The following is a 130226-nucleotide window of genomic DNA, read 5'->3' on the forward strand; positions in this document are numbered from 1 at the left end:
AAAATTTCACTCTAATATGAACAATTACATCTCCAAAGGAAGAAGTTTCTTTTAGCAGCAACATTACAACTACTGGTTTAATTATCAGCCACTCCTGCTTGCCTGACCACCTTTCTCATCAGAAGCACATAAGCAAATCCTGTTTAATAACTTCAAGCAGGTTTCACATGTTTACCTTGTAAGATGGGAGAAAAGCTCCAACTTTTCTACTAGGTATTTCAAAACTAAGTCAAAACCTATTCACAATTCTTGGGGAGGACAAAATAAGATTCCCAGTAATCAAAAGAAATAAAGACCTTAGTACATACAGAAAGAAGATCAATTTTATAGTATTAAAAATAATAGGAAAGAGTAGCTACTGTTTTTCATGTCTGAGACCACATTCTCACCCACAAAATGAATAAAGAAACAGATTTAAACAGGCACCACCACATAAATACTCTGCTACCTCTGCTTTCTGTGAGTAGTTTCACTTCAGTGTCTTCCCTCAGTTAACAATGAAATTGATTTTTGGATAATCAGCATGTTTTGTTTCCTTGGAATTTCTAGTCATGACATCCGCAGAATTAAAACTCAGGGACTGTCAGCAATGTATCCAGAGCTCAGAATGAATAAAATTGTAATTCCAGGAGTGTACTGATGTTGCAAATTGATTTAACATTCATTGTGATGATTGATCAAGGCAAACTGCTTTGCTATTGTGCATGTGTTCAGAGGTATTGTCTGTCACAATAGCTATTTACACAGTATTAGAAATCTAATGAAATCTACCAACCTCCCATTTTTAAACAACAATAAATTATTTCCTTTTCATTTGGCAGCTTGGGTTGAAAACAGCTCTAGATTTAGTTTCACCCATTCAAATGAATCTCAGATTTTCTGGTATTCACTACAACCGATCTTCTCTGACACTTTTACAGATATAAAGTGTGTCTCTCTATAATATTTTCACAGTATTTAACATTGTTGCAAGTTTATCCTCTTTCTTCCAGGTTGCTAAACACATTCAATGCTCAGCTAATCAGTAGAGCCAGAAAATCATATTTCCAAGACCTTGTTTTCACACTGAGAACAGTTGCAAAGCTGTTAGTTTCTAATGGCTGGCACATTTATCAAAATAAACAAACATAAATAAATTATTAATTCTAAACAAGCAAAGTTTCTGAGAGGTCTCTAATGATCATTTCAGAGAAATATAGTTACCTAATCTGCAATTGTGTATCTCAGGTATAATTCCACAGAAGACAGTGCCAAATGTCAGTCATTACTCAGTACACCAGAGATAGCAGTACTTGGCCAGTAACTTAGGGACTCTTTCTGTGTGTGTATCTTTATCGGAAAATCTTCATTCACATAACAGGTAATTCATAAATATAATTTAAATTCACTAAAGCATGTAAACACTATGGATTGTTGAATTTACTCAAGTGCATTGATTGATCAGAGGGCTGGAGCATCTATGAAGACAGGCTGGGACAGTTGGGGTTTTTCAGCCTGGAGAAGAGAAGGCTCAAAGGATAGAAGCCATCAAGTACCTAAAGATGTCTGCTAGAGACCTGGAGAAGGACTTTTCCCAAGGGCATGTAGTCATAGGACAAGAGGGAATGGTGATCAGCTGAAGGAGGGTAGGTTTAGATTAGACATTAGGAAGAAATTCTGTACTTTGAGTGTCGTGAGGCTCTGGAACAGGTTGCCCAGAGAAGTTGTGGACTCCCCATCCCTGGAATTGTTCAAGGCCAAGGTGGATGGGGCCTTCAGCAACCCGGCCTAGTTGATGGTGTTGCTGCACATGACAGGGGGGGTCACAACCAGCTGTTCTTTAAGGTCTCTTCCAATCCAAGCCATTCTATGATTCTGTGATGTTAGCCAAGGAGAATTTGATATAACTTCATCAGGAGCATAGGGGCTTTAAGAGCATGTCCCTGGTCAAAACAAGAGACATCGAGTAAAGACAAAATGGGAGAAGTATTTGCTTCTGGTAGCAAGCAAGGTGAACTACAGTCAGTGCTACACAGCATTCCAACTTACCATTCTTCTTTCTAGGGCGAGTCCCAGACACTAGAGCAACATCATGGTCTGACATTCACTGATGTGAATGTGCCAATGAACACGGTTGGTGATAATGCAGCAACTGCATTGTCTTTAACTCAAGTCTCAATGTAGTTCTTCAGGTGGGACAGAATAAAATACCTATCAGTTCCTTTTCTGTGTATGAATTAATCCCAGCAAAGAGTAGGAGACCCTGCTGAGTTCAAAATATTGAATACTGTAATACATTTGTCTCTAAAACTGCATTACATTAACTGAGAATAATACAGCCTTTATTCTTTCATACATATATTAGCTCAATGAGCCATTAAAGTGTCTAGTATTTAAAGCATACAAGTAGATCTATAGTTTAAGCTTCAGAAGTCATCCAAATGTCTTACAAGTGCCAATAGTACTCTCAACAGGAGAAATTGAGCCTTTCACTTATTTTTAAATTGCTCTTTCCTTTTATTCCATAAAATGCATTTATTTACAAGAAGGCAGTTGAAATCTTTAATACTGAATCAAGTATTCTAAGTTAGAAAAGGCAGAATGGGAACATATATGTTGGATAACACCCTGCTCCTAATCAGGTCCCAGGAACTTAAGACTCATTTTCTCTTTTACTTTCTCTAGTTAATTAATCAGAAAATTTTTCCCTTCCCACTGATCAGAGTTTCATAAGGAAATCCGTCCTTTTGGAAGCAACAATATCCACAAAGGGGCCATGTGCTTTGGCAGAGACCTCCAGATCTCCCAAAGAGGCTGTTGAAATACCAAAATGTTGGGTTTAGACCTCACCATGGGAATTCCCCAGCACTCACATGGCCTGTGAATGTAACAAGGGAGTCACTGCTTCAGCCTTGCCACTTTTGTAAACTCCAAACTGTTTGAAACCACAGCAGATGCATGCTCAGAGGATCAAGGAAAGACAGAACATGGTTGCAGAACTACAGCTATTTTCTATTGCAGACCTGCCTCACCCATGTATTTTTGCCTTCTCAGAAATTTACTGCATCTAATTGCTTCTGTATGATTGGCTCAGGAACAACACTCATAAATCTGTGAAAGGTCTACAGGGTATTATCCTTGCATAATCTTGGCATACTCATAAGTAAAATCCTTCACCAAATGGAAAGTTACTGCCAGTAATTTCTAGACAGATGTGATTCTCCAAAATCTGTTCTTTTAGACAGTATTCTACCAGAAGTCTGGTCTGTCCTGTATTTCTATACATGATGAATAATTTCACTAATATTACTTTAAAAGAAATTCTGAGTTCTGTTACTTTGATTTTTCCATCATTCTATATCTCATAACTATTACCATTGACTAATATGAAAAGGTATATTATGGCAGAGCAGCATTTTAGGTGATTACACATATATCAAGAGTATTAAACAATCTCCTTCACCTTTGTTCCAAAGTAACTGCATATAATACTACATAACCTCTATTATAACTAAATGTATGTTTCATGGTTGTGAGAATTTTAATATATCTCATTCTAAAGTGTACTGGTTCAATTTGTCTGATGGCTCAGCACTGCTAGAAAGATTTAAAAAAAAAAAAGGACTTGTGCTGTAACACTTAGGAGGAATTACAGTTTGTGAGCCAAGAAGCAGCTCTGTCATGCAACAAAAGACTGTAATACAACACACCTGAAAAAGCTCAGCTTTGAAAGTGTGCCTTTTAGGCAGAAAAGACACCTAAAGGGCTAAACTGGACTAACACTGCAAAAACTTCAATAAGGGGCCTTGGTGTTTTCAATCCATGCCTTCTTTTTTTCCACCTTCCTAGCTTCTCTGATAAGTATTTTTTAATAGGATTCTTGATTCTAATTGAGGCAAGATGAAAATAGAAGACCAATTCATGCAGAGATGTAAAAGGAAAGGAAGCCTTCAGAACAAGGAAGGGAAACCACTGCAATTTGAAGTGTTTGTGGGGGAAAAAAAACCAATGGAGAATGTCTGGGGGGGACTGAAACTCCTGAGGTACTAGAATGTATTCCAAAACACATTTGCAGCAATAGTGCAAAATAATGATTAAGTGAGGTAAACAGTAGTAGGAAATGACATTGGATCTCAGCATATTTTCCAAGATATATATATATATAAAATGTACTTAATCTAGCACTGTTTCAGACCAAAAACTTTATAGTCTGTTATGCCTGCTAAAGAAGCTCCGCATTCCAGACGGGAGTTCTGTCAGGCCCATTTAAAGTCAAGTTCAGACTACCCATGTGCTATACTCATGTCCTTCATTTCCCCTTATATATTTCCTTTTAAACTCCAGGAAAGAAATGTAAAAAAGTGAGTTTATGCAATGTTAATAGTTAATACTCACTTGATAAGCATGCAAAAGCTTTATCCTCAGTAGGCAAATGCAGAGAGAGCACCTGTATACACCATATCTATACATATATGTACACAGCTGGCCACAGATTTCATGGAATGTTTTGGGTTGGAAAGGACCTTAAAGTTCATCTACTTCCAACACCCCTGTGCTGGCCACCTGCAAGGCAATTGTGTGGTCCCATCCTGCCCACACCTGCACCAGCTGCTGTTGGTAAGGGCTGCTGGGGGGCAAGGATGGGGCAGGTGAGTGCTCCCCTCACCCTTGTGAGGTGACAGGACAGCCAGAGTCACAAGCAGGAGTGGAATCCTCTGCCAGCCTGTGCCACAGCTGGGAGGCTGATGTCAGTCCTGGCCTCTCACAGAATCACAGAATATTCTGACTGGAAGGGACTCACAAGGATCATCAAGTCCAACTCCTGGCCTTGCACAAGACAGCCCCAAGAATCCCACCACATGCATGAGAGTGTTGTCCAAACTCTTCTTGAACTCTGTCAGGCTTGGTGCTGTGACCACTTCCCTGGGAGCCTGTTCCAGTGCCCAACTACTCTCTGGGCGAAGAACCTTTTTCTGATATCCAACCTAAACCTCCCCTGGCACAGCTTCAGGCCATTCCCTCAGGTTCTGTCACTGGTTACCACAGAGAAGAGATCAGTGTCTGCCCCTCCTCTTCCCCTCACAAGGAAGTTGTAGACTGTGCTGAGGTCTCCCCTCAGCCTCCTCTTCTCCAGGCTGAACAGACCAAGTGACCTCAGCTGCTCCTCATACTGCCTTCCCTCAAGGCCTTTCACCATTTTTGTTGCCCTCCTTTGGACACTCTCTAATAGCTTAATGTCTTATATTGAGGAGCCCAAAACTGCACACAATACATAAGGTGAGGCCACCCCAGTGCAGAGCAGAGCAGGACAATCCCCTCCCTTGCCCGGCTGGCGATGCTGTGCCTGATGCACCCCAGGACACTCTTGGCCCTCCTGGCTGCCAGGGCGCTGCTGGCTCATGTTCAACCACCAACCATCAAGCAGGACCCCCAGGTGCCTTTCTGTGGCACTGCTTTCCAGCATCTCATTCCCCAGTCAGTACACACAAATAGGGTTGCTGCGTCCAAGGTGCAGAACCCAGAACCTCCCAGCTCACTTCTCTTCACTAGAAATTAGAGGAAGAAGTTAAAGGAAAAAAAAATCCATTTCCATGTCTTACAGTGGCAAAAATGTTTGGAAGCTTTGTGACAATCTTAGGAGTCAGAATCAGCACCCTCTAGAAGAATTTCATGCTGTTTCCATGGAAAGAAAACATTGTTGTCTTGAAACAGGCTCTTTCACCCAGTGCGCAAGGGGATGGTCCACAGAGTGGAGGTTATGTCTGGTTTCCTTCATATGGTAAAAGATGTTTCCTTCTTCCACTCTTTGTTCTATAGTTGCTGCAATTACTGAGACATTAAACATAATTTTTCCATTTGGGAGCAGTACATGAACATTAGAATATACTGAAGTCCAGTATCACAGATAACTTAACATTGCAATTTCTTTCTTCATTGCCTAATAAGAAAAAAAGAAAAATTAGGAGTCACAGTGTGAATGCAAGCTAGAGAACCCTATTTGCTTCTTCATCAAAAGAATCAAGTCTGTTCATACATACAAATGTTAGTAATGTTTATCCAATACATGTGCTACCATCATCACATCTTTCTAGACCCATTAGCTTCATTAGGCACCCAAAATACAGAGTAGGCTAGAGAGACTGGAGGAATCTGTTTTATGGGACTATGGATCTTTATCAATGACAGTTTCAACAACGAGAAAAGAAGCAGTTCCCAAAGAGCCATAACTAAAAGCTGGAACTGTTCTTTTCTGCACTCTGATTAAGTACTTGCTAAAGTCTCTCTCTTCATACAGAGGAGGTTGCTCTTGAACAACTCATGTGGGTACTTTGAAGAGGAAATATTTTTTGGTTAAGATAGAAGTAGAAAACAAACAAAAAAACCAAGCCTAGTCACAAAAGCTTGCAAGCACTGAGATAACATAAACAGGTCCCTTTTCATGTTAAACCACATCATTATGCTAGATGAGAGAAGGGTGCATTTTTCAGGAATGGCCTGCACAATTATAACAGAGTCTGTTCCAACTCTTTATTAGCTGTGGAAGAAGAGATTGAGATGACCAGGGCCAAAGACAAGAGGCTTGCTCTTTTTTTTTAAGGCAGACTGAGAGGCATGAAGAATTTTATCTATTTTTAGGCACAAGCATCTGAAAGACAAATGGATTCAAGGATATTGAAGCTGAAGATTGAATATCCAACCTATCTAAATGAACTCAGTACTGGGAATGCCCAGCTGGGACCATGAGTGCCTGTGGAAGATTTCTGCCCAGTTCTGACAACTAAGAACTCCTCTCTTAGAGAGAGAGATTAAGAGAATTTGACTCATTAGCATCAAACTGTCATAGGCAGAAAACTCCCCATTTGTCAAATTAAAGACATTTGGGCCATGCTAGTTAAAAAGTCAGTCTGGTGAGACTAGACAAAAGTCTCAAGTTCTTGTTATGTTTCATACTTCATTTCTTTTCAAGAATGGAATGACTACTATACAAGCATTACCATGTGTGCCTGCCTGCAAGGGGAGAAAGAGGAAGTGACACACAGAGAAAAGCACCCTCCTTTCACAGCCTCCCACCCCTGAAAAGCTTCTGGAGAAGCCTTTATTGACAGAGTGAGGTTAACTGGTTTGAGAGGCCTGAGTGGGTGGATCCATTGTCTTCAAGCCTTTTCCTGTTGAAACTGTAATCAACTACTATGCCACATACAACAATGGTTTTGCAATATGGATAAATGTCTTCCAGACTGAAATGAAAGTCTTGTGAAACAGGCAACTAAGCAGTAAACAGTGATGCCAAATAAGTGTGATGTTCACAGAGCACACATACATATGCATAACACACACACACACGTATAATAGCATGTGACAGAAAGGGCTACAAGACAAAAAATTTACCTTCACTAATTCAGTTTTGTCATCATCTTCCCGATGTCGATAAATGCACTGGCTAAGAAGAGCATATAGTCTTTCCATGCAAGATATACTGACATTCTCAGTTGCCACAATGACCAAATCCAGCAGTTGCTGAAGCAAAAAAATGGAAAGTACAGTTTAGAATAGCACAAGATACATCCTACTTTCTTACATTGTTATACAAAGCGGCACTTCAGAAAACTGATTAGATTTCTGACAAGATTTAATTGAAGGAAGCAAAGTAATATTCCATATGTCAAAGAAAAGGCTTACATTTCAGACAGCTTTTTCTTACTCATCACTATATAACATCAGGGATCATAACTGCCAATCAACTGCTTCTAGAACAGCAGGGAATGACACGATCCACTTTGTCAAAGAGTAGCTGCCACAGGAAAGTCATGGTTGCACTTCATTAGAAATGCAATACAAGGCCCTGGAAAATGTGTTTTTGGAAACAAGGCTACAGATCATACATATAGAGCTGTGCCAGATGGAAACAAAAGCATCCTTAGGTGTTCACCTCTACCCATTAGCTCAATCTGTACTGTGACTAACATCAGTCAGCTCCTACCTTGCAACTCAAGAGTGGATGAACTACCAATGGAAGTTTCTGTAGGAAACTACCAATATCTCCCACAGTTCCTTGTGTTACCAAATATGTGAATGTGGTAATCTCTGGGAAAGCAACACTAACAAGCTAGTAGCAGCACTGCTGGGGCTGTTCAGCAGCTGTGTGTTGTGGGAGGCTGTTGAGATGTAGCTCAAGAGAGCAGCTACACCAAACAAAATATTACTGCCTCACAACAGCTTGCCATCAGACTTGTCCTCCCTCAGATCAGCTACCACAAGGTCTGAGTTCTATACCTAATATCGAGCAAATAAGTGAACACACATACAAAAGAAACCCCCAAGAGAACAGACAAACAAAATCAATCAAACAAAAACCCCATACAAAACCAAGCAGCTCCATTTTGGAGCAGCTCTCTGGTACAAGCAGTGACTTCCAGTGACACCCATGTTAAGGAAACAAGTCTAAAAGACGCGTTTCATGACTGTAGCTGTCTCCTCACAGCTGAAACACATATGAGCAGAAACATTTGTAAGGGCTCTACCCTACCATTCCTCCAGTCAGTAGGCAATAACTTCAGATTACATGCTGTTAGCACCCTAATTCTAGAAAAACCTTTGTGGCTTCTTTAAATACACAAGCAGACCTGAACAACACAACCCCCTGAAGTTTGTTTCCTTAGGAAGCCATCTTGGAAAGTTAATTTAACCTCTACAGTTCAGGTCAACACTTAAAAATGTGATAGAAATTGTGCTGGCAGGCCCCTTCACCAAAGGGGATTTCTCTCTAGTTACACTCTCCTCACACAAGGGAAACAACCAAGTAATACTCCCTTTCTCGTCATGGCAGGTAAACAGCAGCATCCTCTCCTTTGACCAACCTCCAGGACTTCAACCTAGCAATTTCTTGAATTTTTCTCATGGCTACATCCCCTGAAAGGCAGATCCTTCTTCTACCCTCTCCAGTTCATGCAAAGGAACCTCTTTTTCGCCCTGCAGCATAGGCCCATGTTTGAGCCTTTCCCCAACTACACCCTAGGAAAACAACTTCTATCCTACAGGGGACTGGAAAAACCATGTAACACTGTAATTGTATGGATGCAAAATTCTAGCACTGAATTTTGAAAGCCTTTGAGAAAAACAGATATTAGTATTTTATCCAGGATGATCTTTAGGTCAACCTTCTAATTTCAGGTTTAAAGTCATCACTGATAAAAATCAAGGTCCTTTTCCAGTTTGTAATTAATGAAAACATGTAAACAGCAAATCAAAACACCCATCTCCCCAGTCCATCATAAAAACTGCTAACCAACGGCAGTAGCAGGTTGTCAGTGACTTATTTTAAAATTTAGCAAGCCCTTTTACACTGAAAATTAGGAAGAGATCACAGTCTCCTAAAATTCAGTTCAGCAAAAGCAGCCATCTATACCAGCTGTGGAAACACCAGTCATTACAGGTTGAATTCTTTCACAAGCTATGTACCCCTCTCATGAATTGGCATTGGTTAAAAACTGACTTAATTTACAACCATACAGGTAGCAAGAAAATGTCCTACTTCAGTATTAACAAAATTGAAATTAGACTTACTCTGAGCTCAGAGTAATCCACAGACACTCCCTGTGTGTGAATTTTCTTTGCTTTCCCATCACATACTTTGGGTTGCTCATCTGCCTGAGAACGTCCCACACAAGTTGTATGATGTACCCGTGAATCTGGAATTACACACATTTAAGTCATGATTTCTTTATCTGGACTACAGTATCAGTGAAGCATCCTGTACCTGGAAAACAGTAGCCCTCTGCAATAACAGAGACAAAACTGTTGCCAATTTTTTTACCGAGAAATGCTTGACTTCCATCCTTCTAGTGCTGCTCCATAAAAACTAGAAACTCAGACATGAAAGAAAGCCCTAGATAAAAAAGACTGGGTAAAATGAAGAACAAATATTCATGTTGCCACTATAGCACTGCACAGTAAACCTGAAGTCAAAAAAACCAAACACAGTGAAAAAACAAAGTATTTTAGGTTCAGAAACACACCTACACATCTTACATTCCAAACATTAGGACATAATTCTTCTATTCCATGGGGGTCTCTGGGTCCACACTACTTAAAGTACAGCAGTACAGTTTACACTTAGGCTGCTTATTACTGGGAAGATACTTGTACAACTAGGTACCATTTGAAAAACAAACTGCAGAATCAAAAAATCCCAGCCACTACAGAAAACCATGACTCCAGCCAGCATAACTAGAGGAGCAGCATCATTATGCAAGGAACACTGTATGTTGATTTGAGAGAGACACAAAAAAAGTAACAGAATGAAATTCAAGAAGGCTAAAACCTAATAAATAGTGTAACCCTGCTCAAGAAGAAAAAGGAGCTAAATTACCTCTTTGACCTTTAACTTACCATTTGAACTTCCATCTTCAGAAGTTCTGCCTATTTGGCAATCTAGCATTTCACTCTCCTCTCTTAGGTCTGAACATTCAGGAAGCATGGCACTCTTTTTTTCAGTAGGGGATTCAGCCACAAGGCTCACTCTCTCGCGTTCATTTTCTGTCCCATTTTTCTGTTGTCCTTGGAGTACATTTTCATGTTCTTCCATAGGACTGTCCTGGGAGGATGCAAACTGAACATTCTCCCTCTTTGCTGCAATACTTGAAGAGTATTCCTTCATTTTGCATTTTCTTTTTGACTTATCTATAGAAAGATACAAAAAAATGTAATCCAAAACAGTTCTTTCTTCAAAACACAGCAGCAGCATCTTGCAAGGAAAATAACTACAGAAGCTTCAGTACCATCTCCCTATATGTGTCTAGAGAAAGGGTTGCAAGTTAATGAGATCAGTTCTCTATTAGATATATTATAGGCAGGGAAGGGGAAAACACTGTTTCATGTAACTGAAAACTAGCTGAATATTCAAAAGAGCCACAGACAATGTTTTGGACTTCAAGAGGCAGGTGCCATTAAATGTCAGCTGAGCCATCAAGGCCAGGCTCTTCCAATGTCAAGCAGCCACTGCACTTCATAACCACATTGAATGAATGACCTCAGGATTTACTCCACATTTTGAAGCAGCATAATGAAATATTTAATGCCTCTGGCATGAAGAACCAAGCATCACAGGAACCTGCTGTTAGGCCACAGGAACACAGAAGGTAGAGAAGTGACTTTGGCACCTTCTCCAAGAAAGTCTGAATAAAATGAAACTTGCCATTGGAGCAGGGGGTACTGGCATTCACAGGTGCTGTGGGCATCTTCCATTTTTCATTACACTTTGGGTCTGCTTTCTTATACCCTGCAGAGCAAAGAATTGTGTCTTGTGTGTCTTACAAAGCACAAGACAAGTCTTAAAATCCTCAGCATCAAAAAACATACCTCTTTCCTTACGAGATTCTTTAATTTTTTGGCAGCGTTGCTCAAAATCTTCATTCATTTCATGCCTCACAATGGAATGAATATGCAGTATCACTCAAAGTACAAGCTTTGTGCCTCAGGAGGAGATCTGAAATTTTACAGTCAGAACTGAGAATTTTCTACCAGTTCAATGAAAGTCTTTATTTTGGTTACTTAGAATGATTTTTCTTTTTTCATAGGCAGGTTCTGAAAGGTTATGTCAGTCAGTATTTTCAGCATGAAAACAGAAAAGTTAATTATTTAAGAAAAAGTACTAGTTACCAATCAACACATCTGTTACAATTCCATACCCAAACAATATATCTAATGCTAAAACATTTACAATCTGGCAAGAAATGCTCTCTGGGGTGGTTTAAAATTATCTAATGGGGTTGTTTAAAATTATCTGATCCCACATCTACTGTGGGATTACTAAATTTCCACAGACAAAATTTATCAATTTACACATCTGAAATTTTTTCCGAATTAGGGATAAAAAATACACCCTTACCTCCAGGCCATGTTTTTGTGTTGTGCTCTAAAGCATGGCTACGGATTAGATCGATGTCCTTTAGAAAATCTCTTGCAGTTAGGTACTGGTGCATGTCAATCTTGGACAAAACTGTTGAGAGGTCCATGGGCTGTTTAACAGTGTCCCTGCAATTGGGTGCCTACAAATTAAATACACATGCTCAGAGATTTAAGCTACAAAAATTAATTATTTTCATAAAGTCAAATAAAGGACTTCTGAAGAGCCCCAGATATTTATAACACACTCAAAGATGCAGAAAATAACCGGATAGTTTCTTGAAAATTGGAAAGGTATTTCAGGTGTCTTTGAAGAGACAGACCAGGAGAGGGGGAAAATAGAAGCAGGGTGGTCAGAAGCATGTGTGGAGCAGAGAAAGGAACTGGCTGGATTCATTTCACTTCCTTTCAGAAAACCACAGCAGAGAAGCCTTTCTTAGTAAAATCACCTTAGATTCTCTTTGTTGTTGGCAGCAAGAAAAATCTGCAGGATTTGCACCTTTGAAGCACCTGTCCTAAGCATCTAGTCTCCAATGAGATAACTGGACCCAGAGATGCTGATTTCTTTACTCAAGGCATAAAAGGCGCCTAATGACTAGTTTAGATAAGGACATCTATGTGTTTATAGGTTATTCACATCTTGGAAACTACAAGGAAAGGAAAAGACAAGTCAGTGGATGCTCAAGGGAATGGGACTTTGCTGAAATGAAAAGCTGTCTTAAAACAACTGACTTTGAAGTACATGCCCCTGGCTTAGACTTATTCAACAACTTTAATGGGAAGTGTATGGGAGCAAGAAAAACCCATGCAGCCCTTATGGTTGATTATGTACTGAGGAAAGCTACAGATGAAACTGAGAATGGCATCTGAAAATTTATTTGACAAACTGCTGCTTCTACTCCTGGTCTCACAGAACATATTGACAGTTAATCAAAGAGCTTCAGACTTTATTACAACAGCCCTACAGGTACTGTTTATAGAGAAAGTGATCTCTCTGCTTTTTAGTGCTGTAACACACTGTTCCGGTTTGGCCAAATTTAGAAATACATCCTCTGAGAGAAGGCACAACCACCCCTCCCCCACCAGGTTCGGGAAAAATAAATTTTCCTCAAAGGAAAGTGAAGGAGATAAAAGCTATTTATTTAACAAACACACGAGAAAGGATAATAATGCTAAACAATAAAATCTTTCGCTGTGGAGGAAAAACCTGGGAAAGCGTTAAGAGTCCTCCCTTTGGTCTCCTCCGAGCTGGGGCTTGGGCCAGGGCCAGGCCCTCTGTGCCTGGTGGAAAGTCCTCCCGATGTGCTCTGATGTTAAAGGAATCAAGCAGGCCAGTAGAAAAGGGAGAAAATACGAAATTCCAGAGAAGGAAAAATTCAACTCTCAGTCTCTCTCAAAGAACAAAGCAGCTGAACCACTGGCCAAAAAAAAACCTGTCCTGGGAGCAGCAAGCCGGGTGCTTCCTCCCTCCCCTGCTGCACCTGGGAAACCAATTGCTATCTGTGTGTGACCTTGAACAAGTTGCAAACTGCTTTGAAGAAGTTTTGCTCAGTTTTTTACCTTCCCCCTCTCAGGCTCAGTTTAGAGGCATAGAAAGGCACAGAAATCAATTTCTGGGCATAGGCAGCGATATGGGATACACATCATAAGGTCACCCCAAGACACACACCAATGTATCCAAACATTTTCATGGGCAAACTGTGTTGGCATTTGGTGTAACTGGCACTTGGACTAGATCATCCTTGTAGATCCCTTCTAACTGAAATACGCTAAAGGTTTAAAGACATTTTAGAAAGAACATAGGAATTTCAGTGAATACTCAAATAATAAGCATTTGAGAGCCTCAAGGAGTCAAGTAAAAGCAAAATTCAGTTCCTTCTTCTTGGAAAATCAGAATAGTACATTCCTAACACCAAAGATAAACCTTCCTAGAAAGAGCACACAAACAGCAAGACACGTAAACACAGAGGAATTATGAATACACACAGTTACAATAGTATTATAAGTCAATACTAACCTCCTCTGGGTCAATGGGCTTTGTAAATGCTTTGAAACGTTTGTCAATGACAAGTCTTTGTGCCACATCTCTTAAGTAAATCCTAAGTTCACGCAACGTATCCTCTTCCTGCTCTTCCACCTGTCTTATTTCTTCCTCTGTCAGCTTTCGAGGCTTGGGTGGTGGAGCTACAGGCAGCACTTCCAAAGGCTGGCAAGCTTAAATGAATCAGAAAATTGTTAATTGATGGAACTCATATACAAGCACATGAAAAATGATCGATAGAAAATTATCACCACAGTGAACACTGCATTATCTGTTAACCTAGAGTTAGAAAAGTTTTATATGTAGAATATCCTCCTCACTTGTGTTGTTTTTTAATGCAGGAGGTTGAGCAGCTTGCTTCATAACTAAGTCTTCAAAAAAATGTCTTCTTTCAGCACAGGTAGGACGTGGGATTCTGAAAACTTCTTCATATTCATTATTGAACAATGTTTTTATCTAAAGTATGAAGAGAAAAGATACTTCAGTTATACAAGGCCATGCAAACTTATATTCTGTTCCAAAAGAGCTGAGTATCTCTCTGAATTAAACTGAATACTTATCTGGATAAGACTATCGATGAAAAGGTACCTTCTTGGCCTTAAAAGACTAGGTTTTTATAGCATGGCAATTTAAAATGCCTTCTCCAAGGATCACCTTCTAGATTTTAAGCTAGGAAGCTAGGAAGAAACTGTATGATAAACAACTGAGAAAGGGGTGACTGGGGATTCACCATCCTCAAGGCTGCTTATTTTGCATTTACATGCCTTGCTGGCCTTTGGCTTGAATCTTCATGGCAACTACAGAGGGAAAACGGCAAGGCTCAGAGGACAAGTGCTGGCTTTTTATTAAGGTGTTTGGGCTTTCTCTAATTTTATTTTTAATTAATTTAAATGAGGTGTCTCAATTTGAATACTTCCAAGCTGTATTCCATTTTTCTATTTCTACTACCAAAAGGTATGGAAGGGATTTCAATCCTTATTTTAGAAGGCACTTATTAACAGTATAAAAACTTCTGTTACTGAGACAAAATAATCAGAGCAGCACATTCGCATTTTGAACACCTTCCTTGAATGCACAGTCTCACATGTCTACAAAGCTCAGCATGTCCTCTTGAAGAATTTCATTAAAGAATGCCCCTAAACATTTATTTCCAAGTTGCTTAAACAGAAACTGGAACTTAGCTTTCTAATTTGTTGAGTTTTCACCCAGATGAAGGAAGTAACTGAAATTCTAAAAAAATAATTCAAATTTGAAATCACATTCCATCAATAACAGTGTAATCTCTGTACTTTTTCAGCAAAAATATCTCTTGACTTTTCAGTAAAAATGTTTTCAGAAAAACAGTCTTTTTCCTAGCAACCTTTCAAGCACCATAGTCTTCACTAAGGACACACCTAACCATCTTTAAGCCACCAGAACCATTGCCTGAAGCAAGTCCATACATCTGTCTAATAAGCTTAAGTGTGTGAGAAGGGATGAAATGTTGGGTCAAAGTCAATCTCTACTCAGAAAACACTTTAGGCAAATGCTTCCAGCGTTGTTTTGTCTAAGCAAGTTTTAAGGGACTGGGTTTGGATGCCTGAGTAATTAATACGAATCTGCTTAGGAGCCACACGTAACTCTAATGCTTCAGGGAGTTATAAATTAACAAGAAATTGAGTAACAAAGGAAGTAAAGTATCAACTGAAATACCTTTTCTGGGAGATCTCTCAGTTGTACATTAGATGTTGCAAGGAGTAAAACTGGAGTAAACCTTGGGATGCTCTGCAGTAGTGTTGTAAAAACAGATCTCAGTGTAGGTCCAACAGTCTCCCACCATGAAGGGATTTGTGGGACATAAATGATACTTGGTGCTGTTCTTTGAGCTTCTCGCATCAGCTGGTAAAATGAAGCTTGGATAAGAAAACTACATCATGTAGAACAGGCTACTAAATAACTATGTATCAGTCAAACTAACTTATGAAATGAGAGGCATGAAGGCAAGACATCAAGACAAATTGATAAATGACTCCTTAACAATCATGTAAAATTTTCACTTTGACTCTGATATAGGCATTTCTATGCAGACAGAAACAGACCTGAATCTCTGCTGATTTCAAAACTACTTAGGTATATGATAACTCCTAAAGGGCCTAAGAACTCAGCCAATATAGTGGTGTGCCTGAAAAAAACCCCAAAGCTAACACTTCAGCAAGATGTACTTGCCTGGAAAAATCACCACACAACTGCAGCTACACCATTTTCAGTTCAGAGGGGGGATACACCCTATTTAGACTGGAGCACGGTCTGAACAAAGGCCTGGGTGAAAAGATGAGGGCTAACACAGCACAAGAAGCCTGGCTATAGTTCCTAACTTCAAGCACATTTTATAAGAGGTGACCAGTCCTTAGACTGTTTTAAGAGCTAAATCACTCACAGCCTCTCATTACCAAAGGACCCATCATACCATGTGAGAAATGAGACAACTCTTAGTTAAAAATTAAAACAATTTATTAAAAACGGAAAAACTGAAAAATTACAAAAATTAGCAAAATATAAAAATTTGGGATCCTATGGCTCGATAGATGGTATGCCCCAGGAGCGCAGGGATTTTAGATCTTCTGGCTGAGACAGCACTGGACCTCAGGTAGAGAAAAAGGTCTTGCAGTGCTAGGCTGGCTTTTGGCTGGTCCAAAAGCCAAAAAAAAAAAAAAAATTACTAAAAGCTCATTAATAGGAGTAAGCCTTCCCAGCACTGAACTCCACCTCAGCAGGCTGGACAGAAGGGGGGTGTGTCTGTCTCTGGCTCCTTGTTTTATAGTGCCTTTGCTCCACCCACAGCCCGCCCACAGCCCACCCCTTCGGTTTAAGGTGATTGGTGTTTTCCCTTTGACAGATTATCTCTGTCCACCAAGGGCTCATCGTTGTCAGAGGGGTGGTATTAGCTGAGATAAGGGTCATTAAAATTCAGGTTGCCATGGAGCTTACAGGGTAATGGCTATGGGGCTGGGCTGTTTGTTGGAACTGGGGTTTTGAAATCTGCCTTGGAACCAAAGTACAAGTAAAAACACCTAAAAAAAGTACTAAAATACATCCAACATCTTAAAACCGTGGTGAAAGTATACAGTAAACACCGGAAAGATAACTTATGGTGTACAAGTGATTAATGGAACTTGATTTTTTTTTGGTACCTGGGCTGATGGGTTAATTTTAACATTCAATTTAAAAATATTTAACTCAAAATTAATAATTAAAGCACTTAATATGCAAAGACCAAGCACAAATAGGGATTTCATGTATGACAGACCAGATGGCTTTGGAAAACCACAAGCCACTGCCTACAGATGGCACCTCAATCACAGAAGACAACATGCATCTACCGGATGAGGGAAGTGGAACAGTCCTTTCGCACGACAAATTTCTCTATGCACCATGTCAGATTAACAATCTGCAAAGGACTTGCTCCTCCTGTGTGACAAATGAGTATCCAGTCACATAATGTGTCTCTCCTAACTTGTACAGATCTCAAATGCTGCTACTAGAGATCAAAATATTTTAATACGGTGATGCCAAAAAACAAAGTGGATTTACTGCTCAAAAGTAAAAAAAGCAAAAAAGCATTAAGCTGCTTATATTTCCTTTTCATAGTAAATGAAAACCCAACACTGGACAAATCTAAGTATTCCATGAATTTTAATGCTTTTGCTGCATGTACTGCAGCAGTAGAAGCTGCATGTGTATAGGAAAAAAAAAAAATCCAAACAAGAAAATTCTTTTTCTTAAAACCTTAGCTGCCCTACAAATATAATTGAAAAAAAGGCTACAGAATGTGCATTGACATGCCGTCAGGTTGGTGAAGAGCCATCTACTGGTAGCACAGTCTTAAGAAGCAACAAAAACAACTTTCTAAATTCCACGTGAGACTAGCAGGATTTTTTGCCACAAAGAGGGGTTTATAAGCAGCACTTCCCATTTTCCTGAGCTGCTAGTAACATTTTCCCTGTCACATTTCAAATGGAAACCATGGCCACGTATAAAATCCTTACTTGGTATCATTCCATCAGAAAAGTGAATTTTCAGACAGAAGTAAACAAAACAGCACATTTAAATCAGACCACTTATATTGACAATGAATTTTGCATACTTCACTAGTTTATACACTAATCCTACGAGACTAACAAGAGAAGAAGCTACCTGTACACACGTTTCATCTAGTGACGTGCTAGCAAACAATGTTGGTGTGTCCAGTGTATAAACTGGAAACTTTTCCAGGGAATGTATTACTGCAGCTGCCAAATCAGAAGCTTGCCCAGATCCTGGCTCTTCAATTAGTAAGAACCGTGGCCTGTAAGATGTTGGCTGGTCACGAGGATTTCTACAGCAATAAGAAGAAAAGTTTAAAAATGAGTGATGAATATGAAAACAGACAGTAAAGTTTTTCCTATGCTTTTTTTTTTTTTTTTTTTGCAAATATTCTCCCCATTCCATAAAATAATAAGCTGGTCTGTGAACAGGAAGACTATCAAAGCCTACTTTCTCACAAACTCTGTCTCTGCTAAGAAATCCTGTCAGTCCCCAGCATGTCTGCTACTCTTTTGGCTGGGTTAAGTAACAGCTCTTAAATGCCACAGTGGGACTATCCAGCCAACCATACCAGCCATACCCACACAACAGTTCAGTTTGATGGGTCAGGGCAGTGTACTCAGTGAGAGCAGTAGCAACCAGTTGTAGCTTCACACTTACATGTGGCAAATACTGACCACCCCTCACACACACTCTCAACTCCTTCATCTAGCATCCCTCACACCAAAAAAGGTTACAGACCAGCTGTCTTACAAATGGAACCATACCAGGGACAAACATACCTGCTAAAAGTGCAGAATTCTGCCTTTTTGCAATCAGGTGTTTTATGAGTTGGCTTCTCTTCAGAGATTGATGGTGATTCCTCATCAGTGTCAATCACATAATTTCCTAAAATAGGATATTTAAAGAGAAGAGAGTTTTGTTAACTTCCTTGTATAATCCATATCTCTCTCTTACATTAATACACGTTCAAAATTGGTGCTGGAAAACACTTCTCTTGTATTTCATCATTTGAATGCTATTTTCTGAAGAGTTCCTTCTGCCACAAATCAAAGGAGATTGCACAAGTCTCTACAAAGCTGTCCTAAGTCCCATGATTTGCATTGGGTATTATCTCTGTTAACAAAAACTTGTGGGTTTTTCTCCTTAGAATAAAGATGATTAGAAACAACTTATGTAGTTCCCGGACACCTGAAAAATATTTCTCCTGCTTTAAGCATTTATTTGAAAAGAGGTGCTAATAATTTAAAACTTAGATTCCTCTCCACAAGTGATAAATGTGATTGTTAGCTACTGTCAGTAACTGTGGGTACTGTCAGCAACTGGGTGCTCCAGCAAAGAACACATAGCTCTTAACTGCTTTTGCGAGTCACTCACAGCTCCCACCCTGCACTGTGCACACACAAAGTACAAAACTGTGCTGCCAGTACAGCTGAGAGGTTTGTGTATGTTGATTGCACAAATCACAAGCTTTTGCTTTGGCAGATTTTTAAACAAGGGAATGTAGACGTTATACCTTTCTGTTGGTCCCTCTTTAGTGCAAGCTCAGCATGGGGGAACACTCTCTGCAAGGTTTGTAAAATCCTTTCCAGTGTGTTTTTTAACAGTGGCTTTGAAATAGCTGATAGCGCTCGCCCAGGGGAAGGCACAACCCTCCCTGAAGCTGGAACAGTCTTCTGCATGGCCATGGAAAAATCATTTGCTTTTATTTTAATTGAATCCATGTTTATCTGCAGTCTCTCTCTGCTTTCATATAGCTGAGGATAACGATGCCGCAGAGCACAGAGACCGGTTTCGGCACATAAGGCTTTAATATCGGCACCACAGTATCCTAATAAACAAAACAAGAATCAAATGTTGTGCCAGTCTCAGACAAAACAGAATTCAAGGCCAATATTTCTAAAGTGAAACACTGAAAGACTTTTTATGCAGCCAAAAACTACCAGGCTAAAAGAGAATTTAAAGAGTTACTGTTCTATCTCTACTGTTCTATCTCTACTGTTCTATCTCTACTGTTCTAATCTCTATTACGTGGCTCAAAGCCTGATATCCTGCACTTAGGCAGCAGCCTACTGGTCAAAACTTTGCTCCTGGGAAAGATGTTCCAAACCCATTCAGTGTTCTGAGAGACAAAAAGAAAATTTAAAGCAGCACCTAACTTTGCTCCCAAGGCATGCCAACTGCCTCCTCACTGCCTCTCTCTGCAGCAAGGTACAGGAGCTCAAGTACTGCCTGATACAAGCTCAGGTTCCCTAGGGCTCAAGTCCCATGTAGTAACCCACACTGTTTTCAAACTCACCAACACATTCTTCAGCCAGCTCTTCAAGTAAGTTGTCCGACGGCTTCGGGTTCCAGTCTCGTGTATGAATTTTGAAAATTTCTTTTCTTGCCTGAAAACAGTTGCATTTCAGTTTGCCCTAAGTTTTCTCTTACAAGAACAATGACAACACAAACCCACAAAACCCCTTATACCACTAAAAATACTTTTCTTATCAGCTAAACCTTTTAGTATTTTAAAGGTCAGTTATTAATATGCTGTCTGCTACTTCAAGCAGGAAATTCAATAATTCTAAATTTGTTACATTAAACTCTTGCTGGGGGCTGCAGTCAAGTAAAAGGCATTTACATCTTCCATAAAAGTCAGTTTTCACAAGTGTGAGACATATAGATTCTGAAGAAAAAAATCATGGTAAAATTCTTATCTACAAATGGAGATTTTTCATCAAAGAAAATTCTCTCAAATTTAGAAAAATTTCATGAAGTATTTCTTGGTACACAGATTCATTATGGCAGATTTCTGGAATTCTACCACATTAGGGAATCATGTATTAGATCTTTTTAATGGCACCTCATCTCCTGTTCCTGAGAGCAGATGAAAACTGGAGAAAAATATTTGTGCTAAATGCATTGTTTAGTGCACTTTTACTAGCTTTCAACCCAACAAGCCTTTTATCCTTTTTCCAAGAAGTGCTAAGAAATATCAGACATAGCCAGAGAGAAAATACAAAAAGAAGTCTCCAGTTTTGCATGCAATGTCCCCCCTTCAATATTTTTTGGTTGCTATATATCCATTTTTATACTGCTTAACTATTGCCATTGAACTAAATGCTTCCCAAGCCCTGCACCTGTGCTGTGTCCTTCACAACTTTGTCCAAGTCCCTGTCAGTAACTTCCAGTGAGAGCCCAACATACTTAATTCGCTCCAGCACCAGCCTTGATCAAAGTTTTTTGCTACCAAGGCGGAATTCTCTCACCCTTTCTTTCACATTCAAGATGCTATAGGAGTAGTTTATAACTAATTAATACACTCATTCTTTCTTAAACATTTCAGTCACTATCAGCATCCCCTTTTCTCCACCAGTCACAGAGAAACCAAAACTAACTAGAGAACTAACTACTTGTTCAAATCACCCTAATCATAGATATCCAGGGCCAAGTCTGCCCTGCACAGTAAAATGCAATGTCTCCAGATACCCCTCTCGTGTCCAAGCTGTACACTACGGATGGAGACTTGCACTGCCACACAATGCTGCCTTATTCCAGGGCTTTGTTATAAAGATGGACTTTGGCACATAAGCACTAAGGTTGAGTGGATGTTCTGACTTCTTTGTTTGGCAAACTGAAGCGGAATTCTCGTTCAAAGCGCCCGGGTCTTCGTAAAGCAGGATCTATAGAATCCAGTCTGTTGGTGGCTCCTATGACCACAACCTCTCCTCTGCTGGCTAAGCCATCCATAAGTGCCAGAAGTGTCCCCACCACAGAGCTAACAGAAAAATATGATTTTCATTCACCGGCTTAGTAAATTTTCTTCAGTTACAAATAACCTTGTCCAATGATCACTCAAAAAGGACAAGTTTTTATTTATGAGATGCTGTTTAGCAAAAGACTCATTTAAAGTCATAACAAAATACAGATAAGGTTACACAGGCCTTGTGTAAATCATTTTCAATTACTGTCTAAAAATCATCTGAGATTCATTTGCACGGAATTACTCATTTTCAGGAAAAATGAATGTGTCACTTGAAGTTAAATAAATTGCCATCTTTTTTTCACAAAGATCAACCAGCTTCTATGTAGATACAAAACACGTCCTACCTAAGAATTTGGTCTTGTTTATTGGACCGTACAGGAGCAAGAGCATCAATCTCGTCAAAGAAAATAATTGAAGGTCGCATCTGGTAGGCCTACAATGAAAACACAGGAATATTGACATCAGGGAAACAGCCCTATTTGAAAGAGAAAATGCATGAAAAACATCATGGTTGGAAAGGCATGAACTAGATTTTTCAGACTCTGCTAATTGAGCTAACAGAGTAAAGTGGCATGAGTAACTGAAAACAGCAGCCTATGTCAACCCACGGAGACTGGGTGACAAGAAAAAAACCATACCAATAGTTTTAACATCTATCTGGCAACCACAAGAAGAGACAAGACTTAACTCAGTTACAGGTTCTGGAAGCAACCCTCTGTTACCAATTTAAATGACCATGCTTTCAGCCTGTGATCTTAAGCCACCACCTCTTGCTTCTTGAAATATTTTTTGTGACTTTTTGGGAGGTTGTTGTGTTTGTTGTTTTGTGGGGGGGGGAGGAGGGTGGTAGTGGTGGTGCTTCACAGGATTTTCTTATTTCCTTTACTAATCTTTCCCAATACACCTCAAGATTTCAAGCCCCTAAAACTCAACTGACAAAGGAAACAGTGGCAATCCTGTTTCAGTGGAAGGAGCTGACAAAAGAAAAAAGAGTGAGTTCTTGTTGACCATAGAAAATTATTTCCAATTCAGACAGAACACATGGCACATTTCATCCTTACCTGCTCAAATAATAAACGAAGCTGTCGTTCAGATTCTCCTATCCATTTACTCAAGCACTCAGCACCTTTTCTCATAAAAAAGGTTACTCTCATGTCACCCTGACTGCATTCATTAGCAAGTGCACGAGCAAGCAGTGTCTTTCCAGTCCCTGGTGGACCATAGAATAGACAGCCTCTGCAATTAAAAAAAAAAAAAATTAAAAAAAAAAACCTCACAAATGAAAAAATCACCATGGAAAAGCACCTATTACAAACCCCATCCTTAAAACACACAACTCTGCTCTCCTAAACAAAACACCTCATGGATAAGAGAGCAGTAACAGCTGAAGTGTGAGAAAAGTCAGAAGCATTCCTACACAGTTCTACAAGGCAGCAAACCAAATCAGTAGAGGATGATGCAGAAATACAAAACCTTGATAAAAGCTTGCAGCATCCCAAAAGGACACTTTCAAAACTTCTGACAATCCAGCAGGCATGGCTGGAGCCATACAAGAACAAACTTTCAAATCAGAATCTGAGACTAGGCTAACTTAGGAATCACCAGTTCATTTTTCAATGATGCACACATATTCATTCTTGTTTTCACATAAGGCAAGATTTTATAGTAAAACACTTAATTCTGCCTTAAAAAGCTTTGGGTTACTAGAATTCCCTTTGCAGGTGATAAAGGAAGAAGTATGCTAAAGCTGGAAAGATACTCTGCATTTCTGCACTTACATAAACTAGAAAACCAATACACTGCTTCCTCAAAAAAGAATTTCAGTGGTAAAGAAGCAAAGCACAGAAATATTTCCTTTCTGTTTTGAAATACTTTTAAAGTCACTGAAGGCAAAGAATTCTAGATCCTAGTTCAGTATGCCATGACTGAGTTTCATTGAGCAAGAATATATAAAGCTAACAGTCAAATAATTGATTATTTTTTGTAACACAGAAGCCACTTAGCTGTGTAAAAAGAGGACAGATTCTTATTTTAGCTCAAGCACAACAAACACTGCAGTTTCTAGTTGCATGTCCTATCAGTTGTAAAACTGATACTTGAGAACTTGAAAAAAAAGAAAGTTGGTGGCAGAGACAAGTGGATTTTTGCTAAACAAACATTTGACTACCAGTAGAAAGTACTTCCTGCTTACAAACTAATTAAGTCCACTTACATATAGAGCTTTAAAGAAAATATCCCCACCTCCACATTTGAAAAGCAAAACACTTTGGAAGGATAGTCTCACCACAAAGTAAATCTTTGGACCTACATATATACTAAATTCTATCAATTTTTTTTTAAATTACATTTTACTACTGTTTTAAAAAAATCAACACTGCTGAGAATTTTGAAGCACAAAAACATATTGATGACCCAGCTGAATTCTCCTGAAAATAGCTAAAATATAACTTAGAGTTTTAAACAGTGTCTGTTACCTTGGAGGTTCAATTTTCAATCTCTCAAAGATTTCAGGATAAAGCAATGGGAAAATGACCATCTCCTTTAAAGATGAAATGTGGTCAGAAAGACCACCCACACCATCAAATTGTACCTAAAGATGAAGCCAACAGAACACATTTTATATGTTAAAGAAAGCTGCAACCTCGATAAGGTTCCATGAGAAGCTGGACTGCTTGAGAGAAAAACGTAAACCAAGGGAGTTGTAGATGGCCCATTACTGGAAGCTTTCATAAATACTGCAAATGTCTCACTGCCACAATGAATCAAAACCACTTACTGAACCATCTGTTGGCATTTGCTCCACACCAGCCAAACTTCCTCCCATTTTCATGGTATCTTTGTCAGCTCCCGTTAAGGCACCTTTCTGAAAGCTGACCAGAGAGATCTGACTTGAATTAAGGAGGAAAAAAAGGTACTTTCTAACTTAAAATGCAGATAGAAGAATTTTGATTTTATAATGATGGCAAGTGAATGCAGAAGACCTTATAAATTAGCATGAACTTCCTAAATAATCAAATATTCATTCCAACTTTTTACATTTAATGGCTATGAGTCGATAAAGGAAAATGGTCGCTCCAAACATTAAACTGAGTTAATTATTTTAACAACTCTTAGCACTTATGAATATCCATGCCAGTCAACACAGCACATATAGGAATGCAAGCTTAGAACAATTATTCCATATGTGGAGACCATGGACTAACCTTGATTAGTAAGATGGAAGAATTCCTCCCCTTCCGAAACACACTGACATCTTTCAAATAGTTCTAGCTTTTACCTTCAAAAAGTTACATTCCAGGAGAACACTTATTTCAGTGGGGATTAATATTATAAAGGCTGCCCACCTCTCCTGGATTTTCCTGAGGACCTTGGAATGTGTGTGCCAGAAGATGCACATCTGTCAGGCTGAAAGCTCGTTTGTTAGACTGTTATTCAATTAATATTTCTAGAGCATTTGTTAAGTAATAAAACCTATTTCCCTGACTTATAACATTTTCTCTTGTAGTGGTTTGCTTTCTGAGAAAACAATAGTAAAGCACAGAAGCAGTAAAATTTTACATCAAGGAAATACACCAAAGTGTGTATCTGTCCCTTTCTTCCCATTCCCACCTAGAAATCAAATTTCTTATTAAAAGTCAATTCTAAAAATCCAGTTTTAGAGACTCCATTTACAGTTGTCAATACCAACAGGTATGATTAAATATTGCCACAATTTTGAAAGGGTACAAAATGAAGATGGCAACAGTTCACAGTTAGGCATATGCAAAGTGTTCCCAGGCATACTACTCCCTCCCCTCTTCTCCAATTTCATTAACCTCCTTAAATTTCTCTTCTTCCTCGGCATTTCAAAATCCTCATCATCATCAGAAGAGAAAAGGGAATCACTGCTGAAGACTCCATATCTCTGTCTGCAAACATTCAAACAAGTAAAAAATTAAAATGCACCCTAAGTAATACCAAAATTTAAGCTAACACTATCCCAGAGTTTACTTTGAAATCTAGTAAGTTTTCAGATCATTGGACTTTTCATCAGATTTCAAAGTACATTATGTGATTTTCCTTGTGACAGCAGTATTTGATTTTTCTTAGGAAGGTAAAATGTTTCACTAGTGTGCAAAGAAATTTCTTAATTAAGTTACTCCTTTTGTCCAGTCTCTCTCTTAGACACACAAATCAAGTTTCACTTAGCATTATGCAGCCACTCTGTGAAACATCAACATTTTATACTTACTTTAAAATTTGACTTCAAAACCCTTTCCTTCCATAATTGTGTGCTTTCAAGGATGCAAAACAGTGTTCCTATCTAGCAAGGGAAGGCACTCTCCATGCTCTGACACCCCTTTGTCATCATTAATCCAATTCATAAATTAGATTTTCATTTAACATTTTTCATGTTTAAGGATAGTTTCATACAGAAACATGAACTGATTCCAAAGAGACATCAAAATCAGTGTTTGAGTGATTAAAAAAAAATCCATTAAAACTTCCATACAGGCTCTCCCTCTAATTAAACTGTCTTTGGTTTTAGGAAAATAATTTTCATCTCTCGAGATTAAATAGTCTAAGGTTTTCAGAGGGAGAGCCTGGCTTTAGTTCCAGAACAAATAAATTTCAGTTACACAATTTCAGCCACAACCCTCATCATCACCCTATCAGTGACCATAAATACTGCATTTTCAAATAAAATGTGAAGGCTAGTAAAAAGAATGGCCTCCCCACCAGTGTTTGTTTTCTTTATATTCTCAGACTACCACAATAATAATCATACTATTTATCTGTAGTTGCCACCAGTCCAAAACCCCTTGAAAGCATTATTAAGTCATGTGACAGCACTATTGAGAAAGAACTATCACTTAGCCATACACAAACCTTTTATTCCCTTGGCATGAATCTCTCTCTGAGACAGATGAAGATGGGACTGAAGAATCTGTCTCACAATTTCTAGGTTCTGTTGAAAGCAAAGGATTTAGAATAATGTCACAAACAAATATAAGATAAAGTGGGATAGTCAAAGAGGCAGAAAACAGGATGTGTATCACCCATCTCTAAGTTCAGGGGAAGTTTCAAGGCAGGTGGGGGTTGATCAGTGCACAGTAGAAGTGAAAAAACACACACCTGATTTTTCAGGAGAACGGTAAAACACATGAGTAAGATTATGAAGTCTCATTAATTACTATTCTTTCAAGATAGGTCATTTTTTTACTGGAAAACAGTAAGGATCCCAAATAGGAAAAAAATAGAATGTGCACGGGGTACAGACATTTAAGAATGGCAGAATGAAGGTAAGAAATTTAAAGTTGTGTGCATACATTTCCATTAAAAAAATCTTGCTTCCACGCAAGAAATTAGCTGTTAAGAAAAACCCTGCCTATAACCTACTTTCCAGTGTATCTTGATAGCACTCAACAAAGCAAAGCTTTTTTTCCTTTTGCTTCGCTTCCTTATGACGAAATTACTGCACAGAACATTAAGCTCTTTAAGTACTGTTGCAAATAATGATATATTCAAAGTGTGCTATATGACAGGTATTCCCTCCTCTCCACAGCCTTTTATCATGCACATGTTTTGCAAAAACACTGGGGTTTGGGACTTCTTTGTCTGAATCCCTATGAGCTCTTTACCAGTACAGCCCTAGAACCTGTGGCTATGGCTTGTAATGTCAAGAGCAACACAGATTTTTTAACAGATGAAAAATACCAGTAGTTCAGTCCATTTCAATTGCTTAAGAAAAAGCTTTTGGCTAGGCATAGTCAAATAAATTTAAAACAGAACTAGCCTAGAATGCTACCTGGATTTTCAGTTGTTTCTTCACCAGTTGTTTCCATATCTAGACTTTCCTAATTAAAAGAAACAGTAAAAATCAGACACAAACATGCAGAAAACCTGTGGGCATATCTGGTGCCTTTATAGTATCATTTTCAAGGCACTCCATATACGCAAAATATTAAATTAACGCAAGGGGGAGGGAATAGGAACACCACTCTGGAACCCAGGATTAATAGCAAGGATTTCTACTCTAAAATAGGGTTTACTAAATGTGAAAGTCAAACACTTGGCCAGATACAAAACTGAGTATATCAATTAGTCACAGGTTAATTATCCAAGAGTGTGGTAGAACCCACTGTAGTGTAGGACAAAGCAATTCCTAGCAGAAAAAGAAAAACATACTGGCCTTTGAAAGATGATTTATGAAGTACTATGGCCAATTCTGGTTGAAACAAACCACAAAGGAATTTTTATCTGACCAAAACCAACTACGAAAAGCAGGCTATGGATATGCTTAAAAAACAAAGTGCCTGACATTCAAGAGGACAGTGGAGGAACTTGACTTAATAGAGCAAAACCAAGACAGAAGAAATATGATTGATTAGTGTCTATCATTTTAACATGAGTTCCTCTTGGGACAGGGGACTACTTGAGCTCACAGGCAAGGCTGGCACAAGAACAAACACAGATAAAGTAGGTATCAGTTAATTCAGTTTTTAGTAAGATTTGAATGAAAACCCAAGCCCTGAGACAGCTATTTGTAAAAAGCTGGCGGTTTTATTTTTGTCCATTCAAAAATCATAAGGCAATTCAGCAAGCATAGTATATGATGTGTTTCAGCATATCACTGCTCTTTCATGTCTTCTGAAGATATTTCCTCCACCTTAGAACGTAGCTGTGGCATGACTGTAATAGTAAGATGTTAAATTATAATTAGAGAGCAAGAATAAAATATTAGTTTATACTATACTATGCTTTGGAAAAAGTTTTTTTCAACTAAATTAAAATTATAACTAAATAATTTCTTTACGTGAAATGCCATTCACATATAAAAATAGTAAATTAAAATTAGTATCTACTTCTTCTGTGCAGTGGAACACCCCACGGTCTCCCATTCTCTGCTGTCTAGGTGTCTTTTCTGTGGCACCCCCTTCTTTTGCAAGACTGCTTCTGCAGTACTAAGATACAAAGTTGACATGTAAGAGCAAAGATAGGCAAGTACAAAAATATCCCATTGAAAACAACACACATAGTCGGCATGGTATTTTAATATAGCGTGCACAAAGCAAGAGTCACTGACACTTAGCCAAGTTTTTCAACTCTACTTAAAAATTAGGTCAAATGCTTACTTTTTTATAGAGAGATTTAAAAACAAGCATTTGAGGACTTGGAAACATCCATTGTTTTCAGGTTGTTTTCCCCTCTTGCTGGACACAGTACAAAAAGAATCTCATTTAGTAGGAAAAAAAGAGAATTCTGAAGATCATACGAAGATAACAAAAAGAAATTATGGCAGTTTTTCATAGCATTTAAGTTGCTCTCCATGATTAAGTCATTAGTGCATTAAGTCATTTTTAGTTCACAGCCATCCTCAGACAACAGGTTGCTTAGTCTTCTCTTAACTGGAATTAAAGTCTCATGCTGATTTTCCATGACTATATGTGATAGAAAAAAATATCTCCCTGCTGATAGTCTTTGAAAACCTTTCAGAAAACAATGTCAATTTGGGCTTCACAAAGAGAATTAAGTCAAAGACACACAAGCAGAAATGCTACGACTGCTTCACTTTGCCTGTGTCCAAATTTCTGCCATTTCTTAAGTCAACAGAACATTATAAAATTATTCGCAAGCAGGAAAGAAAAGTTAATTAAACATGAAGGCACTTCTGGTGCCAAGAAGATCAATTTAGAGGGCAAGTTAAATCTACTGAAAGTCACAACATGAAGTGATCATTTCAGTTCCCAAGAACCAGCCCACACATAAAAGATGCTCTGGCGTGAAGATCTCTCTACAACTGGCAATCCCAAAATAAAGACACCAGTGGCCAATTTAAACATTGGCTGTGTCCAAAATATTTACACATGGAGCACCTGACAAATACATCCTCCTGTGCAGTCTTTGAATTGTATATCTTAAAACAAGCCACAAGCAGGAGATGCTACCTGACCAACTGCAGTGGAACATTTATGGAATGTTTGTCAGGTTGCTTGGCAGTGCCCCCACAAAGTTCCAAGCTTGATCATGCCCAACTCCCAAGTCTCTGGTGGGACCCTACTGTGGAGGGCACCTGATACCCAGCACTTGATAGTCACGGAATCATAGAACGGCTCGGGTTAGAAGGGACCATTAGCAACCACCTAGTTCAACAGCCCTGCCATGGATAGGGACACCTTTCACTAGGCCAGGCTGCTCCAAGCCCCATTCAGCCTGGCCTTAACACTTCCACAGGTGGGGCACCCACAGCCTCTCTGGACAACTTTATCACGCTCTCAATAAAAACTTACTGTATACGTAGTGGCACGTAGGGAGGTCTCAGCCCAACCACTGCATCCACTTACCACTTGCTGCCAGGAACAACAATATCTTCTCTGCTGTCAAAAGAAAGTCCCTAGCCAATATTATGCCACAGAACAAAGGCTTGCTAATAAGGCTCATTCTAGTAGCTCTGCAGGATGAAAAAAAACCCCAACTTATTTTGTTCTAACATTGCAAAACAAAACAGATTTGATTTGTAGTGGTGTAAAACTTTGTCAAAGTCTACAGCTTCAACAGACCTCTAAATCCCAATTTTCTTCATCCTTTAAGCAACCAGTATTACAGAAAATATAACATGAAGATGGTTTGATAGGACTGTATAGTGCGCTGACCTTGGCTGGATGCCAGGTGCTCACCAAGCTATCACTCTAAGAGTGACAGGGGAGAGCAAGTAAGATGGGAAACAACTACTAGCTTGATAAAAGGCAGTTTACTAAAGCAAAAAAAGAAAAGTGAAAGTGTGCAGCTCAGAAGTAGCCAAAACACTAGTGTGTTATCAGTACCTTTCCAGCTACCAATAGAAAGCACAGCACTGTGAGGGCTGCTGTGGGAAAATGAACCCTATCTCAGCCAGACCCAATACAGATTAATTTCCATAAACACAAATGAATATGCATTAATTCTGCTATTCACTTTTACTTATTTATTTATTTATTAGTTTCATATTAGCAGTTCCATTATTTTTCCAAGGATTTTCTTTTTATTTCTTCTGTACAGTGGCTGGGTTTTGCCTATGATTTTTTTTTTTTTTTGGTAAAGCAGTCAACACACACGGAGTTATTAGCATGACATATAACTACAAGTAATTTTTAAAATAGGACGGATAATTTTTTTTTTTTTAAGTTGTATTTTTAATAAGATAAAGGACAAAAGAAAAGTAATACAGACATATATACAAATATTGTGATAGGAACCAAGAAAAATAGCTGGGGAGGTTACATGTCACACTGGGCCAGTACAGTATTGAAAGATCTGCATTTTTTCTTTATTTGTTGTGCAGTTGAAATATGTTGTGCAGTTATGAAATATGCAAGTATGAATTTACAGAATTATTAAGTCAAAGGTAAAAAATGAACTAAAAATTTAAATTAATGTCTGATGTATTCTAACACTAAAACAGTCACACTTCTGTATAGTATTTTCTGAGGTATGCTCAAGTAGGAAAGGAGCTGAGACCCACTAGTGTCACTGAAAGAAGCTGTAATATTAAAATAGTGAATTGCCCTTGGCTGGAGTAGTTAATACCAGTTATAATATTGAATTCCGTTCTTTACAATTAGTGTTTGAAAATCTGGAATGATCCAGCAATAATAAGAAATCTTTGTAAATTTAGTTCTGTATTTGCTTCCTTGTGATTTCACATCCAAAAAAAATCATGCAAAAGAAAGGCTGCATTAAGAGAACATCAGTGACTCATTCAGGAGATCAGAAATATCTGAGATTGCTTTTGTAATGTTAATTCAGCTCAGCTGTATGAATACCTTTTCAGGTCATTTAATGAGAGGGTTTTTTCAAGAAGATCCCCATCTCACTTGGATCTAGGAATATATGAAGAGTTTGTGTTGAAGAAGAAGCTAAATGTGAGGTAGCCAATCCCTCATTTGCTGTAGAAGAGTCATCTAACACAGTGAATGAGGCAGCACTTGCAAAAGATTTGCTACATTAAGGAATTTGAGTATTGCCCAGAAAAATTCAAACTTCTCTTTCTCTATAAAATCCATGACCGTACTGGAATAATTTAAATCATAATTTTTAAAAATTGTCATTAATTCTGTTTTCCTCATTTTCTATACCCCATTTTAAATCCTCCCAGCTTGGATTGTGGAGTCTTAAAATCTCATTGTTGTAATTTAACATTTCATAGACTCTAGATCTTAAAGGAATTGCAGCTATCCACAGTTAGTCAGAAGCTGAGCTTTAGGATACCTGCTCTTCATCTAAACCAAAGTGACTGAGATAACTTGTCCTTCCTTCCTCTTTTAGTATTCTTGGAACTTAATTCTTAGAGGACCATTGGCAGTCTAAACTTATGAATTACTATGAAATATCAGGTCCAAGATACTTCATCCTAGGCATCCAAAGTCAGTGAATAATTCTGGCTATACTTTGTTTCCATCTAAACATGGCATGAATGGGTACATGAATGCACTTTATTTCATATTACATTTTATTGGGACTTTCTAGTTCCCTAATATGTTGAAACTGCTAAACCTCTAAATTCAAAGTTTGTATCCTTAACAGATACATGCTCCAATTACCCAAACATACCCTGACATATGTATTCACTAGGTACCCAACAGCTTATGGAATTAGTGTATAAAGAAGCTCAAGTAGATATAAGAAATTACACATCCAATTGAGCAACGTCCCCCTGATGCTTGCTTTTTCTAACCATCTGGTCTACAGCACACTATTATTGTCACACACACTATTTTTTCCTTATGATTTCCACTTTTATTTAAATATTAAAATATAGGTTTAAATAAACTACTAGATAAATATCAGTTGCAAGTCTGTGTCACTACCAGGCACCACACCTGCATTTACAAATCCCTGGTTGGTACTTTGGTCACAGTAAAATCCTTCCTTCCTTTTATTACTCGGTAGAATTCAATTCTTAAAATATTACTGCTGTAAAAATTCATTTAGTCTTGTGATTTTTAAAATTTAAATAGCAAAAGAAATTATTTTTCCAATAGCAATATTGAATGAAATTACAGATTGATTCTTGTCTTGCTTTCAACAGGATCCAATCTCCAGCTCAGTTTCTCACTTGCGCAGAGTTTACTCCCTACAGCATTTTAAATGGTCTAAATTTTACTTCAAATTTTCATTCTGTGTACATCACCACCTGTGAGAAAAGGCACTTTCTTCATGTACTTGTTTTCATTTGTGCAAAGTGAAATCTCATTAAACGTTCAGCTGAACATTCAGTTGGTTCCCAGCTTTATGGAAGGGTAGCCTATACTTCGGGCAGCTATGAATAAAGTCTTTATCCATCATTCTCATCCCTAATTTTTGATATATAAGTGCATTGAATATTCTAGCAAGAACCGTTTCACCAATCCAACCTCCAGCAAACCAGAGCACCACAGCGTGAGGGAGATGTTAGGCTGGGGCCACCTACTGGTTGTGTTGCTGAGTTTTCGTCGACGAATTTGAAAAACTGCTTTACACATGTAATTCTACTGCAGTTATAAAAATAATAGCATATATTAATAGATTAATCACCTAAGTATGTGATGTTTCTTGTGTAATGGTTCTTTGCTTTTAAGATTAAATATTCCATGAACTTAATATGGCCCAATGATCAAAAGAAAAAAGAATTTATTTATCTTGTTTTCATAAAAAAAATTTAAATGGGGGTGGAGGGGGAGGGGGCCTCCTACTTCCCAATAACACTAAAAAGAAAATTCAGAATAAAGTAATATTAATGCCAAGATTTAAACAATTTAGTAAAGTAATCCGCATATTTTTAATATTATTGCTGTGATGAAGAGGGTAAGTAATTCTTATTGCCTTATTTGATGCTGTGTAAGATTTCATCCTGAATTTGTATGTGTTGTTCTGAAATAGCTAAAATGCTAAAATGCACGGGTTTTTGGGGATTAAAAAAGATCTGCCAAGGGGGAGAGATAGGCAGTACCTGAAATCCATTTGCCCACATATTATGGGCTCCTCAAAGACACTCAGGGCTGGGTGCTGTGCTGTCTTGGTTGGACCAGAGTAAATTTTCTTCACAGTGGCTGGTGTGGAGCTGTGTGTTGGATTTGTGCTGAACACAGGGATGATAAAAGAGATGATTTTGCTATTACTGAGCAGAGCTTACACTCAGCAACCTGATCCTGCTGTTGCTTATCATGGTAATTTCAAGCTCTGATCCACCTTCCTGTCAGCTTCTACTACAAAACTCACAAAATGCCTGCTCAATTAAACAGCAATGCATAATAATCTCTTTTTTTTTTATGTCTACCTGGTTCATGTCAAACACTGAGAATTTTGATTCCTGAGATTATTAGCAGCACGATGAAGCTGTGACAGTTTCAGGCCTGCCATTATCCTGAAGTACTACTAAGCACCGTGGCAAATGTGAGCAATTTGTCCAGTCAGAAGAACTCATGTCCTTGAAGTTGTTATTGTAGATACACATGCAAAAACACATCTGAAAGCTTACAATTATTGCCAAATATTAAGTCTCTTTCAAAGGGGAAACTTAAGTCTTGCATTCTATTAATATAGCTGTCCTAATAGAAGATTATTTTATGTTAAACTATGTGTTTCCTTGTCTCTTTGACCTCAATTTATTTATGCCACAGCAAGATTCCTGTGGGTGCAATTTAGCGCGAGCACAGGAGTCAGCGGCAGTAAAGGCCCATCAGCTCGTTCATCCTGCTGATACCACACTGTTCTTCCCTGGAGTGAAGTAAAGCTCAACTTAAAGCCTTTACATTTTAACATGTGCAAAGGGTTGCCCTTTCAGCTAGACACACTCCAACTAACACTGTCCCTTTTCTTATTCCATCCTGGGCTTCGTTGCAGAGTCGAAGCTTCCACTTTTCAGTTTTTCCGGGCTCTGAAACACTGCTATGTCCTCCTCCCTCCCTCGCCTCCTCCCTTCCTTCAGCAGCCTCCTCTCTCCAGAACCCACATGAAGATGCGCTTAGAGAAGCCCTTCGTATCACACATGCAAGACAACACGCACGTTTCGCCTTTGACCCTCCCAGGAAGCGTGGGACACGGCAGCTCTCAGAGCCACCGCTCCTCACGGGACATTCACTCCCTCCACTGCCGCCCTCGGGCACCGAAGGCCATTTACAGACCGAAACAAGCGCGCGGTGACACGGCCCGGCCCGGGCGGGCCGTCCGCGCTGATTGGTTGCGGCTCGGCGAGCAGGGCGGGGTCGGGCAGGACGCCTGTGCTGATTGGCTGCAGGGCGGGGCTGGGCGGGGACAGTGCGCTGATTGGCTGCGGCGCTGCGAGCGCGGGGCAGGTCGGGTCTGGCAGCCGTTGGCGCGCGGTTTGAAGATGGCGGCAGCGGCCGGGGTCGCGCCGGGAGCGATGGACGGCGGCGGCGGCAGCAGCAGCAGCAGCAGCAGCAGCAGCAGCAGCAGCAGCAGCAGCAGCAGCAGCGGCGGCGGCGGCGGCAGCAGCAGCTCCAGCGGCAGCAGCTCCAGCGGCAGCAGCTCCAGCGGCGCCGTCAGTTCGGCCCCGCCGGCGGCGGTGGAGGCCGTGGCTGCGGAGTGGATGCTGGAGTTCGCCTGCTCCTGCCTGTGCCGGCACTTCGCGGAGCAGAGCGGGGCGGAGTTCCGGCGGTGGAGGGACGTTGCGCAGGGTGAGGGGCGGCGGTTCGGGGCGTTCCGCGACGCTCGGGGCTCCCGCACAGCCGCTCCCGGGGCAGCGGGCCCGGCGGGGCCTGAGCGGCAGCTGCCTCCAGCACGCCGAAGGGTGGGAGTGCTAAAGCACTCGTAGCCCGCCGACCACCGTGGTCAGCAGTCTTGGGAGGATGCTCAGCTCGTTCGGGGGTTCCGGAGACCCCCGGGCTATCAGGGAGCCTGTTGAAGGCTTGAGTGGTATCGGCAGCACTCGCACACGGGGGCAATACAGCAGTGCTAGAAATACTTCACGGTACTATAATCTGGAAGACAGAGATGAGGTGAAATTAAGTCTGGTGACTGAATTTTGAATGGAAAAACATATTTAAAATGAGAAAGAAACTTTAGAGTGAGAGTAGTTGGCAACTAGAAGTAAATATCTGAGTCTCAGATAAATTTGATAAACTTACGATGCTTTCTTCTGTAAGAAGCAGTTTTCCTGAGGATACCAGGTTAGAGCGTTGGGGGATGTTTTGTGTCTGTGTGCATATTCTTGACTCAAATGAATGTAGTAGTATGAGTCGTTTAAATTTCTGCAACGAATGGAATGCAATGGCATGCAGAATGATTACTATATAAATTGATATGAGATATGGTAAGAGGTAAGAAATCTAAAGATAACTTCATAAAGTAGTTTGAATGGGGGTCTGCTAGATTGAATTATTTATGTTGCTTCTTGATATTTATGTTTGGCTTTGTGACTGCCAACTCAGCAGGAGAATTGTACTGAAGTTTCGTGAAGGGGGGAAGCAGAGACACTGCCAATGCAGAAGCAGATTGGAGTTATCTCCTGAGAAGAACTGGGAAGACTGAGGCCTGGATTAGTAGAAACAATTAATTAAATTGTACAGAGTGCAAGGTCATATGGAAAAAAGAAGTAATAGCAAATTCTTAATTTGTTCCTACTCTGTTCAGCAACAGAGGAAAGAGTTTGGCATGCTAAGATTATAAACTCAGTATTGTAAAAGTCTTTGGGAAAAGCTAAGCACAGTCATAAGATTGCATTAGAAAAGTGGGTGTGTTTTTTTATAGAAACACAGAACTATTACTCTTGCACGTGTCAAAGGGAGACCCTACAGAAATAATGATTGGCTGCCAACAAGAAGGTCAATTCAAACTGAAGCAAGTGCAGAAAGCTAGGAAGGCAGTGGTTCCAGATGATATCCAGAGGCTCCTTTGAACCCCAACTATTCTGTGATTCACTTTTCATTTTGAATGTTTCTGTATTATGCTGTGAAGATGAATTACTATATCTGTCACATTAGCATAAGAAATTCACAGTAACCCACATCATGGGAATAAACTCATGGTAGCTCCCATGTTAAAATATGTAATAATCCTTGTGACCTTCCAACCTTGCAAGGAGGATTTCCCTTGTAAATTTACATTTCTGAGTAAGCTTTCCGTGTAGCTTTTACTTCTTTACTTCTGTGAGTTGCTCTAGCAAAACGTGTTACCAGTCTGCCTGTGGCTCATGGTTTGTGGCCATTCCATGGAAGTATTCTTTGGAGCAGACAGCTGTCTTTGGTAGTAACTTACTTACCAAAACAAAACCTAAATTTGATACTGTGGTCTTTGAATTGGATTAATAGAAGCCTGTGATTAATTCTGCTGCTTCTTCAGAAAAGGATATTTTCTTCTTAAATATTTTCTTTCTTAAATATTAAGTTGTTTTAGCATGGAAGAATACTAGTTAAGTGTGCTTCATTGGTTTCCTAAGGAATTAGAAATTTAGTGAAATCTGATAACACGGTGTCTAGTATATGTCTAGCCACACTGTGGCAGTGCTGGAGCAAGTCTGATTTAACTTTTCTCTTCTTTTCCAGCTCTTATTAATGGCCTCTCCCAAATACCTCCACATCAGAAAAAAACAGTATATCTCTGTCAGCTTTTGATAAGAATTGCACAAGGAAAAAGCCTTGGTAAATACTCAGATTATTTTTTTCACTTGCTTAAAAATATTTGCATGAACTTGTACAGAGGTGTATTAGATATGCTTTCACATAGCCTTTACTGTGCTGTGTGATATCTATATATCTTTTTATATATAGATATAACTATATATAAGTAAATTGAATAAATTCCACTTTTTGGACACTCTTTATTCCATATGTGACTGAGCTGTCTGCAGGACTGGTGTTATTCTGTGCTGACTGATTTAGATGCATGGGGTTTGAATGACCATATACTTCTTAAATTAGCAGTCTTTTTTTGTCAGGGTAGTATCAACAAAAGTCCTGGAAAGGACTGTCTCGCTCTTAGTGAGCAATACTTGCAAGTGTAAAGCTCAGGATATGTATTCCTTTCTGCACATTTAACTCTAGAGGTTAAAGTAGGACAGACAGCAAGAATATTGATGAAAAGGATGACTGCCCATGTTTTCTACAGAAGACTAAGACTTTCAGCTGGCAGCAAGTCCTTGGGGCTCTTACTCACTATCATATCTTCTGTTTGGCTGCATTTGCAACTTGTTGGTTTAGCCAAGATGATTTTGTTTGAGTTTCTGGAAAACTGTAACTTTTTCATTTTTCACTGATAAAACTAATTGGAATTTAAAGACTTCAGAAGCAGTCTTGAAAGCATAAGCATGAAAGAAAAAGGTGTATTCTAGCCTAGCAATGCCACAAAGTCTTGTTTTATACAATTAAATTTCCTATGTTGCTTGTCAGGTGTTATGTCACCTTGATTTAGTTTAGCTGGAGAATCAAATTCTAATTTTTAAAATAGTTCAACATATACAAATTATGAAATTTTTGTGATAATGCTCTAAATTATATTATTGTATATAACACTCAAGAATATGACTTCATTGTGTATTTTTATCTTATCAGTGTAGAGAATGACCTGTGTGGTGAGGAAGATTGTATACATGTAGTAGGTATTACATCAGGTGTAGCTGCACAATGTACATGGAAAGCTAATATATATATATATATAGCAGCTCTCCTATTTTTTTCTAGTTATTAAAATATTTGATCTGTGCTGATCACACAAAGGAGGCTGTTTCAGATGTCAGTTATCTAAGAGCTAAATACTTTGGTTTTACACTATTAAAATAAAGAATATGAAGTGTCAGGTTACTTGATTGAGCCAATAATTACAGAAACGTGGGGTTTTTTTAGTTATATGTATATATGCACATAATACTGTTTGAAATTTCACTGTTTGATGTATTGTAGTGGGTATAAAATATTTTTTCTCTTTTCAGTATTGTATAAATTGTTTACCTTCTGTATGAAAAATATTTAGTGAAAGGAATAAGTTATTGAGAGACATTCTGCTGATACCATAAAATGAAGGCACAAGTGAGGCTGTAGTTCAGCAAACATCTTGAACTAAGCTGGCAGTGCCATGAGAAAAAAGCACTTGTGCACCTGCCAGCTCCTCCTGCATCTGTTAGATTGGCACACTCACTTGTGCAGGTGTGCAATGACCAGACTAGGAAACTGCTTGAGAGTGTTGAGGGGATGATTATTTGGCTGGGCTAGATTTCTGCCAGAGCCTGTCACTGATCCTTTGCTGTGAGTTTGCACAAACCTTGGTGTTGGCACAGCAGTACTCTGACAGGGAAGGTTGCTTCTGCTTTTTCAGTGACACTCCTGTGTAGACCTGTTTGAGTTTCCCTCTCGGTTTAAGCACTTCAAATACAACAAAAAGTTAAGACATGGAAATAGCAATAGACCCAGGAAAAAAAAAGTATTTAGCATGGTGATTATATTACAAGATTAATAGCATCAATATCAAATGTTGTGATATCTGATGCTAAGTTTACTGTATTATTAATGCCAGCCCAAATACCTAATGCTGAACTTAGCGCTATTGCAAGTGGCATTTTGAGCAAACAATAATTAGCTGACATATCCCCTGAAAATGCAACAGTAATGTCATTAGCAAGGGTAGAAAGAACCAGTCTCTCTGAAAAGAAGACAGTTGCTTCAGGTTTCTTAAAGCACCTAAAAATTGAGGAAAAAGGATTTGAAATTGTATAATATATATTACTTTATTACATATAAATAATGTAATCTATTTAAATTTATCCTTTAATTTTTATAAGTACTTTGGTTTTTACCCCTCTAAGGATTACATTTTGAAAGTGATCAAAGAATTTCACCTTTGGAATCTGCTCTGTCCTTCTGGACTTTACTTGAGAAGGAAGAAATTAAACTGGAAAAGCTTCATGAAGATATTCATCGCTTGATTCAAATTCAGGTCTGTGTGACTTACTCATAATCCTTCAGGATGCTACCTACTCATTGAGAGTGAGTAGATGGAAAGCTGCCTGGCAGGAAAGGACCTGGGGGTGGTGGTCAACAGCAGCTGAACATGAGCCAGCTGTGCCAATGTGGCCAAGAAGGCCAATGGCACCTGGACTGTGTCAGCAATGGTGTGGCCAGCAGGAGCAGAGCAGTGACTGTCCTCTGTACTCAGCACTGGTGAGGCCACACCTCAAATCCTGTGTCCAGTTCTGTCCCCTCAGGACAAGAAAGGCTTTGAGGTGCTGGCACAAGTCCAGAGAAGGGCAATGGAACTGGTGAAGGGTCTGGAGCACAAGCCTTACAAGGAGCACCTGAGGAACCTGGGAGTGTTTAGTCTGGAGAAAGGGAAGCTTAGGGGGAGCCTTATCACACTCTACAACTGCCTGAAAGGAGGTTGTAGCCAGGTGGGGGTTGGTCTGTTCTCCCAGGTGACTAGTAACAGGACAAGAGAAAATGGCCTCAAGTTGTGCCAGGGGAGGTTTAGATTGGTATTAGAAAAAGCTTTTTTCACACAAAGGGTTGCACAACATTGGAACAGACTGCCCAGGGAAGTGGTGGAGATGCTATCCCTGGAAGTGTTTAAAAAAACACGTGGATATAGCACTTGAGGACATGGTTTAATGGTGAACATGGTGGTGGGTGCTAGGTTGATGGTTGAACTTAATCACCTTAAAGGTCTTTTCCAACCTTAAACATTCTATGATTCTACCCTGCTAAAACAGAGCCCCTTGTACAAAAAGCTTGGGCTATGAGCAGACTGAACTGAATTTTCAGTTTTAGTACAGATCAAATAGATCTGTGCAGGGAACCTTTTTCTATCTCATGTGGTTCCTGTTCGTACAATTGTTTCAGAAGCTGCCAATCTGAAAAAAAAATATCAATTGAAATAAATTTCAGAACTAATTTCAGAACCAACTGTTAGAAGTAGGTAAGTGTTGGTTGCCCTTAAATATATAATCATCTGAATTTTGGTAGCCTTAGAAAACTGTAGAATTGTACTTCTCCTGTTTTTTCAGGTGGAAAGTATTTCACCATATTTTGTAATTATATTTTTTGTAGATTGTAGCAGTCCATATGGAAAACAGATATTTCAAGGAAGCTGCTGAAGTTCTTGAAAGGCTGTTTACAGACTCTGAATCAGATAAGGTAGTAACTTGCTTAATTTGCATTAAAAGCTCTTGATTTTCAGAGGAGAAAGAGGAGAGTGGGCTTCCAAAGCTAGCAGATCCTACCTGCATAGTTTCAATCTCATTGTTGTCTGTGCAGTCACTTTCACACTGTACTAGTTTGAAAACAAACCAGCGGGAGGCACCAAGTCAAAATAACAATTTAATGGGGAAATTAAAGAAAAGAAAAAAACCTAAAAGAAAACACTGGTTCAAACTGACAGAGTCAAGGTACAACCTGAGTCCCTGTTATTCAGGGTGGTGGTAGCAGTCTGGTGGAATGGTGGCTGCAGTCCTCTGAAGCAGTGATCCTGTAGAAAAAGGGTCTGCTCTTCCTCAGAAAGTCCAGTGGTGGCTGTGTAGCTCCTGTCCTCTGGAAGTCCAGTGGAAAGGGTTATCTCTGGAGTTCAGAGTCTCAGATTATATCCACGATGGGATGCTTGGTTCCTCCCTCTGGGTGGAGCATCTCACAATGGGGTAATGAGTCATGAGGCCAAGTGTTGATTAGGCTCGTTAACAGAAGATAGTCTGGAGGGAGTTATCTCTGAGTCATGGGGCAGGACAATGATGGGCCATTAACAGCAAGATAGTCTGGGGGGAGGAGGCAAGGAAGCACTGCCCCACCTGATTTCCACAGCTCATGAGGATGGTAATAGAATACACTGCAACCCAGGACATACACCTGGGCACTTTAAAATAGAAAAGGAAATTTCTGGCTAGGAGATTAATGGAAATACAGGATGATTTGTGGGAGTAAAATGCTTCTAGCAGCAGTTGTTCTTCATCCCCTCTCCACTTCATATGAGAAGGGAGATGGCACTACAAATTCTGGGAATTTGATACTACTGTTCTGCCAGAGCAAAGACAGTGTAAACATGCTGGTAGAGACATCATAACTCCTAACAGCCAGTTTGCTGAGTTCTATTGCAGTGGACTCTTTTTTTCACCTCTGATAATTAGTGTTCGATGTACCAAAGCATCCCAGGGAAGGAAAACTCATTAGCTTCTGTAGTACAGACTGAACGCTCTTATGCCCCTGCCTGGAAAAGACAACATACGTGACTTAGGCCACCCCCTGCTTTGAAGTTGACTGCAATGTTCAGAAAGTTGCAAGTTTGGGTGAATATCTCTTTAATATAATAGTGCACACATCTGAATTTGCTGGGGTGGAGAAAAGAGCAATAGAAGGACTGCAGGCAAAAAGAAAAGAAGTTAAAAATGCTGCCTATATCTTCAACTGGTATATTAGGACACATGTTCTATGTAAGTAGTAGCCTGTGTATAACTTATGCTTTGAATATACTTTCATTCAGAGGATTTGGATGTTTGGAAAGTGTAGATAATAGCACTCAATAAATAAAAATGCGGCCTATACACAGAAGATAATTCTCCTGGCTATATTTGCTTCTGTAAAATGCAGAGTGATTGGTAGACAAAATGTGAAGTTCTGATTATCAGTATTGATTTATCCTTAATTCTGCTATACTAAGTAGTCCTTTTCCTGAACACTGTACACCCCTTTCAATGGCAGCCTTTTTGAGGCAGCAAATGAGAAGAGAGAAGCGAGTAACAGGTGGCTTTATGGGTTTTCTTCCTCCACTGACAACCCTTCTTTCTTTCAGTGTTAGTCATAAAGGAAAGGAAAATGTGGATTTCTGGTCAGTTACACTTTACCATTACTGAGCACAGAAGGTAAATGCCTGGTGTTATGTCTAGTTGACTTAAGAAGCCTTTCAAACTGCAGCATGAAGTTGTATAGGAATATTCAGGAAACTATATAATCATTTTAGCTTTCTGTATTTCCTGTTTAGCATAGATAACAAGTTTACTGCAGGATTTATGTTGAATAAAGTTGTGCTTTTCTTAGCCTTTAAGGGTGAAGCTGGCAACCATAATTAAAACCAAGGATCCATACGTTCCTCTTCTCCAAAACTTCAGTTACAGTCTTTTGATAAGTAAAATCAAGTCTTACATTGAACTTTTCATGAAAGAAAATGAAACTAACTTCTTAATACAGGTATGTTGAATGTATTTTCAGAACTTTTGAAAAAAGTCACCTGCTTCAATTAAATAGATTTATTCTTTCAAGGGAGTTGTTTAGGCAATATTCAGTTATTGTATTAGATGAAAAGAAACTTTACCTTCATTTGAATTGTCTTATATTCAAACTTTTTGTTTTAATTAATATGTCTTGGAGAAAGTTAGTAGGAACCAGACTCCTCTAAAATATCTTCTCTGAATGTTTTTCCCATGACTGTTTTGATTAGAAAAATAGTTAGGAAAATAGTGTAATTAAAACAAGATCTGTTTAAGAGAAGCAGTTCTGATATGGGACTCCTTAAAAAAGTAGCTTTATATTTAATGTTTATTTTATTTAAGCCTACATGACTTCTCATACTAAAAATAAAAAATCAAGACCTGTAATTTGGCTGAAAGCTTTAGGAATGTCAGAGGAGTTAGGAGATAGAAAACTATTATTGCAGTTTTCCTGTAAATACAAATGTTTCTTACAAACAGTCTTGTTCAAAAGTGATTTAAAATTGGCATGAACAACATTCTTTCTTCAGTTCATCTTCAGGAGGATTGTAAAGAATTTCTCTTATGTTTACTTCATATAAAAGAATATTGAATTATTCAATTACAAAAGCACAGACGTCTAAACGTAATAAGAAGCAAATTTTAAATAAACAATCCTGAAGTTCCTCTGTGTTTTTCATTTTCTTACCAGAGAGACTAGACAACTTATTAAATACATTCAAAGTATAATACAATGAATACTTTTTAATGGTTTCACTTGACTGTCAGTTTTCAAGTGTATTTTTCAAGGCTATTTCTTTGAGTCTAAGAGCAGGTGGAGGCTTGGAGGTGTCAGAGAAGGCTCAGAACTCCATACTAGCATGCCTAAGGCCCTCACTGCCCCACTCACCCCCACTTCCTGCACATTTGTCCTACTGTCTGCACCCACATTGCAAATCTTACTTTGAACAGTTATTCTGGCCCATGGAAGAGACAGCTTTGTGAAGAATTCCCACTTCTGTACAGCACACAGTGATTTCCCAGCAGTGTACCTTGCGTTCTCTATAGAAGAACACTCTAGCTCTAACTGTTAATCTCTCTTTCTTCTAGTGCCAGATGTAGAAGTATGATCATAGAATAGCTTGGATTGGAAGGAACGTTTAAAGATCGTTTAGTCCAATCCCCTTGCAATAAGGAGGGACATCTTCAATTAGATCGGGTTGTTTAGAGCCCCATTCAACCTGGCCTTGAAAGTTTTCAGGGATCAGGCATCAACCACCTTGCTGGGCAGCCTGTTCCATGTTTTGGCACTCATCATAAATAAAACAAAATTCTTCCTTATAATCTAGTCCAAATCTACCCTCTTTTAGTTTAAAAGCATTAACCCTTGTCCTACCACTACAGGCCCTGCTAAGAAGTTTGTCCCATCTTTATTCAGTGTAGTAGGCAGGCCCCTTTTAGGTACTCTATAAAGAGTAATGAATTACTACTTCTTTCTCTTAGCAACGGAGGAGAAACAATCTTAGTTTGTGGCTAAAAGTTTGAGCAGGATGTTAGAAATGTTTTTTGCCAATGCAAAAATGTTATATTACAAGCCTAAGGTCTGCTTAGACAGGGCTTTTCAAAGTGTTTCATGTATGCTTTATCCTGCCATGGGCTACAGAACTAGATAAACTTGAGACCTGTCAGTTTTTGTTTCTAACCTAGTTATAAAAAACAGACTTTGGAGTACTTTGATAGTATTTGCAGCCTTAGTTAAGCTCTGCAGTTTACTTCACACATTTGTAAGTTCAGTCATTATGCAAGTATTCATTGTATTTCTTTGTGTCCATATAAAAATCAATTACAGCTATGACTAAAATTTCTCCAAGTTATTAATTGATGAAGATCTTTATGGATTTCAACTTAACATGCTAAAGTTGTTTTGAAACTACTTAGTTTAATGTTATTACCTCTGAAAGGTCTGTGAAATAAGCACTGTTAGTCCTAATAAAAAGTATATATATTAATCTTAGTGCAAACTCCTATCTAGGTACTGTCTGGCTTTAATTTTAAGATATCAATTCCATCTCCCACAGGAAGCCACAAAACAGGTGGCGTCTAAAGGGTTGGAAGCAACAGCATGGCAAAACAGACCTCTGGAAGTCAATGAAAATGACAAAAGTGATTTGGAAACAAAGCAAAGGTTTGTATTAAGTATTATACTGCTAAGGGATGTGCTTAGATAGTAACATGAAACTTGTAGAACAAAGAGTAGGTTGAAGGAGGGATGTTAAATTCCAAACTGCTGTCCAATAGAAAATTAGCTACAAGCACATTCCCTATTTTTTTTTTTTTAATTTGTGCTCTTCTGTGGTTGTTACTTTTGGCATTTACATCAAATAGCTTGTCATTAAGTTTAATTATTTGTGATGTTGCACAATTTGCAATTTAAACAGCTGTCAGTCTATAATAATAAAAGCATAAAAGAAGACTTCTCTTTTTAAATGCTTGATTGAACTCCTTTTAGTTCTAATTTCAGGCTACAGATCATCTCAAGAAGAAAAAGAATAAGGAAATGGAATCAGTCTGTTACATTTTCCTTACAGCTGACCCCTTAATGATACTAGTAAGAAGGAAAATAGTTATGTTGCTTCATGATCCTGACAGTGCAAACGTTCAGAAAAATTACATTACTATTTTGGAAAATGCTAATATTCTAGGTTTATCACCACTTGTTTTTCAGGGAGAATAAGTTGCAGTCCTTAGCTGGGATAGAGTCTGTATTTCTTCATTTTGTACTTGGCATCATTTAGTTAAGCAAATTGGCTGATGCAGACAGAATAGAGGAAGACAAATCATAAGATTTTTTAAATTTGTTTTTTTAGAAGGGCAACTGACACAATTACATCTGAGAGACATGATGAAAGACTTGTTCAAAAAACCTGTGGAAATAATTTGTAATGAAAAAATAGATGTGCAAAATGCCTTGCATCTTAAATGTGTAATGTCTTGGGAACAGGCTACCTGAGAAGTGGGTGTAGCACCAAACCTCACAAGAGTTCAAGAAGCATTTGCACAATGGTCTCAGGCACATGATGTGACTCCTGGGGATGTCTGTGCAAGGCTAAAAGCTGAACTCAGTGATCCTTGTTCATCCCTTCCAACTCAGCAGATTCTGTGGTTCTGTATTTCTCCTCCAGGTATAAGGAGGCGAAGTTAAGGGGGTGAATGCATTGATGCAGTTATTGATGGTATGCCACTGCTTCTGCAGAGAAGTTTTTCATTTAAATATTGTTGAATCATATAAATGGCAAGTTGCTGCCTAGGAAATATATTTTTTTTGTCTTTTTTTTTTTTTTTAAGATTGATAAAAGAGGAACAGTGTATCACAAGTCAGTCATCCGGAGACATAAAAAACCCCACACTAAGGTAAAAAATGTTGTTGTTGCTCTTGGTCATAGACCTTTCATCAAGTTCTTTGTGTTTTTACTTCAGATCTGTGTTCTTTGCAGGAGACATTTGGGACAGAAACCCAAAGAGAGCAGAGTTCTTCAGAGTGAGTATTACTTTCAAAACAGTCATGTCAAACACTTACTTCTAACTGCTATCCAGTGTGACTGGGTTAATGCAAAACTGGTTGTGGTGGATAAAACCACTCCAAGTTGCATGTGGTTCCTGTACAAATGCAGGTTTGGTGGTTGCCATATTTAGGATGCTGAGAAGTGGCTTAAGGTTCTCTAGCAATTAATTTTGCAAAACCATTCACTATTTTCTGGTTTGCTTGGTTGGTTTATGAGACTTAGGTATTCTGTGCAAAAGAAAGCTGCCGGAGGAGTACTGAAATTCATTTCTTTTGAATTCTATGCTAGATAACTTGATTGGGAAGGAACTAAAGAAATTAGCTGATTGGAAAAACAAATTGTAAAGTGCACAAAGTTAGAATGTGTGTGAATTTTCCTAGTATTACTTCTTAAAAACCTAACAAGACAGATAATATCATACTTATAAGTAAGCTCTTAAGATGAATAGCACCCTCTTACCACAGAGAGATGATCTAGTTCCTGCATGTGGCCATGTTGTACATGGAAGGACAAACTCTTAAGATGCCTTGAATGCCTGCCACAGTTAAAACCTGATACATGTACTTGGAAATGAAGGATTTGTGTACAAAGAATCATAGCTCTGACTGGTTGTTACTTCCCATTCTCTCTATGTAAAATGAGAGTAGTGCATATAGTAAAAATGTTTTTACCAAAGTGAAATGTTTCATTATTATGTACCAATTTTTACCTAAGTGTTTAAAATATAATTATTCTGTGAGCTCTATTGTATAGAAAATACAGTGGGTTTTTTTGAATAGCCTATTTTTTGAAGCCCTTGAACTATGGCAAGATTCATGTGTATTCATATATAAAAGTATATTTATATGTTAACAGACTCTGAAATTTTCCCAGTCAGTCAAAGCATCTCAAAATAGTGCACATTCTTGTCATGTGTAAATGGTAGAATGCAAAACTCCTGCCTTGATGTTGACTCCTCGTTGTTCTGGATGTATATTAACTGTCTTCTAGGTCTTAACAACATGCAAAATGTGGAAAAAAATGGAGTTTCTTTGGCTGGTAGCCGAAAAAGACAGGTTTGTACCTACTCTCTCTTCTACATTGAGGTAAAATGAATCTGCACTGCACAGAATTTTTTTCTCAGCTTTATTTAATCTAACTTTTAAATCTAGTGCTTAGATTTAAGATTCTGTAGATAACTCAAGTGCTACAGTTCCTGAAATGGTTACAGTCCTTTTATTTTTAAAGACAGGAAATAAAACATATTTTTGCTGTCTCAAGTATTGATACTAATGCTTCCAAGCCTTTTATATTTGTTGAAATACACTGTTACCAAAGCTTAGTTTGAAATAAAAAATTCTTTCCACAGTTTGGATTAAAGAATTCAGGATGTCCTTTGCCTGTGAGAATTTTGGGCAAATATCAGAGGCTACTTGTTTTCCAGCTTAGAAGGTTAAAGATTTAGCAATTTTATAATTCAATACTTTGTTTATGTGCTGTAAAAACATACTTGAGAAGCTACTCTAGTTTTTATAAACCAAATGGTAGGGTCTTCTTATAATGCTACATTTCAAATGGTCCTTTGTGTTCTCTTCATGGGTAAGCCTACTTCATTGAATTACTTTAAAATAACCCTGCTGTGTTAACTAATGCTAGAATTCCCTATTGGTGGGAAGTACAGAAATGTATGCCTTAATAGAATGCAATTTGAAGTTGATTTGATGTTGGGGTCTTTCAAGCTAATTTTTGTTTATAGCCAATTTTCCTTCATAAGTGTTCAGCATTTTATCATAACTGAAGAAATTAACATTAAATAAATGTATTGCCATTGTTAGATTCCTCTTCATAATATTTCTTAGGAAACAATTTGGAGTCTTTCTGTTTAGATAATAGTGCAAGTATAAAGTGCACTGTACATCCATTTTGATGTGAACTGTTTCATTTTTCTGGTGTTCATTTTGATATTTCATTTTCCATATAACAGGGAAGACCAAATCTGCTTCTGTTTGGTTTCTTTTTCCTAGAGAATTGTACTTACTCCTATTTCTTTAAGTTGAAGTACTGGTTAAATCTTCAGTTACATGCTGTCCTCAAACTGGTTGAGGTCCTAATGAGACCTCATTTATTCTTGAAGTTCAAGCCCCTATAAACAGTTTTTCACTTTCCCACAAATCTCAGGAGTAGTTAAATCACTGACAACCTCTTTAAACTTGCAGATACAACCAGTTCCCTTAAAAAAAAAAAAAACAAACCAGCAGCACTTACTGGATTTGGATTTTGCCTTCAAAGACATAATTACTTTATTCCAGCATATACTTGGATAGGTACCTTGTTAGCCAGTTGCTGGTAAGCATGAACACTTCCATCAAGCTTGTTTTCAACATCAAGAATTAAACTATTTGGACCACAAAGACACAGAGCTAATGAAAGCTTTGTATTCACATATTTTTATGCTGAGCTAGTCTGTTATGGGGTCACCTACAAGCACTGTGTCTAGATCTAGGGCTTACACACACATCTTGTTAGAAAAAAATAGAAGTTGTTTGCTTAATTATGTTGTTATAGTTGAACCTTAATTGAAATATAAAGACCAAAATTGCAGAGAACTGCATCTGACAGTGGTATTGAAAATTTTAAAAGAACTTAAATGAAACTTAAGATTCAGAACTGTGTTTCTTTCAACACTTAAAGAAGTTGTAGGTCTTTGCTCCATCTGTAATATTTATGCCTTACTCCCTGCCACTGAAACCTCATAAAGGTTTTATAGAAAGCAATGATAATTGGCCTTTTAAACAATAAATCTGCTCCTCTGCTTAATCATCTGGGTTATAAAATTGTCCACATGCATGAAAGAATGCAATGAATGTCAGAGCTGTTGACTTCTAGAACTTCCTTTTCCATGTAGTCCCTCATTCAATGTTGGCATTGTTTGCTCTTGTTTTGTACATGGCATTTCATTGCAATGGTTCAGTGCCCATTTTCAGCCTTTCATTGCAGTGTTTTCAGTTAGCTGCATAGAACAATCTGCAGTGCTATTGAATAGACACGTACTTTATTTTCTCATTCCTAAATTAGGGGATGCAAGTGTCACAGAATTTAGGGAACTGTTTGTACTCAATTTTATATACAGTAAGTATATGGCAAATCCTTTGAGTTGTCTAAAATCTGGATGGCAATTTATTTAAACAGTGTGTCTGAAAATCTGGGTGTTAAGAATTTAGTCAGACTTGTATGGAAAAAAAACCCCATATATTTAAAGTTGAAGGAGAAAACTCTAGAGCAGAGTCCCATAATGCATAAAGGAAGACAGGTTACTAAAGCAGAACTGACTGTAAGGAATAACAAGATCTATAGATATGTGAGGGAATGTCTCCACATTCTGCCTGGCAAACTCAAGCGTGCTCTGCTGGTGTTCTGAGCTGGCCAGATGTCACGTTGCTGAGGACCAGGCACTGTGCTGATGTGAGCTCAAGCGTAGTGCTGCGTTATGGCCAGGCTTTCAACCAGTCCTGTAACAATGCAAAGCTGGAGTCTACATAAATTCTGTCCCAGAAAGGACAGAGAGATGTCAGTGAGTGGGGCAGGGGGCAAGTTACTGCTCTGTGCAGTTCCTCAGTGAAAAGAAAATGAGTCAGTCCCTGATTTACCTGTAAAGCAGGCCCCTTATTTATATGGTAAATGGAAAAAAATTATTTTTTAAAGAAGCTCAATATAAGCAATTCAGAATCAAAACAAGCTAAAAACAGCCCTTTTAACAGCAAATATAGTTAATCATTGCAAGTAACAAGGGTTGTGATTGTCTCTGTTGATGGAAGTATTTGAATTATCTGGTGCTGTAGGTCAAGCATAACTGTGTTACTTGAATAAAGATTTTATTTAGGAAAGTTTTCTGGCATGCTCTGAAATGAGATGAACTACATGATTCCAATGGAATCTCTGGCCTTTTAATAATAGTAAAAAAAAAAGCTATTCACTGCTAATGTTGCAAAAGATCTGTGGAACAGGAAGAATTGGAAAAAGGAAGTATTTTTGATAAAGGGTAGACTACTTTAGAGAAGTTTTAGGTTCCTAACTGTTTAGAAATACAGTTGAACTAGTATTAAATTTTTTCACTACTTAGTGAGGTTTGTCAGTGTTCAGAGTTTACTGAAGAGGCCTTGATATTTGCATTAACCTGGAATCCAGCTTTGAGATGTGATGTTTGGTCTTTACACACCTCAGCTTGCACTTTTTGGAGAATAACCAGGATACAGTTTTGATCTGATACAGTTTTGAGGCTGAATGTTATCTAACCCCCTTTCATGTGTGAGTGCTGCTGCTACTTCTAAAGGTTTAAATTCAACAGAAGGGTGGAACCATGCAGAATAGTACTCAAAATTGTCACTTAGCCCATTCCCAGAGACTGAACTGATGTTGTTTACAAGAGCAGAATCTTTTAAAGATCCCAGAAGGATTCCATATCATTAATAAACTTTTTTTTTCTTCCTATGTCCATGGATGTGGCATTTAACACATGGACTTTTGGTGCCACTGACAGTCATACTGGCTGGGTATTCTTGCTCATCCTCCCTTGTGCACAAGCAGGAGGGTATGCATTTGTGTAATGACAGCAGCCATAAGATTTACATTTCCACTGGGTACGTTATTTTCAGAGTTAAGTGATGTTTGTTCCCCTGTTATTCACACTTCCTTGCACTTACCAGATCTACTAGTTGGCTTTGAGGCTATTCCTTTGCACCTGCATTTCCCTTTCTGCCCAGTTCTTCACAATTTTGAGGATTTCAGTTGTAAAGGTGAGCCATAACATGATTCTCTAATGTTCCATCTGCTTTATAGCCAACACCATTTATCCATTTGTTAGTTGGAAGTGATCTGTTACTTATTAGGAGGAGGTTTTATACATACTCTGGAAAACCAACCTTTCTTTTATTCCACCAACCTATAAATTTTAGGCCTTCAGATTCAGCCATTTACAGTTCTTATGGCTCTTGTAATGTTGTATAAACATTTTTTACTTCTGATCCAGTTATTCCAATTAACCCAAGGCTTTATTTACACAGGTGCCCTTTGGGAGCCCTCATAAAGCTCTACAGGTTCAGTTACAAATTTATCATTTATCTCTCATTTCAAGATATGGTGCTCAAAAAAAATCCCTCTCACATTGTACTCTGTAATAACTAGAGAACTGTTTGAAAACTTGCTTTTCTATTTACTATAAGGTTAGCTCTTACAGTAATACCTTTCTCTGTTCTTGCCCTAGCGATGGACTTGCCAAGAAGACTTGGAGCTGAAATCAGGAGTGAGGGAGTTTGGAGTGGGTAACTGGGCTAAAATTTTGCTCCATGGTAACTTCAACAACCGAACAAGTGTCATGTTGAAAGACCGGTGGAGAACATTGAGCAGGATTGGACAAGGCTGATTTGGACTTCTTGACTTTTCCCTATGTAAGGACCTACTCTATCTCTTATTTTAGTCTCAGTGTGGACAGCAGTGTTGCTGTCCTAAAACATGAAACAGAATAGTAATAGATGTAACACAGTCATGTAAGCTCCTTGCTCTGGTAATGATGACTTAAATGTAAAGTCTGGCCTTTTAGCTACACGCAATAATAAACTACCTAGATTCTGAAATGGGACAATGTTTGCAGTGATTTAAGAAAGGTCTGTTATGTAAATAGGAATATTAGAGCTGACTGGCAACATCTTTAGCTTGATAGAGGCTAATACAAAGTCAAGTGTTCTGTATTTTTAAAGGGCTGTATCTCTTTTTTAGATTGACCTTTTCATAATTTTACTTCCTGCCATATAACCCATTTTAATTTGTTTTGCTTCACTTTGAAATTTTGGTCAGACCTGTACATCTCTGTTGTACCAAAAAGTATGTATGTATTAGTATTGCTAATTTTATGAGCTGATAGTTTGTTGGGGTTTTTTTCTGCTGTTAAAAATGTATAAATTCATATAATGTTGTATTTGCAAATAACAAAGTTACTGGTTTGTTTGTTTGTGGTTTTTTTTTTCACATGGAAAGGAACAGGCTTATATTAGCACTTAGCATTCTTGATTTTCTTGTGCCACCTGCCTTGTGACAAATGACTTCTTCCAGACCAGCAGGAAAGGGAAAGCTCAAAAACACACGGCTGAAGTGGGACTCAATGATGAGCCTGCAGTGTCACTGATAGCACAGCTCATGGGACACATCTCATCTGTGCTCTCCACTGTCCCTGTCTGCGATGGCAGCAAGCGAAGATACACTTTGATTGGGGTCACTATCAAGGTATCTGCTGGCCACTGCAACTGTCTTGCTCATGGGAGAGTGGAACAGATGGATAATGGCACTGTCCCATCTCTCTGGATTAAGATCATTTGGAAGAGATTTCCACAATCTCAGAAAACTCATGCTTTCCAGTGTCATGCTGGTGTGAATCTAGTGACTTGAACTAACATAACACAGCATTCTTTTAAAAATGAAATCCCTTGAATTCAGTTTTCTTTTTTCTTGGCTAAGGCTTTTATTTTCCAAGAACCTTACAAGGAAAAGCACCTGTCTGAATTGGTCATAATAAAACAAAGCTCTCCAAGATAATTTTCCCCATGACAAGAAAACATATATTCTTGATGGTTGAAGTGTTCAGGAGGTATTAAGATAATCTCTCTGCTTTCTGTTTTGGAGGCCTGCTTTCATTAAGATAAAATGGTAAAATACATTTCAAAGGTTTGTTTCACAACACACTGTGGACAGGACCTCAACCAGATCACCACCTTCATTCTTTCCAAGAGACACTTGGTTTCTTCAGCTGCTGCTACAAACACTAGCAAGCAGGAGTCTTTATAGTGCATGGAGATGCTGTATGTCTTAACAGGAAATTTTCTCAACCTGCGTAGCAGTCTTGCCAGTGCTCAAATGTTGCAGGTTTCCATGTTAATCATTGTAGATGAGCATTTTAACTAGTAATTTTTTTACTCTTAGCCAAGGCCTTAGTCACAAAGTGTTGTTTAAGTTCAGCTGCCAGGAAAGTCACACTGTGTATTAGTGGCATCAAGTTCTGAGGAGATCAGTTCCTTAACAATGCTGACTAGATACATGTCTTCATGAAGGTGGCTGAATGTGAAAACTGCAGTGTAGAGGAAGGATACTCATGCAGTTACAGTGTAATTGTCTAGATGGTACTGGAGAGGAACAAAGGACCTAAACTGAAATAAATTTTAGCTCTCAAAAAATTCATTTTTATTCACCCTTGCTACTAAATGTTGACAGTAACTATTCTCAGACTTGAGAATGTTTGGTTAGCTCACTATTGAGTAGGAGCAGTGCCTGTAGACAGGGCTGGGGCCAGTAAAGATGGAGAACTTCAGGAAATGCAACTACTATGGTTAGAAACATTAGCTCTTTAATTACAGAAGAGAAACATGGGCACATGCTTCTAGTGTTCTAATACAGAGATCAGTCTTAGCATTTTGTATTAAGGCAGAGAGCGTTTCCTGAAATGCTTCTGCCAAAGTTCCGACTCATTCAAAATTTACTAAGGCTCCAGAAAATGCAGCAGAAAGATGTAGGTTTCTTGGCATTGGTGTTAGTTTTCTTATTCTTTTTGTTTCCATTTTAAAGGTCTTTTAAACTTTTATGTAAAAATAAAACTATGCACCAGGGGACAGGAACAGTGTTCCAGCTGTCGGATCTTCTTCCAGGTTCCTTGGCACTGAGAGTTGCCAATTGCTTCCCAGTGTAAGATTTTATCTCTGAAATGTGACAATAAATGAAAAATTAGAAGATTAAAAGCTGTGTATTTCATGTTACTGGATTGTGTTGTATAAAATGTCAGAAGATTGGATTTGTTTAATCATGTAAGACTTTTAATTAACTCATCTAGCTCTTAAAATTCTTTCTGCAGCAGACATTGTATTCCTAAATATAGTATCCAGGATGGTGGGTTGAGTAGCTGGTTGTAGAGGTATTAAGTAGTATGCATATTAATAAATGTATGGATCAAATAAAAATCAGTTCTGAATAATAAATGTCTACTTTCACTATTATTTTTCTAAAAACCAGGTATATAGGTTTGAGGGGAGTACCAATCCACCACTGTTAAACCTGCAATCAGGTTTGGACTATGGCAGGAAATACCCTTTTTAAGTACCCATAGCTGTAAAAAGTCCTCTTCCACTACAGAGGTTCCATCATCTCTTCACAATAGTGAATAAACCAAAGCATTGAACTCTTATGTTGAAATTACTTCCCAATTTTATCTAGATTTTTAAAGTGATTTCTGTGAGACCTGAAAGAGTAAAACCTGAGCTCTACAAACGATATGAGCCGTTCCATGTTTTAGGTGTAATAAAATGCAGCTTTTAATGAGGTCTTGAGACGTTTAAACTCCTGTACTGGGTTTTGCTACAGAAGAGGCAGCTGCAACTGGCTCTGTTTACCCATGTGCGTTGTGTCCATCTCCGGAGCAGCGCTGCGTGTCCGTGCTCATGGCCGGGGGCTGGCAGGCGACGCACACGGTGTGTCCCTCGCGCAGGTACCGCATCCAGCGCGCGTACGGACGCGTCTCCAACGCACAGTGGCGTGAGAGAGATTCTGTCCTGAACTCCACACAGTACCTGCTCAGAAGGAAAAGTACCAAATTATCTATCATAGATGAAGCATGAGCTAAGCACTTTGAATGGACTTACAGATCACAAGGGTGGTGTTTCTGAAGTGCAAGTCAGACATCATCATTGTTAACAAATCTCTTTCTGACCCTAACCTAATCAGTGGATTCTTAAAAATATTATGTAAACTATTTCTCATTCTATGCCCCAGTCCAGTGCTTTATGTATAATCTCACTTTCTGGTAGTGTTCTGTACTCTTAAATTATTTTGAAAAATATCTCCGTAACCCATATTTTTTCTTCTATGCTGCTGAAAGAAAATGGAAAAGAAACTTTAAGAATATTGCTGAGTTTTATTTTTCTAGGGAAAATAGCACAGGACAAAGCAGTACGAGCATTACAGACCCAGTAATAGCCTAATTTAAACTTCCTAACCATCTCTACTGGTAACTAAACAAAATTTTTACTGCTTGTGTCAAATAGTTTAAAAAAACAGGTCTCTTGAGACCCATCACATGCAGCCTACTTTGTTCACAGACTTACACCTAATTTCTCAGACTTACACTTAGGATACATTCAGCTCTGTTTTAGCATTGTTTACTGTTGGCTTTCAAAAGCAGCTATCACCAGATTTGCCATGATCCCAATGTCTAATTCAGGACAATTAGCAAGTAATAAAAAAACAACATTTAGAACATGCAAATAAACAGTAGGAGAGAAAACCAGTACAAGCTATAGCTTATTGTTTAATTATTGCAAATTTGATTACATTTTTCTCTGTAGCCAGCTGTTTTCTACTGAAGATGACCCACATACATATGATAAATAGATTACCCTGCTGCTTCTTTGTCTGAAGGCCAGAGAGAAGATGCTGCTTGTCTTTTTCTTTCTTTACCGTATTCAGAGGTAGTTATGAAAGCAGGAACTGAGGAAGAAAACAGATATGGTAAAACAGCAAGGCACAGCTGAGTCATATTTCAGTTACTGTAACAGTGGGTGAATGAATCAGGAGCTTGTGCATGGTGATGCTGGCTCACTTTATAGAAAAAGTGATAAAATCTTGGCAACATTGGACCTCAGCCCAATTCCCTACAGCTAAGTTCTCTTTACTCAGAAGAAAAATATCAAAAATACATGCAATCTAGTCTGTGAGGAAACAGGATGTGCTGGAATCCCACAAGGAGTACTGTTTCCTGTTTCATACTGAATTTGTGCTCTAACTTTGCACAGAGATAATTTGATACTTATATCCAACTGCAGGAATACATGCAGCTTAGTTGTTTCCTTAATAGAAATTATGAAAAGCCAGAGTAGGAAAACTAAGTATTGAATAAAAAGCAATGTCACAGTAGAAAGTAAAGTTCTAAATTGTACTTTTAACCAGCTAACTGCAGATAGATGCTTTTTTTCTTTTTGCAGTTCATTGATATCAGTAAAATTTATGATGGCTGTGATGGACACAAGGTACAGCAGAGAGATCAAAGAGAGAATACCATGTTCATGGCCGCAGTCCTTCCCCTGGTAAGTCAGGTATTCCAGGCAGCCAGCCTTCTCCTCCAGAGCTGGACATGGTTCCCCACCGTTTTGAGGTTCCTGTTGTACATAGCGCCTACGTATCCGCAACCCAGGATGGCATTGTTCTGCACAGCCACTCCAATGACTCCACTCCCCCACAACACAGGGAATAGCTGCAAAGCAGTATTAAAACATTATTAGTAGTTAACACATCTATTTTATCCTAATTGCTCTCAAAAGCTTGAGATAATAAGATTATATTAAGGGGGTTTTTATTCGGTTTGGGTTTTTTTACTTTCTCTTTTCTAATTTTATTTATATGGGTTTAAACACTCTTCCAGGAGTTTGCATACTCAAATTGAACATTCAAACCTGCCTGCAATGGTTGGCTCCCTATTCCATCCCTTGTCCACAAAGAAATAGCCCCTCATCAAAACCTGTCACTACAGCTGTGGGGTTCCTCTGTACCCTTTTCTGAAGCATAAAGCAGAAGCCTCAAAGGAGACCAGCTCATGGATTATCTACACCAGACTGGTCTGACCTTCCTTGGCAGTTCCTACACCACCAGATTTTGTTTGTAAAGGCTGGAACATTAAGTAGCAGCATGCTTGATTCCCCTCAGATCAATTTCTAACTCCTTTTTCCTCAACACTGAAATATATCCACTGCCGCAGCTTTGTTTCCCTGTTTTAACACAGGTCCTGCTCATTTCCAACTATAGAACAGTCCACTGGATATTTGAATTTCAGTTCTCATGGATCACAAACTGCCTCTGAACTTAATCAAAAATGTTTGGGAAAGTACCATTATTTTCAAAGTAAACTTTGAATTGTAAGAAACTGCATTTCCCTCTGGCAGAGGAAGAAAAGGTTTTGCAGCGTCATTCCTAGAATACAAAAACAGGTGGAAGACACATTATTCCTAAGTGAGAAGCTACATAACACACAAGTCTTCACTTTATTTGTCCATTAAAACAATATGCAACTGTAAAAAACACACAGCCATTTCACATCTCCATGAAACTGCTCTCCTCTGCCTCATCTCCAGGAACACCAAGTCCCTGGTTTTGAAAACTGTATGGCCTCACAGTTTTCCCTTTAGCAGGTAGAATGAATACTATAGAGTTTCAAAACTGTACTGCAGGCTGAGCCCTGAGGGACTGGAGGAGGATGATCTCTGATGGAACAAACACAACCCTCCACCTGGAAACTTCAAATCTGCACAGCGTTGGCAGGCAGAGCAGTGAAAGAGCAGATAAGAAAAATGTCTCACACATGGGCATCCATCAAGTGGAAGAATTCTCTGGGGATAAGCAATCATTTCCCTACACAAGTCATCCTCAACCTGTGGCCTAAAAGGACATTTAATCTGATTGGTGGTCCATTCCCAGTAGCCTCCTTTCCTGGAGGCCACCTGGTAGGTGCTCCAGGTTAGAGAATGGTACAAAATACACATTATCATCAATGGCTGGGCTATCTTAAATTGGTTCTGGATTGTTTTGGGTGATGTTTCTCATTATCTAGTTAAATAAAACTTTTTCCTTTCCCATATGTACTATTTCTCAATAGCTTGTAATGGAACATATCACATGCTTTCTATTTTTTTTTCCATATTGCTGGATTACAGTTTAAATCCCCAAGAACCTTTACAGCTTACCCACCAGTTACAAACTTGTATCAATGTTGCAGGGAAGTGATGGGACCGAACTAGTCTTTCAGGAAAATATTTTATGCCGTCTGGGATTCTGCCAGCACAAGACATTGGGAAGAAAGAGTACAATGTGATAACCTCCTTGGGATTTGTGACTCTTCTCATAAAACATAGAAATTGCAGCGTTTGCTCTGTCACTACATCTCTAATTTCTTGGACCACTACCAATATCATAAAGCAGATGAAACCTCTGAAAGAGGCTACCTGGCAGATGTCCTTACCACTCTACTAGAATTCCCTTCCTCTGTTCTCCCTGTGCACCAGCTGTTCTGACCAAACTCACACATTTCTGAGTGTCCTGAGAGCACCAGGTGTACTGTGGCTGAGGATGCTGAATCCCATGCCCTAAGGAACTCCACTGAAGCAACCACAGAGCTGCCCTGGGTACTGGGCCACCAGCTGCCCATTCTGCTCAACAATTAGCATTCTCTGGTGTTTTCCTCTACTTACTAATAAACACCTTCCCAGACAGCTGCTGGGTATGATTTGTAGGGCAGCGCTGGAAAATAACAGAAAAAGCCCCCTTTGCCACATACAGACACCTGACAGTGCACCACCAGGCACTGTCCTCAGACACATCCAGCTACCCCAAGGTACATGACACAACCTCTGTGGCTGTGAAGGCACCACGCTGACATGTTGCAGTGCAGCCCTCAGACTGTTTGCTCCAAGAATTGAGAACTAGAACAGAAAACCAGTGATAGTGAAAATGTTTTGGACCCCACCATGGGATAGCCAGGACAAGTGCTAAATGCAGTATGGACCTCACAGCCTTTGCCACCTGTCTGCAGGGTCCCAAAACAGTCCTTGACCCCACTTTATTTAATGGTACAAGCACAGACTTCAATACCTGATCACACATCTTAGTTCTACCCAAGTACTCAAAGGACAGTGAGTGTCTATCTAGCCTGTTTCCTTATCTATTGACTCCATTCCACTCTGGCTGTATGAATGATCTGCATAAGTACGAATTTCCACAGAACTTTAGTTCCATATTAGCACCTTCATATGCAGATAACATGAAGTCTAACATCACATTTTCCATGAAGAAATCTCCCAAAGGGACTCAGTAACTGCATAACAAATAAAGCGATTACTTCATGTCTCACTGGAATTAAACCAAGCTGACAGTTAAATATGGGTCATCGGCAGCAATACATGGTAATTTTATGGTCATCAAGATTTCGAACAAGAAGGATGAATTGCCCTAGTCATGTAGAAAAATAAGAATATTGGGTTTCTAGAATGGAATTTAGGCAGTGGGATAATAATGTCGCTCTTGCAGTCAGTACCCCACAACTCTTAAGGGACAGTAGATCAATTTTGTGTCTTGTTGGAAAGATGTCAAATTCCCCAGCATGACAGAGAATGGGTTCCAGAGCTGACATAAAAGGAATGGTGCCATCTCTTGAAACACAAAAAGAAGTATCAGGGACCAATAGCTACATCTTTATGGATCCCTCCCTGTCTTGCTATTTGTTCAGCTTAGTTAACACAACGATGTTAAATGATGATTCACGGAAACCAGGAGGAGGATGCAAGTCAAAGGAAACTGAAGGACAGGATTTGTTCTCAGGTAACTACCAAAATGTGGAAGCTAATGAGACACTTGGAATTTCAAAAATACACAGAAAAATTACACTGCTATCTTATGAAAGCTCGAGTAGTCAGAACTTTGTTATTGTCTTCCATTTGCAGCACTATGAAACACAGATCCTTGTTTCTGAGTCAAACTCTATTTCATTTTTTTCCATCTCTGGAAAAAGGGAGGACTGTAGTATGTTCATTGTACAACATATATCGCAATGTGTAAGGATGTCTGGATTTTCTCAGAGTAACCACTTCGATTCAAATGGCGAGCTGATTCCTTTCTCAGGCTTTCTCATTGGACAGTAGCTCCTATTTAAAATGCTCTCTATGTACAAAAATATTCTTTCTTCAAAAATATTCTTCATTTATTCAAAAATATTCTTCAGTGTTAGAACTATAAAGAAATTTATTTAAAAACTCTTGAACTCGGGTTCAGTATACCATGGACTTCTGCTGAGCCATCTATTTATAAAGTACCAGACCTACAACAATTTTTAGGCATGACAGAATTTAACCCTGCTGCTGGCAGCTTTAGGATGCTCATTCTTCCACTGGTTTATTTTATTTTGGAGCATTGTTTTTGTATTATTCCTAATGCATCTCTTGATTACTTACACTTGAGGCACTTTACACTTTCCCCAAAGGATGAAATGCCATTTCTTCAGGTGCTGAAATCACAAGTTGTTAACAGGTTGACAAAGAAGCTGTAGCATGAGAACCATAGACCACCTTTCTTCACATTTCTGTTTTAGTGTTTTAAACTCTACATTCAAAACAGTGAACTGTGCCACTTAACATCCCTGGTGTCATTAAATACTTAGACAGATTTTAGGAAGACTCAGTGGGGAGACCTCAACATCCAATAGGAACAAAAAAGACTTCAAAATTTTCACCCATACTTGTGTAAATGGATAAAAACTTCCACTGGAACTATTTAGAATTTCTGTTTATACAGAATACAACTTGATGACTGCTTGCCATGGAGAGGATATATGATCTTTGCCTTTAAAAGAATGACTTCTTGTAAATTTAGTTTTTGGATGTGTGAGTTTTAGGACCACCTCACCAGGGTGCCAAAATTCTGCCCTCCCATGCTACACCCACCAATGCAAAATGTGCTGTTCCTTCTGTTTGTGTTTGCATTGGTGCTCACACAACTGGGCAGTGAGGCAGTGCAGGGAGTCAAACCAGGCAGAAACAGGCAATAGAGAAAACAGAAATAGTTCCCTGTGTGTTTAGCTCACTGAACTGGGGCACCAAAGACTGGCAAATTCCATCTCTGGTGCAGGAGAGACAGCAAGACAGGGAGGCTCCACCGAGATTCCACCTTCCTGACTGGATCTATGGCACCCACTGCCCACACAGGGTAAAAGTGTGGTGTGCTTGTACAAACACATAATGCCTTTCAAGGCAATCACCACTGAGCCTGAGACAAAAAATACCATCTTGATAACAGCAAGGCATCATCAGGTGCCAGAAGTCACACCTGAAGTCATGGTAAAGAAAGTGTTTAAACTAGAACTTTTCAAGCACAATCTTGAGCTTCTTTTTGAAGGATTACAGCTGTTTTAATGCTAACACTGTGCATGTTTATCAGCTCTCTCCTTTTATGCTTGAATATTCAAAATCATTTGATTTACTGAAAAGATGCAATATGCTGTGGCTGTAAGACAAGCATCTTGCCAGTTCTCCCTCTACTGACTTTCCTGAATGAAAAAACAAAGTATTTTAAAAAATGCTAATTTTTAAAATGCTACCTTCTGTCAAACTTTGTGGTGCATTTTTTTTCCCTTTCTGTAACTCTCAGATTATTTAGGTGTGGGAGAGCTGACCATGTTTCTTCTAGAGACCTGGGGTCACGGTTCTGCTCTGCTGAGTTCTTCTGTGAAGCTTTACAACCCTTAGGATGGGTCTACACCATCTGAGAGTCGTACTCCCCCTTGCCAATCTGGGCAGATGTAAGCCAACTTGGGTCCCAAAGCTATGTGGCTATGTCAGCATGGCACTGAGCCTGCTAAAAACACCCTAATTAGCACGACTGTGCAGCAGAGGCTCATGACTTTTTGGCTGTAGGCTGGCATGCATCCAGCCAGCAGGGAGGAGACATTAGTCTGACCGAGTACTAGTACTGTACCTGCAAAGCAAGGGCTCTGTCCTGCATCCCAGGCACAGGGAGGTCGGTCAAATTGTGAAGACTGAAAAGGGTGGAAATCCCACAAAAAGAGGTGCTCTGAATACCTACAAAGTGGATACTCAGTTTGCTAGAACTGGGCTACTTTCCCCTCCTTGCCAGTGCTCACTGGGAGACCGGGCCATCCCCTGAGGGCTGGCAGAGGACCCTCTCACTCATACTCCCACGCTTACTTTAAAGCCTTTGCCTTCACAGTAAATTCTTGCGGATTCATGCTCCTAGACAAAACCTCACCGTGGGGATTTCCCCAATTATTTCATTGATATTTGTTTGTCAGGATGTGAGAAATCAGCTGAGAGACACAGGCGCTGCTAAATTAATCTCCCTGCTGTCTCTGTAATCAGACATCCCCCCCGCAATCAATTTCTGTTTGGGACTTGCGTGAGTGACAAGTAAGTAACAAAATATTTTAGAGGTAAAATAACTTCAGACTGTCACTGTACTACAGCTGATCCGGAAATCTTTTCTCTCTAGTGAGAGAAAAGTTTCTGTCCCCCTTCGTGAGCCTACCGCTACCCTGGCGCTGCCCCAGCCTGGTGCCTGCTCATGCCCTCGCCCCGGGGCCGGGGAAGGAGGAATCTGCCCCTCTCGCAGTCCTGAGCCCCAGCTCTGAACCCCGGCGGAACCTCCATCCCGCGAAGCCCCGGCAGGGAGCCAGCTCCCGGCACCCGGAGAGAGGGCCGGGGGCGCGGGCTCCCGCCCGGCCGCCCTCCACCCGCGCCCCTCTCGCCAGGGCCAGGGCGGACGCACCTACCCGGGCACGCCTGGCCGTGGTCGTGGCAGCAGTCCCCGGCTCGCCGACAGCCTCCGTCGCAGTAGCAGGTCCCGTAGCCACCTCCCTCCCTCCATCCCTCGCCGACGCAGGCGGCATCGCGGCCCTGGCAGCATTTTCCCTGGCAGCTGCCCCCGGCCCCGCTCCCGGCCCACAGCAGCCCCAGCCACAGCGCGCCCGACAGCGCCGTGCCGCCCATCACCGCCGCTGCGCGCTGCGGTCGCCGCCGGCCCCCGGCGGAGCGGGGCGGGCTGGGCGGGCGGCGGCGGGGGCGGGGGGCGGCCGGCCCGCTCCTGCCCTGCCCTGCCCTGCCCTGCCCTGCCCGGTCGGGCACGGCCGCCCCCGCGCCCAGCCCCGAGGGCTCCGGGCAGCGGCGCAGCTGCCGCGGAAAAGCTTCGGTGTGCGGGGTGGCGGCAGTTGGGGCGGCTACGTGTCCCCGGGGGTGTCCTGCCAGGTGGCGGGTGTTTCCCGCAGGATCCGCATGGCAGGACACACTTGGCGATGTCCCACACAGGGATGTCCCGCACACCATAACCCACACTGTCATGTCCCACACTGCAGGGACTTACACAGTAATGACCTTCAATGTCCTCCCATGGCAGTGTCTCCCACATGGTGATGACCCTTACAGCAGTGTCCCACACTCCAGTGACCCCCCACAGCAATGTCTCACATCGTGATGCCCCTCCCGCAGAGCCATGTCCTGCGCAGCAGTGTCCCAAGCAGTGGTGAGCCACAGAGCAATGTCCTTCACAGTGGCGTCACACAGCCATGTCCTGCACAGGACCGATCTGCACGGCAACGTCCCAGCCAGCAGTGTCCTGCACAACCGCGAACGGCCCAGCCATATCCCGTATAATGGGCACTCACATCACAGTGACCCACAAAGCTGTCCCAGAGCATCCCCAGCCATCTCCACACAGCCCAGTGGGTGGGCATGCCCTGGTGCAACCAGCCATTGTTTATCGGTACAGGTGCTTTCTCATTTCAGGGCATGTTCTACACAGCATTTGTGTGTGTTACATTTTTAATTTCATTTTCTTTCCTTTTTTTTTAATCTGTTTCCAGAACAAACAAAAGAAGCTGTACTTGCAGGTGCACAAGAAAAAGCGAGGTGGATTCCCAAGTAACTTCTCAGTAACAAAAGGTTTGGATTGTGGTTTTCAGTTCACTTCAGCACTAAGAGGTTTTCAGGATTAATAGAACCTGATAATTTTAGCCAAAAGTCAAATCCCAAAAGTAAGTAGTGAGGTGACTGCAAAAATATGCTAGCTTTGCACACTTCAGTTTGCAGATAGCTACTAAAGCAGGAGACATCTGGTCTCCCAAAGCTGCCTATGAGGGGAGGTAACAGTTTATTATATTATCTGCTACACGTGGGTACTTCGACCCCCTGAGACGGCTCGGGCCAGACAGAGTTTAATTTCTTCTAGCCATCAAACATTACTGTTAAAATCTTGTCTAAATCCCTGAGGATTGGGTCTGCACTGTTATCCAGTGTGCCACTAATGAACTTACTGGCATTTTGCCAGCCTAAAACTTGAACCCCTGAATAGCAAATGATGGGGGAGTTCCTAGGGTAGATGACTAGAAGAGCAAGACTTGCAGCCCACCTTGGTAAAAGCAATGAGAGAGAAGGAATGCCTCTTTATGTTTGCCTTTATTGTGTTCCTCTGCTTCACCTCAAAGGCAAAATATTAGCAAATAGTAGTAGAAACTACCTTTGTAGGTGGATAAATCATGTGCAGGTGACTTATGCTGAAAGGGTAAGTCAATAAAACTTGGCTGAGTCCAGAACAAGTCAAAGAGGGGCTTTCTCTCAGTGGATATGTTTACAGAAAAAAACAAGAAAATATTTCTGCAATAGTCTAGTAAAAGAAAACAGAATACAAATGAAAATTGTTATAATTTCTACTAGACATAGTAAAGCAGATTCTTCAGAGCAACCAGGAAAGAAAGAATCTTAATTAAAGGAGAGAACAAGCTCACCCAGTTTGTTCCAGCAAATACTTTGGCTTTTTTTCTTTCTGTTTAGTTCCTTTCTATTAGGAGTAGCACTAGGTAACTAAGAAGGACAAAGGAACACAGTGATGTGTTCTCAGGCAGTGATTCAGCATTGAAACCCTTACAGGCAATTCCAGCAAAACAGGCAGAGATTTCTTTCCAGTCTGACATGAGATGGTCCACAGAAAGTAGGTGTTGCTCAGAACCCTGCTGTTGGTTATCTTTTTGTCATGCAAATAACTTTACAAGAAAAGCAGAGATTTAAAATTCGTGTGTAGGTAAGCTTAGGGAATGTGCAGAGTCCTTGCTCTTTCTTGTAAGCCACAGAGGAGCATTGCATGGAGCAGAGGTCATCAGGCATCTGTTCCACATGTGCACTTCATGCCAAAATACTTCTTAATCCCAGAGGTGAGGAGAAATCTAAGGACTGTATTGTAGTCCTCACAAAAACAGGTGTTGCTCTTGGCTCTGAGATTTTGAAAACCATGATTGAGTTCAAGTTGTCAGCCATTTTTTTCTCCATTTCTGCCCTATTTTAGCTTTGGAAACTCTAAACTCAGATTCCCAAACTAAAACATATAACTCCAGTATTATATGGTAAGAGGGGAAAAGAAACCAAGACTGTGAAAAATTTTTTCAACTAATTTTTCAAACATGTGTATGGTTCCAATGAGTCTTGTTCCATTGTTTTGTTTCCAACCCAAGTGTCCCTATTGCCTTACTTGGAGTTCTCCCTGGTTTAAAATACCACAAAGATAAAACTGAGCCAAGTGTGTTCCAACAATAAATTAGAATGATAACTGGTCTCTGTTATTTACCATGCTTACCAGCATTATTATTTACCATGGTTGTTTATGCTTTCTCTATATAAAGAATGTAAAGCAGAGCCAAGCTTTTACTCTCTGTCCATTCCTGTGGCACACATCTACCCATAATACTAGGTAGAAGACTGAAAGCCCCTGCAAGTGGGAAAAGCTTCAGATTGGGTACAGAATATATGTTTGATAGTAAAATACCTTTCTTATTTTTTCAAATTGAACTTACAGCTGCAGTGATTCTGAGTACCTGATGTAAGGTCTATTCAACTCAACTTCAAAGTCTTTTTTCCACTATATTATCTGACAGCCAGCAGCATTCCACATGGCCACACCTCCTCACGAGCAAACTCTCTGGAAGGTCCAAACTTGCACAAATAGAGCTAATTTTTCTTTGCTGCTAGGAGTTAATCCAATGGCATCAAACTGAGAAGACTTCAAAAATCCCACAGGGTATTTCTTTTTCTTTCAGTCTCATGTTTGCATACAGCTTAATTTATTTGAGAGAAATACCCTTTCAAAAGTGGCCTGCTTGCATTTTATATTGAGACAACATGGTGACTGATGTGACTACAAAGGCTACAGGCTGTCCCTATCCTGCTATACAGGGCCATGCTTCCCGACAGCCCCACAGTTAGCTACAACTTGATTTGTCATATGAGGCCCTTGTTCCCATTGTTCTGAAAAAGTAGACTTTCTCCTGATAAGAAATAATCCCTGCCAAGGTGAATAACCAAATCATGGTGTTTGCTAGTGTATCTGGCAGCTTAAAGCAACTTGTATGTAAGAGAAATGAATATTTTGTCTTCGCTAATGATCAACCAGTACAAAAACATGGTAGAGGATACATAAAAGAGGGTTTCTATGGTTTCATGGCCCATGATGTCATACAGAAAGCATGATGCTGTTTCAATGACTAGCTTGAAATGTTCTACTTTGAATCACTCATAAGAGAGCAGGCTGAATACTTGGCTGTATTTGAGGGAGGTCATTTGGTGTGCATCCACTTTTCCTTGGCAGTCCTGTCAGGCACAAGCCTGTCATAGGTGATGGGAGATGCACTGGCTCACTGCAGCTCAATTACAACCATTGATTTTGGTTGGGGTTGGTAATGATGCACAAAATTGCTTGAATTGGAGTGGTTAATGGAAATATAGAAGAATTATCTATCAGGATATTTTTAGCTGATTTTTAAAGGCCTTCATCCTCCCTGTAAGTTATTGGAGAAATGTCTGAGTAGTGCAATGACCACAGAGCTGCTGTTGAGCTTTCATGCAGAAAAAGTCAGGCAAATCTGTATGTCCAGCCTAAGCATATCAGGACTGGAAGACATCCTTGTCCTGTCTTTTCCCCTGAATTTCTCATTTTCAGATTCAGGGAGCCAAACTGAAATGGAGCACCTGAGCCAGCATGAGGAAGGGGAGGTAACCCAGGGCAGAATGGGCAAAAGGCTGCAGGACTGTCTCCACCAGCAGCAATTAAAGATGACACTGTCTCAGCTGATGCACATGGTATAAGGTATAACGTTCCCCTTGCTCTTTTAGGCTACAACTACATCTCCTGTCTGAATTAACAGCCTCTGGCTTATGGAGTATAATATAATATAATATAATATAATATAATATAATATAATATAATATAATATAATATAATATTTATATTATATTATATTATATTATATTATATTATATTATATTGCATTAATAAGTACATTTTCTCATGTTAGTTTTTATTTCGATTCTAAATGCTATATAATCTATAAGTGTTACTGATGTTGTTCCAATTTTCATTTGTCTTAGTAGTGCTGAGAACAATATTCCCCCAGGGGTCACTCACAAGGGAACATGCTGAGTACCTGGCTGTATTTGAAGAACCAGTAGTGTGTTTTTTAACTTCTGGTCCTGGAAAGTCAGCCTGTTATTCAGGCAATCTGTTCTGGTTCTTCAGGCCAAATAGGACACTCCTGCTTTCAAAAGCTTTGCTGAGATGTGAAGGCATCTATTCATTATGTGTGAGGAACACAGTCCACTTGACTCCTGTGTGTTAGCTATCTTCCTGCAGGGTTTACCAGGTAGTTTTACATTTTAAAGGCACATGATCAGCCAGAGTAAGAGAGGGTGGTGGTTTAACACTTTCCGAAACTGCCTCTTACAAAATAAGCATCCCAGGATGTTATTCCACATACTTCCCTGTTTCCCCTGCTTTGGGATTATTTTCTTTAGCATTTACAGACCTCCTCTTTTCTGCAGTCATGACTAAACCAATTACTTTCCTTCCCGATGTAGGGATCATTATTACTATTTTAAAGATAGGATAAAACAATACTGAGAGATTAGGGCACCTATCCAGCAAAACACTTAAGAACTTGCATAACCCAAGGCACATAATAACCCCACCATAGGACTGTTCACTTGTTCCAAGTTGTGCAACCTTGAAGGATTTACTGAGCTGGGGCCTCCCGGTGTGCCAGAGGGCCCTGAGGCTCAGCTCCCTCACTCTGAGCTGCATGCTGCAGCCACCAGCCTCTCTGTGCACTACCTCTGAGCAGCCACGTTATTCTGCCAGATCTAGAGCAAACATTAGCCCTGATTTGGGCCCAGTCAGCTCCTCTTTCATCAGCATATAAAGCCAAAGAGATGAATAGCTCATCCTCAAATTCACTATTTAAATTCATGCAAAAAGTGGCTGTTTATTTCTCATTAAATCCAGGTCAGATTTTCCCTGTTGTTTTAAGCTATAATGAGTATTAGCATAGTTCAAAACTCAAAACTGACTGTTTCTTTCTTTCTCAGTTATCACATCCAGTAGCAAAGATTCCACATCTTGGAGTTATTGGATGATTTTAATGATGATGCATTTTGCAGAGAAGAATGCAGCTCCCCCTCCTGCAGCTGATGAACATGCTCTGCTAGCAGGAATAAACACAAGTTTCTGTCAATGAAGAAAGCAGGAATAACTATGAGTTTATGAAATTAGGGCACTGAACTGTTGAGAGAAAGAGTAATTTTTTTCTTCTCATAATCCCACTTTTGAAAACCTCTGCCAATCTTTCCACTGGACTGATGAAAAGATGGATTCTGCTGACTTGAATAATTTGAAAGTAAATGATGATTCTGGTGTACACTGGCTGGCAGGGGGAACTGTTTATATAATTCTGGGCTTGTTAATAACCCTCTTCATAGCTCGAAATGGTGCCAGCAAAGCTGCTGGCTATGTAAAAATGCTCTCCCATTTCCTTGCCTTAATTGTTTCCTGTCACAGCTTTTTTTTTTTTAATTAGTACATGAACTATTTTTAGTGTCTGGAGACAAAAATGTTTTGTTCAGTCTAAAATGAGGCCAGGTACCCTGAAAATATTTTCAGGGAAAAATATTTGGAGCCAGTTTATCTTTGGCTGTGTGCAGTGAAAGTTTGCCTGCTTAGTCCAATTAGTTACAGCCATGTCACTTCACGTAAATGAATGTAGTTGTGTCAGTTCACAGTGCAGATTTTGGCTCTCATGCTGCAGAGGAATACTGTAAACCACACTAGCTAGAATCTGTAGCATCTAGAGCGCTCTGAATTATTTTTTTCCATACAAATTCCATGCATACCTTGTTGAGCAAATAAAACTTTTCAGTCAGATGATGATTTAGGCAAATGTGACTTTTGATAAGGCACCTCTTTGTAACTCATCTAACCAGCTCTAAGAGATCTTAAAGTCCCTGCACTGTAGACAGACTAGCTGCACTGAGTTCTACCCATGTGTGTACACACACCTGTGTGCACCATGCAGGTAAAGGTGCAGATTTTGTGACCCATTAATTCAGCCTGGAAGAAATAGAAAAAAACTCTTCCATATGCAACAGTCTCAGCTGAGAGGCAAGATATGAAGCCCAGCCATATCAGTTCCCTGCAGAATTTCGAATCAAGCTCAGTCTTGACTGTTTTCTTCATGGTTTCCTAAAGTGCAGTCCCACACTAGTCAACCTTTGAATTCCTCTAATGCAATGAGGGCTCCGTTACCAGGAGAGAGCTTATCTGTGTGGAAGTATTATCCATAATGGGAACCCAAGGAGAAAGCCACAGAAAATTAAGTTCTTCCAAAGAACCAAGTGCCTCCTGTACTCCAAATACTACTGCATTCTTTGTTTTTGCCTGATTATAAAGAAGCATATCTATTTACCAAAAAGACCCAAAAAATCTACCAAAATAAGCCACTCCAATGTACACACTTACACTTTTAAAAAAGACAACTATTACTCATATTGTTAAACACAGCTGTGAAAGTTTATCCACTACTAGGGTGACCAGAAAAGTAAGACATGTCAAATTTAGAATCTGTCCTAGCTGCATATATGAAATGGGTCCTGATAGTATTTTCACTTAAAGAAACCAAGTATTTCAGAAAGAGAGAAAAAAATGTTATCTCCAGTCATCTGTCATCAGTGCAGTGCAGGCTTTTAACACTTCACCAGATAATTCCCTTGCAGAGGCAGATGACAAGCAGTTAAAGTAGCTCTACTTTAAAATTTCAACATTTTTTTGGGTTATGAGTCCCTAAAATATTCCATTACATGGACTGACCTCTGCAGAAAAAGCTTTAGTTTAGAGACCAGGAATAATGGAGAAGTCACCAGATCCTAAAATAATCCCAATAGTTGTGTTTTCATATGTGTCCAGCTGTGTTTTCAGCCTCCCATCCTTGGATCCTGCCAGCAGCAGTGTAACTACCAAACCTGCTGTAATACACTGGTGACCTTCAGCCAAAATGGGACAGGGCTGCATAGAAAGAGAAGAGGGGGTGAGGGGATGAGCCTCAGAGCTTGGCTTGGCCGAGACCCTGAATGACTTTTCAACTGGTACACTCCCATCTCCTTCTTGGAAGTCTGTCCTTGCGGAGGTAAGTGGCTTCTCCTCAACGCACAGGGAAGCGCACATGAAGGGCCTGGGAGTGGGTTAGTGTTTTCTTAGCACTTACCTCACTGAGAGGACTATAATGTGTTTCCTCCTTTTGGGCTATGTCTTTATTTATAGAAATACTAACTTGGAGTGCAGGCAGGGGCAGTGATCACAGAATCAAAAGTCCCTCCTGCCGCAATGTAAATATTCTTGAGTGCTTTGCAGTTCCACTTACAAAACCGTGTGCGTTGTTTTAAAGACAAATAATATAAGATTTAAATAAGAGGTCAATCCCAAGTCCCAGCTGGCATCACTCCATGTAATTTACATGGAAATATGTTATTTTACAAGGAGATCTGCCTTTTCGTGTTTTGCCTAATTCATGTGTTCAGAAATTTTTGGAGTGCTCTGCGCTTCATAAAATAGCGTTAGATTAATCCGGTTCTTCCTGATGTGTAATACCTGCATGTCCTCTCCCTTTTTCAAAAGGCTTTTTCAAATTAAAGTGATTTGGAGGAGCCTTCTTCCCAAATGGCAGCAGGAAGAGGTGAGGGAGTGGAAGTGCCAGCTGGGGATGAAGAGTAAGCAATAATCTTTTTCTACCAAGGTGTTGAATTTGGCTCCAATTCAAACTCTTAATTCAGGATGGGTTAATGTATTTTTGCTCGTACTTCAGTAGTAACAGCACCAAGCCTGGCCTGGTGATGATGCAGCCTGGGTACCTCTTTGTCATCTAAAATGGAGGTTACCCAGAGTGTGCAGAAGGTTCATAAAATGTTGAACAGTGCTAAAGAGCATGAACAGTTTATGCAGCCTGAGCCAAATTCTCCCCAAGACAAATTTACTATTGTGCCATTTTTTAAACTTTTATTCGTTATATCCCACACCAGCAGGTTGCAATTTGGATGCAAATGTGTGTCAATTCACTCCCTTCAAGGATCCTTTGGATGGATTCTAAGATGGTAGTAACTGACTCCTAGACTCTGCCTGCTTACAAAGAGAGTCTAGGACTTAGTTACTACGACTGCATAGTTGGAAGAAGACAGAGCTGATAAATGTAGCTCGGCTTTACATTCTGTTGGGGTGAATGTATGTTAAGGGCAGACAGAGCACTGAACTCAAGAGGAGACAGCTCAGCTTTGCCTGTAGCACATGAAGCAGAGCAGCCAACTCACCAGCCAGTGCCTACAAGTGCGAGGGCTTTTCCCACGCGGGAAACCCATTTTTCCATGGCCCCGAATTTATCTCAGTATCCCTGAGTTTAAATGTACATATTATATGTGTAACTGAAAAATATATAAAAAGATCATTAATTTTAGGTCTACACTGTGTCTTGATTTGTTTGTATCTTTCTGTTAAATGTCTAATTTTGCTGTCTAGCTTGAATGTGTGAGTACTTCAGTTGTATTTCTATCTCTGTCTGTATTCCAATATTGGCTTAGCTACAAAGCAGAGGCCTCCAGGGCAGAGGATGCCTGCAGTTAGGCCTCTCTGTCTGAAACATGTTTATCAATTCTTTGTACAATTATCTGTGCATTAATTTGATTGTAGACCAGCAGAGCATGTTTACAAATTTGGTGTTTGTCTCCGTTTGAGACAAATTAGGAGGAAACATACTGAGATGAATGTGTCCTCTAATGGAAGGCAAGTTTTGGCAGCCCCTCCCCCACAGGTTCATAAGGAATTTCTTGGAGGAAAGTGAAAAAAACTATTTAACAAGCAGAGTGCTATCAGGCACAGAAAAAATGACTAATGTTAGATAATAAACCTCCTCACTGCAGAGAAAGCTGGTGGATTTAGAGTTGCCTCTGTAGCTGGCTCAGCCCCTCCTGAGGTCAGAGGCTGGGATGCGGTGTCCCTGCAGCCTCCCCGCTGGTCCATGGGGTCCGATGATCTGGTTCTCGGAGCACAGCTAGGCCCAACAGTTCCAGAAGAAGAAGAAGAAGTTACCAGAGGATTTCGGTGTGCCGATATGGGAAAATTCCTTACCTCAGCTAATAGGCTGGCTAAAAGCAGGGAGGTGCTCCCTCGGCTCTGCAGCGGTGACAACGCGGAGAATGTGTGAGTCCTTGAACACAAACCACGCTGAAGAATTTGCCTGGCTTTTCTCCCCCCTCTCCTGGACCCAGCTTAAAGCTATGGGACCTGTTTCTGGGCAATAAGCAGATGATAGGGAAATATAGTATTATCATAAAATCACCCCAAGACAATGTTGAAATTTTTTACATCGGTTTTGTGTTCAGCTAGAGATATATCCATGGAGAGCAAAACTAGATATACTACACTTAGTGCACAGAGAAGCTTATATCTCAGAAAGGAGAAACATTACTTTTCTCATGGGATCACATTCTGGCTTTATCCACCACTCATGAAACTCAAAGAACTGTCCTCCTGCTGACAGAATGTATATCAATGCAGAATGGGCCACCAGCAATCTGATAGTGAATTTAAATTAAATTTAAGAATTCAAATTTGTACACTTTTATACACTTAAACTTCATTAGCTTCAATGAGAATATAGTGTAGATACTCTTAGGTGTGACTTTCGAAGATCCTGAACACGTACATTAACCAGGCTACCCATTCATAACTATTCTTTCTGGCAGACAGCATCAGTCTCGGAGAGATCTTTTTGTTCATCCAAAGCAATCAAAAGTATAGCAATCACTCATATGGAGAAAAAAGAAAGCCCTACACCCATTTTGAATGCCTTCGGGTTTACAGCATTAGGAAAATGTTTGACAGCACCAAGTGTTTAATCTACAAAGGGATTATAACTATATTCACAACATGCATACATCATTAATGTTAGTGGGAGCTACACCTCCAAGACTCACCCTAAAATGCTGGCTGTAAATTGCATCCCAGTAGGATAATTAAAAGTCTGGTAGAAATACAGCAAGTTCCAACAAACATTTTCTCCCAGGGTAAGTGATCACAGTATTGGGAATTGAAAAATATAATCATCAGTTTACCTGAGAAAGGCAGTGGATCGGTTTTACAAACAAGCTCATACACAATGGCTTTATCCAGCTTGGGTATAATTTTAGTTGGTAAATTTTGTTCTATATTTCTTAGCCTATTTGTTTTTTCCTCCATTTCTTTAGTCCTACTTGACCTGAAGTTCAACACTGGGCTGTGTTTGCAATCATTATTGTAGCAGGATTGCCAATTCTCATTTCTATTTCTCCCATGCTAACTACAGGGAAAGATTATCAAACCTGTTAGCAGAATTACATCTTTTTTTCCCTCTCTTATTTATTTTGGCTCAGGCTTAACAGAAAATCATGTTTCATAACTGGATGTAATTTCTGGTATAGAGTATGTCTTCTGCCAAAATTAACTATCTTCTAAAATTACACGGGCACCAGCTGATAAGTACAAAACGGATCTGTCTCATTTTCTTATTCTGCAAAGATTGATGATTGAGGTAAAGCTAGGAATGAAATCAAAATAATCATCTAATACCTCATGTGGTCGAAATTACACTGTCAGAAGGAAATAGCCTAGAGCCTCTAGACTGCTGGTAATGTCCCATATGTTATGTTATCCAGTTTTGAGATGACAGTGTTTGCCTATGGGTACAAGTAAGATGTGGGAATGGTTTTCCTAATCCACAGAAGTTTTAAAGCTTCTAGGAAACATTACAGGTCTTGACACATTTTCAGTTGATCTGAGATGTTCATACAGAGGCTCAGAGCTTATCCAGTAACCTTTGAATCTCTATCACTGACGTCAAGAGACTTCAGACTTAGTCTCCATCATTGCCTTTTCTTGGCCTCAGAGAAAAAAACCTTCCAGCACTTTCCTGTGTGTACATGTTTAAATGTGTGCATGAGATGAGTGCTTCAGCACAGCATATAAAATACTTCAAACAAAATGGGACTTGATTGTTTATGGGGAAAAGAAAACTTTGGAAGTTATGCCACGGGCAGCATCTGATTGTGCTGCAAAACACAAGGCCTTAAGCAAATTTTGCTGCAGTTTTCCTAGAGATAAAAAACCCATTTTCTTAAAGTGGATATTTTCAGCAGGCATTTCTGCAAACTTTTAAAAGAAATAAAAAGATTTTTTTTTGTTGTGTTTCTTGACCTCCTTACAAATCAATTCACATTCTCTTTGGAACTTTCTTGATAAAACAAGTGGTGAGCACTTTGCTTAAACAGATGTTTATTTGTTTACAGAATAGAACTTACTGTACACAAAAAGCACATTAATCACTTATACTACTCTATTGAAATCAACAGGCATTCAGTGAGGAATTGAATCAAAAAAAATGACAAAAATGGTGTTCAAGTTCTTTATACATCATCAGATTTAAAAGCCTAAGTCCAATACTGCCCTGCACAGCTCAGTTAAAGCAGTGGGATTAAACTGATCCCCTGAATGAGTAATATATGGCTCTGTGCAGGACACAGAGAAAACATAGCACAAGGCAATCCCAACTGCTGGTTGTGCCCTAAGGCAAGGAGACAGCATGTTTGTTAATAGGACTGAATTATTATTGGTGGTAAAAATGAAGCTGCCAACAGGCAGAGAACATTAGGTCTATAGTGCTGCTGCTGCAGTACAGTGTCAGGGATAGATCTCTGCAACAGCTGATGCAGTGTTGGAGACTCTGAAGAGGCTGAAGTCTGCCTAAAAAGGAAGCAATGCAGCTCCCTGGAGCGATTTGTCATCACACTTTGGGTGGCTCTACAGGATTTCTATGCTAGAGAGAATACTGTAAATTACCTTTTTCTGTCAGTCAATCCAAGTTTACAAGGGGCTTTATAAATGTTGTGTCTGTCTATGCAAATGCTTTACACAGCTTTCATGTCGGTGTGAGCTACAGAAATGCCTACTTACCATTTTGACCTCAAGATGAAGTGGCCTCAAAGAGTGGATCTTCACCTTCAAAATACAATCAAAAACTAACAGCATTTTTCTCTAACTCACGGACCCAGACATCATCCTCCAGTTCTGCACAGCACTACTGTTCCCACTGCTACCACCCAGCAAGTGACCTAAATGACCTCACTGCCCTGAGAGCCATCTTCTCCATGTCTCTGGTGCCACCTGTCCCTCCAGCATTCTTCCCAGCACACGTGCTGCCCCTCTTCTTCAGCCCTAATGCTTCATGCAATCCCCTCTTTTTCTGGACTGAATCTCTGGGGAAGAACAGACACATTCTTCACAGTTAGAGTGGTGAAACACTAGAATTGATTGAACAAAGAGGCTGTGGTGTCACCACCATCTTTGGACATACACAAAATTAGTTTGGACATGACCTCAGACAACCTGATGTATCTTTGATGTTGGCCATTCTTTGGGCTAGATGATCTCTAGATGTCCTGCTAGACTAGTGTTACTTTATAATTTTAAACACAGCTCTCTTCTTAAATCAATGCAATATGTCTGTAGAGATAGGAATTGTTTGTGAAGCATCTTGTGTCTTTGACTGTATTCTCTGTTTCAGAGTCACCAGAACTCAGTCAAAAGAGTGGTGTTAACATGTTGCTTGGCCTTGCACAGTACACACCAAGGGTTTACAGAGAGTAAATGGAGATATTTAGGCTTCACCCACATTGCTCCTTTGCACTGCACACTGTATGAAGAGAACAGGCAAAGCAGGGAGACAGGAGCCTGCTATACAGTGAAAAAGGACAGAAACTACAGATACACCATATTTCCTAGGTCTCTAGATAAGTATTAGGTTAGCAAAGATTTGTCTTAGAAGAGATTTTAATTGCTCAGTCGTTATCAAGTGTATCATTGCTTTCTGATGAGAAAAAAAAGTTGTTTTCCCCTCTAGTACTTCTGAACTACTGTGTATTTTTGATTGCTCACATCAAACAGTTGTATATCTGGACTTGACAAGTCACTTACAGTATACAGTTAATTTTGACTTCACTGCACCCATTTTGTTCCTTTACAGTGGCAAAGTAAAAGACACAGCACTACTAATTAGGCATTTGCCTGCACTAATAGATCATTGCCCTTGTTCCACCAAAGAGTGTCATGTTCTATTGTAGAATTTTCTTCATCCTTAGTTTTTCAAGCACTGATTTTTTTTGTTTGGCCTTAAGCAACATGGTGGGGAATTTTCTCTGGGACATGGAAACTCTTAAAATAATGGCTTAAGATTTTCAGTGAAGTGTATTCAACTCCCTGCTACAGTGACTAACAAAACAATGTGTTGGTAGCTATTTCAGCCTATTACTTTGATTCCTGATAGAAATCATGTCCTGAGCACAAAATTCATCTGATTTAGGCAGGGAGAAATAAAGCAAAGAGTAAATGATCACCTAAAATATCATAGATGTAAATGAAAATTTGAAGTTCTGCACTCTTGTAGTATGCAAACAACTTTTTATTATGATTTTATTAATTTTTACTACAGTAGTACAAAATGGTCATAAGGAAGAAAAATTATTCCAACCCTTGGGCTTTCTGCTTAGCATGTGGTAGAGTGATTTACATCTGCAGAAAGCAGAGAGAGCACACTACCAATGGAGAAATCAGTTCACCTGCCCAGGTTTTGAAGCCCAGTTCACACAGGTTGGAAGGGTTTCCTAATGTGCAAGGTGGTGAAAAGGCAGGACAGATAGAATGAGACACACCTTGTTACTCTGAACAAACTCATAATGCAGAGGTCAAATTTAAAGAATAGCTTGGGATTTTTCCAAGACCATGCTTCTGTGGAAAGGGTAGTCCTGCCTTTCCAGTGCCACTGCTGCCCCCATGTCTGCTATTTGGGATGAACAGAGAGACAAGTCAGCTTACTGATTCAGCTAAATTTTAACTTTTTTTTTTTTTTTTTTTTTTTTTTTTTTTTTTTTTTTTTTTTTTTATGGCTGTTTCCAGGCAGCTGTGCAAGCAGATCCAACAGGTCTGAGATTGCATAATAGCCAGGGCTAATGAGAAAGATGTGGTAGGCACAGAACTGAAGCACAGATGATTGCACAGGCATTTTTGATGGCAACATGGCCTTGAACTGGATTAACAAACTACCTTTAAAAAGCATGTGGTGATGCTGAATATTACTTGGCACTAGCATTGCCATAAAGTTTTAAAGATAATGGGTATACATCTTTATATCCTATTCCTCATGGCAACATATTTACCCTTAAACTTACACTATTATACCCCTTACCCAACGAACTCATTTCAACTTCTATTAAACATTTAACTTAGCTTGATAAATCCAGCTTCTGTTAAAAATAAACAGAAGTACAGTATTCAGTATAAGTTTTCAATATTTCACAGCAAAGCCAGTAACAGAAATTCATAGTGGTAGGGAGGAAAAAAAAAAAAAATCTGTCCCTGTCTGACAGCTTCTAGAGAGCTACAGGCTTATCAAGCCAAAGAATATCCCAGTTTCAATTTGTTAGCAGAGTACCTTCTCTTCCCTTGAAGAACTCCTTAAGTGAGCAAACTGTTTTAACACTGGAGTCAGTGAGAGCTGATTTTGCAATTTGACTTCACTGGAATTCTGTGCAGACCTTTTACAAGATGCTAGTCTTTCATTTCAGGGAAAAAGCTGACTGGGCAAGACTATTTCCTGCTGGTTTATCACTTTTTGCACCAGAAGTATGGTTTTGGCATTTTTCCTTTCAGCTTCAATGGAAATGAAGAACAAGCTTGACTGAGGTGTTGCCAGCTCTCACAATTTCATCACAAGCCTCACTACTTATGTGTTTTCTTAAAGCCTCAAGATTCTGGCTGAAAGAAAACTAAAACTTTTCTATTCCATGGGACTCTCCCCTTGCATTCAAAGCAAAGCTTCTGTCTTTTTCAGTTGCAGACAAAGTTTGAAGAATGTGAGACAATTCTAGTTTTGGGGCTGAAAAGTCCCAAGTCAGCTATGAATAACCAACTTTTCTTTTTCTTCTTCATTACTTTTACACCATTTAAAGGCTATGGGGATTATATTCTTGGGTTTTTTAAGTTTGCAGTTGGCAGCACTGCAAATGCAGCAGGAAAAACATAAGCATCTTTTATCAGTTTTCAGTGTGACCTATCAAACTGAAAAAAGTAGGACTGGGACTTACAGCACTGACTCCAAGCTAATAAAAATGAAAGGAAATGGTGCAGATGAATGAAATTGGTTTTCTGTCAAGGGAAACATGATGTTTAAGTAATACCCAAGTTGTTGATATTTTTAGTTTACTTCAGTTCAATATTCTTTTTAACCCTAGGGCATCAAGGTTGGTAATCTGTAAATACTACAAAGAAGTTTTTTGAACTGCTAGCTTTCGAAAAATTAAATGTTGCTCTTTGTTCTGTCAAAGATACTTCATATGATAGTAAAATTTCCATATTCAGTGAATCATCTGGAATATCATATGTAACAGTGTAGATAAATAGAGAATCCTGTCCTACCTGTGGCAAACTTAGTCACTGAAATATTAATATTGGAGGAAAACCTTCAGAAATTTTAATTTTTTATTATTTTATGTTTATTTATTATGTTATCAAAGACAATGTACGCAGGCTCCTCAGCATTTGGGTTTTAACAACTGAATCATGCACAAAACAGGAATAAGCACAAGCCAAAAGTGAAAAACCAATATTATAAACATTCTCCATTGTTATTTCTCCCCTCAGTTTCACCTGTTTATAGAGCGACCCACAATCTGGCAATGAATAAAGGTTTCCTGTATTTAAGTATTCCCTGTAACTTATGCAGCACAAAAATCCAAGGAGCAATTTGTTCATCCAGTAAATGGATAAACTGTTGTTGGAGCATTTTACACAGCTGTTGTGAGACATAGTTTTTTATTGCCAGTTAATTTATACTAAATGAACACAAAGAGAAGTTAATGACACAATTATGGAACCGAGCTAAAACTTATTAATCAAATGCGAATTATTTTTTTTTAATTTCTACAAAGTAAAAATTGCTACAAAAAGTGGTACATGTTCATGGTTCTGTATTACTTGTTTAGTTCAGGGTCTTTAACTTAGTCATAAATATGAAACTTAACACATGTAGTATCAGCCCAAAAGCAAATTAGTTTATGAAACTGAAGATGTCCATTTAAATGAAAACCTGACAGTTGTGATTCTGTTGTGATTTCAGATTTTAGCCTTTAAAAATCAAGAATTGAAAATGTGGATCACTCAGGCTTGACTCCGCCTGCTTTGTTGTGCTATGGTTTGGATCTATAAAAAAAGATTTTCCAGGGGAACAAAATGGCCTAGTTCTCTCAAACAGAAAATGGCACAAGCCACACCTGAGGGAGGCAGTTCTGCCCTCTCCATGGTCCCAGCATCTGCTTTTGCTTCCTGCATTGTCCCCACCTCTGCACCACCCCAAAATGTCTTGGATTTACAGTAGCAAGGCCTGATCCCACTACCCAAGCCCATTGATAACAACTCACATGCATTGGATTGGTTATCCACTGTGTTGAAAGGACCATTTCCACTGAAAGTCAGGGGTTATGGAAATCTTGGTCCAGAACTTTTGAGAAATTTATTAATTTATAAATAAAACACAGTGAGTCACAAATGAAGTCTGGTGTAGCAGGGGTAGGGAGGAGCAGGGATAGGAAAGCCTCAACCAGCTGTCCATTCGTCCCATCTCGGGCTTCTTCAGGGCCCAAGCTGAAATCCTGGAAAGACTCTCAAGCAACAAGGCTGGCCATTGCTGCCTGACTGCAGAGGCATTGCCCCCCTCAGCCAGCCCATCCCCAGCTGCCAAAAAGCCTCCGTCTCTCTCTCTCTCTCTCTCTCTCTCTCTCCGTCTCTCCCTGCCTTCTCCCCTCTTCCACCCTTTTCCTTTGGCCACACATGCCACATAAGTGGAGAGTTACAAGAAGCTGACTGGGTATTTTTTGTGGGAGAAAGACTTCTTGGGAAGGTGGGAGATGAAGAAAGAAACCTTGTTCCTGTAGTTTCTCAAGAAATATTTTCTCAGTTACCAGGCCTGAAACCTATTCTTCTCTCTATCCTCACTAAAGCTTGATTAGGTCCACCAGCCCCAGAAAAAGCATGGATCTGCTTCAGCATTCCAGCTCCACCTTCCTCCCTCAACGCAGTGTGTCAGAACATGTTCCATTCCTTTGGCTTTTTATAGCTTTCTTAGAGGCAATAAACTGAATTGGATTTCCTCCTACAGGAGAATCAATCAAACCTGCATTTTTAAGCACTCTGGAGCCTGCAGAACTGGAACACGTGGAACAAAATATATCTTGCTTTCCTGGGAGGTCAATCTCTCTTGTTTCCGCAGGCTGGACATATCTCTGAGACGAAAGGGATTTGTGCCCTGTCCTGCTGGGTGTGCAATATCATTTGGTCCAACACAGCCTGTACTTTATTTTTATTGAAGATCAGAATGGGATTCATATAAATAAACTATATTTCGTTTAACCTTCTTGGAACAGGTGATCATGAAAGAGTAGAGGTTTTCATAACATTTACTCAAAACATTTATTTAAACTTTGGAGGCCTTCAGCACATACAGTTTACTGTTAACATTTCACAGACATTATCTGTAGATCAACTATGTTAATTTTATCAGTTAACACCATATGTGGTATGATATTGGGACTTTTCCAGGCTGTTGCCCATTTTTATGTATTTTTCTCTCTGGTAAAGTCAAGTTATTTTAGTTGTATGGTTGCCTCCACTAAAAGATCTGGTTTTTTATTAATTGCTTAGTCCATACAAGGAAATGTTGAAGGCTTTAACTCTGAGACCAGAAATAGAGGGAAGGAAAAAGGGTGCCAACATTGTGACCCACTTTTTCCTTCACTCCATTTATATTGCTATCCCCTTAAATGCATTAGAAGAGCTATGCAGCTCTTTTGATTAAACTGCATAAACCAGATTCAGAAGTCTGTGGCATTAACTCTAGACTTCCATTAGTATAAAGGAATTTGGAGTGGAGAGCTCATGTTGTATTTAACATATGCCCTTCACATGAAGAAAAAATCCAGCATGATCCCTGCTCAAATAGGCTGCAAATGAGATTCCAGACCTCCTCTTGAAATACATTTTCATGTGCCAATAATGGTGCTGTTTCTCTGCTGGACAGAAATTAACATCTTTTTTCCAAGCTTATTCTGGCATAATTTTTTTTGTGCCAAAGTGTCCTGGACCTGGTTGATATGCATGAATGCTCTTAGCCCAGAGGCAAATACATTCCAGCAACAGTGAATGATTCCTGCAAGGATTAGAAATGGGCAAAACATTCCCACTGTGTTTGATTCTAGTGGTGCAGCAGACCTTTGGAAAGAAGTGCTCAGTTCGGCTAAGAGTGGACCTCACAACAGCCCACTTTCTTTCTTTCTGGCATGTTTTCCATAGTCCTGGTCCTTCCTGGGGCATCACAGGCGACCAATGTCTGCTTCCTCCTCAAAATACATGCAATTTCTGTATTGCCCTACCAGCAGCAGAAGGCTTCCCCAGTATCTTGAAAATCAGTTTGGAAAGCTTAAAAGAAAACTGGCAAAACACACTTGTTAGTGTTTGAAAATGACAAGGAAACACTGAGGGTTTCCCAGCTGCAGTTCTAAACTCACTTTTATGGGGCAGTCCTGCTGGATGTTGGCCAGGCTGAAGCTGATGGCCAAATCACAAAACTGTGGCCGAAGAATTAGCAAATTTGTAGCCATAAATGCTTCAACATCTTGCATTGACACTGAATTTAATTTTAATTACATTTTCATTGAGCAGTAGGAATATATTTCTGCCAATTTTGATTTGAAAATAAAAAATGGAGAGGAGTCTTCCAAATGTTTCAGACAGAGGTTTTAAATGTTGAAATGTGTTTTTCCAGCATTACACAGTAACACAAATAACTGAGGAGAGCATTTCTGACAACTTCAAGGTGTATTTTGGTAAGACAGTTTGACAAAGAGATGGAGATTTTTTCATATATTTGAAAAACTGAAAGTATGTTTTAAGAGAGAGAGAAAGCTTCAATACATTTAGTACCTGTAAGCTCTGGGAAAAACAGATGATGAATAGAAAGACCAAAATAATCCCCCTAACAAGGAAAGGCAGCTTTAACATATTTGTGTTTCTACTCTGGTGCAGCATCCGTTTGATCAAGGCACCCTGCCACTTCTTGTTCAGTTAAAGCAGATAACAAAGGAGCTGATTATACTGCAGTGAGGAGAGGAGACAGAGAGAATGAAGACATATAACATACAAATCTATAGGAAAATAAGCTTTGTTTGTTCAGCTACACATAAAATAATTTTTTGTTTGCAATATATTAGGGTTATTGCTTGCATAGATAGGTTTAATGGTTCCTTTCTAATTTACTTGTCGAAGTGTGTTGAGGGGGTCATTCAGTGCTAATAAAAACACTTCAATACAGCATTAACTGCCAAAATGCTTATGTGAAAAGGACCTTCCAGTTGCTTTCAGGTAGAATATGCATCAGCAAATATAAGGATTTAGTTATTACTCAGTAAAGTGGTGCTTGAAAGTTTTGCTGAAATGCAGTATTGAAACATGTTTGAATTTTCAATTATGCTGTTACTGCTCTAATAAACCTTTTTTGAATGCATTCAAACAATTTTATGTCTTGCATTTAAAATTGCCTACAATTAAGCAAAAGTCATACTGACTTCAGGTAGAAAGAATTGGTCTAGTTCACTGACAGACTTACTCTTCTGTGTGTGGAACACTGCAAGCAGTGAAATATCCTTGCTGCAGGAAGGAGTAGGAGGCTACAGTGGTGTGTTTAGAGGAGGTTAAATGCTGCTGAACTGGGGCACCTTTAATTCTACGGTGTCTAATTTGTGTTAAATGGGAGTTCCTTGCTGTTCAGCATGCAGCCATTTGGTTCACATTACACGAATCACAGAATCACAGAATATTCTGAGTTGGATGGGACTCACAAAGATAAAGTCCAGCTCCTTAGTGAACAGCCTGTACAGGGATTGAACCCACAACCTTGGCATTTTTAGCACCAGGCTCTGACCAGCTGATCTGATCTCAAAGGATGGAAACATGATTTGACAAAGTCATATAAGATGAACAAGATATCAGAATAGCATACTTTGTGAGAAATGTTACCTTAAAAGGGACTTGATTCAGATCTGGAAATACCAGGGGGGATAAGATTAGCCCTTAAGATCTACAAATTTGTTCCTGTGGTAAACAATTCTACTTTTTTCTTGGGCTTAGAGAAATACAGCAGAAAGAATATCTGCACAAAGCTCTGAGGATGGGCATGAGCTCACACTACCTACTGAATGATAATTATGTGGCTATGCTAAATGCATCCCTAAGCCATCACTAAAATATCCTGTCTGTCAGCTGGGGTTCAGTGCTACAATAACATGAGATTTATGCCAGGTGAGAGGACAGGGAGAAAGAGCCCATGTTTATTTCCAAAATACTTTTTGAACAGTGGTAGTAGCTACAGGTAGATATTGTCACAGTAAGAAATGCAAACTATTAGTTTTGATATCCTTTCTCTCCCTTTCCTTACAAGGGGAAGAGGAAGGGATTGATCAGAGACTGATCTCTTCTCTCTGGCCACCAGTGACGGAACCCGAGGGAATGGCCTGAAGGTGCATCAGGGACAGTTTAGGTTGGATATTAGAAGAAAGTTCTTTACCAGGAGGGTGTTTGGGCACTGGAAGAAACCCCCAGGCAAGTAGTCACAGCACCAAAACTGACAGAGTTCAAGAAGAGTTTGGGCGATATTCTCAGACACATGGTGTGATTCTTGTGATTCTGGGCAGGGTCAGGAGTTGGACTTTGATGATCCTTGTAGGTCTCTTCCAACTCTGGATATTCTGTGATTCTATAAATATAACCTAATATATTTATGATAATATTCCAGTCAGATCACAAAATGCATATGTGTCAAATATTGCATTGTCTTTTAGTGAAAGGACTGTGGTTAGCATTTAGCAAAAATGAAACAGGTTGTAATTTTTGCAGTTGCATAGGCAAAAGTTCTGAAAGTAACTGTGATGAAAGGGGTTTGACCATGAAGAAGAGAGATGCATGCATAATGCCAAGATACAATATTAGCTTTGAATGCAATTATGTGTGCCAACAGTTCTTAACATTAGTAGATATTGTATCCTAAATAAGCAAGATCGTTACATGGGGAAGAGCCTCTTTATAGCTAAACCTACTTGCAGGAACAAATGTATGCTCCGTTGATCTCTACAATTCACCAGTCTCAGCAGCCCACCATGCTGTCTGGTGGCTAACCAAGCCACTGGGGAGTGGAGCCAGCCTGCTGTTCTGAGCACTTGGATGCTCCTTTTGTCTTCATGTGGACAACATCCACAAGTGTCCTGTATCTTTCAGATTGCTGTCACTGGTCTTTGAAGGATTATCCAATCTTTTACTTTGGTGGCATTGCTATTTCTCAGTTTTATGAATGGCATAACTTTTTCTTAATCCTGTTAACAACATCAATCCCATGTGAGCCAGCTGTCTCCTGCAGCTCTTTCTCTTACATTGTGCTGAGGGTTGGACCCTCTGTACCTTCACAAGGCCATTGTTCTTCAGCTGGATCACACAGATCGTGGCTCCTTATAACCGTGCACAAACGTTCTCCCTGCATTCTGTAGGCACACTGCTCATACATTCTTATTAACCTTACAGTGGTTCTAACAGGCCAAACAATTTACAGGAAGCCACAGCATTGCTTGGGCAAGAGATAATGATTGAGTAGACCGGGAAGTTTCTGTGTTAGCATAGTATTTCTCTGTTTAGAAGCTCTTCAGAATTTTTCCTTTATAACCACGAGTATCACAACTTTATCAAATCATGCTATCCTATTTGAAGTTATCTGATTACATGTTATATAAACTATGGAGTGGGAATAGCTTCTTTAAAGCCAAAAATATATTAACACAATCCTGATCCTTTTGTGGCTTTGTTTCAGTTCAGAACAGGAGGTGAGCTGGTCCTTAAGACATAGAATCATCTGCAGTTTTGAATATTTCTCTACAGGCAGCTGACTTTAAGTCAATTTGTGTATTTTCATTGGTTCTCTTTCTTTAGTTACTTCATTTGTGGGTTTGGTAGATACTGACAGCAGTTCCCGAGTTCCTCTGAGGTTGTATATCCCAGCTGGGTGGAGCTACAGAGGATAACTTTTAATAGGATTACATAGCATTTTTTTATTAGAATATACTTTTTATAAGATAATATAGTCCAGTCAAAGGATTCTTGTGGCTGAGTGATTTAAACAGAAAAGCTTAGGGAAACAATCCTTCCTTCTGCAAAGTATTTCCAGTAAGCCCTCTGTACCCTCAGGAAATGTGAATCAACATGGTACTGCAGAATTCTGTAAAGTAACATACCAGCTGAGAATCTGTCTTGTAGTCTTTAAGTGCTGTTTGTGGTATAGAAAAAAGTCTTGGAATGTATCTCTGCTGCTTATTAAACAATGCAGAAGAAGCAGTAAACATGAAAGTACAGATACCCTGAGATCACCACAGTCCTTGAGCACTGGGAGGCAGGAACTACAGCCAGAGGGCTCTGGTCCCTGAGAGAGTGATTACCTTATGATAATGGTAAGGTCAGTCTTTCTTTTACAGGGAGACCATTTGCACTTTGATAGTGAAAAATAAATACTGGTGTTGACATTTTAGAGTGGTTTAAAGTTAATCCTTTGTTTGGAGTCGGCATTTCATACAGTAATCTTAATACCCATTCAAGATACCACTCAAGAGCTTAATATCCATTCCAGTCCCTCAGAACACTCCCTCTGTTCAGACATACAGGTTGTGCATAGAAAAAGCTGTGAGGCTTCTGACAGCTAGAGTGTTGTGGCAGGCACCAGATGTATATGCATCCATCACACTTTGGAGTCACCTGGCAAGAAGGGCCAAGGAATTTAGGCAGGTCCTCACTGAAAGGTAGAGCAGAGGCAGTCCTTGCAGGACTAAGCTCCCCATACAGTTTCAGGGAGAGACACTATAAAATACTAACTCACCAAACACCTTAATGTTTGACAATTTGCCTAGCTTGAGCCAATTCTAAAATCCTCTCTGGCTTTATTGCTGCAGTGACTTAATTTTCTATGAAACTGATCTTGATCCAAGACACTCCTTGGAAACTTGACTTCCAGAAAAGTAAGAAAACAAAGATGTTCATGATAAAACACCTGTTAGTTGTTAATTTAGTAAGGACCTTTGGATCCTTAGTTTGTCATGATTCTGTCTTTCTGGTTCTCCTTTAAGCCAAAAGTAAGTAATGTAGCTAGAACTAATTTTTTGAGTGCCTTTCATCTCTCCCTTTTGAATATAGTTCTGGTGCAAAACTAAGCCTTTCGTTCTGAGATTTTTTTCATGTGGGACATAAGCCAGACACTAATAATAATACAAAGAGAAGTTTTGCATCCAGGATTTTTGGTGTTTCTACCCAGGACTGAGCCAGTTCAAAGATCTAAGTGGACAGAAACTTTCTAAAGACTAGGGCTAAAGAGATTATTTTGAGATAATAATTTTTTCCACTGATTTAATCTCTTCTTTCTGAATGTGGAATCTTACAAGCAGCTGCCTTGTTTTCTTATTATTTTAATTGCAAGTAATTAATTTTATATCTGTAATTTGCAATAGAAATTATAACAATTGAACTGTATCTATTTCTCAGCTTGTGAGTTTTAAATGCTACTTCATTCAATGTTCATGGAAAATGGGTTTAGTTATTGGAAGAGTATAAATCAGTAAAATGTTACCAGTACAGGCAAAGCCCGGCCTATGCTGTAATGGCTTCTGATTGCCCTACAGTTCTTCCAAAAGAAGCAGGCACATTTCTATCTGAATAAACCATTAAAGGAAAGATGGAAAAATAATATTCTTGTGTGGAGTAAACTCTCCTAGAAGAGAGATTTTTAGTTGGTTTCTGCATGAATTTTTTGCCCTGCAAAATCCTAGGGGAAAAAAAATCCTAATTAAGTGTAATTCAACACTTTTTCTTTCTAAAGAGAAGGAAGGAAGACTATTCCCAAAAGAAAACAGCTTATACTCCCTATTTATACATCACACCAAACATGGAAGAAAACGTGCATTATTGGAGGTATCCATGCCAGCCATAGGGTGCCAAGAAAGAGTCAAAACTTTGAGGTCCACCTGAGTCAGGAAAGAGGTACAGACCCTGTGAGGAGCAAACCAAAGCAGTGCAGGTCCTGTCTTTCTCCACTGGGCAAAGAAAGAGTGTAATGAAATCAGCCCCCTAAAGCTTTGGTAGTCATGTGCTCCCTAGGCTTCTTGTTCATTCCAGTGATGGTCTTTTTTCGGACCCTTGGTCCATAAAAGACTGTGTTATGATAGCACAAGGTTTCCATAGCTAGTCTAATCCTCACTGCAATTCATGTTGCTGTTCCATATCAGAGATGTCTGTTTTGGTGGAGTGGACAATCCTGGGTGGGTTTTTTCAGGCTACACCTCTAGTTTCTGCATTCTGTGATAGAGAAACTTTATCACTGTAAATGCTACTGTCATTGCATTATCTGCAACTATTCCAAAATGCACTATAAAGGAGCCTTCACAACAGGCCAAATATTATACAAATTTAGTAAGATAATGACCATAATCTGTACAAGGACTCATCTTCTTTTTATGTACAAAAAAGGCTCTGCACCTTACGAATTTCAAAAAGTATGAGAATTAAAATGATGTTCAACAAGTTTAGAAAGTTAAGATTTGGTCACAGGCAACAAGTGGATTCCAGTTACTTCCCTCTCCTGCAACAATAAGTGCTCATAATACTGTACTTCAGAGTCCCTGTCCACAAGGAAAACATTCCCCAGCCAAGGACTTATAATGAAGTGCAGTCCTAGTTTGTCACACTGGTAAAAAATCCAAATGTAAAACACACAAGGTAAATAATAAGGTATTCAAGACTTTATAGGTATTCCTAAGAGACAGGCATTATCAGTGATACTTTTAATGGTGTTCTGATTCATCAGGAAGGCTCTGAAGACACATACCATTGGATTACCTCCTCTTGTGACAGAATGGCACATGCTCAGCTGTGTTGTATCACATTTGGATCAGTTATAGGTCCAAATAGCACCTAAAAGCCAAATGCCAAATGCCTAGATGAGAGGTTGGACTCACACCTCAGGATTGAAACTTCATTCCAAACTTTTGCGTTTGGGCCAAGCACAAACTACAAAAACTGCATTTGCCAGATTTTTTTCAGATCAAGCCCAAGGAAGTAGAAACTGCACAAGACCTGAAGAATCAGCAGGTTTTTTCCCCATTTGGATGTAAAAAGTTAATCCATCAAAAGTTAATCCTGGAGTCACTGTGGATTTGAATTTTGAAAGATGACCAAACACAGCTGGACTATACTTTTGTTGCACCACTTTCCACGCTTCAACAGGCAATGAACTCCATTTAAATCTCCAAAAATTTAAGTCAACTGCTCTTCCTTGTGTCAGGATCTGAATTTTTCATCTAAACTCCTGAAAACAGACCTAAGCTTAGCTACAAATCAGCTGCGTTGATGTAAAAGCCACAAAGTCACATTTGGTTTTCCCTCAGTCGAGGCTCACTTCTGTCTCCACTGAAACTGAGGTGAAGCTTCACCAAGCAGTGGCTGAGCCCTGGCCAAGGCTAGAAAAGGCCAGCTGGAAACTTTCCATCTGATGATGATTGAAGTCCAGGTTGGATGGGGCTTTGGGCAACTTTGTATAATGGCAGGGGGATTGGAACTAGACGGTCTTTAAGGTGCCTTCCAACCAAACCTATGCTACGAAGCTACGATTCCATGAATTATTTCCGTGCACCATCTGGTGGTTCCTTGCAGTCGGTGCAACAACACTTCCCAGTGTTCCAGCAGTGGTTGCTGCACTCCCAGCTGACCTTGCAAATGATCTTGGGCTTATGCAGGAGATAGCACCTGTCAGCAGACTAGTGAATAATGTAAAATAACACAAATCCCCCTGGTATGGCAGAAATCCTGCTTTTTGCTTCAGGTTGCTATTCCATCATCTTGATCACAGACCTCTTCACAAAAGCACATGGAGAGTAAAAAATGAAATCTGACAAAACTCTATAAAGGGAAAAAAAATTCAGTCAAGGTTTAACAAGTGCTTTAATCAGGGTATTCTGTAAAGCCTGCCAGAGGTATGTGCCAACTAATAGCAACTTTTGACCGTGATTTTTGGCTTCATTGACTCTTGGCACTCAAACGACGTGCTGGCTCAGCAGTCCAACAAAACCGACCAACTGGACCGGATTGTATTCAAGTGGTTTCAGAGGAGGACAGTCATCATCATTAGGTGATTAAAAAACATCTCAGGCTCAGGAGTCGTGCAGCAAATGTATGTCGAACTATTTGACTCTGGAGCACAGGTCATAGGATAGCTTAAGGGATTGAAGAAAAAACCCAGAAAGACATATACATCCCCATGGGAATGCGTGACATTGTAGAACAAGTGATGTCTTTACTTCCTATTTATGGAACCTGAATCTGGTGACTGTGGTGGAATAGTTTAAGGTCTCGATTGTTGAAAACAGCAAGTACAAATGGATCTGATTAGACAAGTTCTGCAAACCTTGCCAGATGCTGAACACTGCTCAGTTAAAACTTGGACTAACTCCACCAAAGGCAGTAGAGAAATTAGGAGCTAACAGATTTCCTTCAGCCCAGAGTCATGTCCTTCTTGTACTTTATGTTATATTCAAAGAGCAAGATTCCATGTCTTCCTGTTTTGGATAACTTTCTTTTATAAGTCATGTAATTTCTGCACATTCTGATGGTCTCTGGAGATGGGAAAATAGGCCATAATAATAGTGGGACCTGTCCTTGGAGAATATTCCCTGCCCAAAAGGAACAGCTCTCAGAATGGAGGCCTATGGCTCCTGTCCCTGATACAAGAGCTGTCTCAAGGAAAGGGACCAGTGAGACTGGTGAAGCTGCTAGACTGGTCTGTGATTGGGATAAACAATACCCCCCCACAGACACACACAGCCCAAAGCTGCAGGAAATTCAGAACAGGCTGAATCCTCCACTTCTTCTTGTCCTCTGCTCTCAACCCACATCCACACACCCACAGTCAGTGAAGGCTTGTTCTCTTCCCCTCCTACATCAACTAAATTTTTGACCAGAGGCAAAACAATATTTTAACTTTCCAGCATGGAAGGAAAATCTCTGTCTCCCAGTTTTGCTGGGTCATATGATTCCAGTATTAACTGCCAAGCCTATTCCCCACCTGGACATCTGTGAGAAGGACCTCACACAATCAGGTTGTTCTCTCACATGAAAGATTTTCCGGTCAGGCACACCCTTTTTGAAATACATTGGATACAGTAACAGTTCTTCAGAAAACATTTCCTCTTTCTCTGCTTCTGAACTTGGATGGCTGTAATTTCATTGACTTGCCAGCCACTGAGGCCTGTTCTAAGGAAAATACTGTACAGATATAGCCTGTTGGAAGAAATAATTGAGCTGTTGAAAAAACCCAGCAAGACACAGGCTGAAAACCAGGTTTGTTTTTAACCTCAGTGGTTTTGACCTCAGCGGTAATGGGTCTCTGACCTGTCATATCTCTCTATTCAGTACTGATATTCTTCCCAAAGAAAAATTCCCATGAACTCACTTTCATGAGAAATGCAGAATACCCCACTATTCCTAAAATAATAGGGAGTTCTTCTGGGTTTTTGAACCTTATATAGACTGTATCTTTTTAGCCTTATTTTTTTTAAGTTGGTCCAGCACACAGATGCAGGACATTATATGCCACAAACCCATCTTTGAAACACCTTCGCTGAAATTTATATTTGTGAGCAGCCATCTTTAAAAACAGATTCATTTATCAAGCTTGCATCTACATCTGAATTCAGGGTAAGGATTTGGCTCTGATAAGAGCACAGTTCTGCTATAAGAGTCCTGCCTCCACTGGGATGGACTTTCTTTGATCTGTTATAAACTGATCAAGACTTAATAGTCATCTGAGAAAGTCTTGGTTCATAACTCATTTTTACAGCTATCTGATTACTTTTCTGTTTTGGGTTTATCTTGGATATGAGGCCCCTGAAACAAATTTAAACTTCTCCACAAAACTATGAATATAAAATCTCCTGTGAAGCAATCCAGTTTATCTGTTATCATGATTAATCAGACTATAACTCTCCAGCAAAGCTGTCACAAGGCCAGAGCAATTAAGAAACTTGCATCCTTTTGTGGTTACTGTTTTGTATTTATTTTATATATTCTCAGTAACTACCTAGTCATTTCAGTTTAGTTGCTGTAGTTCTGTACCCCTACGTCCACCTCAAAAAATGAGTTCTTCATGAACTTTTTGTCCCCAAGCACTAATCTGTTTTCGTGACCTGAACAGTATTTATCCCCTGGTTATAAATGAAATCTGTATTTCATCACATTCATCACTCTTTTTCATGCTACAGCCAAATAGCTGCACTCCTACAGCTTCAAATGATGGCACAGAAGAGAATTGTTAGATATGCACATTCCAGCTATCCCACATCTGCCAGGTCTGTTGTGGGCAAAAATGAGGAAACCAGAGCCAAAAAAACAACCCTGCTTTGTGTGTATGTTTTATTTTAAACCATTCTGAAGCCAAGAATGTGAAGATCAACCAAATGCTGACATGCTAGTAATATTTTGTTTTACACAGATCTATAAATATACTTATCAGTGTTTAAAGTAAGACTGAATATACTGTAGTCATAAGAAACACACATGTTCTAGAGGACAGATAGAAATAATTATATGAAACAAAGACTGGAAACACTTTCTTTTTCTGGGTGGGGTTAGACTTCCTATAAAACTTCATCGGGGATAATCTTCCATTCCTTGTGCAGGTGAGCTAATGGGAGCTTTCTCTAGGATTGGGCCCAAACAGAAATATAATTTTTGTGCTTCAGTTTTCAAGTTTTCTGCAAACTTCTTTCCTTCTGGACCCACTTCTAAGCCGTCTATAGCTATAAATAACAAAACTACTATCAGTAACTCTGAACGCACCATATAGGAGCACCTCCACTGGAAAAAAAATGTAGGCTCCTATAAATAATAAAAAAAAATGTTCAAAAGAAACATGGAATTGCCTCATCTAGGAATCAGCCATGATTAATGTAGTTCACCCAGCTGTCTCTGACAAAGACCAGCACCACACACAGGGCTAGAAAACTGGTATGAAAGGATATAGCAGGATTGGGAAGAAAAGGATTAAAAAAACTAGTGAGGTACCTGCTGTACGGACAGAATGCACATACTGACTTTCTGCAATTTCCTTATACTGAAGCTCAAGGAGAAGGAAGAGACAGACTTCACACACTCACTGTCTTTGATGTAGACAAAGGAGAAAAAAGAAAAATAAGTGGTTGTAAGCAAGGAGGAGAGAGACTTCTGCTACTTCTGTACAGAATGGACAGGGCAGGCAGGAATGGAGGTAATGTAGCAGGAGAGGCAGCATCTTTGGATAAGTTCCACTGGATCTACACCTACGCAGGAAAGAAAATGCACACACGTGTGCCTCTGGGGAAGGGAGTAGAGTAGGTCACTGACAGACTAACAGATAAGAACAACCCCATTGGTAAAGGGAAAGGTGTTAGAAGGCAACCAGATCTTGAATAAGAGGAATTAAAGGTATCAGATGAGATTTGTCAAAGCTTAGAGCACTGCCTGTCTCTTTAGCAGTGACTGGGGAGCATTTCTGTTTCAGAAAAAGAAAACACCATTTCCCAAGTCAGTGCCTGAGTTGGCTGAGCATTTCTAGATTGAATAGATCTGAATTCAATGGTACCAAGTACCATACAACCCCCTGGGTTTGAAGGCACCTTTGTGAGTCACTCATGTACCAGTAGTAGTTCCTGGCTCTGAAGCCAGACCTGCATTCACATGCAGCAGGAGATGCATTTCAAAGCACATCCCCTTCTTCATTCATGGAGCACAACACATACTCACAAGCAAAGCAAGAGGCAGCTTGAGTGAAGGAACCAAAAAAGCTCTTCAGAGGAGGCAGTGGACCAGAGGGAAGCATCCAGTTACCCAGATTTGACTTGTGTGCTGGCAGCTGGGCCACACTGGTTTTGCATATGGTGTATAAAATGAACAAACATAAAAATGGGTATTGATGAAGTGTGATTCCACTCTTAAAGTGCAGCTGAATTCGCTGCATCAGTCCAGGCAAGTGCCAAAAATGTGACCGCAGGGCAGGAATGTAAGATTGCCCATCTAATGTGAGACTATAAGTAAAATTTGGAGATAAATCCTACAGGAATTGCAACAAATGGGATACATAAACAAATTTCAGGCCTGTGCAAAAACTATTGTCCCAACCATTTAGGGGCAGTCGCAGGGGAATATTGAGTTCAGCAGGTTGTACATACCCCTGGGTAAGCCAATGACCAACCTTATAACGTGCTTATTTTCTGCACGTTTACACTGCTCAGTCCTTGAAAATTTGTCATCTTTGTATGGTTCTATTTACTCACTTGGCCCTAGGAAAAAAACCTGGTTAGGAAGGAATGAGTAATTTTTTTTTAAATCTTGTTTTTTTTCCCAAGGAAGGAGCAGAATAATCTCTTTTTTCCCCCTTGTTTTATGCCAGCATGCTGAAAGATGGGCATATTATCAGACTGATAAATTTTCCAAAGAATTCTAAAGGGTTGATCTGAACCAAATGTAAATATTAAGCAATGCAACTCTTGTCTTTTTTTTTTTTTTTTTTTTTTTTTTTTTTTTTGTTCAGCGTGGTTACAGAAGTCATTAAGTTGAATAGGGCTTGGACTGAGATCTGTAATACTTTTTTCCATGTTCATTGGAGACCACTAAGTAACTTGAAAAATGTTCTTTTGTATCTTAGTAAACAAAAACAAAAATTAAGACCAAGTTTTTCCTCTGTGTCATTCCAAAGTGAAACATTTTAACTTCCTTTGTGGTTTGTTCTTCCCTTGAAAGATGTATTACAGTTTAAAAAGTGCCATCAGACTGACAGACTGGCATGTCAAAACTGGTTGTGTTATTACTGATGCTTTATGCTCTCTGGAGCATGACTGCCACAGTTATTTGGTTCTCAGTTAAATGTTCATGTGGGTAATTCCACTGCAGTTTTCCAAGGAGAAGTTCAAAAACATCAGGATTTATGCTACTTCTGATCCCTGAAATGTGACCTATACACATTGTTTGTAAAACACCTGAAGTTTATTAAGTGCTTGGCGCTCATGGGTATCTTTTCCACTTAAAAGCATCCACCTACTGTTTACTAAAATCTGCATAGATCTAAACATGTTAAGCCTGGGACTGTATCATCATGACAGCAGCCACAGAGGAGTTAACTAAAACGTGCAAGCTAAGTCTCAACTTATAATTCATAATTTACATTTATAAGATTGCAAACCCTTTACTCCCACTGTCAAGCTGTTACTTATCAAAACGTTTTCAGTACAGTCAATGAAAGGTGTGTAACTGCTGAAAAACATGAAAATGAGTCTGCAAGTCTTCAATACTTGGGGTACACTGCTGAGTCTTAAGCAAAATCTTGCTGTCACTAGTTCAGGACAAACTAAATCCATTACATAGCTGTTGCTACTTGGAGAACTTGTCTCTTTTTATTATTTTTTCTTTTATTTTGACATTCTGGCTGGTTTTTAGGGAGGTTCCTAAAAGGTTTGGAGTAGCTCAGGCATGTCTACAACATGTGTGGCTAACAATTGGGCAGCATATGTCAGTAAGTCAGGCCAGCATGGAACTGGCAGGGTAAATCCCCCTATTTTCTGTGGAAATAAATCTGCAGCAACTCCCTTTGATGTCTCGAACCACCCGTGCACAAAAATTGTGCCAGAAATCTGACCTGATGTGTAACAACATACATATCCTGGCACTGAATAACGCTGGCTACATCCTTAGTTACCATAAGAGGTTGAATTTCTTCCACAGCCAGCTTCCTTCACCTCATGTGTCAGTCCCTTTGCTTGATAATTTCCTAAACTAATAAACTGAACTACTAACAACTAAAAGAAAACTGAAACGGAATGTGAGCATCTCCTTCTCATGAAAGTCACAGCAAAAGAGACACCATGATTGCTCTCCCTCTTAGCAGACTTGCAACAAGACAAAGAGAGGCTGGCCTGTGACAATTGCTCATTTGCACCCTTTTCTTACAAATTTCTTATACTTTACCATATACTTTGACTTTGGAGTATCTTTCATAGACCATATGTGTGAAAGTCTTTCACTCATGATTGATTCCCCACAACCCAACCCGCTAACAATGCTGTTCTGGGAAACACAGCACTATAAGAAAACTGGTATTGGCTGTGGCTCAGTTGAGGCTTGCATGTGGTAAATGATTTGGGGAAAATTGAGAATAAAATACACACTGGAACAGAAACACCAAAGTAGCCACCTGCTTACATTTTCATCACTCTTCAACCTGAAAAATTACAGTGGTTTCTAGAACTACATGTTTAACTTAACATCTCATACATGTAAACTCCCCATGTGTATCCTCTTTCTCTCTACTCATCTCAGTGATACAAAGGTACTAAAACCTTAATTTTAGCTGCTGCACATTGATAGATTGACATGAGCCACATCAAGTTAACATTAAGTTATGAACCCAGACACAGATGCTTTATTAGCATTTAAATCGATGGTGGGTGATCACCGGACAGGATATGAGAATCATATTCTTAGATTGACACTAGCATTAGAACCCTTCTGGTGCAGAAGGCATCAATGTTCACTAAAAATTTCAAACTTCTCAAGCATCTAGAAATGTGTCTTATCCTGCCAAGTACAGAACATCCATCTTTTGTAAAAAGCTGTTCAATGCATTTCTGAAAGCTGAGAAAAGGCATGCCACCTCCACCCTTAAGCCACTGGGAAAGAGAGCAAGTTGTCTGTGTGTTACATCTCAGATGATTGAAGGTTTAACTCTGGTTCCTTACAGTTTTGGTAACAAAGACATCTATATTTACTAATGGAGTTGTTCTTCACCTCCCACGTGCTATTGCTTCTGTTCCCTACAAGTGAAACAATTGGACTTGATTTTAAAATATCCTAAGCAATTAATGCTCATGCTGACTTCATGGAGACCTCTTTAATTTCTCAGTACATCAGGTCCTCACTCATTAGTTCCCTCCTTCATTTTCCCAGTAACACAGACCTACGTTCAGTTTCCATGAGTTTTTAATGCTCTTTAATGTCTCGCACTGAAGACTTTTTTCCTTCAGCTGAATACTACTAACATACAGCTTCTGAAGGCATTCTTTATTTCAGCAGTTAGATACTAGTTATTAGCTATTCACCTGAAAGTGGATGATGGGTATTATTATCCCTAGTTTTAATAAAGAAAGCTTGTGACCTGTGGGCAAGTGGGAAAACGTTCCTCCTGCTTATAAATCTTTCCATGAAATCTCATTGTTCCTACCGATGACTACATAAGGTTCCTCTTAAAATTGGAACTAGTTCTTTATAACTGAAATTAGTTGCTAAATGAAGAAGCAGTGGAAGATTACAGTGATGTTGATGAGAAGACTACTGGAACTGACTAGAGAAGCTAGTAATTAGTGAAAATTAATCTCCACAATTATAGTGGGAGAAATAAATCTAAGGACCTTGCAGCTTTATGGCACATTGCAAACTGTAAACTGACATTAAAATCCTCTAAACCTGTTATTTCCTTGAATTTAAATAGATTTCCTAGCAATTCTTAGAGGATCTTTGGGAAGAAATTATTTTCCTGCAATTTTTTGTGCCCAGTGCTTTTCCCAAACTTCTTGTGAAGCCTGACTGACAAAACCATGGGGGTCCACCCACATTTGTTTCAGTATAATGTAAGTGATACTGCTTACATGGTACTCTTTGTACAGTGAGTGCAATTGGTGAGAATGGCATAAAGGCTGCTGAATAAGCTTTTTTTTAATGGAAAAAACTCTTAGAAGACTTTTCTTGAGGAGAATAAACCCACCTTTTATTCAGACTTTCATACAACACCTATTTCTTCGTGCATTCAGCATTTTTCTTACACACTAGTATTCTGGATAGCTATCCTGTTTGACTGCATAGGCCTCCCAGGGATAGCCTTGGATGGCTGAATCTGAATATCTGGGCAGTATCTCCAACAATTTTGCTTCTCTGTTTCATGAGACAGAATCCAGCTTTATTAGATTTCTTTTCCCCCCGATTTAATGTGCTTGGATATGTGCATGGTTTGATGTGCAGTGTAATGCTTGTTTGGCTTTATTTCCCCTCTGTGACATATAAAATCTAATAAGCAAGACTTTTTCTTTTGTTGCTATGGCAGGAAGATTCTTGAAACACTTAATGATAGAAAATAATTTATATTAAAAAAAACCCCAACAAAACAACAGAGGGGCATCTCACTTCTATTTTTGGCAAGTTTGTTCACATCTGTTTACAAAGCCAGAACTCTGAAATGCTCTAAGCTAAAAGTTCCACAGCGAAACAAAGCCAACCTCATAAAGTTCAGTAACTTCAGAGTCTGAATTCTTATACTAAATGTATTATTGTTCAAAAGGAACTTGTAAGGATCATTTACATGGGAAGGCAGGCCTTCCTAATAATTTCCAAATAAAGAACTACCTGGTTGCCACAATGAGGCAACACATAGAGTCTGTGCTTTACATTCCATAATCTCATTCATGCAGTTGTTCAGTATTCCAGAACCCCATTTATAAGCTTTTCAAGAGATTTGCTTTCCCAGCTCCATCTGAAGTTTGGATGTTTTTCCAAGTCTAACTGTTACAAAAATTTCTAGCAACATTTATAGTGTTTATTGGTTTTAGGTTTCAGGAGGTGCATAATCAGACTGTGGTATAAAATTAATAATGCAGAGAATTATAAGATGATGCTTCTGTAAAAAACTTCAGTGGGATCCCCTGCTTGTATGGTGTTTTAACCTGGATGATTAATTCTGTTTGAAATCACATTTGATAACTATGTGGAGGAAGAGGGGAAAGCTTAAAACATACCAAGCATTTAATGTTTTTATCTCTTCCCCTATATATACAATGTTTCCCTTCAATCTTCCTGCTTATTTATCTCGTTTCCCATCTTGTCCTGTACTCCCCAGAAGCTCTCCTGCATAATCTGTTCTACCATGTTTTGTCCAGCCTAACCTCACAGAAAGCTATAGCCATGCTTTCCCGTGGCCCCCAGAATGCACTCACACACCACAGGACCTCTTTGCATCTGAAAATGTCAAGAGAGAGCAGGGATGCAAGGGATGCAAGAGGGTGCAGGGAAAAGCTGTAACGGGAGCAAGTTCTCCTATTGTAGTGGGGCCTTTCTGCTCTCCCTGTACTTTCTGGTACTCTTGTTTCCTTCAGGACACTTCCTGAGCTTTCCAGTTAAAGCAAGAAGAACCAAAAAAACAAAAAACAGTAAAGCATGTGGAACCTTATCACAGTCACATTAAGCTGATGTTACCTTTCCAGAGAGGAAAATGTTCACCTTGTTTAACTGTAGGTATCAAATTTATGCTCCCTCTGCAGGCTCAGTGGCTTCCACAAGTCAGATAACTCAATTAGATACTCAGTGTTGCAAGCAGCACCAAGGTAGTCATGTAACTCTCCCTTCTTGTCACATTCATATTTCTGTAATGCTTTTTCCTCTTTAAGGAGATTGTCAGGGCATTTGCTGGGTGCCTGAATAATTCGTCCTTGATGAATGTGCAATCAACAGGATTAACAGCTTCTCAGGCACAAGCAAAATTGTGTGGCAGAAATTTTCTTAGTAAGTATCTACCTTAAGTCAGTAAAGTGTGGCTGCCTGGGCAAAAAACATAGCAGAGAGCCAATGGGGTCTTGGCTGACTCAAAGAAACAAGATGAGCTTACAATTCTGTTAAAAACATCTTTTAACCAATTACTTTTCTCATGGTGATCTTAGAAGTAAACAAATACAGTCATTAACAGGTAGGTATGAGTCTGTTGTTTTCTTGCAGCCTTGGAGTCATGTAGGAGTTTTTTACATGGACAAGATCTGGCAGCAGACAACTTCAGAGGCTAGGACTCAAGAAAGGAGCAAGGAGAACCTGGTACCTCTTCTAAAGGGCCCTAGGAATTGCTGGTGCCAGGAAAAATTATCATCCTGTTTAATGTAAAAACATTTTTCATGAGTCAGAGGCATAACACTGATATAATAAAAAAAAATTATGTGAAAACAATGAATTTACTATATTTTGTTGAAATTTAATCTGAGGAAATGATGTAATTACATTTTATAATGAGAACCTGCTTTTGATTATTTCTCTCAAATCTTCTCAATGTCCCAAGTGCAAGCAATGTTGCTGCTATAGCATGCACAGCAAGTTAAAAACTAAGATCAGATAACCATACACAAACTCCAACATGTTTTACTAGGTTATGAATTAAGAGAGAGTAGCTGGAATTTCAGATCTCATTCTGCAATACTGTGTGACAGTGGGAGCATCACTTCATCTATAAGATGCTACAAATCTCTTTTATATTTGAACATGGGGAAAATAATGAAAAAAAATCAGATTATGGGCCTGTTAAAAATTGTATAAACTGTTCTCTAATATTTTTTCTCAGCAGATCTCATCATCCTGACAACACTCAACCTTCACTTGGATACCTTTACTCCAGACCCAGTTTCATCCCAGCATCCCACAACAGTTCTTGATATTGGCTTGCAGCTTTTGAACAAGGAGAGTAAGAAAGCTCCATCAGGATCAAACCCTTCATGGACTGTCCCCAAGGCAAGCTCAGATCCAAAGTGGTAATTCATGAGGGACATCAGATCAGCATAACGGCTCATAAAAGACAAGCTTTGGGGTGGCATGAGGAAGGACACTAAATACAGAAAGAATTCTGGGTTAAGCTTAAAGGCCAGGCAGATAGTTCAAAACAAATAAACAAAACAAGGTTTAGGAAATTCAATCTTTCTTCATGTGAGAGGTACTAGAGCTGCCTGGCAGTATCTTGCTGCCTAGAACAAGGCCCAGAACACTGTAATGAGAGGGCAAAGGGTGACTGGAAATCCAGCCCATTACAGGGCTGTGAGGCTTGGCCATGGCGTGGAGCACACTGCACAACAGAGGCCATATCAAGCAAGGAATATCATCTATGCAACTGGGAACATGGGACATTTGGGAAAGAAATCAGAATGTATTTACAGGAAGCAGGATCTTCAGGAAAATGAACCCTAAAACTGTTGACTGAGCACAGTTGATGAGTTCACTTTAAAAGCTAACTAGCATTTAAATTGTTTGAAATACTATTAAGGATAATGTTTTCTTCTTATATTTAAAGGTAGTTTTCTAAGTTTTGTCTTTATAGCCTTTTGCATTTCAGAATCATACACAAAACAAATTAGCACCCAGGATGCCTAATTTCCTTCTGAAAGGTAAGTCCTTTATTGTGGTGTGTAGTGTAAACAGCTTGATTCTTCTCCACAAAATAAGTGGAGTTTTAAAAATCCAAAGAGCATCTTCTCTTCTAATTAGTTTCCACTTGTGTCAGTCTGGCCCTCTCTGCAGTACTGCTGGTTTGTGTGCATACAGGGATGAAGGCTGCTGTGCCATGGCCAGGTACCACTGTTTTCTGAGTTTATCAGGCCACACAGCACTGCAGGGAGGGAGGCAGCTCTGTATCACGAATGAGGGGAGGGCTGGGTGGGCACTGTCACTGCTCTGTGCTGTGATTCAGCATTACTGCCCTGTCCCACCTCACATGTGGACAGGAGGAGTGTCCCAGCTTCATGTGCCAGTGGTCTCTAGCTCAGGGGAATACAGAAGTGGATTATTTGCTTATTACTCTCTCCAGGTTCTCTCTTCTTCACACAATCTCCTTTTTAAAAAGCTGTGATGCGATTCTAGAAATTTTAAGATACTTTTATTGCACTACTGTAGTTTTTCTGCACTGTGTCCCTCAGACTGAGGTTTTATGTTGCAGTGAAATGATGTAGCAGTGAGCTGCTGCCGAAAGGAGCAGGCCCACTATTTTCCACCCCTCTGCAGACCCTTGCTCCATCCATAGCAGCCAGTTTCACCTATTTCATTTCCATTCAGCATAGTGATTGTGTGGTTTTAGGATTAGTCTGGTTGTGTGGCCCATGACATAGGGAGCTATTCTGTATCTTTTTTCCCAAGCAAGGGTTTCTCTTGGATCAGTTCATACACGGCTGCATCTTTTCTAGATTTAAAACATAGTAATGTTGAGGGGCTTTTTCATTTTTTCTCTTTTTTTTTCTTTCTTTTAAATACAATTATAAAGTTGAATTGGTAAGGAGGCAGAACCTTTGTTTTTAGTGCACATACCATGTGTGTAGTTACTCATTTTCAGTGACATTCTCACATGTTAAAGTAAATCACAAATAATGTTTGTTCTGTTGAGACATTTTTCAAAACTAAACAAGTGGAGATTCATATTAAAACCTTGAGGAAGGTGCTGCCTGTGTTGCTGTCACCACTTCTTGTCTTCTCTGTAAAGTTTTTAAGCCTCAAGAAAACAATGACAGAACTTTTCAAAGAATGTGATGAAATACATGTCTCATGAAAAGAATTGAGAATGCTCATTGATTTGGGTAAACCTCAGAAATCTGCACTCTTCATTGCTTTCCTTTGCTTTGGGGATCCCTTGGTGTTGCAATTAGTGCAGACAAACATGAAATGTGTATCAAGAGACAGTCCAGCCCTAATTGATCTGACTCATCTCTGGCTGCAAGGGTTCAGTGTTACTGTGCATGTGGGCCAGACACAAGTTGCTGTAACATAGGCAGCATGATCAAAAATGCAAGGCTCCTTTCTATCAAAAGCAGCATGGACACTGCAGAGGGATAGAGATGATCCAGGTGGTACCTGCAGTTCAAGCAGGCACATGTTGACAAAGATACCTGACTTCTTCAAGAGTCCACCTCACAAATACAAGATGTCATGACAGCCTTGGTGATGGAGACCAGATCTCTTTATAGCTGACAGAAGCATTTGTTTGCATTCCACCAGATAATTCTGTTTCCCATCACCAAGAGCTTAAAGAATTTCTTGACATTATGAGTTTTTTAATAGCTTTTCTTTTTATTAACTTAAACAATTTTCCATTAACGTGCCAGTGTTCTAACTATTTGTTTAATGTCTGAGGGTGATGTAAAATCACCTTAATGGCTGCTATATCACCATTTTCTGTGCTGGTCTATTCTTTACCCAATAAGTAACTTGAGTAATCCTGTCTTTAAGAATCCCTTGTTCCTGCTGGAACAGTATGTTGCCATTATAGTAAAAACAGTATAAAGCACCGTCAACCTCAGACAAGTTCTGACTCATAAAGAAACAAAATTGATATCCAGAAGATTTCAGGATGTGTGGCAGTGTAAAAGATTTTTTTCTTTTTGTTTTTATGAAAAATGGGGGAGTTTTATATTATTCTAACTAGTTTTGACAGGTTTCTAATGTTCTGTGCTAAAACCACAAAAGCCGTTCCTTGCAAACTCACATTTTATCCTGGATTATTGCACCAGTGTACCACTATTCTGAATCTTTTCTTGAATGCCTTTAATGACAATCTGTACTGACAGGAGAGAACACTTCATCATTACAGAAAGTTTTCATGGGAAGGATTGTGGGGGTTCTGAATCAATGCAGATCGTTTATATCCATAGTGTATTCATAGCAATTATATACTCAGTCATGCTTAATTTGTGAATTTGTGGCACATAAATGACTTATCCAGAGTACAGAGGTAAACAGAAGAGTTTCAGCTGTAGAAGGAAAACTTTATTGATAAGTTCAGTTTTATTTTTATTTAAAATAAGGCAAATACCCTCCTTGCTTCAACAGTCAATATACATAAATCAATTTTTATGTTTAAAAATACAAAATTATATCACCCATCAATGTCAGTCTTGTGTAACTGTGATCCACAAGTCATCTGACTACTAAGAAAATTTATGACATTAGACATTGGGAAAAAACATTAGCTGGATGGCAGGCAAAGTAAATGAACATGGGAATTTGGAAGAACTTATTTGGATGCCTGTTAGGGGCTGACATGCTTCCCTTGGTGAGCTGTGAAACAGTTTCAGTCTGTCTACTGCATTCATTGGCACTGTCACAGATCATCTTTGAAGCAGATATGTATATCCAGTCTTTTATTTCTAGAGAATATGAAGCAAGTAAACAAGGATTTTCTGGGTGTGAATTTGAGGAAGAACAATTGATTCTTTGCATACTTTCCAGACTTTTTCCTTCCCTTTAGATGTTACTGATATAAGTTGGTTTGACAAAAAAAGCTCAACACACTTAAAAGTAATCTGAGAAGGACTGGATTTTGAGAAGCCCTAGCCCAACATGTCTGCACAAAGGGGAAATATGATAGGTTCTTTAAAAAAAAAAAAAAAAAACCAAAAAACAAAAAACCAGTAAATTTAAGTAGTTGTGCACATCTACTCTATTTTTTTGAATTTCATATTTGAAAAGGATAATTTTCATCTTGGGTGTCCTAGGAACAAAAATCAGGTTTTATTTCTGGTCATAGATATCTGACTGAAAAGATTGCATCAAGATCATTTGTGTGCTTTCATTTCAAAGTAGCTGGAGCAATGCCGTGTTAAAGCCACAGAGGATGAAACAAGGTAAATGGCTAAACTTGTCCTTTTATGAACTGCACTGTGGGTCAGCTTTAAGAAACTTCTCACAGTCTGAAACTTCCTCAAGGGAGGCAATGGAGGAGGGGTGGCGATCTTCTCTCTCCAGTGGCACATAGAACTGGAATGAAGATGCATCAAGGGAAGGTCAGATGGAAGAGTTCTTCACTGAGAGGGGGGCTGGTCGTGGCACCAAACCTGTCAGAGTTAAGGGAGCATCTGATCAATGCTTTTCGTTATATGGTTTAATTTCTGGTAGTTCTCTGAGGAGCAGGGATTTGAACTTGATGGTCCTTATGGATCCCTTCCAGCTTCTTATATTACATAGTTCTGTAACTCCACCGGAGACCTTGGTGATGAGAACCAAGTGCTGTGTTTTTCTGAGTCAATTTCTCCACATTAAGTAATTTCTTCTTAGAAAGTAACCAGGATCTGTGTGGGCTGGTTAATTACCTACCCTGAACTGCAGTGTTGCTGCCTCCTCTGCTAAAGGTTGCCACATTCTGCCACCCAACTGCTTATTTTAGCACCCCCTGATCACTGGCTGAATGATCAAAACAAGTCAGTTTAGCAGAAACCTACTGTTTTGTATTAACTTTGTTAATTTTTTAATGAAATTAAGGTGTGAAGTGATCACACAGCAATTCTGGTCAGAGGGACAGTGTGCTTGTCATGAGATTAATGGAGAGGGAACAGTAGTCCCAGGACATTTTAGAACTTCAGTAAATTAATTCAGAGGAGAGTTATTTTAGATTACTAATGCATCTTGCATTACCTGATATTTTTAAAGTTTTCACATTTCTATATTAACATTGCCAGCATTACATGAATGCTTTTTTCTCAAAAAAAAAAACCCCTCTGGTTTTAAATTTATAATAAGAGTTTAATACAAATTAGTTGGTTAAACTCTTTATTATATCAAATATCTTAGTTATGATCAGATTCTAATAGTCTATATATGTCTGTTAACATTCATTTTAAGCAGAATATACTTCAGCTTTTCACATGAGACAGAATGAGGAAAGTGTTGCAACACCTAATTTTCAGAGTCTCCAGAGCTGTCAAGTACTGTCAAGTACTTCAGATGAAAAAAATATTTGCTGTTCTGCAACCATTTCTGACATGGCATACAATATATTCCTTTGACTAGTTGGGATCCTACTATAAAGAGAGGGTTTCGGGTTTAATTTGCTGTCCTTTCTGCCATTTCGCAGGAATACTCTTAGCTTTTTAAAAACAGATCAGATACATTCATGTGACCCCATGTGTTCCAAGTAGCAGTGAAATAACTTCTCCAGTACCACTGGTACTGTCCAAAGAGATTCAGTTCCTTCCTTTACATGCTTGCCATAACAAGGAGCTGCTGTTGCGCTCATAACATTTACCCAACAAAATCCAAATAGTTGAGCTCAGCCCTTCTCACCCTTTGTACTGCTTCTACCAGGAGTGTTCAGAGTGTAAATAACCTACAGGCAAACAACTGTTGAGTTGTCTATTCATTAGCTTTCTTTCAAGGCTGAATTTGCTATTACCCGTTCCTTTGAAACAGGACACACTGCCTTGCTATCCCTTTATACATTCCTTCCCCTATGCGTCTTTCAGGTCTGGGGCAAATGTTAGGCTTTCTTATCATCTTCATAAAACCTCTTCTTTTTACATGCTTGTTTAGCACATTAGGTAATCTAATATTGACTTCGTCTTTGGTGTCTCCGTTTCCACCCACTGAAACAATAGAACAGTTTCCACTTCAAAGCTGTTCTTTGTAATAGCTGACAAGCGTATGCCCATACAAGTCATCCATTCTGGTTTTGGTAGAAAGGGAATAATGGTGAAAAAGAGAATGCCAATATGTTTTCTTCATAATAGCAATCAAAATTGCTGGTCCTCTCCTACCACTTTTTCAGAGAGACTGTTCTCTGTGGGGGATCTGTGTCTGTGGTAGATCTGCAGGTGGGGGTGAAAGAATCCTTGAAGCTGGGCATTAGGAGGGCTGCAGGCATGCATGGTCGAAGGGAAAATGGAAAACCAAAGGTGTCTAATTTGTTGCACATATGGGGGAATAAACATTTTATTATTTAGGAAGGGAATATTAATTATTAGGCTACTTCAGGAAAGTGAGGACTTCCAGAGAGTTATAACAACTAGCTTGTGTTTATTTCTCTAGAGTCTCACTGAGGTCAGAGGAGTGCCAGTCCATCTCTCTTCTGCTGTGCTGTATATTTACATCCTAAGGATTGGAAAAAAATTTGGAAAGAGTAAGGTGAGAAAAGAATCTGTACAAACCATAATAGAATAGCTGTAAGGAAAGATGAGTTCCTACAAAAATAGTTTTTGTTATTGCCACGGTGGTGCATTCTTTGATAATACAAAACATACCATGGAAAATCCTGTCGTCTTTGGTTTGGCTTTAACACTCTGTTTAGCAGTACAGAAATCACTACAGTTTACTGTAGTGTAATTTCCCATCCTGGAATCTGACTAGGAAATTGGTTGTAACTTTATATAGGCGAGGAGCCATACTGACCACCATGCAAAATCCTTCATCTCCTACGTGCTCCACCAGAAAAATAAAGAAAGTTAAGCTTATTGCAACTGAGAAAGTTGAAGCAACTATTTCTCCCTTATAGCATGGACATATGTTTATTGCATGTCCAAAAATTCTGGGGAAGTTTCTTAAACAGTAGTAATTTATTTGGCACCACATTTGAGACTAGCTTACAGTTTCAGCACATACCTGGGAGATACAGGAGTACAGGAGTGAGATCCCTTCACTAGACAGGAAGGAAAACAGGAACTTAATTTGCCATGGGCACTGGAGGAAGCAGTATAGCTACACCCAAAGAGGCAGACAACTTTGTTTCTATTTTATGTTTAAGTATGATGCTGTTACACAGCACATTCATTTCAGGACTTTTTGTTTTAATGCAACTTAAGGTGCAAGAAAAATAAATCCACAAAATTTCTAGATTGTCCTTACTTTCAGAAGAACCCTGCCACAAAGTTGATAAGAAAGGTACATAGAGTATTTATGTTTTCAGTAGTCTTTCTTACTTTAATTCTGTTCAAAACAAAATTCTGTAATAATTGCAATCACCATCATTTGTGGTACAATCTTTTATACCATTTCTTCCTTTTTTCTAATAGTTTTCCTGATTGCAATAATGTGTGTATTCATTTAAGGGATATTTTTACTATACTATGAACATGCACATTTTTATGTGACTTTAAACATATTAGAGAGTCGATACTGTGAAATTCACTTTGAATGCAATTTAATATGGAGGAGACTCAAATGTATAAATGCAAATTTATTATGAGCACCTTTCCAGCTACCAATACTAGCACAGCATTATGAGAGCTTCTATGGAGCAAATTAACAACATCTCAGCCAGACCCAATACAGTGACACATGAATGAAAGAAAAATATCTCAAAATAAAATGGAAACTGTTGGAGGTTTTCTTAAGTACTTTGGCAAACTAGATTTTCTCAATGTGACCATATGTGCCTACAAAGCAATAGAGACAGGGCAAAATAAAATACAAGAGCTTCAAACTTAATTCTCTTTGTTTTGTCTGTAGAAAATATTTTAACTACATTTTCATACTTTGTCAAAGCTATTGCTTGTCCTCTCTCTTTACCTCAAGGTTCTAGGGAGTTACTCTGCTAAGATAGGTAGGCTCTTTCAATTTGTCAGCTTTGCTGTAAATTCATTTTCCAATATTAAGGTTTCATTTGAAATCATAATACCAAACTTCAGCATTAGTTTAATCATCCACTAAAGGAACAAAAGAAATTCCCAGAGCATACTAATGAGAAATAACTATTTTGTAAAGTACTTGATTATATATGATGTAATAAATAGTTCCTGGTTTGGGGCTTTCCCTTAACTACCAGCACACGGATCCTTTAAATGAAGCTCCACCTGAATATCTTTGAAGATTTTCCAAAATAGCTTTATTAGGATGTAGAAAAGTGTATGAGGAAAGAAACAAAACAATTACATAAGAAAAAGAAGAGAGGCTTGTGGGCAAACTAGCAGGAAAGAATAAAATTGTTCAGAATGTTACTCTAAGAACTAAGAGTTTCTGACCATTGAAATCCAAAAATTACCTTCCTGTGCAATATGGTACTCAATAATTTTTCCTTAAAACCCTGCCATTGTAAGCAATTCACAAATACCATAATTTGATATGATGGACATTTGTATTTATGTATTTTGTGTGGCTTTACATCAACATTTATATTTATGTAAAATATATTTTATAACAGTATTGGTATCAATATTTTTTACTTGTATAGATTGTTCTTTTTAGCAAATATTGGGTATTTCTGGCGGCTCTGGATGTGTCTGTCTGGGTCTAGTTGCCCTAAACATGTTCATTCTGTGGATAGGCTTACTCAGTCCTCTCTTTCTCCCTCCCCCCTGGTCACACACACACACACACAGAGCTTTACTTTCCTTGGAAGAGAAACCCCAGGGTAATGGAAATGCTGCACCATATTCCAACAGGTCTGCTCTGGCAGATAGAGCTGCAGTCAAAGGTCTGGTCAGATGTCTTTAGGATGTCCTAATTAATATGACTTTTTTTGTCTGGTGTCAATTAAATCAGCTGTGAGTATCAGAGTAGTTTCCTCATATAACTTTGCTATCTTTTGATGGTAAATTTTTAGCTAAATAAATTTATTGATTTCATTTCTTAATTTGAAATACCAAGGAAATCTTTTTTCCCCTGTTCTCCCTCAGCACGTTTTGGTCTACAATTTTAAACTTCCACTGGGTGGCATCGTTTCTCCCATAAAAAAGTCTAGTACATGTGATTCTGCGGCAAACTTGGAGCTTTGAGCTTCTCTGCTACAACTATGGCTAACACACTGATGGCATAGATGGTAAGAGAATGCTCCCAGTGAAGTATGTGCCTTCCATCTATTTATGGCTGTGTGCAGATGGTCTCTGCCTTGAGTATTTTAAGACCACTGTGCTGAGAAGAATTGCTAGGCAGGTTTATTTCGTTTTCTCCTTTTACACCCAAGATATCTGGGGAAACGAGCACAACTCAACATAATTTATTTGTATAGGACAGATTGTATTTATGAAGTTTTCTCTGGAGATGACAGTATTACTGAAAATGGAAACAAAGAAAAAATGTAAGAATTGTGCTGTTCAAGGACCAAACAATAGGCATTTGACACTCTTTCTAATAGATTTACAGATCACAGCTGGTTGCAAAATGCAATAAAAAAAACCCTTGCAGCCATGCTGGAAGAATTCTTAGAATCTCAAGTGAGAAGTAAAGCTTCATTCATCACCAAAAAGAAAGGAATATTCACAAAAAAAAAAAAAAAAAAAGGAAAAAGAAATTAAGGGGATAAAAAGGGTCTTCTGCTTTGAATTGTTTGTAGAACTTGGAACTAAATTGTGAAAATGTGTCTGTCTTTTCATCAGTTAGAGCAAGCAACATTCTGTGCCTAAATCTAATTTTTGTGAATATTCTTAACTTGAATACTAAGAATTTATCCTAACGAGATGCCTACTTTTCTACAAAGTAACTATACAATATTTTTGACATGAAGTTCCTACTTGATGAGAGGAAACCGAAATTTTTAAGTCCATTGTTGGCATGTGCCAGGGCAGCATGCTGGCATGAAACATGTACTGTTCTAGCCCTCTTTAAAAGCCACCAATTGCCTAAAAGTTTTTTGAGTGTCAAATGTTCCTCTAAATTCATCAGTGAAACCTGGTTAAGTGCTCCTTGACATTGTGCACAGCCAGAAATCTGGTATTTCCTAGTTTGCTTCCAGGCCTTTGGATGGCTCACCAAACTTTTTGAGCCCACAAAAAGACAATTTCTGATGTGTAGTTTTGAGTAGCATCCATCATCTCATTTCTAATTATTAAGGATAATTTCTTCCTCCATACTTTGCGATTACTGGTGGCATGCTCTGTCCCCGTTCCCCCTCTTTCCCCCATTCCCAGTGTTTCATCCAAATCTATTTTAAGGGCAACAGTCCAGTTCTCCAAAGCAAGAGATGCAAATGTTCAGACAATTTAAAACAAAACAAGCAAACAAAACCTCTTGAGAATTTTCTTAATCATGTGTAGCACCACTCAGACTAAAAATCTGGAGAAACTGATTTTTAATTTGATATATACTTTGCTATTGATACACCCTTTAGATTGTAGCTGTTTGTGGTTCAGGATGGTATTTCAGATGAGATGGGTAGAAAAGCAGTGAATCAATACCATTGTTAAATGTTCCCTATCTGTGGATAGGTGCTCAGAAACTAAATTAGTCCTTAAGTGTAGCACACTAATGCCAACTAACTGTGTTATTGCCAAGAAATTAGCATTTTTAATCTGAAAACTTGGTAAGAAATATTCTCTTTAATGACTTACTTCTTCATCTCCTTCAATTCGTAGAAGACTCTGAAGGATTTGCAGAAAAATGTCACGATATGCAAACCAACTCTGAAACTTGACAAAATGTGATAGTTGTCTTGAAATCCATTCAGACCTTTTAAGAACTGTCAAAGATTTCACCCTAAATTTAGGTGTTTTAGGAAGATAATGCTAGTAACTCCTTTAACATGTAGTGCCAAGCTGTGGGGAAAAAAATATGCCAAGTTTTGCTACATGGATATCAGTCTTTGGAAGAAAAAATGAAGCTTTTTTCTTATTTTTGAAGAAGTCTGTAGGAGCTGCAGGTGCTGTACATTTTTAAAATTCAGACAAGTTTATATAACAAACAGAGGAAGAAAAACCTGCTAAACATTTTTATTGAATGAATTTGAAAGGTGGTCGTATTTCTGAAGAAATGAAACAATTATTATGTTATGGAACCCAGGAAGAAACATAGATGTGATACACAGAGAATATGAACAGAATAGTAAATTAGTCCAATCTTCATACATATAAATATTACCACGGTGAAAGGTTAGAAGAAGGGATCAGCCCACACAATACCCAGATTATTTTTAACACATTAGTACAAAATTAAATGCCTAATTTGTGGAACAGAGATCCGAAGGACATCCCAAATTTAGGCACAGGGTGAATTTTTAAAGTGACTAGATAATGTGCAGACTAAAAAGGCCTAGAGTCAGGTAATTAATTGTTGGGGAGATAAATTTTTGCTTCTCCCTGAAGTACTAGATGTCAACTGCTATCAAAAGAACAAATTATGATGACTAAATCATTAGGCATTCTTGAGCAGCACGGAAGTTACATTTTGCTTCGTAAATAGTTTTTCTAAGTCAGAAAGGACATTTATTCCACTTCAGGTCAGCATCTATGTCTGGACACAAAAATGCTGCTAGCAAGGATTTTCTTGCTATTTTCTAAGTCCGTGAGAGAATTTTCTCTCTCACAGAAGAGGTAGCAGAGTTGTGTAAACAACCAAACACCTGCAGCCTTGAAAAGTCTTGTTTATAGTATAGTAGAAAAATATTTTGACAATGGATGTTTTAGGATTTTAGCTAATCACCCCAAGGGGTGGCTGATCCTTTGTCCAATTAGACTATGAAGAAAAAAGTCTATAAAAGAGTTTTTAAAATAATTAAATCATCAATCTTGATGCACAGTTCCTGCCTGCTGGATCTTCTCTCCTTCTCCCTACAGCTGCAGGACACGGTAAAAATACCCTAGGGTTGCAGTAATACCTATGGGTCATGGAAGTGAATGAAACAGGTGAAAACCCATGTAAATTAAGATGATCTTACATAAATGATGCTGTGATACCTTGCCAACTGCTAAAGAAATATCCATACAATCTGTTCTTTGTATCTCATTATTGCAAAGAAATGTGTTCAGGAATCAGGCTATAAACCTTCTATCCTTCTCTGAGAGAGTATCCTCATGACTAAGCTGTTAAAGCTGTGGGGTTTTGGTGGGTTATTTTTTTTTCCTTTTTATGTATTTTTCTTTCCTCTTGCAGTGTAGCTAAATGGAATAATTATGGATGATTTTCAAAACTACCCTTAGGACATTTTGCCAGTAAAGGGAATTGACTGGCTAACCAGGCCTGGATTTTATAATTTGAAAAACCTGTATTGTATTGTTTTAATTTTTTGTCAACTGCCTCTTGTATCTCAAGGTTTTTATGTACTTTCATCTGGCTCTGTTTCAAAGAGGGTGAATCTTCCAAGTGGATATGGTCATTCTCTAACCTGTTGAAGGTTACTCATATCAGTCTTTGTCAAGATTTTTCTTTCTACTTGCCTAGATTGCTACGAGTTTTCATGACATTTTAGTTTTGATGTCCTGCAAATATGGTGTATGCTTAACAAATTCTATTCTCTTCTCCTTGAGTATTTCCTCAATAACTAATTTTTCTGTTTAGTTAAGATAAAATGAGAAAACCACTAGTTTTGTGACAGTTCATTGTGACTTTATCTGGCTAGGACTCTGTTTTCAGAGGCCTTACCAAAAATTTTATTAGCTTGTACAATTCTAGTTGAAGAAGATGTCTGTCTGGATCCAAGTACTTGGATAAGGTTGCTGAGCTGGGACTCAGAACTGGTGCTTAAAACTGAAAGACATATTTGTCACTCTTTCTTGCATTTAAATTAATTTAACTAATTCTCTCTGACAGCTAAAATCCAAATCACCAGCTGAAATGTAGATAGCTGCATTAGGCTATGCTGCAGTCCTAGTCAAATATATTTTGTTTAATGTTTTCCACTAATAGATTTTTTTTTTATTTGGATATACAACTTTGCAGAGTGAACCTCCACAGGTTCAGAAAACTCTTGAATATGTAACCAATATCTGAACATATGGCCCATGATATCATTCTGTTGCTGCAATAAAAGTATGTTCCTTCTCATAGATTTCATTTGGAGTGGTAGAACTGCTGTTTCCTGTGGCTGAATGATTCATAATTTTTGTGTGACTTTTCCAAATTTCAGGTATTTATCTAGTCATACTCCCTCTCATCATGTTGGTCAACTGCAGTATCCTGGAGTCCTCTAAGAAATCTGAACCATGATCAGGTCATCTCATGGATCCTGAGGACATTCTCCTTCCTGAGAAACTTTCTTTCCGTTTGACAATACCGCCTTTATCAAAGAGTGCAGAAATCATTTATCCTTAATGCTGCTCCTGATCCTGTGTGCCTGAGGCTCAATCTGAATTGAAGCAATCAGCCAGGATGTCAGTGCTGTCCCTCTCCTGCACTCCCTTCAGCCCCTTAGACTGTTTTCTGTACTCCATGTCTTCACTTTGTTTGAAATATCAATCCAGCAGTTCTGATGCCTGTGGCAGAGCTCCCTGAACCAGGGATTGCAGCTGGTTGCACTTAGCGTCCTCCCCTGCACTGGGCTCTTTGGCTGTTCCCCATGATGGAAAATAACTTTTTTCTAGGAATTTTTCCTAGAATTTCTAGGATACAAATATCTGGGCACTATTGTATAATTACCCCTAAACTATTTTTAAAATCCTGAATACCCAGGAAAATACTTATCTCTTTAGCATGTTAGCTGAGATAAGGTGGAAAGCTTTCCCTTGCCCCCATAGCTAAAAGATCCAAAGCCTTTACCAAGGCCTGAGCACCTATATCTTTTCCTTGGTCGTTTCAACAAAACCAATTCATTTCATTCTTGTAAAGGCCTATTCCGTAATTATTTGGATAAGTCTTTGTAGAGTTTGGTTTCAATTTATAGATCAAATTTGATTCATAAAACGGTATTTTTAATGCTGCAGATTGAGTGGTTTGACATTATTAAAATCTGTTGTTTTTTTAGCTTACATAGTTGCTATTCTGTAATCATAATAAACAATACAGGGAAAAAGAAACCAAAATAAAACAACATAATTTTGTTCCTAACTTTCTTGCTGGAATCTGGAAAATTGTGGACTCTAATTCAGAACATCTGGTTCCAAATATGTCAAGTTTTGATTGATTGCATTACCATTGAATAATATTAAAATAAATGGCTTATCTCAAAAGAAACGAAGCAATCTGTTGCCTTATTTGGTAAACAGTCTTGTGTCTCTGAAGACTAGAATTAGATTCAGCCTTAAAATAAATATTTAAGATCCCAACAACATTTTTAATTATTTTAGTTTTAGAACATGCTCAGTGCTCTCATGCTGATTCTTTTGTTTAAAGAGCACTAGCTCTAGTTTCATCCATAAGTGCTGTGGCATGCATCTTCTGGTTTTTGCTAAACAAGGAAAACAAAGAATTGATAGACACCACATTAACATCCAAAAATAACTTTTTCTTATCATTACATGGGCTTTTGCATTGACCTTTATTAGACAATATTTTTTAACGTTTAAAAAGCTCAATACATTTTAACTGATAAAAATCTGATCAAGTTCAGCCTATTGGTTTTCCTGAATCTGTGCCAGCTGTATGAGCTGAATCATTCTGGTTTGAGTTATTCACAAATAAATAACTGGCAACAGCATTTAGATTTAGTTGGATGACTAAAACAGTGAAAGTGCTTTAGAAAGACACCAGTACAATGTTCTTCAAAGCTCTGTTTAAGGTTTGTGAGTTAGGTCTCATGTGTGAAAGGAGGAAAGGCAGAAAAAAAAAGAAACTTCAAATTTTTCTGTCCCAAGTTTAGAATAGGAAGGAGGGGATACTCAAGATGGAGGAGCTTAAGAGAAAGTGGTTTTAGATGATGATCTCATGACAAATCATCCTGAACTGCTTTGGTTTGGTCTTTGTGACAGTGGTGAAGGGCACCAGCTTTTGCATCCCTGACAGGGGTGTTCTGTTAAAGATTAAAGTTGTGCAGGTTTCCTTTAAATAAAAATCATTTATTTGGAAAAAGGTTTTAATTTTTTCTTTTTAAGAACTGTTCACCTTCCATTTCATCAAACACTACTTGAAATATTTTTGAATTCTATAGGTAAAAAGCCTTAAAACATGTTAGGTTTCTTTCTTATTGCTTCACATGCTCTTCTTTCCCACCTTTAAAAAAATTTAAATAAAAAATGCCTCTACCTTGTCGTACTGTTGCCTGTCTTTCTTCCATCATAACCGTTTTCTGTCAGGGTAAGTTTTTTCCTCTCCTTCTACTGATAGGTGTAGTTCTTACAGAATAGCTAGGTAAAGTCTGTATTTATAAGCTCTTTTTAAAAGGAACTTCTTGCAAAGAACAGTATGGGGCAATAGCAGGGTATTTTTGTGAGTGTCTGGAGCACCAGGGATTAACCTGGTTTCCATTTGGAAACCTGCCCTAGCAGCAGTGTAACCATGCTAGTACAGTCCTGTCTGGAGTTAATAAATCCTGGTAGTTTCAACCAATCTGACACTTTTCTATGGTATACCTAATCTACAGCCCACAGACACTACTCAAGGATAATTCAGAGGTGGCTTGACACTATATGCAATCTTTCTTGCCACATCTGTATGAAGCTTTCTTCTCTGTGTCTTGCTCCTACAGATGACTCTTGCTGGTCTCTTGCTTTTGGAGGTGACTCTTGCTGGTCTCTCTTAGAGAGTTATTTTCGCTTTGCAAATTTCAGATGCATGAACTTCAGTGAAACATGAGTAATACTTTCAAGCTCATCATAAAAATATGCAATAGTCATCACTGAACTCAGCCTTTGGTTATCAAGTTTATTTGTGGTACGGATTTTAACCATGTCCCAGGTGCAGAGCTGGTGTCACAGCCTGTTTCTAGCTGTACTTTCCGGTGAAGCCCTTGCATGAACCAATGCAGTTGTCTGAATTTCAGAACTATCATGGTTACAGCTTTAGCCTGGCTGTTCTGTGAGCTGGTTCCATTCTCATCCAGAGGGTGCTGCAGGGGTACTGCAGGGGTTGGCTTTGCCAGTGGAGAAAGGTTCTGCATGAGTCCAGTTTGGTTGCATGGGGCTCTAACAGGTCAGTCTTGGCATCAACCCTGCTGGACATTCAGATGAGTCATTCTGCAAGAGACCTCTGTGCTCATGTCCCTTGGTATTTATGTTCCCAGGAGGCTTATTTACTCATGACCTCCATTGTGTGAATGTCTCAGACAGTCCTAGTCTGAGATTCTGCATAAACTAATAAATATTGCCTTGAATACTAGGCAGTGTGAAGAAGAGCCACAAGGACTTCTCTACAACACTTACTTCCAAGCAGCAATGTTTAGCCAGAGCTAATACCAAAAAAATCAGCTCAGCTTAAATCATTTCCATGTAAGAGTTACTCTGAGGCACTCTGTCATGCTATCCATAACCTTCCTCTTAGACAGCACGTTTTCAAAGCTTTTCTCTTCATAATTTGAGTAATGGAACCCTTATTACTCTAGATAATAAGAGGTCATTGCTTGTCTCAATACAGACACAAAAATAAAATATTTGCCATTTTAGGAAGAATTTCGTAAATATCAAACACTTCCTGTGCAAAGCGATGCAGTTTTAAAAAGAAAACACTGAACAAGCAAAAAGAGTTAACCTGATTCCACTGAGGGAGAATCTGTCTGTGAGAAATCTCTACAGCAGACTGAAATCTAGCTGCTGTTAGTTTATTTGTTGGAAGAAAACCAGACCATCATTTTGCCCACTTCCCAGAAGAGAGTGTCTGTGGGTGTTCTCTTTTCTTTCTCACCAGTAATAGATGAGATCTTGCAATAAGACCTGACTGCTAGAGAGACTACCTCAAGAAGCTATTGTCATGGAAAACAATTACATCAGTCCAAGATCTGTGTTGTTGCTCTTGCACCCTTCCTGTGGTGCAACATCAATAAAGAATAGTTATTTGTTTATTGGAACAAGAAATAGAGCAGAATTTCTAATGTTTTGCTGGATTGTTTTGCTTTCTTACAGCCTTCTTTATCCTAACCTCTAATTATGTTTCTCCTGTGTAAACATGGATAGGAGAAAAAAAAATTATTACAAATATTGAGTTCTCCAGGAACATGTGGTATGAAGATGATGGAAAGTGACTTCTCCTACTTGTATGTGTGTGTCCCAAAATAAGTATTCCTCTATTTTGGAAAGAGGTATGTAAATTTATATGAATATTTTATCCCATATAACGGGGAGCCAGCACTGCGATTTTGACTGCTAAAGGAAACCTGGATTCATGAGTCTTTGCAGCACTCCTTATAATAGCTGAATACCTGACATGAGCAGGTAAATTCATTCAGTTCCTGTCTTGGGTCTATTATGAATCCATTAAATAAAAACACACAATCTAAACTATTCCTCTTGTAGTTTATTTTGCTTCCTCCCAGTAGAAATGGGTGGCTTCAATGGATCATTGCTATTAATCCTCAGGAAGCTGGCCGCTTTCTGCTCTAGTGGTACTGTCCTTGGTTATCACTGCCCACCACCTGGAGGTTACAACCTCTACAGGTTTCTGCAAGAGTATAAGGGTGCTCTTTTCTCCCTTGGTAGTCAAGTAGGTTATCTGAAGCCACCTTCACTGATGGAATAAACTGAACTGGCCCAATTTGCCAGAAGTGAAAAAGGATAACTTACTTCCTTGTATCAGCAGACTTAGGAGGTTGGTGACAAATACAAGCATAACACTACTTCCTCTACCCCCATGTTACCTTCTGGGTACTTTGATACAACCTTACCCATTTCTCTGTGGAGACTGTGATCCTAGAAAGTGCAGTTATTAGCAAGTCAGCAGAGAGCAAAGCAGTTTTTAGCATAAGAAAGAATGTACTAGAATGAAAATCCATGCAGTGACTTAAGTAGAATTTAAATACACGAGGACAGTGTATATGGTGTGGAAGGTGAAGAGTCAGAAGCAGGCTCATCAGCTGGAGGAGATGCTGGCTTTTTGGTAGCTGAGATGTTTCAGTGGCTATGTCACAGCTTGCTAACTGTCATCATTACCTCCTTTTTCCATCTTTCATCCTTGACAGATAACTCAAATTCACTGAAATTAAAAAAAGGTGATGACTATGATGAAAACATAACCATTCAGAAGTAGGCAGAAACGCAGAAAATATTAGTTTAGGCTTTCAGCCTCCCAAAAGTGAACGAGTTTGACAGACACAAAGTCACAAATTCTAGCCCCCAGAAAGCCAGCATCTCCTCCAGCTGACAAGTCTGATGATCTTACTGGCTTCTTTTCAGTAGTTATGTTCTTGTCACTGTCATCATCTTCCTGAGATCAATTAAGGTCATTAACACATGAAGGATGGAAAAATTAGAGGATAAACGGTGGTGGGCAGGGAAGGCTGTTAAGCAATTAGTGATGTAACTCTGAAAAAGCAACAGTGCAGAGTGTTGTTGTGCTGTATATTGAGGAAGTGGTATAAAACATTCGGGGGTTGGTCTGCATTCAGCAAAAAAGGCAAAGTCTGTCCTATGATAATTGTGGTGGGAAGGCTATATCTAGCAAAAGCTCTTCATAATGTACAAATACTAGAGTTTACAGCATGGAAGTCATGTTCTTCCTTCACTGACCCTTAGAATAAGCTGTAGTGTCATTATATAGCCACAGGCTTTTCATTCGACAGCACTCCTGCTTCCTTTGGTGCATCAGATGAACGATGCTCACTTAATGAACAATAATCCAGTACTGTTTTCCCTTTGATACTCAGTGTGTGGCCCTCCAAATGATTTAATACATATTGTTTTGAAGACGGAGCTATGAATTCTCATAGGAGTTTTTCTCACTACAGTGCATGCATGTGTTCCACAAAGTGAATTATTTTACCGTTGTTGTAGAGGAGGGGCTGTTCCAAACAAAGGGTACATTTCAAAATACCTGCTGATTTTGGTTGCCTAATCCGAGGCATGCTGGATCTGGTTCGTTCAAGGCACTTGCAATGAGTAGCCCTCAATATGCAAAAATGTGAATCCCATTACTCTTACTGCAAGTTTCCAAGGCTTTTGCAAGTAATAGCCTAAGGTGTCCGGGCAGGTACACAGAAAATTAGCAAACATACAGTTGCAACCATTAAACGTAGTGAAATTCAATTCTTCATGGTAGTATGAACTGAGGCATCTTTTCCAGAATCCCTGTGTCTTACACACTGTCATTACATACCAGCAGTAAAACACAGGAATTCTGAGAGCAGAAGTGTCCTTGCCTCCACAAACTCCGCTCATGCCTAGAGGCAAGGACTATGAACAGATTAGAGGGATGAGAAGAGAAGACATGGGGAAAAGGGGCAGGAGGCCACAGTGGAGAATTCTGAGGTCCCTTTGACACAATGGAAAGCTACTGCATGTAGTCATGTTATAAAGACCAACACAATTCAAAACAGGAGGCAACCAAGCTATGGGTGTGAAGTGACTGTCTGCAGTGGTGGGCTTCACATGTTCCAGCAGTGTCAGCTGCTGGAAGTGGGCACTGATCAAGTCACCAGGTGAGCAACTATCTAAAGGAACAACAGAGGAGCTGAGCATACACTAGTGTCAGAGAGGATGATCAGAAGATAGGATCTTTGGAAAGAGAGACAAGATCCCAAGCCCCACATTTTGGAGGGAGGAGTAATAGGGCCAGTAGTGCTTGGGGTAGGCAGCCCTCTGAGCTGGAAGACAGAAAAGGGGAGCAGAAAAATGCCTCCATAATCCGAGGGAAAATGGTCAGTGACCTGCTGTATCACTTAGACACACACAGGTTTCTGGGGCTGAATGGGATCTGTTTACAAAAGGCATGTCCTACTTGACCTCCTGCTGAGACCAGGTGACCCACTGGGTGAGGTGAGGGAAAGGCTGTGGATGTTGTCTGTCTAGACTTCAGTAAAAAAGATTCCTGGTGGATATGAGCCCCTGCAATGGTGAAGACTAACTGCAAACTGACCAGTATTAGCTAGAGCATGGCAAGTAGGCTGAAGAAAGAGATTATTTCTCCTTACCTAGCACTGATGAAGCTACATCTGGACTTCTGCACTGAGGTTTGGACCTTCCAGCAGATATGTCAACACAAAAGGAAATCTAGAGGGCTACTAAGGTAATTCAGGAAGATGGCATGTAGTATCATAGAATCATAGAATCACAGAATCACAGAATAGCTTGGACTGGAAAGGACCTTAAAGATCATCTAGCTCCAAATCCCATGCCATAGGCATACATTACAAGAGACTGAAGGAACCAAGTCTGTTCAGCTAGTGGAAAATGCTAAAGGAAAAGAAAGAGGGGGCTCTAACTGCAATCTCAAAGTACCTAAAAAGAGCTTGTAGAATGGACACAGACTCCATCATCATGGCACAGCAAAGGAACAAGAGGCAACTGCCATATTGCAAGAGGGAAAATTAGTTATGTGAGAATAATTGAGTATCATGTAGAAAGGCTGTATCATTTTCATCCAAGGAGAATTTCAAAACTCAGTGTTCTGAATAGCCTGACCTAATTTTGAAGTTACTGTACTTTCAGCAGATGATTGACTTCAAGAACTTCCTTCCAAACTCTTTTTTTTCATTATTCATCTCTATTAGTTATCCAAGCTCTCATTTATTTTAGAGTTAGTTCCTTGTCACTACAGAGGACACTTTTCTGTTCACATAAATCACATTTCATTGTTGCTCTGAGACTGAAGTTCTACTCTTTGATATTTCACTGTGAATGTTTATCTGGCTCTTCGTGCTTTGCCAGGGATCGTAGAGGAATGCCATGGTAGAAATAGAGCTGCCATATCACCTAGTACAGTTATACATATTCAACAGCAGATAATGGCAAAGCCACTCTCTGCATTCATTAACCAGATCTACCTCATTCTCAATTTGCATGTCACTGTAATAGGAATAAATCACTGTAACAGACTTGGTTTTGATTACCTTGACAAAGTTCCTGTAATTTTGTGTCTAATGGACACCTTTCCTCAGTGACACACTGAGTAAAGGCAGTTACTGCCCTGAAACTGAGCCTGCAGAGAGATGGACACGCTTGCAGTTCTTCCATCAGTCAGTCCCACAATATGAGCAAAGATCCTCCACTATTAGGGGCAAAAAGTTTCTGGGTGATTCAGCATGCAATGCTCTCTGAAAAGAGGAGTTATCCTGTGAAATGAAGTCAGAAATAAAAATGATGTTGTGTGGGACTTTTGACTGAGCACCTAGGTGTTACTTCCTTGAGTCTCTCAAGGATTAGCGCCAGATGGGTTCCACGCAAGGCAAAGCTCATGGTTCTCAACTTGCTTCACTGGGTATTCTGCAGCACCTGTGAGCACAGTAAATGCTGGAAGCTTATCTTTCTGCTAAGAAAGAAAGCAATTCTGAGGCTGCAATTATCTCATGAACCTGACATCATGCAGTCTACAGTTTTTCACAGACCGTGCAAAAAGCTGTATATTTGAGAGCTGTAGTTTTCTCTTAGACTTAACCCAGTGTGGTGCAAACTTGCAATGTCCCATAGTTAGCTACCTTCAGCTCCAGTGAGACAGCAGGATAGAGGAGGTTCTGTGATAAAAAGGACCAACCAAGCTGGTTTTAATTTGGTCAGTTTTAACATAGATGCTTTATCCTACTCTTCCACATACATCAATTACCATTGTGAGTCTGTGAAATCACACATTTCTATGAAGTTGTATGAGGGAAAAATGAAAGGAAACACAACTTTAAATTGTTTCTTTATTAGTATGTGGTCTACATTATGAAAATAATCAAGAATAACATATAAAACCAGTCAGGGGTTATTTTTCCTCAACTTTGTTTGCAGTCTACAATTTCTTTTCCCAAGGAAAAGATAGTTTTAAACATTGTTCTGTCCTAACCTATCAATAGATACCACAGACGAGAACAGTGTTGAGATTCTTAAGCCTGCACACATAACAAAGCTGTTAAATGCTTTTCTGAAACAGTGGGCTAGTAAATGACAGGCAAAACAGATGTCACACCAAAAACACAGCACCAAAAGGGAACATGTGTGCCTAGCACTTATCAATGCTGACAATTCAGAAAATCGTTAATGTGCAGGCAAATATTACAGGATGCACCATGATATTTTCTTACTGATTTTGGGTATGTAATGGATGCACAGGTGCAGATTGACTGTGAGATAAGGGATTCTGACATTACATTAGCCATTAATATGTAAAATGTCCTGATATGCAATTTTTTAGACTACTAGCACTGCAATTTTTTAGTCTTTAAGCTGTAAAAAAAAAATCAGTAAGGAACCTTAGGAATTTACAGAGATTTGGTATGGAATTGAATGTTTTCTCCTAGCTCTAAGCCTTCAGTAGAAAAATTCATTTCTCTGTCTGCAACACTGGGGCATGAGATCTGTTTTGGCTCCATCTAGAGATTCATTTACAAACTAACTGTGGTACAGTCACCTGCCATGTCCCTACAGGCTTTGTGTAAGCAACCAAAAGGTACATGGTTGCTTACACCACCTACAACAATTTTTAATGCTTAGGCTATTACTGTTTCTAAAGCATGTGCCCTGCCTTTCCCAGTCATTCCTAGAACGCAGACCCCACGAAAGGGCCTTGTTTCTCCTGAGTGAACTTTCAGAAAGTGACCAGAACTTTGTCAGAGGTTATAGCTTGACATGTGCTCTGATACTTCATATTCATCAGCATCCAAAACATAAATTGATTACAGGATCTGTACTTCACTTGTGAAGGCTCCAGTTGGGTAATGGCAGCTTTTGGGCTGGGGGCTATTTTCTCTTCCCAACTGAGGCCTGCTCTGAATGCAATTCTAATGAAATTTCATGTAACAAATAGTAGTATTGTTGGACCTCAGTTTAAGCACAATTGCTTGAAATAAAATGGTTTCAACACACTAGAGCAATAGCCCTCAGCTATGTGTAACTTTGCACAAGGCTGTTACCAGGAGGAACATTTCCACAGCATGTTACTGCAGGAGCCTTTCAGTCTGATAGAGCTGTCACCACCATTCACTTTTGCATCTGTAGGTTCCTGAAGGTCTTAAAGACCCAGAAGTTACTCATAGCCCTTCTGTACTACAAATACATGGGTTTAAGTTCAGCACTTCAGATGGCTGAGTAACAGGAGTCCTTGGGAAAAATAATATGTGGAGGGAGAATTTCATCATCCTGACTCCTAGACAGAGAAAAGACCTGATTTTCTTCAGGGATACATGGGTTTTTCCTACAATTTCCATCCATTTCCCATGTAGGACAACTGTTACCACTCACCTTTATCTATACTGTTAAAAAACATCATGCAAAAAAAATAGGAAGAAAAACTGAATATATTTATTTGGTTTATTTCAGAAGTAACAGCTTATCATTGAAAAAAAAAAGTTATATTCCCTTCAAAAGTTCAGCTTCTGAGCAAAAGGTAGAAGTTCATTCCCTTTGCAAAATTTTGGTTCAAGAAGACTCAGATTGAAAACATGAGAAGGAACTAAACACAAGAATCAAAATTTGCATTCTGAAAAGCATAATTGAGGCAGAAATAGTCTCTTTTGCTAAATCATGCATGCTTTGTGAAATAAAAAGGAAAGTGAAAAGGGAGTGAACAAAACCAAGGCATTTAGCAAAAAGGGGACTTAAGTCTAACATTTAAACATTGATTTAATCTAAATAAATGTTTAAAAACATTGATATGGTACATATCAATGTTTTTAATGTAACATGATTCACTAAGATTATATTTTAAAGACTGCATATGTGTGCCATCACTTGATTTACAAGTTCCACTTATTTTAGTTTATAGTTTCTTCAGTACAACAACAGTCTTCCAACAAGCACTAGTACAGCACCCAGAACAAAAATTCTGCAAATTTATCTCAGGCCTTGGCTTGTTACTCTGACACAACCAGTTGTTAATCTGTATTACTTGTATAGTGAAGTATCAATGGGCTTGGTCTAAAAAAACATGTTAAGGGAAGGGATAGAAATTAAAGTGTTATTTCATTCTCATACCCTGTTTTTTTTCACAGCTTTTCACAAAACACAAGGGCAAAACCTGTAAGAAATTGGACAAATTTAAGTTAAAAAAATTAAGTAGTGAGTGATGTTCAAAAGAGGGTCTTGTTCATCTGAATAAATGAAAGAGCGCAGAGCTAAGAGGGAGTAGTCCAGGAATATTTCCCCTCTGCTGGTCCAGACCAAATCTCACTCCAGCTGAAAACTGCTGGCTCAGACCTGGCTCTGGACACAGTTCCCTTTGCAGATAGGTACCCAAACTGGTGTTTAAAGCTTTACTACAAGCTCAGTCCTACAGGACTACAGCAGCCAAAATTATCTCCTACAATTCTCTTACTGTGCCTGTCCAGAGTAAAGCACATTTTGGCAGGGCAAGGAATCTCTCTATTTAGATCAAGTCTAAGTTTGTTTAACATCCACAATACATGTCTATAGACCAAAAGATGCTTATAGACCAAAAGAGCCAGTAGGATAATTCAAACCATATGTAATGCTGAGTTCAAAAGAAAGCATAGCCATTACTCAGAAAAACTCAATTTGTCAGAAGTGTAGGTAATTTTTGCTGCAGAATTATACATGTGAATTTGAACACATCTCAGTCACATAAAATTATTGAATATACACAGACAACCTCATTACAGCCTACAACTCCCTCATAAGGGGAAGAGGAAGGGAAGACACTGATCTCTTCTCTCTGGTGACCAGTGACAGGACCCAAGGGAATGGCCTACAGTTGTGCCAGGGGAGGTTTAGGTTGGATATTAGGAAAAGGTTCTTCCCCCATTGGGTGGTTGGGCCCTGAACAGGCTCCCCAGGGAAGTGGTCACAGCACCAAGCCTGACAAGAGTTCAAGAAGTGTTTGGATGATGCTCTCAGGCACATGGTGTGACTCTTGGGGATGGTGCTGTGCAGGGCCAGAAGTGGGACTCAGTGATCCCTGTGGTTCCTTTCCAACTCAGGATACTATTCTATGATTCTATGATTCCATGATTATGCATTTTCAATTCTGATGACTTCTCCCACAAAGTGTGTGCGTATGTGTATATTAGGAGACCATTTGTATAAAGAAAAGCCACACCTACTTTATTTCAGTAGTAGGAGGGAATATCAAAGTTTTAAAAAAGCATTTCAGGTTAAAAAAAAAGTACTTAAAATTAGAAAATTAGGATAGACACCAAAAAAGCGCCAGTATTACTGGTTAAACATGTTCTCTTACAGTTCTGTTGTTAAATAATACCTGGCAAAAGAAGCCTATAAAAGTATATCTGTTTTTCAAACTAAAACTTCGTATGCTTAAAGCCTTCCTTGAATCCCATTTTCCTACTTGTCTTGGCTCACTGTATTTTACTTCTTTTTATCTTGGAGGCCTTGTTATAATGATATGTGAAACACAGTATTTGTACTGAAACACAGTACTGAAAAATTAAATATGCATTGTGCTGAAATTATGAGGTTCTACTGTGTTATTCTATTCATGAGATATTTGGAGTGATCAGGACTTGAAATCTTCAATTGGATTTTATAGTGCAGTAAAGAGCATAATATTGTGAGTAATAGCTGCCATCAGATATGTCAGTGAGGTAATCCTTGCACAGCTCCTAACAAAGTGCAGCAAGAGTGGAAATGTGCCATGGGTAGAGCTCCATGACAGTGCTGCAGGGCCTGGGCAGCACACACTCACCAGGAGACATCCAATACTCCAGGCAGACTCCAAGGACTAGTTAAGCTGTTCAACACACCTCTAACTGCCAGAGCAACTCAGGATGGGAGGCATGTAAAGCATGTGGCATGCTTGCTAGTTAAACTGGATTTACAGCCCCTCTGGACTGCCAAAACAGTGCTAAGCCAAGTGAAGAGTTACACTGCTGCTTACACTTCCCTCTGCTCCCTTTTCCTCCTCTACCAGAGACTTCACTGTGCATGTGACTTCCTCCCCATATACACCCCATGGCTCTATGATTGCACACGCCCTTATTTCTCATTGTTTTCCTCCAAGTACCTATTTATTTCATCATGAAAGATATTTGCTGCAATTAATATTTTATATGAAGAAATACTTAGCAGTATTCAGACTGCAAAAACATGCAAAAGCAGATTTTTTTACCCTTAGAAAGATAAATCAGGGAATATTGTTTACAGCTCAGGACTTTGAAAATTTGCTCTTATTTGCAAGATGGCCAAGGTCACAAGTACTTCGTTTTCACTGATTAGGCTAGAAATGGCTGGTGTGATCATCTACGGACAGACTAAAAACTATGCTAGAAAATTGTTTCTGAACATCCTGGTTCTTAGCACTTGCACTTCATGAGCCCAGTAGTTCATTTTCAGACTTTTCACTCATGAAAAACTGCTACATGTAAGAGCTTACTTAAATCTAAACCTGCATGTTTTGGGGATCTAAAATGCCTGGACTAGTCTGTTGTAGTACAAATGCTTTTAGAAAAAAATCAAGTGTGCCAAGAATGGGAACATTACAAGAGAGAGTGGACATAATCATGCAAAAGATCCATGAAGACAAAGAAATACTCACTACGACTTAGACCAGACAAAACTAGTTAAGTGGAACATTTTGCCTGGGATTTGGGAGATTAAGATATTGTTCCCTTCTAAGCTTGACTGTTTTCAGATTCATATCTGTCTATTCTGCAGTTTCCTAATCTAAACTAAAATTGTGATCTTCTGCCTGACTTAGACTTTTGGTGCAGCTTCAATAGGAACAACATGCTGAGGTTTTTCTCACCTATAGTTCTGTGGAAAGGACAATCTTCTGGAAAATGGGACATGGGAGGAATGGTTTGAACAAACCCATTGCCTAAGTGCAAGCAAACCTGTTGTATGAAACAGGAACACCATTGTGCTTGCTGGGAACTCAACATGGACGGTAAGTGCTATTCAATTCTTGAAACAGCACACGGGTCCCAATACTTAGAAGAGAGCTGCCAGATCTGGATTCCAAACAAGCAGAAGGAGCAAAGCTCAGAGGTATGTGAAGCCCTACCATCTCTCTCCTGAGCCCTGTTTATGCTGAGGTTTAAGCGATTTGCTAATTTGTGCACTATGCTTGGACTTTGTAGTCCAAGTTCCCTTGTGAAGCATGTAACACTCACCATTACCATTCTGAATATCACTCTGGGTGGCTAGACACCTTAAAACAAGGCTCTGACTTGTATCTATCAAGTACCTGAAGGGCCTGCATTTAGTAACTTCTGCTGAGCAAGAGGCACCAGGACTGTCCTCAACAAATCTCTTGGAAGTATAGCAAGAAAGAAAAACCCCAAGCTTCTATTTAGAAATGACCACTAACAAAGAATCTGGCACACCACTGGTTAAGTGTTCCAGTCTCTAATTATGTTCCATTAAAATTGTTTGCTTAAAGCCCAACATTTTTCTGGATTCAATTTCAAGACATTTCATCCTATTATAGCTTTGTTAGATCAAAGAATTCTCTATTATCAAACTACTTTTCTTCATGGAGGCAATTATAGGTAGATACTCATTTTGTAACCATGTCTGCCTTTAAAGCAAGCTCTGAGCATATTATAAGGCATGTGCTTGATTTTTGGCACAAGAACTGGATACTGCATTTGGCACTAGCGTAAGCACTACTGGAACAAAAGTAGTATTGCCTCCCCCATAACATTTGATATTCCCTTTTTAAAGCATCCAAGAATTGCATTTGGCCAAGTGGGGGCTTATGTTCAGCTGACCATCCATCATGTCTCCTAACTTTCACTCGAAACACTGATCCTTGGGATGGGCTCCCATTCCATTTCCAGATGTCTGACTTTACACTTGGTGATAGTGAAACAGGCTGTATGAGCTGGACACCAGCAAAGAAAGGCAAATCAATTAATTGTAAAGCATATAAACCTTAGCATGCCTGAAAAATTTGTGAGTTGTTAGCATTTCAGTCTCCCTTTGCTTCTCCAATAGCTATTAGGTAAAGCTTCTGGCTTCAGTTCTGAGGAACTAACAGGAAGATGTTGGTCATTCTGAAAGGGGAGAGGAGTTCACAGAAATTTTATTTCAGAACGTGTCAGCAGCTGGCAGTTATGGACAGTGAGCAAGTAATAACATTTCCAAGAACCTGAACTTTATCATAGAACATTGACAAAGGATCTGAATTATTTTTTGTTTCAGGACTGTCTTTATCTGCTACATTTTTAACTTAAATTGCCTCATAAATGCTCCAAAATGCATGCACTGAGTAAGTGGATTGCACCACATTTCCAGTGCAAATTCTGACCTTAGCTATCAGATTGTGAGCTGTTTCTGTAAACACCTACTATGGGACATGCCTGAAAAGCAACATCAAAAGTCCTGAAAGCTATGCTATAAAAGGTGACCAATTACACCAAATTAGTGGCTTAAACACAGCTACACTTTAGTATTAGTTTCCACACTATGTACTAACATTTTGCAGCCATTATCTGAAAGAGAATTTCAGAGGGGGGCAAGAAAAATGAGTTGCTTAAGTACCATGAAAACCAAATTAACTTTCTCCTCACTAATGCTTTAGCCCATGTACTACTTTAAACAAAATCTGGGACCTATATGGCCCTCTTATCAGAGAAACTCCTACAGCATGATTAATTTAATGAGCTAATATGTTATTCTCTATACCTATCATACAATGTCTGCTATCCATGTGTATGGGTTCATTATGTTCACAAAATGCTTTTCTGTTTATATACTAGAAGATGTGTGTGAGTCCAAGGAAAATAACTGAAAATGCTGTAGGGAAGTAGTGGACAAACTACAACTGAAAAAAAATGAACAGGGATACCACAGTCAACAGATTTTTATTGGGTACATCCCCCTAACATGCAAAATTCATTGCTCATTGGTGCAATTCTAAACTGAAGACTGTACTCTTACAAAATAAATTCCATTAATTATGCAAAGTGATTATAATTTTCACTGTAAAATTTTTTCCCTTCATCCAGCAATTTATAAAAATGCATTTTTTTTCCTTGTAAAACGTCCCTTTATGAAGATGCCTAATGAAATACTTCTATGGTTTCCAACTCATCCACTCACTAAACCTCTTTCAAGCATGTAGATCCATTACTTGCACTGAATAGCCACAAGGCAATGCTAAATTTTTCTGATTTAGTGCAGTTAGCTTAAATGGACTAAGGTGTTGGTACTTTTGTTGTTAGACACAAGCAGCTGTGATAGTGCATTTGGAAGCTTGACTCACAATAGGGGAATTACCAGTTCAGGTTTTAGAATTTGGTTGTTCAAGTACTGGAAACACTAACCCACTGACTGACACTCAGCTCTTTTGCCAATGACCAAACACATCCACAAACAAAAGCACTCAACTATTTTTAAACTGCCATCATAAATTCCCATGTTATTTAAAAACTACCTTCTGACAAACTTCAATAAACTAGCATTGTTGTTAAGTTTTATTTAAACTGAAGTGCAAAAATAAGCTGTAGCAGAAATTGGCACAAAAATCAGTGACTGAATTTTATACGGAGCTCCTTCACTGCCTGTACCTGACCTGAAAAAACCCTTCAGTCAGAGCAGACACAACTTATTGATCTGCTGCACCAAATGCTTCAGCAGGCTAAGACTCCTCCAGTAAAGTGCTTACAAGATAAGAAAGCAGTTTGAATGCAATTACGTTTTACAAGTCCCTTCTTTCTGCTAAACCTACACATTATCAGCAACTGCTCATATCCTCGTGAATCCTGTGCTCTCCACTTCCAAAATATCTGCAGTAGAACACTGCAAAGAAATTATCTAATTAAACTGAGTAAGTACCTAGAATGTGGAAAAAAATTTACTATTTTGTAAAGCATTTTATGCTTCCTTTGGTAAAAAATACCTGATGGTGTTCAAAGCTGGAAGTAATTATCCAGCTCAGAGGTCCCCAGCAGTGGAATTTCATCAACCTGTTTGCACAAGTCCAGAGGAGGGCCATTAGGAAGGTTAGGGGGATGGAGCACCTCTCCCATAAGGCTAGAAGAATCGGGATTATTCAGCCGGGACAAGACTTCAGGGTGACCTAACTGTGGCCTTCCAGTACCTGAAGGGAACCTACAATAAAGATGGAAAGGGACTTTTTACCAGGGCATGTAGGGACAGGACAAGGAGCAATGGCTTCAAATTGAGAGTAGATTTAATTAGATTTTTAGGAAGAAATTCCTTGCTGTGAGGGTGGCAAGGCACTGGAGGAGGTTGCCCAGAGAAGTTGTGGATGCCCCAATCCTGGAAGTGCTCAAGGTTGGATGGAGCTCTGAACAATCTGGTCTAGTGAAAGGTGTCCTCAGCAGGGGCATTGAAACTAGATTGTATCTATAAGGTCCCTTCAAACTTAGGTCATTCTATGATTCTCTGATCTTAAGATGTTAAGAACAGATTTACACTTGCTCCTTCTTTACATAGATTCTCACAAAGCTTTCTGGTGCACTACAACTAAGCAGGCACCCTGCCCACTCAACAGCACACAGCTCAGTTTGTCATTTACTGCATGTTTTAATCACAC

General features: G+C 39.2%; 3 protein-coding genes across 4 annotated transcripts; 1 reads left to right on the top strand and 2 right to left on the bottom strand.

The window, feature by feature from the left end:
• Positions 1-5878: 5878 nt before the first annotated feature.
• Positions 5879-27669, bottom strand: LOC138105258 (ATPase family AAA domain-containing protein 2-like). The gene is given in 23 exon segments (XM_069005007.1): positions 5879-5917; positions 7369-7497; positions 9544-9668; positions 10369-10659; positions 11174-11288; positions 11291-11413; positions 11415-11464; positions 11867-12026; positions 13901-14097; positions 14245-14380; positions 15617-15802; positions 18098-18278; positions 18769-18874; positions 19503-19817; positions 20286-20376; positions 21590-21749; positions 22082-22170; positions 22799-22973; positions 24212-24327; positions 24514-24625; positions 25553-25645; positions 26607-26685; positions 27621-27669. Coding segments are annotated over 23 exon segments (3117 nt in total).
• Positions 27670-35018: 7349 nt separating this feature from the next.
• Positions 35019-53669, top strand: TERF1 (telomeric repeat binding factor 1). Of its 2 annotated transcripts, XM_069004930.1 has the most exons (11): positions 35036-35371; positions 37238-37333; positions 39490-39620; positions 40727-40813; positions 42701-42850; positions 44928-45034; positions 46195-46260; positions 46344-46387; positions 47403-47467; positions 51652-51835; positions 52422-53669. In XM_069004930.1, exons 1-10 carry the CDS (start codon positions 35065-35067, stop codon positions 51808-51810), a joined length of 1212 nt encoding a protein of 403 aa, XP_068861031.1. In that variant the 5' UTR covers positions 35036-35064; the 3' UTR covers positions 51811-51835; positions 52422-53669. The 2 variants fall into 2 exon arrangements, with proteins under 2 accessions (XP_068861033.1, XP_068861031.1); XM_069004932.1 differs by lacking the exon at positions 52422-53669 and having other exon boundaries at positions 35019-35371; positions 51652-52389.
• A 90-nt stretch (positions 53670-53759) lies between these two features.
• On the bottom strand, positions 53760-62977 carry SBSPON (somatomedin B and thrombospondin type 1 domain containing). The gene is made up of 5 exons (XM_069004933.1): positions 62746-62977; positions 56479-56673; positions 55820-55910; positions 54818-54994; positions 53760-54130 (listed from the first exon to the last, which is right to left on the bottom strand). The coding sequence occupies exons 1-5, from the start codon at positions 62960-62962 to the stop codon at positions 54013-54015; spliced, it is 798 nt and encodes a 265-aa protein (XP_068861034.1). The 5' UTR covers positions 62963-62977; the 3' UTR covers positions 53760-54012.
• Between the last annotated feature and the right edge of the window lie 67249 nt (positions 62978-130226).

Source organism: Aphelocoma coerulescens, chromosome 2, assembly GCF_041296385.1.
Source record: "Aphelocoma coerulescens isolate FSJ_1873_10779 chromosome 2, UR_Acoe_1.0, whole genome shotgun sequence".
Classification (NCBI taxonomy): Eukaryota; Metazoa; Chordata; class Aves; order Passeriformes; family Corvidae; genus Aphelocoma; species Aphelocoma coerulescens.

Coding starts and splice junctions, on each gene's coding strand:
- TERF1 (XM_069004932.1), top strand. CDS start 35,065: ATGGCGGCAGCGGCCGGGGTCGCGCCGGGAGCGATGGACGGCGGCGGC. Junction 35,372..37,237: donor GTGGAGGGACGTTGCGCAGG/GTGAGGGGCGGC, acceptor CTTCTTTTCCAG/CTCTTATTAATGGCCTCTCC. Junction 47,468..51,651: donor CTGGTAGCCGAAAAAGACAG/GTTTGTACCTAC, acceptor TTCTTGCCCTAG/CGATGGACTTGCCAAGAAGA.
- SBSPON (XM_069004933.1), bottom strand. CDS start 62,962: ATGGGCGGCACGGCGCTGTCGGGCGCGCTGTGGCTGGGGCTGCTGTGG. Junction 56,674..62,745: donor CCACGGCCAGGCGTGCCCGG/GTAGGTGCGTCC, acceptor ACTGCTTTGCAG/CTATTCCCTGTGTTGTGGGG. Junction 54,131..54,817: donor GATGGACACAACGCACATGG/GTAAACAGAGCC, acceptor GTCACATTTCAG/AGATAAAATCTTACACTGGG.